Raw genomic sequence first — 144,179 nt, 5'->3', positions numbered from 1 at the left:
AAGGAAGGTCACACAGGCAAAGAGCCATTTTCATCGCATCACATGTACTGTCGTTATGACTTGTGGCTGTGGATGTTTTTTGTCAGTTTTCTGACTGTAAGGTTGTTCTGTTTCCTCCCTTTCCATACTCTTTAGAGGGAAGTTACTACGTGCAGCCCACACTTTGGGAATAGGGATTTATGTTCCCCCTCCTGGAGGGCTGAGTATCTGTATAAATTATTTTAAACTCTTCTGCATGGGCAGTTTGCCTCTTCTCTCCCATTTACTAATGTAGTCAATGATTTATTTACACCAGTATTGACTCATAATTATTTTATACTTTGGGTCATTATCCACTTTTACTTTTACTTATTTTTTGCCCAGATTGTTCCACCTTTGGCCATTGGGGGGAGCTCTTGCAGTTGGCTTGTCTGTCCCTTTGTCGTACCCCCATCAATACGATTTTTTAAAATCACATCTTTTCTTACTGTCACTACAACACGCTCCAGGCTTATCTTGTATATTTCCTGACCCTGTCCTAGAATCAACCGTTTATCCCAAAAGCCCGAGTTCTTTTTTTGCAGAATGATCTTAGAAACCGAGATCTGAGTGCTTTGTGCGCTTGTGCTAAGGGAGGTCCTTCTTTTAGGACCTCGCTCAGTTAACAGATGAAAGGAAAATATGCCTGTATGCTAATCGGTGTGTATACACATACCTATAAACGTTCCTGTGTGCAACCACGCATACCTATAGTAAGCTAAACGAGTTCTTCCCAATATCTCCCGCTCTAATCCATCACTACGTGGGTCATTCCAGCCTCCTCCCGTTGCTCATCTGTAAATCCTCACTCCAACAGTGAGCTGCACCCGCTGTCCGTTCACGCAGTTGTTCAGTTCTGGTGTGCACGTGCAACAGTGCCAGGACTGTGAACACGTCCTCCCAGGTGAAACAACCTTATCAACGAAAGTAGAGTTCTGTGCAATTTCTTTTGCCTTCAGCCTTACAGAGTCTACTCATTTCCAATTTTACTTAAGATCAGCGCCTTTCTCCCTGAACTCCTTCAGTAAGGTTGTTTCCTACATTTTAAAATACAGTTGGATTCTCTTGTTATGATCTGCTTCCCTTCCTGGGATTCTCCTATATGATTTTATTTTAATTTTCATACATTAAGCTCGCTCTGTGCTGTACAGTGCTATAGGATTTGATAAATGTAGACTCTCATGTATCCACCATTACAGTATCATACAGAACAGATTCACTGCCCTAAACGTCACCTGGGCTCCACCTCCCCACCCCTCCACCCTGAAGCCCTGGCGACCACTGTTTTTGTTGTCTCTGTGGCTTTGCCTTCTCCACAATGTCACATACTTGGAGCCATGCAGTGAGTAATCATTTCAGACTGGCTTGGTTCACTAGCAATATGCACTTGCAATCCGTCTGCCTTTTTTTTTTTTTTTTGTATTATTTAATTTTTTTTTATTTTGGCAGGCGGGGGTAGGTAATTAGGTTTATTTATTTTTAGAGGAGGTACCAGGGATTGAACCCATGACCTCGTGCATGCTAAGCATGCACTATACCCTCCTCCCACCTACGTCTTTTTGTGGCTTAATAGCTCTTTTCTTTTTAATCTATGAATAACATCCCATTGGATGGATGTACTGTTTATCCAGTCAGGCAGGGTTTAATAACCGAATAATTTCAGAAAAGAAAAAGTCATCCTTACTCTGGAGAAGTTCCCAGCCATTGGAGGTGGTGGCACATAAATGAACTCCAGCATGATAAGAGATGCAACATGCGTATTAGCCGGGTGCCGTGGGCGCCCCAAGAGAGCGGACGTCTACGTGGGATGTTTCTGGCATCTGTCTTGGGCCTTGAAGGAAAAGGAGGGATTTGAGAGTGAGAAGGGAGAAGGAAGATGACTGGTGAAAAACAAACCCGCCAACAAGTACAGCAAGCAGGTGAGAAGAGAGCCCGCCTCGGGTCGCGGGTAACAAGGCGCTTCTCTAAGGCTGGGAGCAAGGGGCTCTGCGCTGCCCCGTCGCTTGGACAGCAGCAATGGCAGCGGCTCTCACTCACCAGCAGCTGCTGCCACGGCTCCACGTGCCTGCAGCCCAGGCACGGTGCTAGGCGGCGTGCGCCTCCTTCCCACTCACAGAACTGGACGTGTGCGTGCGTGACACACATCGGTGCAAGGACATGGGAGGACGCCATCGTTCTTCCTGTTGGAGGCTGGTCCTGCTGATGGTGACTGCTCTTCAAGTCTGCGGAGTGACGGAAGAGACGTGTCCGGTAGGGGTGAAGGAAGCCTGCCCCGTGCTGTGAAGCTGCGGTTGCCGCTTTCAGGCCTTCCTCGCCCCAGCTCCTCATCTGTAGGCCCCAAACTTTGGAAAAACCATCGCATTAGCAATTGCTGTGCTCCTTGGGGTGGCCAGGGATCAGGCCTCAAGCTCACCTCGTTTTCTTCTACCTCTAAGAGTCTACATTTACCTAAACGATCCCAGAAATGAGCGGTGACAGAAGCCGGGTCAGAATTAGAGGGCGTCACACTTCTCTTTTATGAAAGTGGCAAAATGAGGTCAACTTCCTCCTGGCTCTTATGCGTGCAAGTGTCCTGCAGAAAGTCCAGGTGAAGCCGTCGATCTCTGTTTAGGCTGCCTGCTTCCTCCTCGAGGGCTCAGAGCTGAGCTTCTCTCCCTCGCGTTGACTAGTGCTTGGCAAGGCCTTGAGACTGGGCCAGCACTCCATAGAAGCCGTCAGAACAGCACTGTTCTGGAATAGAGCTCTCTGGGGAAAAGAACTATAAAAAGTGAAAACTGAGAGAGTAAGAGCTGCCTTAGTTCCAACTCTGTTCAATAATCCTGACTTTTGGCACCGGAAGTGGACATGGCAGTTTGCACCAGCAGACGAATGACTAGTCTGGGATAGTCTTTCACAGAGACTTGGCAACCCTGCTGACACTATAAATCTTTCTCATGTTTCAGCCAACGCAGTCCTCCAGAGAATGTCGCTGAGTGACACATCGCATGGCTAAACATACAGCAGTGGTTAATCTGACACCCACTTCTATGACAGAGATGGAACCTACCAACCGACTCATAAATACTATCTCCAATATTTAAAATACTGGTAATCAAGTTTCCTGCATTCATTTTCTAAGATGCAAACTTTCCCAAAAACGAAACTCAAATTTGTTGCAGAATTAAATTTCAGGAACTGAAGAATTACGGAAAGTCACAGCTGTGTAGCTATAGCAGATGTCCTTGTCCACGCTTGGCCGGTTAATGTAACTGTTTCCCTTTAGGAAAAAGTTATTTCTGTCAAGTTGGACCGGAGGTAGCTGTGTATACAAGGAATTCTGCTACTAGACTGACGTACCCTAAGCGGAGGCATGTGCTTCAAAGCCCTGGTGCCTTCCACGCAGCAGAGACTTCCAGTTGTCCTGCGATATTCATGGTGCTGTCCTCCCAGTTTTCAAATGAGTCACCTGGTCACTCGCTTAATAGAGGCCGCATTTCCTCAGCTTCCCTTGCAGGTAGGTGTGGCCTGGTAACCAAGTTCAGACAAATGATATGTGAGCATAAATGTAAACAGTCTCCGGGAACCTTCCTTAGTTTAGCTTTCTTCTCCATTCTTTCTTCCTCCTGCTGGCTGGATGGTGGATCTGATGGCTAGAGGTGAGCAGCTATCCTGGACCGTGAAATAATCTTAGAAGAGAGGCCGGGCCTGGCAGAGCAACTTCATGGAGCAAAATGACAAGCCAGTCTGGCCTGCCTCACTCTGGGCTATTATGTGGGATAAACGTCTCTTAATTCAAGCTGCTATCACTTGCAACTGAATATAATTCGACCCGATAAACCTTAAAATCTCTAGCATATGTTAACATCACCAGTGTAGAATATATAGTAATAAAGGTTTATTGAATAAATGTTGCAAATTTGGGGGTATACATTATTTTTGTTGGCCCAGAAGTTCATGGGCTAAAACAGGACAACAGTGAGGTCATCTCAAGGTCAGAGGGAAATGAGATCCAGCAGCTCAAGCAACTAGGAGATCAGCAGTTGTCAGGCAAATAAGGAAGAAACCATCAAAGCCGAGGCTCAGTGATAGATGACACAGCTCAGTCTGGGGGACCTGGAGGTCAGAGGAGTTCGGGGTCATCTGTCTCTGGCCTGAAGGACAGTGAGCAGGTAGCTCGAGGCCTATGTCAGGGGCTCTCCGCTGGGAGCAGTTTGCGTCTCAGGGCACGTTTGTGATGCCTGGAGACATTTTTGGTTGTTGCCGCTGGTTGGGGGAGGAGCAGTGCTGTGCGCATCTAGTGCTTAGAGGCCGTGGTACTGCTGAGAATCCTACCGTGCGCAGGACATTGCCTCATAACAATAAACTATCTGGCCTAAAATGTCTATAGTGCTGAGTTTGGACCCCAAACTCCAGCTACTCTTGGAGTTCAAGCCAGAGGTAAAATGGATCATTTAGCCAGCCTGGATAACAGCTTGGAAACAGACGATCCAGACTTCCGTGTTCAGCATCATTAAGCAGACTTCGCGACTAAGCTGAGTGCCTGCAAACTGCTCCTAGAATATTAAACAGCTTGTACCTCCAAGTTCCTCCCACAGCATAAAGGTAATTGTGCTCCACCTTGGGCTGAGGCTGTGACATGCTCACAACCCCTTAAGCAGAGCAGGGGATATAAAACAGGCAATGCTGGGGCCCTACGATCTCAGACAGAGAAGCCCCCTTCCATTCCAAATGTTTGGAGAGGAATTAACTTGACAGGCAGCTTCTCCTTTGATGTGCGTCGTCTGCATCCTAATTGTGGGACTCGTCCCCACATTCCCAAGGCCAGGGCTTGTGGGAAAGACACATGCCAGAGCGGCGGGGAGGGCCGATCTGTTCTTAGTTCTGCAGTTGACTTGCTGTCTGAACTGCAGTAATCCTCTGACTTTTCCAGGTGCCAGTTTTCCTTACAGTGTGAAAGTCAAACTTATCATTAGCTGGAGGGCAGGCCTGAGGGAAAGAGAGGACGAGCAGGCTGACTGAGCTGGTTTGGCTCACTTAAACCTCAGAACATCCCTGCTGGCTCTAGGACGGCAGTGCTGGGGAACTAAAGTCCTATTTAAATTCTTAGTATACTCCTGTATCATCTATTTATATTCCTGCAACATAACATTTGTTTCCCATATTAATTAGATCATAATAAGTACTTTGCTGCTCAAAAAATATTTTGCCCGACTGCATTAAATAGTAAGTGAACGCTTACTGTACACAAAGCACTATGCTTGGTGTTTTGTGGTTACTGCCCACAGAAGGCTTTCATTCCAGTGGGAAAGCAGACATTCACGTAAATAAATTACAATACCAGGTAGAAAGTCATAATGTTACCTGAAAACTGGGTTCGCCTCTCAGTGGATGTCAGGCCAAAAGACACAACCGAGCCAAGGATAGGGAGAAGGAAGGTGTTATTATTACTTGCAGCAAGAAAGGAGAACTTTCTTTCCCAAAGCAGTGTCTCCCCGGACAAAGCTGGGGACGTTTTAAGCGAAGGGTACATGCACGTTCATGAAGGGGGTTGGGCAGTCACAGAGCCCAGACTTCAGCTGACTGAAGGCACGAGGGTCAGAAGAGGTCAACACCATCATCCCAGAGGTTCCAGCTGATCTTGGGGCTGAGCACGTCGTGCTGATCTTACCGCTGGAACAGAACTGGGAGCCCAACAACTGGTGTGCTATCTTCACCACTGTCGCTTCTCTTCCCCGATGGCAGTTTGTTTCTGCATTCTTCTGTTCCCTTGCGATCATTCATGACTGTGACCTGTTCAAGGACTAGCGCTGTGGCCAGGCTTAGACTGCAAAACGGCTTAGGCCAAAAATGGCTGCTCTTATGTCAAGAAAGCCTTGCCTGGTTCTCTTTCTCTGGGGACCCCCACCTCATCTGCTTACACGAATGCCATAGAAGAGATGCAAAGTGTTATGGGTCCATTGGGAATGGAATAATCGATTTTGTTGGAAGAAGTAGGTTCAGTCATTCATTATTGTGTTTAAAAAATATTTATTGCACTTAACGCTGTATGCCAGGCAGTCCGCTAAATGATGGAGATTTAAAAATGAATGAGACCAAAGAGCCCTAAGTTGAGTAGGTAAGAGATCTTAGATTCCTCGGGAGACGAAAGGGTGCACTGAGTCCCTGCGAGAAAAAGGCGGAAAGAGAAGTCTCAATTATAGTTTAGTTTATGAATAATTTTTCTCGGTGGAAACCCCTCTGATAGAGCAGTGGTCCTCACACTCATTGAGGATTCTGGGAAATCATGATGTAATGCTGAAAAAATCATGTATTTAATTTCATCTTATGGAATAGAAGCAACTTTCCTACAGAAAAGTGGCTATATGCGTATAATTTTGGCGGGGCTCGCAGCTGGGCCTAAACTGTAGTAGAGACATTGATCTAGGCATGTGGATTCCACAGCCACCTCCGCAGGATCCCAGGCTGGCCCTGGGTAGGTGGCCTGAGGACCTGTCTTACAGACAGAGCAGTAGGTGGAGAAACAGGTAGATAGATAGATACTCATCAAATTCTAAATATTGGGTTACCTCTGGGGCCTCAAGGGATAGCATTCAAAAAGGGCTTTAGTGTTAGTTGAGTGTTCTAATATTTTCAAATTACTTAAAATGAATGGAGAGGGAGAAAGAAAGGTAGAGGTAGAGAGACAGAGACAGGAAGAAACATTAAAAAAAAAATCTATGCACATGAAAAAAGACTGGAAACAAATATGCCAAAATATCAAGGAGTTGATTTTGAATGGTAGGAATATGGCTGATGATTTTCCTCTTTATTCTCTTATTTATTTTTCAACTCACCCTCACTAAATAATACATAATATAGAAACAGAATTAATCATAAAAATGGAAAACTTAAACTATTGCTGAGAAGACTTCCACTGAAATAAACTGATGGAATAGCTTAACCACTTTCTCCGGACACAGCAAATGCACGGTCCTGCACTTCCAGTTCTTAGGCCTAGGATTTCTCCCTTTTTTGAAACCATTTTCTTTTTAATCCTGTGCTGATGTTCTGAAAATCTGCAGATAGGAAGGCTGTGAGGATGACCTTGCGACATGTCTCTGCTTCCCAGAGTCACTTTAGATTCAGAATGGGTTACATTTTATCTCTGAGCAGCAGAGTGATTCAGTTCTTTGAAAGAATAGAATTTTAATGTCTTTGTATTAATATCTTGCATTTTTAATATGCTTTGTAGAGTAGATTAGTCTTAGAGTCCAGAAAATCTATGGTAAAAGTTATTTGATCACAGAAGCCTTTGCTGGACCCACTAAATGCTCTGCATCCCTTTTTAGCTTTTGGAATGTTAGCAATCACATGGCTGATGTTGTCTGCACTACAGAATTATCCAGGGAAGGGATTTATAGATACAGAGCTTTATTCATTGCTGTATGTTTCCTCAGTTCCTAGCATAATGGGTAGGTAGCATAGAAAGTGCTCAATAAATGTTTGTTGAATAAAGAAATGGATTTGGAGCACGTAAGAAATCCTTACTTGTGTATTGCTTAATTTAAGATTTGGTCAACTTTCTCTCCAGGCGAGAGTCTAGCAACAACCCTAATAAGGCGCCGGGAAATGGGTGACTGTGCTGAGCAGACTAGGGTCCCTTGCCGGCTGGGGGAGCAGGAAGCAGTACTAGGCCTGGAGCGGGAGGGGTTCTGCTAAGGAAGGGGAGCACTCTGACCAGAAAGAATAGGAGGGAGGGTGCTGGGAAAACAGAACCAGTAGCTGTCCACACGGAAGCCCTTGAACTCATCACAGACTATCCAATCACATTAGAAATTTCTGAAAGAAAAGAAACTGGGAACGGAAGAAACGCCTAGTTATTATGGCCGAGAAAGGTTGGAGGAACAGGAGGGAGGCCAGAATGAGTGAGGTGGAGAGCGCCTGGAGACCAGGATGGAGAGGGAGGCACAGAAAGCCTGACTAATCCTAGTGCAAGTCTAGGATTTTATTTTCCGTGTGTGGAAGGGACATGACCCATTTATGCTTTTACAGGATCATTCTGGTAACCATGTGGAGAACGAACGTTGAGAGGTGGCAAGAGTGGAAGTTTGGAAACCTGGGGAGTTATTTCATCTAGACAAGCGATGCTGATGGACAGGAATTGGGCAGAGTAGCAAGATGTGTTGGCTAAACCGGACACTAAGTGACTGTATACACATATGATGGGCTGTAGTTGGGATCTCTGCTACAAAACAGGTGACTGAGGCGGCCTGCTCTGCTCTGGGGGCGGGAGAGCCATCAGGCAAGGCTTCTTTTTCTTTTTCTCTCTTTTTTTTTTTTTTTTTGATGTCTTTATTTTGCCTTCATTCTTTTCTCTCTCTCTCTCTCTCTCTCTCTTTTTTTTTTTTTTTTTTGGCAGGGGTGGGCAGGTAATTAGGTTTACTTGTTCATTTTTTTTTGGAGGAGGTACTGGGGATTGAACCCAGGACCTCGTGCATGCTAAGCATGCACTCTACTGCTTGAGCTATACCCTCCTGGAGAGGTAAGAGTTCTCAGAGCAAATGGCATTGAAGCTGAGACTGGAAGCATGAGTGAAGAGGGAGAGGAGAAGAAAAGGTTTTAGAACAGGGGATGCAGGTGGGAAAGCTCTGAGTCCAAGAAGAGTGCAGCTCACTCCAGGAGCTAAAGGCCCGGGTGGCTGGAGCAGAGAGCACAAGCAGCCGCGGTGTGAGGTGAAGCTGGTGGGGTCGCAGCAGTCTGACGGGAGTGAGCTCCTTAGTCTGGTGCACCTCATAAGGCTGTTGAGTTTTAGCCTAAAAGCACTAGGAAGCCGTAGGGGGATTGTAAGCCTGAGGGGAATGCTACTTGTCCCCTTATTTGACATGTTCGTTAAACATCACCTGCATGACCATCATCCACATGATCAGATTCATAGTTTAGAAAGAGTCCTTTGATTGCAGTATGGGAAGTGAATCAGAGGGAGCAGGAGCAAGTGCAGAGGACTGGTGGGTGGGCTCTGCAGTAGACGGCCGGAGACAGTGGTGGGTCGCACTGTGGAGGTGGCAGTGGGCGTAGAGGGAGTCGGGTACGTCGTGATTGGCAGGTTGGGGAGCAGTGGTATGGGAGAAGCTCAGAGCCTGGGCACTGCACAGTAGGCATTGGCAGATGGGGCTCGGCAAAGGTCTGGGACATTGTATGAGATTCCAAGGAGCACCTAGTCAGCCCCCTGCTTCTTATCCTAGAATAGTTGAGAATCTCCTCAGAGGACTGTGATAAAACTTGCAGAAAGACTAGCAGGAAATAGATGGCATACTTAGAATACGTCTGAGTGAGCTTATTTACAAAGGGCTGCCTATAAAGATGTGGGCTGGGTGTAGGGGAACCACAGAGGGGCGCCCTGGTCCCCAGCTAGCTGTGCTAAGGGCGAGAGCAGTTACCGGAACCGGAAGGAACAAGTCACGTGGAGTAGGTCCCCTTAACCTGCACTCTTTGGCCAAGGGATTCACGGGGAAGAAGTCAGGGGAGTTGAAATGTTCGGACTCACTTTCCTTCCTCTCATCAGCTCGCTGCCTGGGATCCCCATTGGTAAACCCCAACCGGAAGTCAGAGGGATTGGAAATTCTGTGGTGTATGTTTTCAAGTCAACCTCCAGGCGTGAGTGCAGGGTGAAGGGTGGACAGTGGACCTGGAAGGGCAAACAGAAGTCCATGCTGGAGCTCATCCAATCAAATTAAAAATTCAAATTCTCACCTCAGTGACCTGCATTGGAATAGGATTTCAAACATTTTAATTGGGAAACAAAATGGAAGGATACAGTTCTCGACTGTTGGAAGAAGTCCCTTCATCCATTCTTACTTAGGATATTTAGCTGTAAATTCTGATGAAAATAATCTTTTGGTATCTAAATGTTTTGCCAATCATATAGCAAGATCTTCTAAAGGGCCGTTTGAGGAGTAAAGATTTTTACGGTGGAATTCAAAGGAATCTGCATCCTTCACAGGTGTGGGTTGTTTTCTGCAACCCAGGCAACTCCTTGGAGCTTAAGTGCATCAGAACCAGAAAATCTGGCCAGGTATCAAAATTATTTTGCCGCATCATGAATCTCAGCTACCTCGGCTTTCTGCCTTTCTTTTCTCCATTACCAAAGTTACAGCAAATTTGTTTTTCTAAGCACATTGTCTTTTTAAATCGTTGACGAATCATGGGAAAGTCATCATTCTTGCTTCAAATTCAGCTGGTCAGCACATTTTCCATCTATGACCTAGTAAAACAGGTTAGCCAGGTATCTTATTTCTTTGTCCTGTAAAACGTTATGATCCTGGAACAGGCTTTTAATATTTTCCTTAATGGCTCTGGTGTTGACCCTGCAAGTTAACAATGATTATTTGTGGTCTGACAGTTCCCTTGGCATAACACCAAAAACAGAAGCAAGAAAGCACATTCTCAGTTGGAGAGGTTTAACATCGAAGCCAGACATTCAGCTGTGAATCCAAATTTCCTTCTCTTCTGTACCCCTTCTCTCCCGTGAGCGAAAATGTCATCTGGCAGTTTCTTTGGCTTCCTAGCTTCAGAAAGCCATTTGAGCCCAGCCATTCCCCCAAATGTCACAGCATTTTCAAGTCAGTGTAAATGTCGATCTGTTTTCTTAAGCAGAATATTTGTCTCCAAGTTAAAAAGAAATGAAGTTGGCCTTTTTTTCTCTTAGAAAGCTGGTTATCGCACATTGTCTTGGGGCAGAGCCTCAGGCTGAGACTAGTCACATAGGCTAGGCGGCAGCAGGGTGTGAGGGGCCCGCAAAGGCAGTGGAGGCTGCCTTCCCTCCCTCACGGCCTCTTCTGCGCTGCCCTTGCTGCCCAGCCCCACCTAGGCCGGTCCTCACCTTGAAAGAAGGGAACACCAGGGAGAGGGTAGGGCAGGGAAGGCTGTATGAAGAACTTGGCAAAGCTTGGTTTCTTTTTTCTTTTTTTCCTTCCCGGGGGAGGTAATTTGATTTCTATACCCTCCCCACCTCTCAAAGCTTGGTTTCTGAACACTAACTATCAATGTTCAGTAACAACAAAACAGTTTCAATTAAAAACCTGAGATTCTAAAGGCAACTTAATTGTGCCGTATTGTTTTAAAAGTGACGACTAGAGAACAGAAAATTCTATTTAATAAAGATAAAACACAATTTAACAATCCAGTTCTAACATATAATCATTTATAGGCGAGAGATGATAGAGAAAAACAGGAGAATGAAGAAGAGACAGAGGGAGAAGTAGAGAAATTATCTCAATTACTGTCAAATTCCTGAGAAGCACAGATTTAATGTGTTCATATTAGTGCTAATATAGTAGTATCCTTTTTTGCATTAAAATTTTACTTTATAACTTGTTAAATATAACTTAAACATTTTTTAACAATTATGAGCATTTTGAAATGATTTATTCAAATTTTATATTTTTAATAAAAATGTATTTAAGGTATAATATGATGATTTGATATACATATTTATAGTGAAATGATAATTGCAGGCAAGCCAGTTAACGTGTCACCCCCTCACGTAGTTACCACTACTTTGGTGTGATGAGTACCTGAAATCTATGCTCTTTGCATGTTTCTAGTGTTCAGTAGAGCATTATTAGGAATAGTCATTATGTCTGTACCCGTGGTCGCTAGACTTACTCAGCTGCATGACTGAACGTCTGCAGCCTTTGACCAGCATCTCCCCCTTCCACCTCCCTACCCCCCAGTGCCAGGTAACCACCATTCTATTCTCTGCTTCTGAGTTCAACTTTTTTTCTTCCTTTTAGATTCCACATATAAGTGAGGTCAGACAGGATTTGTTTTCCTGTGTCTGGGTTATTTCGCTCAGCTTAATGTCCTCCAGGTTTATCCTGATAGGACCTCATTCTCTGCCCACACACTCCTCTCCAGCTAAACACATCTCCATGCTCCCAGAGTGCACCCAGTTTCTAACCCGATCTCTAAAACCTACATCTCCCTAACTTCTGTTGGCCTGGTTTGTAATTTATAACTCCTTGATTTGCATTGGCCTCTAATTTTTGTAGGCATCTGGATAAAATATTTATTGCTGATTCATTGCTTAGTTTAATAAGTGATCCTTGTCTTTTTCTGAGCAATGGTCTTGTAGAATAAGCTAGGCCTTAAAATTAGGCAGATCTGAGTTTGGATCCTACACCGCCAACTTATTGGCTGTGTGATTTTGGTTAAGTTAACTAACTACTCTGAGCTCAAGTTTTCTCATTTGTCAAATATGGGCAATGGGGTCATTGTGAGGATTATTAGAGACTTCATATGTAAAACAAATAGTGCAATAGGTAAGGAATAGATACTTTTCATTCTCCTTTCTTTCCAACCTACCCATTAGCGGAAAAAGTGAGGGAAGAAGTCATGGGTTTATGGATACCTAAAGTTCTGTTTGATGTCTCACCAAAAAGAGAAGTGCGATTCTCTGGGCTTATGAGCAATATAATAATTAAAGTTCCTGGCAACAGCCGAGTCTCCTAATGTCTCAATCTCAAGATTAAGAATCATAAGAAAAGTGGTGTCTGCAGGGTCAGTGGTGTATTCAACGCTCTTGGAATGGTTCAGTCACATCTCAGTAGTGATGTGTTTTGCAGAAGAACTTTTTTCCTTTTCCTTGGCAAACTATCCTGGCCTGATTTTCAGAAAGGGACATGGGTAGAGAAAGGAAAACTCTGGCTATCAATCACGTCCCATATTATAAATAGCAAACAGAATGAAATCAGTCCACTAAAAATCCTCTTTAATAAAAGCAAAAAGAATTCTAGGAAGGCAAAAAAAGAAGTTTGGCATACTGTACCTCTAAAGAAAAAATGTTTTCAAGCAATAAAGGTGATGGCAGGAAAACCATGGCTAATTAATCAGAATAAATGTGGGTAAGAAAAGCTATTTCATAAAGTAAAAACCAGGCAGTGTAGAGAAACTCAGGTGAAAATTTAGTAATAAATAATAAAAACGATTAAGGGACCGAGATTAAAGAAAATCAGTGGCCGTCATAAATCAGTCAGGCCGTCTTCCTGACTCGGGAAGAACACTCAAAGATTCAAACGATGGCGGTAATCCCGTGACCACGTGGAGAGATGTGCTGGATGACTGGCACCTGGGGGCGGGAATGTGTGTTCTGTAAAGTGGGCACCTTGGCCGCCTGGCGGCCCTCTCGCTCTCCTGTGCGAAGATCATACTCCAGGCGCGGAATCTTAGGACTCACTCGGCTAAGCTTGCTAATATCCTCGTGCTCTTCCAGATCCTTCCAGAGTGTCTGAGGCTTGTGATGACTAGGCCAAGATGTACCTCCCCCCTCGCCTGGCAATCCCAGGGCTCTGCTCACCCCCTACCCTGCCCCAGTTCTGGGACATAGGAAGTGGCCGACCAAGTGAAAAACGCAGGGTTCTAGCCAGCGCCTGATACAGCGCTCAGGGAACTATGCACGATCTGTGTGTATCTGCGATTGCCTCGTAGAGGGCCATGGATTTTGGTTTGCCTCAGGCTGCCCTTCCACCTGAACTGATTTTAACCCACAGTCTATTTCCCCAGGCAGCCAGCCTAAACCCCCAGTATACGGTAAGAACCGGCCTGTTCCAGGTGATGGCAGAGGACGCAGACCTGCCCATTTTGAGCCTGTGCCCTTAGGACTGGCTTAAAACCAAATTCCGTGTTTGGGAACCAGTCACCAAGTATTTACTTTGTCATGGTGCTGAAAATCGATGGCTGGGAAGATGACATAGCCGTGGCAGTAACGAATGAAGCTTCCTTTCCCGCCTGTTCTGGGGTTTGTCTACCCAGTAGTCTTACTTCTTTGCTGGGCAGTATTCATGGTGGGGCAGGGAGTGGAGGTACAGAGATTCTAAGCAGAGGGTCACAGCGGCGGGCAGTTGAGAAGGGAGATGCTATAATCGTTGAGTCCCTGTTCCTTCTCTCTCTCCTCTAAATACATTTCCATTCCTCCTGGAAAAGTAAGGTCCCGTTGGCATGCACATCTGCATTTCGCAGGTGTGTCCTGCTTTCCCATGGACCTGTCAAGGTTTACAGATGGGCTTTGGTGCTTCCCCGCCAAGAGCAACCCTAACTGCTACAATGACAACCTGAACGCGAGCCCCCGAAAGCCCTGGTGAACAGAAGCCAGAGCCCCCTCTGCAGCAGCTCTTGCCGGGTCTCATGGGCTTCGCATCCCTGTACTGACGCTGCAGGGGAGACCTGCGCTGAGCCCCAGTTAGGAGCCAAAGTCCCGCTTCCCCACCCGGTTCTTGCTGTCCCATTGTCCAGGAGCTGGGTCCCATTCTCATTTTTCCTCCATTGATTTTGAATAGATTGCCTTGAATGACACTACTCTGCTTAGAATTTCTGAGGATGGGATACATGTTAAAACCAGTGACTCCATAATCACTTACTTTTTTTTTTACTGTAAAGTAAGTTCCTTGATTAGAAGCAGTGTTGTATGGTTGTCTATGCTTGTGAGTGAGGCATTGAGTAAATACATGGATAGTATTTCTGGAGGATATATGGAGGGCAAGAAAGACTATCCAGTATAAATGTCTATTACAATGAGGACAAATTACTTAATTACTATTCCTTAGCGATACTAACAGAAGGTTGGGGTCAGGGTCGGGGGTTGTTGAGGGGGGAATGGAATCAGCCTGCCACCAGGTGGCAGTGTTTACCTGCTAAGTATAGTACTGAATTCAGGGCTCAAGGTCAGGTTGACATTAACAGTGGTGGTAGCCGGATCAGCTTTGTTGAATAAAACCTTATGTTGTATCTATGAAAAATCTCTATTCCTGACACCATTAGTCTTTCCATGAGCCTATTGTGCAAGTGCTGAAGTGTTTGGGGAAAGAGTCTGAGAGTCTCAAAGTGGGTAATTTTATCCATCTGACTGTTCAGAGCAGCTTCCACTACAAAGGCTATCTGATGGGCATTCACAAAGGACACAAATATTCTCACATTCTGGGATCATTCCAAGATAGTCATTCATATACATCTCCCCCAGACTTCCAGGAACTGACCCCCTGGTGTTCTGTTCTTCCTTTCAAGTTTCCCAACATGTAACCAAACCCTTAGCCCCGTCCTTGAATTTATATAGATATACATTTCAGTCCATCTCTCTTTCTTGGCAAATGGACCGTAAGATGTACTGGGCAAAGTTATGCCCACTGGGAGGATTTCCATTCCTTGTTGCTTCCTGAGGATATATCTACGTTGAACTGCCATAGCCATTCGATTTTGACTGGTAACATCATATCGTGGGCAGTCATCTGTAATCCAGACTTGAATTTCCTTTTCCTCAGTCACTTGATCATAGGTAATTTACCATAAGGATATAGGTGTGGAGTAAATGTGAAAAGAGTGGGCATACTGTTAGTGAGAGACACCTGCTCACGCAGCTTACTTAGGTCCTCAGAAGTTGCTTAAGTATGACCTTATATATGCCATTTCCCCTTGATGATGGGATGCTTGGCAACTCACTGTATGTTGGGTGGCCTGTGGTCAGGTGAGGTAGCTGGATGCCTTGGTAAGACACATGCATTCCAGAGTTGGGAGAGAAAGTCCATGAAGATTCAGAGACCAGCCAATTCAGTGTGGTTGTTAGGAGTCCAGTGGTCAGAGCCTGGCCAAAAATATCTCTCCAAAGTGAAACACTAATTGTAACATCCTTTACCCTCATCATAAAAAAGGAGCACTGAGACTAGAAGTCTTTGTGTTCTGGAGGCAACATATTCCATGCTTAAGAATATTGCTCCTACCCGGATTCTGGATGACATGCAGGGAGATCAGAGCAGGGAAGGGCACCCCAGCAGTTCCAGAATGTGCTGCAATCATGTGTCACTTGGGTCATATGATCCAGCAGGCCCTAAGGTGTTGGAGGTGTCAGTGGTGGCAGAAAAGGCAGTGAGGGCCTATGGAAAACCCCAGTGGGAGAATCACAAAGTTGGCCCCTGAGATTCTGGAGAAAGGTCATACCAGCCACAGCAGGGAATTATGTATCATTTGAAAAACAGAGGGCAAGTTACTTTGGTAAAGGAGAATGCTTGACTATGGAACATCAAATGGCCCATCGTTCCAGAACTTCCCCTCGTAAGCTAGGTTCTGTCAATTACACCAAGTCGAAAAGTTGGAAGGGCCCAGTAACAATCCTTTATAAGACAGAAGTACCAGGATTGAATTCAAGCAGGGCCAGAGGGCACAAGTAAGATGTATGAGCACGTAGCTCAGACCTCGTGTCACCCGTCCTGACTGCACTGGTTCTCCTCCCATTGCTGGTACCCATGTCCTAGTGACCAGGTAATGGGGAGGGAAAAGCCCAGGACTGGCTTACGGATGAATCAGCTCATTAAGTACACACGGGCTGAAGATGGACGACTGCGTTACAGTCACACTCAGAGTGGGTCTGGGAAGACACTGGGGAGGGAAAATCTTGCCAAACGACAGCGCTGGGAACAGAGTGCCTGGCCATCTGCTTTGCTGGGAGGAGAAATGGCCTGAGGCAAGAATACATATAGATCCTGGATGTGGGCAATGGCCTGGCTGTCTGAGGCCTGGAATGAAATAAATGGGAAGACCAAAGACAAAGAGGTCTGGGTAGAGGAACGTGTATGGAAATGTGGGAGGAGACACAGTGTGAAGATTTTGCACTGATGTAAACACTCACCAGAAAGCAAGCGCCGGACACTAAACAACCAAGCTGTCACAACGGCTCAGCCAGTTAACACCAAGCAGACTTGACCATCAGCAGTCCCGGAGCTGACTCGACAGACGTGCAGAAGGAATGATCACGTGGCAGGAGTGGAGGCTGCACACGGGCTCAACAGCTCGGACTCACACTTAACAAGACCAGTCTAGTCACCACTGCTTCTGAATGTCTAACGTGCCGGCCACAGACACCAACACTAGGCCCCAGGACAGCACTGTTCCTCAAGGAAATCGTCCTGGACTTTGGAGCTCTCCTGTTCTGCCAGGGCTCGTGGTTCTCTCTCACAAAGATAACACCTGTTCCGGGGGTGAGTTCTCCCTCCCTGCCCACAGAGCCGCAGCCAGGACTGCCGACCAGAGGCTTATGAAGTGCTTGGGCCACAGGCATAGAATCCCGCATGGCACAGGATCTGGTCAGGTGACCTGGTTTAGGGCAAAGGTACAGGTGTGGACCTCTGACCACGTATTCTGCTGGGCATATCACATGCCCCAGCATGCAGATGCAGCCAGGCTCAAAGACTGCCAAGGTGACCTGTTTAAAGGGCCAGCTGAAGTACAAGCTAAGTCTGTCTGCGTTGTCTATCTGTATTTACTTACTCATTGGAGCAACAAACCAAAAATGCCAACAGTGATTGTTTCTATGTAGTGATTTTTATTTTCTTCTTTTTGCTTATTTATATTGTCTACAGTTTCTGAATGTGATCATTTTAAATTAAAGGAGGGAAAAGTAAAGAAAACTCTTCTTTTTCATGCACCAGAAAATAGTCCTCTACCTTCTGGGCTCCAGAATCAGCCTTTTTATCTCTTGAACTCTCTAAAATCTGTGTGGCTCTTTTATCACTTTAAAAAAAAACCCCAGCACTTCCCTAGTACCACAGAGCCCTTACCGCAGAAATCTGCATTGCTGAAGCGTTTGTCCTCCATTGTCCTTGCACGCTTCGAACCTGTCATTGTTTTTCCATCAGTGTTCTGAGAGCTCCTTACAGAATCCAGCAAAGAAATCTACCTTGGTGGCTTCTGAGTTCTATAAACCCGGTATTATTCACTTCAAGTCTCAGAAACTATTTCACAGTGAATCTGTATTAGTTATCTATTGTTGCATAATAAATCACCCCCCAAATTAGCAGTTAAAGCAACATTTATTATTTTACGCATTTTCCAAAGATCAGAATCCAGGAACAGCTTAGCAGGGTGGGTCTGGCTTAGCATCTCTTATGATGTTGCAATAAAGATGTCATTTGCAGCCTTAAATAGAGCTGACGACCGGCTTCCAAGATAGCTCACTCCCAGGGCTGTTGGCTCAGTTTCCTGTCCAGTGGAACTTTCCCCGCAGAGTGAGTGATCCAAGAGAGACTAACTTAGAAGCTGCAACTGCAATGTCTTTCTGGCCTGGTCTTGGAATTGACAGGACAATTATGTCATTATGTCATATTCAATTTAGAAGTAAGTTAGAAGTAAGTCGCTAAGTCCAGCCAACACTTAGGGGAAAGGAAGGCTCTTGTAGGGAAGAATATCGCAGAATTTGTGGACATATTTTAAAACTACCAGAGTCCAATTTAGAAAAACTTCCGGATGTAGCAGGACACATCCACCCCAAGAACCTCCTCTGAAGCTGTCCCCAGGGGTAGTGCCCAGCTATAGGGTTCAGCGCGACCGGGGTGTTCAGCACCCTCGATGCCGTTGCTTCTTATCCCCCTGAGCTATGGAAGCCGTCGCTTTCTCCTCTTGCACACACATGGATAAACCCTGCGGTGCCATTAGATCCTTGAGATTTAAAAAAGCAGGATCTAGTCACTTAGATTGCCAAGCATGCCGTGCTTTTCATATTTCAGACCCCAGAAATATGTTGAGCTCTGAGGTCACAAAATACTTCAAGAAAGACCATAGAAAATTAAAAGGAGAGGTTTTTCATTCAGAAAGAACCATTAATTCTAATTTCGTTCAGAGAAACAAATAAAAAACAATCTACAGAAGTCTGATGCCTAATCCTCAGGACTGATACCCAATGGCAGATCTGGAGTCTGCAGCCTAAAAAGGATAAAGAAGGAAAGGTGTGGATGCTATGATCAATAAAAGTTTGAGCTAATTACTCCTAACTAAATCTAACTTCTGTTTCCAGGCACGATGGGATATAGGAACTAGACTTCTCCTGCCAGAAACAACAAAAACCACAACAGAGCAAACAAAATACTTTGAAATTTAAGAAACTATCTTAAGAATCTAGAAAATGAAGTGCAAATTAAATGCAGAGTAAACAGAGTAAACAATATAGAGAGAGATAAATATAAATTAAATAGAAAAAAATAGAGAAAAATTAATAAAACTGAAAGCTAGTTGAGAAGATCAATAAAATTGATAAATTAATAAATCTGTGGCCAGATTGGTCAGAGGGAAACAAAGAATATACAGATTACCAGTATCAAGAATGTGAGTGGTGACATCACTATGGAGTCTACAGTTATTAAAAAGGTAACAAGAGAATATTATAAATAACTTTTATCTGTAAGTTCAACAGCATAGGAGAAATGGATGCATTCCTTGAAAGACGCAAACTACTAAAATTTACTCAGGAAAAAATTAGGAACTTGAATAACTCTATATCAATTAGAGAATTAAATCTGTGGTTAAAAACCTTCCTGCAGGGGTGGGGACAGAGCTCAGTGGTACAGCATGTGCTTAGCAAGTGCAAGCTCCTGGGTTCAACCCCCAGTACCTCTATATTAAAAAAAAAGCAACAACAACAACAAAACCCCCCCAAAACCAAAACTTCCTACAAAGAAAACTCCACAAGCCCTCAAGATCTGTTTGCAGGAGGATCTAGGATAGTTGAGCTTTTAAGATGGTAGGCACATCCAAATTAGGCACTGAGTGTGGCAGTCTACCTTTCTTTTCAAATTTTTTTAAATGAATGAAAGAATTATTTTTTTAAAAATGAAGAAAACTCCAGGCCCAGATTGTATCACTGGTAAATGCTAAACAACACAGAAGGAAGAAACGATACCGATTCTGCACAAACTCTCTCATAAAGTTGTAACGTAGGGAGTTTCCCCCTCTTAATCTATAAGGCCAGTGTTACCCTGATACCAACACCAGACAGGGGCTTTAAAAGGCCAATGTGCCTCATGAACATACTGCAAAAATCCTAAAAACATTTTAACAAGTCAAATTCAACAATATATAAAAGAAGTAATACATCATAGCCAAATGGGCTTTATCCCAGAAATGCAAGGTTGGTTTAACATTTGAAAGTCAGCCTGTATAACGTACCATGTTAACAAACTGAGAAAGAAAGCCAGATGATTCTCTCAATAGACGGAGAAAAAACATTTGACAAAATCCAGCACCTTTGCCAATAAAAATTCTCAACAAGCTAAGCTTAGAGGGGAATTTCTTCAAATGGGTAATGGCACACATCAAAAACCTATAGCAAACTTTATATTTAATGGTGAAAGATAGAATGCTTTCCACCTAAGATTAGAAACAAATTAATAATATTCATTCTCACCATTTCTATTCAACATCATCCTGGAGATTCTAGCCAGAGCAGTTCTAAGTCAAGGGGGAAAAAAATCCAGACCAGAAGGAAAGAGTAAAATTGTCTTTATTCACAGATAAAATAATTATGTACAAAATCAGACAGAATCTCCAAAAATCTATTAGAACTAATAAATGAGTTTAGTAAGGTCTCAGGACACAAGTTAACATTAAAAATTGATTATATATGCCTGTATGTTTTCAACAAACAATAGAAACTTTAAATACCATTTACAATTGAAAATATGTCAAAAAATATGAAATACTTAGGGATAAATCTGACATAAGATGTGAAAGACCTGTACAGTGAAAACCATAAAACATTGTAGAGAGAATGAAAGAATAACTAAGTAAGTGGAGAGCTCTACCTTATACTGGGTTAAGAAGACAAAATACTGTGAAGGTGTCAGTTCTTCCCAATTTGTTCTGTAGATTCAGTGCAACTCTAAACACAATCTCAGTAAGCTTTTTCATAGAAATTAATGCTGACCATGAAATTCACATGGAAATGGAAAAATCCCTTAAAAGCCAAAATATTTTTGGAAAGAACAAAGTTGGAAGACAAACACTATCTGATTTCAAGACATGACAGAGCTGCCCTACTCAAGGTTATGTGGTGCTGGTGTAAAGGTAGACAAGTAGGTCAGCAGAATAGAGACTGAGAAAAGACCTGTATGTTACGGACAACTTAGTTTCAACAAATGTACAAAGTAGGCTCAGTGGAATAGGGATAGTCTTTTCAACAAATGGAATTGGAACAATTGTATATCCACATGCAAAACAATGAACTTCAATCCACACCTCTTAGTATATGTAAATTTAAATCAAAATGGATCATAACCTAAATGTAAAACCTAAAATTAACTTCTGAAAAAAAAAAGGGATAAAATCTTTGTGATCTTAGATTAGGTAAAGGTTTCCTGGACCAAAAGCACGATCCATAAAGGAAAATGATACATTTGATTTCATCGAAATTAAAAATTTCTGATTTTCAAAAGACATTGTTAAGAGAATGAGAGAGCAAGCCACTGACTAGGAGAAAACAGTTTCAAAGCATGTATCTTATAAATGACTTATGTTCAGAATATACAAAGAACTTGTATTACAACTCAATAAGAAAAACAGTCCAATAAAATAAGTAATGAGCTAAATGTTTTTTAATACATTCACCAAAAAAGATATTTGGATGGCAAATAAGCACAAGAAAAGATGCTCAATATTAGTCACTAGGGAAATGCAAATTAAACCACAATGAGATACCATTGTGCAGCCACTATAATAAAGAAGACAGATAATATAAAGTGTTGACAAGGATACGGAGAAACTGGAATGTCATACATTCCTGGTGGGAATATAAAATGATACCAACCAGTTGGAAGTCTTCTAAAAAGCTAATTATATACCTATCCCATGATCCAGCCAACCTCTAGGTGTTCACTCAAAAGGAAAGCATGTGTTTACACAAATACTTGTATGTGAATGTTCATAGTAGATTTAATTGTAACAGTCCAAAACTGGAAGCAGCCCAAATGTCTATTGATGGGAGAACAGATAAACAGACTGTGATATATCCATATAGTGGCATGCTACTCAGAATAAAAAATCATGAACTATTTTTTCTGTCTGCATGAGCACATCAGGTATTTGTGGGTATTTTTACTTCTTCAGGTCATCAAATCTCAATTTTTGTATATTACCCCAGCAGTAATTTACAGATAGTCCTGGTGGCTTAAAGTCATAGATGGCCTTTCCAGTGCGCAAGCCACTGCATACTTTGGGGGCAGCTTGGAATCCAGAGAGGCTTCTTGCCAGCCTGGAGCATTCTGATCTCTTTCAGGAATGCTGTGTCTCGAGGGTGAGTGCGATGGTATTTAAAAAAAAAGTTATTGAAGTATAGTTGATGTATAATATCATATAAATTATGGGTGTACAATATAGTGATTCACAATTTTTAAAAGTTAGGCTCCATTTATAGTTATTATAAAATATTGGCTACATTCCTTGTGTTGTACAATATATCCTTGTAACTTATTTTAAACATGACAGTTTATATCTCTTAATCCCCTTCCCCTGTGGTTCCTCCCCCTCCTTCCCTCTCCCCACTTGTAATCACTGGTTTGTTCTCTACATCTGTGAGTTTGTTTCTTTTTAAATGCTAAAATATTGATACACAAAGCAGCATGAATAAATCTCAGAATAACTATGCTGAATGAAAGAAACCAGATCTCCTAAAAAAGCATATACTGTATTATTCTATGTATATAAAACTCTAGAAAATACAAACTAATCTGTAGTGTCAGAAAATAGATTAGCACTTACCTAGGTGGGGAGTGACTAGGGAGGGGGTACAGTGGTACATGGAAACTTAACAGGTAATGAACACACTCCCTCCTTTGATTATGGTGGTTGCTCCACAGGTGTGCATATATATATATATCTCAAAACTTATCCAATTGTACATTTCAAATATATGCACTTTACTATACATCAGTTAGACTTCAATAAGATGTTTAAACATTATAATTAAAGTGATGCTTTAGCAAGGACTTGAAGGCAGTCAGAAAGTTAGCCTTGTGGATAACTAACGGGAGATTTAAAAAATATACTAACCAAACCTTTGCAGAGAACACTCATTTTTCTTTAAACCCAGCAACTTTTCCTTCTTCTTGTATAATGTTACCTTTTGCATCAGTTAGGATTAGTTTTGGCTGCAAGTGGCAGCAAATTAAAAAAGCTAGGAGCTAAAAAAACTAGAGGTTTATTTTTCCCTTTCATAAATCTAGGCAGGTCAGGGCTGGTATGACTCCATGACCATCAGGGACCCAGGTTCCTTCTAATTTGTTGTTACAGCTTCCATTTTGTGTTCCTGGCTATTGCAGGTCCGGCCAAAACATTTCCATTCCAGATCAAAGGAAGGAGAGAAGTGCGTCCCTTCTATGTAGGACACTTGTTAGGGGTTGTGCATACACTCTTCTGCTTACATCCCATTGGCTAGAATTCAGTCACAGGATCACACACAGAGCGGGAAATGCTGTTTCATTCTGAGCTGCTGTGAGCCCAGATAAAAGAGGAAAAAAGAGAACAAGGACATTGGGACACCTAATCAGCTTTGCCACGTCCTCTTCCTTTGTGAAGACAACTCCTTTTCTCTCACAAAGTGAGGGTGGGGGTCTCGTAAGGGCTGCCAGTCATCTTAACATCTCATTGGTTGCAGAGATGGGCACGTGACCTGAGCCAGATCAAAGATGGGAGATGGAAACTTGGGAGCACCTGGAAGTCAGGGGGTCCTCCTCAGGAAAGCCAGTATGTAGAGGCAGGGAAGACTGGAAGAGGGGTCCTGAAGGTGTTCAGATCCCTGCTCTGGCTACACTTGATGCTTGCTTGGCTACGTTACTCACCCCTCATTTATGCTTCCTGAGACAACATGCCTTCTACAGCTCACTGGTTAACCAAAGAGAATGCTAAGGGACAAGTTTTGGCCCTTGAACAGCCTCCTAAGTGGCCAACTGCACTAAAAACTTAACACTAGCTTTGAAGCAATCCAGGTAAGAAGAAATATACACGTCCAGCAAACACATAAAAAGACGCACAGTCTCACTTCTAATTAGGGAAATAATTATTAAAACAAAAGGAGGATACTTTTCTGTTTGCCCAGCAGACTGGCAAAGCTTCAAACACTGGATAATATCCAATCTTGATGAGGAAATAGGTGTCTTAATATACTATTATGAGAATGTAAATTTGTACCAGATTTGTGGAGACCATTTTCCAATACTGACCACAATTTAAAATGAGTGTATCTTTTGACCAGCAACTTTGCTTTCGGGAAACTTCAGTTCAGAAAACTATGCATAAGGATGTTCACTGAAGCGTTATTTAAACAAGTGAAAATCAGATTCCAGGTGAAACATTAATTAATAGAAAGTTTCAATAAATTATGGTACATTTGTACGAAGGTACATTTTAAAACAATTTTATAACAAAGTTGCTTATAACTATAGCTCTATGGTGTATGTGTGTGTGTGTATAAATTTATTATAGAGAATAGGATGAATTTAGGTGGTAACATGTGGGTAATACACCATTAAATGGAAAAAGCAAATTATACAGCAGTGGATAAAATTTATTTAAAACATTTATTTAAAACATACACAGAGAGAGCTTGTCAGAATTTGGGGTTCCTTATCTCTCTGACTAGGATCCTATTTTCATCCAAAAAAAAAATCACAGTGAGAAAAAAAATCAAAGAATAGTGAGAGAGTTGTGAGAGATCTGTTATGTTTTCTCGTGAGAGAGGTGTGTGTGCGTGGGTGTGTGTTGTTCTGCAGTCAACCAGGTGTTGTCCTGACACCAGTCCTACCACACCTGCCTGCCCGCCTCGGGGTGAGCGTGCTCTGTGATCTGAATGGGCCCCCGGGCTGACCCTGCTCACTCGGCAATGAGCATCAGCCACAGCGGGGGATGTCCTCTCCCTCTGCCCAGCCTCTGCCAAACCAAGCGAGAGACCCATCCAAAGCAGGAAGACGTTCTGATGCCTTCTGCTTATTTCCGTGGAGCATGAACTGTGAACCCACGGCGATGGCCAGCCGTGACCTCTTGCTCGAGACCCTGAGCAACAGACAAGTTTCTCCCCAGTCTTTTGTAGAAACACAAAAAGCAACCAATGTTTTCTGCACTAAGAAGTGTGAAGCAGGGTATTTATGGATGTTCCATAAACTTTCCTTCACTGCAGATGTGAGCCTTACCTTCTTGGGAGGACCACACCGATCTCTGTGTCCCTTGCTTAAGAATAACAGATAATAATTACAGCCGGTTCATCTCCTCTCCATGAAAAAAAAGAGAGAGAATCAAGACATAACAGTGTTGGGGCATCCAGTCCCCCTCCTCGGGGGTTTTCTTCAGGCTGTGCACAGACGGGGTCTGCAAGGAGACATCAGAAACCGTCCCAAGTGAGTAACCAGGGGCAGTGAGAACAGACGGGAGCAGGAAGTCTTTCTGTGTAGTTTGAATATTTTACAAGTGTTTATTACTTTGTGATTAAAACTCTTTTCTGCTAAGAATTCATGCTGTACGCCTATTGTGTGTCTGTTGAAATGGCCCCCCGTTGAAAAGGATAATCTGAGGAAAACCTTGGCCCTGCATTTTCCCATCCACCTCCGTGAAACAGTCTGGTGGCTCTCTGTTCAGGTGTGCGTGCTGGTTAGACGCCTTCCTTTCAGAAAGGGCATCAATTTGAGGTCGACCTCAGTCACACCGCAGAGCTCCATTCTCCGGGTTCTTTGCAGAAAATACGACTTTGAATTATCCGGTGCTGAATCATGAGCAAATGCTTAGTTGTAAAAATTACGTTCAGAGAGAATGGCCGGGTGGGAGTGGATCTATTCTCTAGTCATTCCAAATTTTGTCAGGTTTGAGGACAAATCCTTGGAGAGATTTCTTGGGCCACATTGTCCCAACATCCCTCTCCCTCATGACATGGCCCCTTTCGACCTACATTTTGGCATTTTTCTTGAGTCTACACTGACAGTTATTTTAAGAAACAGCCACATTATAGTCACCAAAGCATAATACTGTAAAATTGTTATTAAGAACATTATCTAGACATCACAACAAAATAGGAAAAGCTCTGTTTCTTCCTGAGCATATGGTCCCCTTTTGCCTTATGGACACTGTGACTCTGGGTAGCTTTGCTTTCCCTCGAGCATTAGGAAACCCTGAGCCAAATTTGTGTATTTCTCAGTATCCACGTAGATGTTCGTGATGAATTTTTAGTGCGTGGATATTACATTATATTTTCAACCCTAAGTATTATATTTTTCTGCCTCTTCTCTTTCTCTTTGCTCCCTTTCCTCATTTATATTAGTAGATTTTTATTGTTATATTTTATGTATTTCTATAAATGACTCCAAATCCTTTTTTTTTTTAAATAAAGAGTACTAAGGGATTCCCTTTATCTTTGAAATATATAATTCGCTAAACCTCACATGATTCAAACCAGGATTCCAAAGGCTTCTATAAGGGTTCTGATTATACCATATTAACACCAGTGTCCTCAATATTAACATCAAGTCCTGTTGTCACAACACAAGGGTGACCGTAAGAGTCACAGAACCTTATAAAGTCAATACTGTCTAGGGCAAGCTGTTGTGTTTTGGGTTGGGGGAAATGTCATAAGACTTGAACTCTAGATCCAGCTAGTTCATTCATTTATTTAAATATTTATTACTAGTTTACTGTGTACCAGGCATGCAGTTAGGTTCTGTGGATACACCAGTAAACAAAAAATAGGCATAGATGGCTTGTGCCCTCAAAGAGTTTATAATCTAGAAGTGAAGACAGGCACAAATCGAATAATCCCACAAATGTAATTATAGGTCATAAGTAGGCTTTGGGAGCATATGATGTGGAATCAGAACTTGAGGGTTAGGGAAGACTTCTTTGAATTGAGATCTGCAGGATAACTAGGAGTTTGGGGAGAGGACAGTAAGAGGCATTTTGGTAAGTGGGAGACATGTGCAAAGGCCACATGGCAGGAAGGAGCACCGTGCAATGGAGGAACTGAAAGAGGAGTCCTGTGGCAAGATGCAGACATCTTGGGGGCAGGGGTGCTAGCTGAGGCCATGCCAGAGACAGGTGGAACACTACTGAAGCATTTTAAATTTAGATTAACTGTGTGAACTATGATAAATGATCCAACCTTTCTGAGTCTGTTTTCTCAGGTGCACAACAGATCCTTAAGCACTCAGTAATGTTGAGCTACCAACCCAGCTACCATTAACAGTTACAAGGGGATTTAAGCTAAGCTTTCTCTAGGGACCAGCACACCAGAAATTTCTGTTTACTCAAGAGGAAAGCCATCTATAGAAAAAGGGCTCCTGGGGAGGTGTGGGTCTTTTTCAAATGAAAGTATGCACTGTGAAAGAACAGTCTCAAATGTAAATAGTCCTGGATGGTAACCTAAGGGGTCAGTGTCTGCCCCATCCCCTTCAGGCACCTGGCTTTTACTTAATGCTTATGTTAATCACCACAGAACACTTTCGATATGCGAGGTACTTTCAGATACATTATTTTGTTTGTTAAGTCACAACAAGCCTGTGACTTAAGTATCCTTTTTTGTTAAATCTTTCAGAAATGAAAAAAACTAGGGGCCAGAGAAATCAGGTAACTTACCTGAGGTCATATAGCTAGAAAATTATAGAGCTGGGATTCAAACTCAGTCAGTCTGATCCAAATCCACATAGACAACAGTCATTACGGGGGCTCTTCAGGAATGAATGTGGCCCGGAATCCCCCGTGAGGCCTTGTAGTGACTGTGAAGAGGCGGGGGAAGGGAACGCAGCACCCCTCAGTCCTCACTCACGCACCCGGCGCAAAAGGAGTCTTGTCTTCTAAGGAAATGACTTAGACTCCCATCAGCTGGTCAGGCGAGGCAGAAGCAGTCACTACCTGTCAACGTCCAGCCGAGCCTGGTGTCTGCCAGGGACTGGTTCCAGGGCTGAGGATGCCAAAATTCATAGCCCTTCAAGTCCCTTAGGTAAAACGGCACAGTGTTTGTGTAAAACCTACATGACATCCTCCTGGATACGTTAAATCATCTCTAGGGCACCTGTAACACAGAATACAATGCACACGCTATATAAACAGCTGTCTTCACACTGTAAATCTTAGTTTGGCATTTTGGAACTTTCTGAAATTTTTTCCGAACATTTTCGATCTGCAGTTGGTTGAGTTGTGAATGCAGAAACCACGGATGTGGAGGGCCAGCTGTATGTAACTTCACGAAATGGTCCCCAGCTTAAAAGAAGGAAGTGAAACAGATAAACTCCTCTGCCCACAGATACGAAAGGTCCTGTTTCCCCAGATGGCCTCCACAGGGGGTGGGCTCCATGAGGCCCGTGCTTTGTCAAGAGAAGGGAAACGTCACCAGACGCGTATCTGCAGAGCTTTGCAAGTGTTCTGTGAAGAGGGAGACTAACGTGGCACCAGCTGCCAATGCTTCTGCTTTAATAAGAAAACCACCTTTGGAACAAAATCAGACCCACACCGGGACGGACAAGACGCCTAGACACAGCGGGGGCTGCCCTGGTGTGGGATCATTAGGGAGCAGCTCTCCAACCTGCTGAGTCAATGCGCAGGAAGTATTTTTAGTTCTCAACTTGTCCTGAGATGCTGCAAGCCTCTTGCATAGTTGACTTCTGCGGCATCTGTGGAAACTGTTTAAGAATGCCACATTCCCCGGGGAGAGAGCAACAGAGTGCTGCGAACTCTTATCTGCATAAACATGTCCAAAAGTGAAAAAAAAACTATTTAGTCATAGAGTCAAATATTCTGTTAACAAGGAAAAGGGAGGACCTCCTCTGGCTGGACCAGCGCCGTATTCCCTGGGCAACCCGGTTCCCTTCTTCCTGCTTCTCCTGACAGTCCCGAGCTGGGCACCGTCTGGCCTGGGAGTCAAGGCCCCCCTGTGGACTTCCCTGCCCGGGTGCTTGACTTCTGCATCCAGACCTCCTGCCGAGGCTGTGCTCTTAGCTCCTTTTGCTCACTGGGCTGCTAACCACCTGCCTGACTTGGGGCCTTCCTGGTCTCCTAACGCTCTCCTTTGGGCTTTCTCGTCACCTTGGTTGCTATCTGCTTGCCTGGTTTCTGACACACTGTGAATCTTGCCTGCCTTGGCTTCCGGATCACTGACTTAATGTTTGTCCTTTGATTCTTGTGTACTTCTGTTTTCTCATGCTTGCTGGCCACTGCCTAGCAGACATCCACTTCCAGCTTTCCTTACCTATTTCATTTATTTTAACCTGTTTTTGCACAGCGCTACCATTATTCCCAGTCCTAGAGCTGACATTTTTAGAGCATAAGGTGAAGCAATCAAGAGGAAATACATTTTTGGAAATAGGAAATACAAGATTAGGGTGGAGGGTTGTTTAGCTTTCTTTAGATCTGAATCTCAGGAAGGCAATAATAGAGACTACAAAGTTTAAAAGATCTGAATTCCAATAGAAAGGTATTCATTGTTAATAACATAGGTAATAAAATAATAATTATCTAAAGATAATTTAAAATAAGAACCCACATAGATTATTGATTTTTTTTCAGATCATTGATTCTTAATACTATTTTTCATATCAAGAAAATGTTATTCCTTTGAACTATATGTTTTTAGCTTATTACAAAATTTTGAATCTATGAATCTAGATTTTTTTTAAATGGGTAAAATTGAATTGTGTTATTTTCATAGGGACACATTGGCTCCTTTTGAAAGATTTGCTTCTGGCTTGTAGGAATTTATGAGCATTAATCTTAAGTTACATATATAGCAAGCCATTCCTTGCCAACGGTATATTTTTCTTTTAAAGAAATATATAACTCACTCTTATCCCTTCAAAATGTATAAATTATGTGCCTCTAGAATTGTTCAGTTGGAATCAGAAAAACAAATCCAGTTATTTTTGTATTTTTCAGGCCAGTATAAACTTTGTTTTATTTTAAAGTGAATAGAGCCAAACAGCAGAAATATGTAGGGAGTCCAGCTGTGATAAAATTCCGGCTGTGCAGCCTCACAGCACGACCTGGGGAAAATTACTCAATGTTCTTCACCTGGGAAAGATTTTTAACTAATTCTACCTCCGCAGTCTATGGCCTGGGGTCAAATCATCCTTGCCACTGATTTCATCTCGGTAAGATTCTAAACTTTACCTCTCTCCATGTGTCCCAGTTCTAACAGGTAGACCTTTGCCTTGGCCCCTATTGCAAAATTTATTTTCCAGCTGCCTGCCCAGCACTGTTGATCAGCTTTAGATTTAGGGCCCTGCCTTTGCCCAGATGGTGGTTACAGACCCTAACAATCTTTAGACAGGCCTTCCAGGAACCACTTCCAACCTGCTGGTCAGAATTCCAGAGTACTATCTCCCCCTGATTTCTGCCTGATTTTCTGTCAATTTGACTCAGTGTTCAACTGCTGCTTTGGGCCACTCATTGACAGGTGCTTTCGTGAAGTATCGCCTGATATGTTGAAATAGTTTGAATACCTGTTGGCATGTCAGTATTCCCAAATTCTAATTCTATCCCAGGGGGTATGTTTACGATGGGTTCTCTTCCCCTTTTTGGTATTGGAGGACCGTAACCAGCCTACTTCCAAGATGCCAGATATGTGATTCTGTATTGTGTGATCCTATAGCATTAAGAAATTGTTGATTTGTGTTCATTACAATCTGTTTAATAAGACAAAGACTTGGGTGACATAGTTCAAAATGATCTCTATTAATGTAGCAATGGTCAAAAGTTTTATGAGTTGTTGTTTAAAGGGACTAGTTTTGTTTACTAACAAAATTAATTTCTATGGAAAAGTTCATTCCCCTAAAATGGGTTTTTATGTGAAGTTTTGGGGGAAGTTTTGTTGAAGATGCTGACTCTCCATGAATTTGTTCAATAACAAATTTCACAAGAATGGTTGTAAACAAATCTATTCATTCAGTTATACCTTAGAGTTGAAAAAAAAACCTATTTTAATTGTTTCTTTTCATTAAAAAAATGTAATCTTACATGGCCTTCCAGCATGGCATTTTAGACATCTCTGTGTGTGTGATGCTTACTCTGGGCTAGGCTTTATGTTAACGTTTTACCTCATTTATAACATATAACCTGATATAACACTCACACAGGTTGATTAACCTGTTACTAAAGCTGAAACAGGCATAGAGATTTTAAGTAACTTGCCTGAGGTCACATAGGTAGAAAGTGGCAGAACCAGACAAATAGTCTGTGTTTAGGTGGTTCCTAGTCATTACATGAAACAAGAAGCACTGAAAAAGGGAAGAAGAAATAAAGAAAGAAGCAAAGAGAAAGAAAAGAAAGAAAGAAAGAAAGAAAGAAAGAAAGAAAGAAAGAAAGAAAGAAAGAAAGAAAGAAAGAAAGAAAAGGGAAAGAGAAAGAAAGAAAGAAAGAAGGGAAAGAGAGAAAGGAAGGAAGGAAGGAACCTCAGGAAAAGATAAGGAGCGTGCTCTGCAAGAAGCTTGGAACCCTTAGGACATTTTCTAAATTGGTTGGTTATAACTGGATTTTACTTGGAGTAATCAGCAAGGAAGCAGCTAGATCCTCTAAGATCTCTGCTGCCATCTGAGAGAATAGGCTGTTTCCTGGATTGGGATGGTTACTCTTGTGTTCACAAGAGTTGGGAAATATTTAGAGCTGGCCTTCAGAAGGAAGGAGACACGACAAATCACCCAATGAACGGTGCTCTAGCAGTGCTACCAAGTCATCTCTTGCTGTATTATGTCTCTACGCGATCTTCCCCTGTGGCAGAGAGCATGGTATAACTCAACAACCAAATGAAGAGGGTAATCAAACCAGCCCGTGGAACGCTGTTGGAATCCCATAGTATTAACAGTCTGTCTGTATGGAGCCCTGAGACTAGTGCAAGAGGCTGAAAGTATCCTCAGTCTCAGGACAAGTCCATATCCTGCTGAAGACCATAACCCACCTCCCTTCAATGACTCCCATGTGACAGGTTTTATATGATCATTTCTGACACACTTGCTATAGTCATTGTGAATTCTCAATATGTCTTTGATTTTAATATTTTCATTAGATGAAATTTCAATTTCCAGAATTTTAGTGTTTTGCTTCCAGTCAGACAAAATTTCAGCGCCAAATTATTGTAAGCTGTTCCTTTTCTTGAAGAACTATTCCAAAAAAATGTCTTAGTAAATGTACTGATAAGAACATGGAATGGAATAAATGACTCTGTTTCACATTTTAAATGTTGCTTTCAAGTTAAAACCATCTTTAAAACCGGAAGATACTTTTTATCTTCCTGGCAGCCTCGTTTACTCATTCTTTCAATATGCCAGATACTGTGCTAGGTACTAGAGACGTAACAATGAATTAGAATTTGCCCTCAAATTCTAATTATTCCCTTTTTTCTTTCCTGAAACATTCTGTATTAAAACCAGATACACAGAATACCTGCCAGACTTCATACTAAGTTTCTGTGTTCCATTCTCTTTTTTTTGTGTATTTGTTTTGCAGAGGAGTAATTAGGTTTGTTTGTTTGTTTGAATGGAGGCACTGGGGATTGAACCCAGGGCCTGCTGCATGCTGAGCATGTGCTCTACCCCTGAGCCAGACCCTCTCTCTATGAGTTCCATACTCAATATCATTTCACAACATTTTGGACATAAAAGATTCATAATACTTGGTGGTGGTGTTAGTGGAAGGTTAGAGAACCACTGGATTTTTTTTATTCCAATATCCAATTTGCCTTTTCACAGAAGATAAAAGCGAGCTCTGTCTCTCATTTTAGTCTCTGCTCTCATGACTAAAACACAGTAGACTTCGTTTTTCCTGGAGCACAAACCCAGCCACCGCCGTGCCTTACCAACACCCTGTACGATCAGGTGGGTGCAGGCTAAACTGAAAATGAATCATTCGTCTCCTCCGTTCTCTGGGGAACTTCTGATGAAACATGGATTCTTTTTTAATTGAATTATTAATCCAGAGCCTAATCTCCCTTCTGTTCTCTTCACTAGTTCCTTTCTCGCTTCCGATTTGAAGCTTCAAAGAAGCTCCTGATTGAGTCTCCTGTCCCAAATCCCTCACTGTGAGCTTAACTCTAGGTCATAAAGTCAAATGCTTACAGGGACCAGACTAGAAAAATAAGTAAGTGCTGGGGGCTGAGGCAGGAGAGTCAGGGAGTGAGGGGGACTGGCAAACGCAGAGCCCGGACCCTGCAGAGAGGACGAGGCCGCAGGGCCGGGCCACCGCTGCTGACTGAACAAAAGCCTGGGCTAGCCGATCAGCTGATTTTCAAGAGTCTGAAATCTAGATCTCTAGGCAAAGTGCCCCAATCTGTCAGTGTTGGACCAAGCAAAACACGTCTGCCCAGGGTCGCCATTTCCAACCTCTGCTCTCATTGGTGTTGAAGTCAAAGAACTAAAAGCACCCAGGTTTCTGAAATGGCCTTGAAGAATGTGAGCTGAGTTCTGTGATCCAAGCCAACCATCCAGGGAAAAGACAAAGGAAGAGTTCTCATCAGGAGGGCGGTTTGGTATTGGTCTAGTTAGTATATTGCCATGAATACTAAATAGTAGACTGTCATTCTGCAATTTAAAAAATTTAATAATCTCTTTTATGTAAGAAAAGGGGGATGAAATATATATTCCACTTTAAAAATACATTTGATTTTGTTTTTATTTCTATAAAGAAACACCAGCACCGGAAGAGTACGTTCATAATTAATAAAAGGGAATGTCTGTGTGAGCAGGGACAAGGCAGAAAGGCAAGAGTGTGGGAATGAGACTTTTTAATATATATTTTTATTTAGGTTTTATTTTTGAACCAGGTGGGGATATTACATCCAAAAATAAAAATAAATTTTAAAATAAAAGTAAAAGGCATTAAAATGTCAATTTATTTTTATTGCAGAGAAGTATGGTAGGCTGAAAAATAGATTAGAATGCATAAACATATGTAACAAGATAAAATGCTAAAAGGGAAGTGGAATTATAAAACTTCAAGAAGAAGAAAAGGGCATAATGTTGCATATCTGATGGCTAAAGAAATAACTTTTCATTTACTCTTTAAATGGGTGATACTATTTAAATGGTATTAAATTGTGATGGTATTTATATTCCACTGCACATACTTAAGAGTTGTATGACTATTTTATTTTTAAATGCCAATATTTACAACTCATGCTGGAAATGACTTCCTTTACAGTTGTTTAATGTTATGAGAAAAATGTTTGGATGGCAGTACAAAAATGAGGAACTGAGGATATATGTATTTTTCAAAATTCTCTTGGGAATATGTAAACAAAAAAGTTCAAGCACACGGACCGTGATTTTCCTGTATTTGAAAACACTGGAGCTGCTCCTTCTTCTCTGGAAGGTCAAAGTCACAGGAGGACCAGTAGGCCACGAATTAGCATCTCGGAACATAGCCACCTGGGTTAGCTACACAGCCGCTGGCTTTGGGTTAGCTAGCTTTTACTTAAAAAAACAGAAACACTGAAGTTCCTTAAGAATGGGTGCTAGGTAAACAGGTAAGTTCAGATGTCTGTAAGGGAGGTCCAGTGCATGACATGGAGAATTCTCAGGACCACGGCACCGAGTGCGAAGGAGAGCCTGATCAGCAGGCCGAGGGCTTACCCCCCAACGCCTGCCGCAGGCCACCTGCTTGGATCCACCCTGGGACTCATACAGGTGGGCTTAGAGCCCAAAGTACAAGTCCAGGGGTATGAGGGCTCGTCAAACCCACCTACAGCGAGGTTCCCAGCCTGGGGAGGGGGGGCTGCTCCACATGTGATGACAAGAGAAACTACCCAAGTGTGGAATGAGGGTGATCTAAACGAATTTTCCCGTCAAATAAGAACATGTTAACTACGTTTACTCTTTGTTGACTTGAAATGGAAAACTGAAGAATCAGTTCTTCTCATTTGGTTGAAACTTTGTCCTTGCCATCCCTGGTTACCCCCATACCACAAGAACTCCCGGACTCCCGGGTCACCCTTCGCCTCCCACCCACTAACCACTCAAGGCTCCTCACATCACCTACTGTGACCCACTTTCCCACCACGCCCCAATTTCTGACACACCTCCACTGTGTCCTCGGGAATTCACAGCCCGTCTTCAGCAAAATCCTTCGTATCCTCAACCTCTTTCTGAATATTTCCTCCACTCCCTTGTTCTAAAACAAACGTGGCTCAGCCCCTGTGGAAGCTGTTGTCCCTGCGGGCTTCCCAGAGCCCTGTACCACTGGACTTGGCGGTGGCAGAGGGTCCTCTTGGCTCTTCATTGTTTCTCTCACGCTACTCTCCTGACCTCCTCTCTAGTTCCTCCCCCTGCCCAGTATTTGTTCTTTTAACTCATGTCCTCTGATATGTTCCTCTCCTCATTGCGGTAGCCACCTACTCACTCACAGATCACTCTGCCTTGCTTCTCAAGGACTTCAGCTTTTGGCTCCTGGCATCCTGTCCAGTACCTCTCTTGTCCTAAATCTTGGTTCTTTGCAATATGTACGTAGATAATCCTCATAATGCACTCTCATTGACCCTCTTCCAACACTGTATTCCACACCCCTCAGCCATTCACTGCCATTGTCAGATTCCACCCTAAACTTCATCACTTCTCCATAATCTTAATTTCATGCATCCTAGTCTAATTGCCACATTGTTGTGGTCACTCTGCAGAAGTAAGAGACTAAATTCTATTTTGGATGTCGAGACTGATGATGCTACGTGCGTATCAACTTTTTCAGAGGATGAAAAAGTTTATTATTCACATAAAGAGGCTTTTTGGGGAGGGCAGGGCAGGCTCCAAGCTGGTAGGAACATGGCTTGAGGGAGCAGAGAAAGGAGTCTGTCTTAGTGCTTGACAGTGGCTGCGGGGTGGGACCAGGGTGAAGGGTCCTTCACATGGGCTGGGTCTTGTATGGTCTGAACTTCCCACTGGCACCAAAGGAGCAAGCACCTGGGCTTTCTTGTCGGTTTTCCCAGATGTGGGGTACAGGGAAGACCGTAGTAGTGGGGCTTAAAAGCTGTCATCAAGTATCAAAAATGAAGCCAGAACCTTCATCATACACTTATCTTTTCAGACCATTCCCTCTTGTCCTCCTACTCCTACAGTCCCTCAGCCCCACAAGGATGTGCAATTAACTGATTCTTCCACCTTTTCTCTGTCCTTAATCTCTCCGAATCTTCTCTTCCAGCATCTTAAACTCCGCGGTGAATCACAATCACTCCCTTACTCACATGCTTAGCTTCCTTGCTCCTCTCTCCTTGCTCTTATTTTCCTGGTAATACCTGATTACATAGAATTCTAAGCCTGGCAGTCAATTATTGCAGGAGGGAAAAAACGTAATCACATGACTTATCCCACTTAAATTCATGACCATGAACTCAAGTGGGCCCTTAGTGATGCTCAGCAAGCACATGCTTTTTTTCCCTATTCGTCTTTCCATTCTGCTAGATGTCTGTTTCACACCTTTGCTTCTCTCCTCAACCTCCATTGCTCTTCCAAATCTCCTCTCCCCCGTGACCTTACTTCCTGTGTCTCTGAGAAAACGGAAACAATCAGAAGAGAACCTCCACGTTCCCAGCGCCACTCCCACCCACCCGCCTGCCAGTTTCCACACACGAGCGGTCTGTGCTCCTGTTTGCGCGCTAGATTCCACACCCGCTTTCCCTCTCAAGGACACTGCTCAGTAACTCTCTCTTCTTGCTCCTACCTAAATTTTTCCTTGTCTTCCAGATCATTGTCATCAAAAACAAATGTTTCTCCCAATGTTTTTGTCAACCTACTTCACGCCCCTTCCTTCCTTCCTTCCTTCCTTCCTTCTCCATTTTCATTACCAGTTGCTTTCCCATTTTTGGACTCCCCATTGCAGGAGAACTTCTCAAAAGAATTACCTATAATATTAGCCATCTCCAATTCCTCTCCTCCCATTTTCCCTTAAACCCACTCCAGTCAAGTTTCCCCCCCTTTTGCTTCACTGCAATATGACCGCTGGCATCCATGGTACTAAGTCCAGGAGTCAGTCCTCAGTCCTCACTCACGTGTGGGCACTCACTCCTGAGTGATACGCTGCGCTCACCTGGCTTCCAGGCACCTCGCTCTTGTTCACTCACTCCACTGGCTGCTCCTTCTCCGTCTCCCCTGCTGGGTCACCTGCTCTGCTGCCCGGAAGTCGCCAAGTTTCATCCTTGGGTCTCTTCTATTTATACTCACTTCCTTGGTGATCTGGTTCAGTCTTACGGCTTTAAATATCATTTACACGTGGGTGTCTCTCACGTATCTCTTCGTTCTTACCCCCAGACTCGTATATACAACTGCCTACTCAAGGTCTCCATTGCGATTTCTAACAGGTGTCTCAAAGGTAACAACGTCCCACACAGAATTCCTGATCTTTCTCCCCCAAACCACTCTACCTATAGTCTTCTTCATCTCTATTGGTTTTTCTTTTTTTTTTTTAAATCCCCTATCAGCTTTATTATTCTAATTGATTTTATTTATTACATTTATTACTTATTGCCTGTCGCCCCCAGCCCCAAAATGTAATATCCACAAGGTCTGGGATTTTGTGTTTTGTTCAGGTATGCAGCCCAATCAAGTAGAAAGATGTGTGGGTGCTCAATTAATATTTATTTATTGAATGAAAGGATGAATTAAACGAGTAGCGTCCGCTCTTATCTTACTCACATTGAAAATCAATGAAAAATGGATTCATTGGCCAGGAATAAAATATCACCCAGTTTAAACCCCATGTCTGTGCTCGGGTCGGGGGAGGGGCGGACAGGAAAGCATCTCCTCAGAAACTGAAAGCACTAGAACAAAGCTTAGGTAAGAACCACAGCGAGTGGCGGTTTGCTTCTGGGGAACCGTCTTGTCAGAGCAACAGGCCCGAATGAGTTCTAAACGGCCACCTAAAGTTTGCTGGCATCACGTCAAAGGGTGGTGTGCGGGGTGAAAAGACGCGAAAGCGCACCTTCCAAGCCACCAGGACCAAGGGCTGCGCTCCCACGAGGCCGGCTCTCTTTTTCCCTTATTTGGCCCTCACTGTCAAAAGAAAGACGCCACACCCCGCGTTATACGGTCTTAACCGAAGCAGTGCCACGTCCCAGGTCTCCTGTCTACAGAACTGTATTTAATTCAGTAATATTTTTCCTTTTTTCTTTTGAATCAGGGTTCCTGGGTGGGGCCAAGAAAACTCTGAAGCTGTTTCAAAACAATACAAACCAAAAAGGTCATACTTTTGAAAAGCACTTAAGCAAAAAAAAAAAAAAAAAGTTTAAGGCCTTTGGGGGCGAGCCGGGTTTGGGGAGCACGCTGAGTCGGGCAGAGAGGAGCCCCGCCTGCGTCGGCTCGGGGGATGCGCGGGGCCGCAACTCCGGCTGCGGCCGACGCCCCCTCCCGCGGACGCACCGGCCACCGCGCGCGAGCAAAAGCCGGTCCCCGGGGAGGGAGCCCCAAGCTTCCCCTGAATTTCCAAGCAGCCCGCCCAGACACGTCCCGGCTGTAGGAGCGGAGTCCAAGGGGAGCGTCAGACCTGCCGGGCGGGGTGGCGGGACGCGCGGCGGGGGCGCGAGGAGCTGGGGGCCGGCAGCGAGGTGCGCGCGGCCTGAGCGCCGGGCCCTGGGGACCCGCCCCGGCCCGCGCCTGCCCGCGCCGAGCGAGCGAGCGACACCCCGCGCCCGTGGGGCCCCCTCCCTCCTCCTCCGCTCGCCTCCCCTTTAAGCGCAAGGCGCAGCTGGATTTGTGTCGGCCGAGGCGAGGCGCGACTCCCCTTTATGGCGGAGTCGGCGGCAGCGGCTCTGACAGCCGCGGCGGCGGGGCGCGCGGGGCGGGAGGCCGGGCCTCGGGCCGCCGTCACCGCCGCGGAGCGCGGGGGGAGCGCGGCGCGGGCGCGGGGGGAACGCGGCGCGGGCGCGGGCGCGGGGGCGGGCGCGGGGGCGGGCCGGCCCGGCGCGGGGGGCGGGGAGCTGGGCGGCCGGCGCGCGGGTCCGCCTCTGACTGCGGCGCGGCGGGGCGATGTGCGATCACCATGGCGAGGAGTCTCTGTCCGGGGGCCCGGCTGAGGAAGCCCTGCTGCCTCCAGGTAGGCCGGCGGCGAGCCCGCCACGCGCGCGGTCCTGCCGCGCGGGGCCCCCCCCGCCCCGGGCCCCGCTGCCCGCGCCCCCCTCCACCCCGCCGGCCGGCACCTGGCGGCGCGCCCCCCGCCCCCGCCCCCCGCCGGCCCGCGCGCCCCCGCGCCCCCCGCGCCCCGAGAGCCCGCGCCGTGACCCGGCTGCGACCCGGCAGCCTGGCGTGTGGGGCTCGGCGCTCTGGGCTCGGGACGTGCCGCCGCCTTCTCCCGGGGCGGGCGCTTCTCCCCCCTCCCCGGTGGGCCCCGCGGGCCAGCTGCTCCCGACTCTGTCCTGGGTCTTCAGTCGCTGGTGGGAAAGGTGGCGTGTCACCCCTCCATATTTTAGAAAATTAAGGCAGTTTGTCATCTGAGCGCTTCCCCACAGCCCGGAGAAGCGGCGTGTGCCTCGTGCCGAACCCCTTGGCTCGGTCTTTCAAACATCACACCGTGATTTAAATGGGAGGTGGGGCCCGGCAGCCGGGCGAGGCGGACGGGGGTCTGCATTTTAACAGGAGGGAAGTAGTGTCTGGTGCCAGTCTCACATAGCCCAGCAGTGCAAACGTAATTCTCAGTCATGTCATGTGTACTGTTCGCGTGCTAATTTTTCAAGATTTCCCGTTCCACCCTCTGTTCCGCTGCCAGCCTGTCTTCTAACCCCACTGCTGCCTTCATGTACTGTTGGTCACCAGGGGGACCTAGTGGACACCGTAAGAAGCTGAGCGCAAATGCATCACCCCAGTGGAAAAACAACTACAAATCAATGCCTCGCGTGGGCCAGCAGTGTTGTCTGCATGCAGAGGACAGTATTCCTTTACCGCTTACATTAAAAGGCCTAAAGGTGTTGATAGATTATTTGGGATGGGATGAGTTCCATAAATTGCTCAGCTGGGGCTTTTATAAATTATTTTAAAAGTTGAGAAGACACCATCTCAGGACAAGTAAATCTTACATTTTTGTTTGGAAATTGCATGTGTGAATCATTACCCTGCAGCATGGACTGCAGATTGGAAGCCCGTGATGTGAAGAGTATAGGAGTAAAAACTGAGCGCTGAGCCTTTGCGTGGCTCCGCCGGCGGTTCTGTGCCTGGAGGAGCGGTAGAGCAACCCAGCCTCGACTTCAGCCCAAGCCAGACGGCTCTTCGTCGCCCTTTATGTGAGGAAGGAGAAATCTCCCCAGACTCTGTCCTCAAAATAAGTTTATTGAGATGGCTAATATCTTTTTTTTTTCACTAAAACTGTCTATTTATTTTTACTATTTTAGGTTTTTGTGACAGGTTTTATTTTAGGCTTTGTTTCATTTGGTTCTCAATGTTCTCCAGAGCTGTGGTTGTGACATTTTGGGGCACCATCGCACAAAAGCTTACAGACTGGTCGAGTTAAGATTAGTTTTACAAATAGTTCTGCTTCTATTAATGGCAAATATTTGGTCTTTCTACCTTCCAGAATGTGCACATCATTGTCTATTACAAAATTAAGGTAAACTCAGATTTTAAGCATTTCAAAAGGACTTGGGTGCATAGTGATATTTTAGTAGGTCACTTCTATATAAAATATTAAGTAGAAACTTTACTGATTATAGTATTATATTTGAGATAAATAAATTTTAAAACATGGGAACCCAGAGGACTGGTGTTTTAAACATTGTCTTGGTGTTCGTATTTATCCTCTTTATAAATTTTCTTGTTAGTTTTCCCTCTCCATACTGTTTCAGTTTAACCAGTTTGAAAAAGGCCTTCAAATCACGCGAGTGTCATGCCTTCTTCTGTTCTCGGTGGAATGAGCCTACATCCCTCACCTTATGTTTTTAATACTTCTACTACTGTGCTTCAGCCTTGAAATTGTTTTGGGTGAAGTCAAAATAAGGTACTTTCAGCTGAGACTGTTATACAGCTATTCAGTTTCTCAGCCACTGAAAGTTGAATTAATATATATAGGACCCCTCCTACTTTTTAATTTTTATTGTTTGCTTTTTCTTGAGGGTAAAGTCATATCCCTTTGGGAATAGCATGAGGCCTGAGGACAGAGCTGAGTTTTGTTCATTTGTGCATCTGGTTCATTATGACCTTGAAAAATTCCGGACTCTTTGGTTCCACAGTTTCCATATCATAAAGTGGAGATTGTAGTTCTTAGCTGAGTAATCCCATGAATGTAGTGAGGATTAGCTAGATGGAATTAAATCTCTTTTGTGACACCTTTACTGAATTTTTAGTAGAAAAGCATGTGAACTTAAGGGGTCACTACATATAGGTAAATATATTAAATTCCTCAACCAAAGGCTTCTGGCTTTCTCCCACCTCCTTTTTCACTTGAGCATTTATTGGCCTGGATGCATGATATGCCTTACTTTCTTCACTCCATCATTTTTTTGTTGGTTGCCTCTAACGTGCTGGAAACTCGGTGAGGTGTTAGAGATCCTACAGGGGCTGAGGAAACACCTTCGTGGTCCTCATGGAGTTTAACCTCTAGTCAGGGAGACAAACGTTAATCGGAGAGTCTTAGAAACAAATTGTGACAAGAGTAAGTGCTATGAAGGAAAAGCAAAGGGACAGAAGGCCGCCTGAGAGCAGGGGGACGGTTTCTCTCTCTCTTTTTAGAAGTATTTGACTGTGGAAAGTTTTATACATACATAAAACAGAGAAAAGAAACCGCAGTGAACTCTTCTGTACCTATCACCTGCTGTCAACAGTTATCTGTATTTTGTTTCTTCTCCCCTCCCGGTATCTTCCTTCCAGCTGATCTCAGATATCACATCATTTCATCCAGATACCACAGTGTGCATTCCTAACAGATAAGGGTATCTTTAGACATAACTGTAACACCCTTATCACTAATAACAATTCCTTGTTTTTTCCCCACCCTCCTCCTAGGTATGCATTACCCTGAGACGACTAAATTCAATTTGCCAGGAGGTGGGTTTACTGTGACTTGAGAGGGTCTCTTGGTAAAAACAAAAAAGACTCTCCCCTTACCAGCTTGTTCCTACTGGAAATTCTTTGGAGGGCAACTAATTCTGATTTCAGGTTTGGGGAGAATGTCTTAGAAGATGTCTGGTTTGAGGAACATTTTTGTGTAAATGTAGTATTTTAATTTAAAATGAGGCTGTAATTAATCAACAGGTATAAAAGGTCTTGTAGTTTGGGGGTAGGGGAGGGGCTAAAGAGTACAGAAGGGATTGGATTTCAAAGATGGGGGAAGAGATGAAGGGCCCAGGAAGAAGAGGGGGCGGTTGCAGAGACCAGCTTTGTGTACTTGCAGTTGTGCTGTTTGTCTTCAGCTGTGTAAGTCAAAAAGCAGTTACACCTGAGGTGTTCAGGCCTTAGGGCTTGCAAGTTCCTCTTCCTACTACAATTTACAGGGGGAAAACTTTAAGCAATTGGCTTAATTATAAAGGATCTTCATTCCCAGTGTTTTCTTTACTCCAAATATCACTATGGTAATTGATAATGCTTCTAGACAACTGTAGTATTAAGCAATTAATATGTTTTCAGATGTAATATGGCTTAAGCAGGCATTTATGGACTAACATGGGGACCTAGTTAGTGTTTATAAAGCAAAAGAGATTCTGTTGCTTGTGAAGTAAAGGACTGATGTGGTATATCCATGTGGTAGATTATTATTTGGGAATAAGGAGGAATGAAGGCCTGATACATGCTGTAACATGGATGAACCTTGAAGACATTAGCTGTATGAAAGAAGTCAGTTACAAAAGATCACATATTCTGTGGCTCCCTTTAAATGAAGTGTCCAGAATAGGCGAATCTATAAAGACAGAAAATACATTAGTTGTTGCCTAGGGCTGGAAGGGTTGGGGGGAAATGGGTATGAGGTTTCTTTTTGGGGTAACAGAAATGTTCTAAAATTGATACTATTCACAACTCCGTGAATATACTAAGAGCCACTGAGCTGTATACTTTAAATGAATAAAGTGTATGGTATGTGAATTATGTCTCAGTAAATCTGTTAGAAAAAAAAAAAAAAGGAACTGAGTTTATCCCCTTGATGTGGTCCTTCTCTGTGCCTCTTGTCGATTCCACCACTGCCAGCTCTTTGGTGCAGGGGCACTTACTTCATCCAGAGGGCCGGTCAGGCACGCTTGCTTGCCTGTGCGTCCTCTCTGTGAGCCGGGAGGGCTCGTGACCTGCCTGCAGTAGGCAGAAATAGATCGCCAACAAGCACTGAGCCCGGGCAAGGCCTCGCTCCCGGAGCACGCTACCCCACGGCTCTGTCTTCCCCAGCCGTTGTGCTGAGACACCACCTGGGAAGTGGTGCTTCCTGGGCTGCCTGAATGTTGTGGCACATTGAGCGGAGTCGAATCCTGTCCCTGCGATCAGAATCTGTGGGTGTGTTAAGCAGTTTGGACCATTTTTAGGCAGTTTTTCTTCCACACACCATTATGATGATACTCCTTGTGGCCTGCTGGGTGTGGTGACCCAGAATGACACCTGTGTTTGTTCTTAGCAGTATGTTGTCTACAAATTAGGATCTACTTTGTTTAGGGTTTACTCATAGCCTGAGTGGGACTGATGACACAGCAGCCCTGTAATTCACTGGTTTTAGTTTATAATACCTTCTTCCTTCTCACTATCATTAAGTCCTGGAAGAATGAAAGTTAAGACAATTTAAGTTAATTCTGTATACTTAGATTATACACATTTTGCACCCCAGTCATTCTGCCTGCATGACCTGTTGCATATAAAAAGCTGACGCAAGTCTAATGGAATTTGAAGTCTGAGATACTTGGTTGCATCTGTGGGTTTTCACGTCCTTCAAATTGCAAAAGTTTTACATTTCTTGAAGCATCCTCTTAGAAATGACTACTTCAGCCGTTTCAGCTGTGTGCTCAGAAGGGCCGTCACGGTGAGTGGGTGATTACGGTGCTGGCAGAGGTTTAGCATTTCTGGTACCTGGCTCTTCGCCTTGTGTTAGTACTGCTTTTCAGTCATGACTGCTGTGGATGGTCTGGTTCTTTGTGACTTCACATGGGTATCTTGTGGGATTTAGTGCCAGGTAGGGCTGCTAATACAGATCAGCTGGTGACAGTGACAATGCTGACAAATACTGTGGTAAGAATAATATGGCTTCTTGCTCATTTTCAGCTTCCAGGATTTTTTTTTAATCTAAGGCTAATTAGAGCAGGTGGTTGTTTCCTGTTCCCCAGAGAGAGAAGGACCACAGGTGGTGTGGTTCCCATCAGCCCGGTCATGCCTACTGCTCAGGGCCAAACTTTCTCCTTTGCCTGAAAGTAAATCTCCAGAGCTTAGCTTCCTGAGACTGGTGACTGTATATGGGGAGCCTGTGTATCCCACAATGTCTTAGATTCAAGCACAGAATTATTATTTTATTATTATTATCATTATTATTATTATTATGGGTTTTGGAGGGGGAAGTCATTAGGTTTATTTATTTACTTTTTTTGGTAATGATTTTAATTTTATTTATTTATTTATTTAATGATCATCTTTTTTTAGGTGTGATCATGGTGTTGTGGCTAATTTTTTTCTTTTCTTTTCTATTATGGCCAAAAACATAGTGTAAAATTTACCATTTTAACCATTTTTAAGTATGCAGTACAGTGGTGTTAATATATGTACATTGTTGGCAACAGATGGGTAGAGCTTTTTCATCTTGCAAAACTGAAACTCTGTACCTATCAAATAACAACTTCTCATTTTCCCCTCCCCAGCAGCCTGGTAACCACATTCTACTTTCTGTTTCTGTGAGTTTGACTTCTTTGGAAAACTCATGTAAGTAGAATCATGCACAATCATTGTGACTGGCTTATTTCACTTACCGTAATGTCCTCAAGATTCCTGTGTCTTGTAGTGTGTGACAGGATGTCTTGCGTTTCAAAGGTTTAATAATGTTCCACTGTGTGTGTGCACCACCTTTTCTTTATCCAGTCATCAGTTGCTGGACGTTTAGGTTGCTTCCACCCCTTGGCTATTGTGAAGAGCGCTGCAGTGAACGTGGAAGTACTAACATCTCTCTGAGATCCTCCTTGCAGTTATTTTGTATCTATTCCTAGAAGTGGGGTTGCTGCATCATAGGGTAATTCTGTTTTAAATCTTTGAGGAACCCCTGTACTGTTTTCCCTAGTGGCTGTACCATTTTACATTCCCACCAGCAACACACAAGGACTCCGGGTTTTCCACATCCTCATCAGCGCTTGGGGCTTTCTGTGTTGTTGAACGGCCATCCTGATGGGTGTGAGGTGACATCTCCCTGTGGTTTGAATTTGCATCTCCCTGATGATTAGCCATGTCGAGCATCTTTTCGTGTGCCTGCTGGCCGTTTGTATGTTTTCTTTGGAAAGAACCTTCTTGATTTATTGTTTCAGAATGTTGTTTATTCAACAGAGTTAATGGGTTACTGTAAGCAGAATTTCCCTTTCTTTCCTAAGAACAGAATGTCATGTTTGAGGATGTTCTTGCAACAGAGATTTATAGCACGCTAACCACCCTCCGCATTAGCCTACGACATCGTTTCACACATACCCAGTGTCAGTCACAGACTCATAGTTTTACACCACGACCCCTCCCATTGCTTGAAAATTAGAACTTATTTATTTTAAATTTAAAATACTGATCAACATGCCAGCCTTTGTACCCTTGATTGATTCCTGGACTGAAAAAAAAAAGCAATAAAGGGGTTTTTTGAGGTAATGGGGAGATCTGAAAATGGGCCGCACATTGGGGAGTACTGTATCAGCGGTAAGTTGTGTCATATGGGGGGGGGGGTTCTTATTTTTTAGAAGATATGAACTGAAGTATTTAGAGTGAAAAACTCATAATGTTTGTAATTTACTTTTAAATAGCTCAGGAATAAAAATATATATGCAAAGAGCAGGGTTTCTCAACGCAAGCACTGTTGGGCTGGGGAATTCCTCGCTCTGCAGGGCTCTGTGTTGCAGGACATTTAGTAGCGTCCCAGGCCTCTGCCCACCCCCAGTAGTGACAATCAGAAATGTCTCCAGACGTTGCCAGATGTCCCCTGGGAGGCAAGTTGTTCCCAGTTGAGAACCGTTGATACCGAGAAGGAGAGCGACGGAGGGGGAGAGATACTTAAAAACGTTTAGAAAGGGAGACGAAACAAATAAATGTAGGACAGTGTCAGTAGTTGATGAACGTAAGTGTAAGTGTAAAGGTATGCTTTTCACTGTTCTTCTGAATTTTCTGTAGATTTAAACATTTTCAAAATAAAAGTTTGGATGTAAATAAATTAGACTGGACTTCATAATAACTGAATCTGACTAGAAATAAATGAACTCTGTCCGATGTTACATTAAGGGTTAAGAAAATGAGATTTGATAGAGCGTGTTTGAGGTCAGTGATTAAAGAAAGCATGTTAGTTTTCCAGTGGTCCTGTAACAAATCGCCACAAATTTAGCAGCTTAAAACAACACCCATTTATCTGTACCCTTGTCTCACACTCCTGCAGGTTAGAAGCCCCAGCATGGTGTGACCCATCTGGTTCTCTGCTCCAGGTTTCACAAGGTTGAACATCAAGGCATCCCGGGGGCTGAGTTTCTTTCTGGAGCTCTGGGAATTGACTTCCAGGCCCTTTCAGGTGGTTTTCAGAACCCAGGTCTGTAGTAGGATCGAGGACTCCATTCCGTGCCGGCGTTTGGCTGGGGTTGTTCTCAGTGTCCAGAGGCTGCCTGCACTCCTTGGTTCTCACTCCCTTTCTCCCGCCTCAAAGCCAGAAGCAGGGGGTGGGGTCCCTCGCATGCTTCCCGTCTCTCTGACGGCTTCCTCTGCCCTTTTCCATCTTTCTCTGCCTCACCTCTGATTCCTTCCTCTTCTGCTTTGAAGGGTTTGCATGGTTACACTGGGTCCACCTGCATAAGCCAGGGTAACGCTTCTACTTCAAAGTCAGCCGATTAGTGACCTTAGTTCTCCCTGCAGAGTCTCTTCACAGCAGACTCCAGGTGAGTGTTGGATTGAACAACCAGCGGGCGGGCATCTTGGGAGAGACCTTTAGCATCCTGTCTGCCGCAGAAGGAGCGCAACTGAATTCTGACAGTTTAAGAAAATCAATCATTTCCTAACATAGTTTGACTTTTTCCCCCATTACTGTTAGGCTGAAAGACGTTGCTGTGGAAGAGATTTTATGAGAGAGTTATTATGACGTTTATCATTTCAGCCATTACTGTGAGAGGAATCATGCATATTTATTTTGTAAAGGAAAGAAAATGCAAATAGCCACTGAGCAGCCACATGTGGAGACACTTGTGAGCAGGTACTGTTCTTTCTGTTTGTCTTGTTTTGTTTTAGGGTTTTTCATTGAAGTACAGTTGATGTGCAGTGCGTTAGTTTCCGGTGTACAGCATAGTGGTTCACTTGTACATACATATATTCGTTTTCATTTTTCTTTATAGCTTATTACAAAATATTAAATATAGTTCCCTGTGTTGTACAGTAGGACCTTGTTGTTTATCCAGTAAATGCTAGTCTTAAATCTTTTGAATCCTTATACGAACTAAAGTACAGGTGGAAAAGCACCACTTCATGAATACACTTCTTTAAAATGTAACCAGTTTCTTTCTGTTTATTGCTATCATTAACGTTGTTGTTCATCACCCGTTAAAGAAGACAACTGTGGTTTTGTTTTCATGTGCCAACTTACAAGGTTTTCAGTCACACCTGATCCAGTAGAACTAAATGTGCCCCAGTGAAGGCAGGGCCTGTTTGTTACCTTGGCCTTGGCCTTTGTCCTGAGCATTTGGTACTCAGGATGTGCAAAATGATGCAATATAGTACACATAGTTTTACACATATTCAGAGATGTCCTGTAATCACTCCAAGATACTGAACTCGAATAGCTCCCACTAAGCACACACTCCTGTCTCTTTCACAGTCCTACTCTTAACTGTTACCACTACTGGTGTCGTATCATCTTCATCATTGTCATCATCACTGAGGCTCTGCCACTCCAGTCTGTCAGCCCCTCTGGCTTCCCTGTTCAGTCAGGCTCCCGTGATCTTTGCTCTTCTTTGCTCACCACCACCTCTTCTCTGACCTTCCTTCATTCTTGCCCCGATACCCACACGCTTCCCTTCAGTCTCATCTTCCTTTGCCCCCTGCTTCCCTCAGGACTCCAGCCTTCTCTCCTTCTCATTTTGCGCTGTCTCCTTGGGTAATTGCATCTCTTCACATGGCTTCCGCTACAGCCCACGTAACTCATGGGTCTCAACTCCGTGTCGCCAGCCCCAGCCTCCCTGCCCCCAACTCCAGACTTGCATTTCTAGCTGCTTGTTTGACGTCCGCCTGCAGACAGCGCTTCACATCCAACACGCCAAGGCTGAAGCCCCGCCCGTTTGCTTCCTTTCCTGTCGTTTAGTGATACTCTTCAGGTATTTAAGAGGTAAATATACCCAAGTCCTTCTAGACTCTCCCTCTTTCTTTCTTTCTTTTCTTTTAAATTGAGGTGTAGTCGATTCACAATATTGTGTTACTGTCTGGTGCACAGCACTGTGGTTCAGCTAGACCTGTGTGTGTCCTTTTTCATTATAGGCTGTTGCAAGATACTGAATGTAGTTCCCTGTGCTCTGCAGTAGGACTTTGTTGTTCGTCTGCCTTATATGCAGTGGTTAGAGTCTCCGTCTTTCTTTGCCCACAGCAGGTCTGCTAGTGCATCTCCCAAGTAACTTTGGACCGCATCATCTCTTTTTTGAAAAAAATATGGTGTTACCAACTATGGTCACCGTCTTTGACATTAGATCCTCAGACCTCATTCATCTTAGAGCTATAAGGCTGTACCCTTTACCAGCCTCTCTCTACTTCCCCACCTCCCAGCCTCTGGTACCTGTCTTTCTACTCTCTGTTTCTAAGAGTTTGACTTTAGAAATTTTTTTTAGATTCCACATATAAATGATACTTTGCAGTATTTGTCTTTCTGTGTCTGGCTTATTTCACTTAGCCTATTACCCTCAAGATCCATCTATTTTGTCACAAATGGCAGAATTTCTGTCTGTCTCATGGCTGAGTAATATTCCATTGCATATGCATGTCATGTTTTCTTTATCCATTCATCCTTTGATGGACACTTTGGACACAGGTTGTTTCCACGTCGTGGCTGTTGTGACTAAGGCTGCGTGAACGTGGGAGTGCAGCCATGTCTTTGAGATCCTGCTTTCATTTTCTTTGCTGTATATGCAGAAGTAGGAATGCCGTTTCATACGGTGTCCTATTTTTTAATTTTTTGCCCGACCTCCATACTGTTTTCCATAGTGGCTGTACCAGCAGTGCACAGGGGTTCCTTTTTCTCCACACCTTTGCCTGCATAGTTGTCTCTTTTTTTGATGTTATTCTATCTAGCAGGTGCGAAGTGGCATCTCATTGTGACTGTGATTGACATTTCCCTGCTGACCGGCGATAGTGAGCACCTTTCCCTGTGCCTCTTGGCCGTCTGCCTCCTGCTGGTGCCATGACTCTCTCCTTTTGTCTCATGAGTCCCTCTGTAACAGCTTCCAGAATGGCCCTCCTGCCTCATTTACCCCTCTCAGATCCGTCCTCCAAACTGCTTCCGAACTGTCTTCCCTGAAGTGCACATCTGATCACATCTCCCTCCTTCCCAGTCGGATCCTTCAGTGGCTTCCCACTTCCTTCGGTAGAGTTCTGAGCACGGCCCTTCGTTTCTGGTCCCTCCCTGTCTTGCCCTTTCATTCCTGCCACTACCATCTCATGCACCGTTTGCTCTGCCAGCCCTGAAGAGCTCCCAGGTTCCCAGCACGCCACGCCCTCTCTCACACGTCAGCCTGTCTGCCCCACCGCTCCCTCCGTGTCCTAGACTGCCCTTCCCTCGTTTCCCTGCATCGCTCTTCACCTGGCTCATTCTCAGTATTCCATTTGTCCTTTAGGTTTCACTCAGGCAGTGACCTTTTGGCAGTTCCTCTGTAACACCCCGCGTGGTGTGGCCCAGCCTGTGGGGGACATGGTACCCGGCACACACTTCTCTTGCAGCATGTATGACGTTGCATTGTCATCGGCGGTTTTCATATCTTCGTTCTGCCTCAGACTGTGATCTCCCCAACAGCTGAGACGTCAGGAGGAGATGCTCAGTAAGTTTTTGTTGAATGAGTGAATCAGCATAAACATGGACATAGGGTTTTACAGAGCTGATTAGATTAACCACTTACAGGAAAGGAGACATGCACACAGTAAGTGAGACAGTATAGACGAGCTTGTGATGCACTCAGAACCCCCCTTCCAGCTCTGCTCTCAGAAGGCAGCCTCTTTGAATCACCTATCTTTTTGAATATCCTGGTGGCTACCCCTCTGACTTCTGCAGCTGTGTATCTAAAAGGAACTGCACACATCCTGGGAGGTGCATAAGATGTTGAATTTGAGTACTGGGAGAAATTATTTGAAATTGTATATATTCTTATATACTTTTTATATTTTAAAATGTTTTTGTCAAAATAGATGGTGATTTTCTGATTTTGATTTATTATGATAAGCATCCTACCCCATAAAATCTATTCAAATTTATTCTTGTATGCTTTTAATTTCTATTTTTGTGTGAGTCACAATATATATGTAATAGATTATTATAGTCATAAGTTTATGTAGAATATTAAAAAGTAAATATATGAATGTTAGGCCTTTGCACTTTAAAGTATTTTCCTGAGAGAGCTGTGTGATAACAAAGATTTGGGGCCGCTGTTGTAAACGATAGACTTGACCTCTGTTCTCGGCTTACCAGCTTTCGGTGATGTCCGCTGACTTTCCACTTTTAGAAATGAGTGTTTGGCTTTCTTGCTCTACAGTCATCTCATTCTTTTCCAGTATTTGATTATTAATTTTACTTCATCTGTTGCTGAACTTAGTGACTGCAGATGATGCCAGCTCCCTCTCACGTCATCTGCTGTTGCAGTATGTCTGCTCCTCCCTTTTTAAGAAGGGGAATTGGAACACGTACTGGTTTTGCGTCTGTTTTTCCCACTTTCTGTCAGCGACACTTTCACATTGTCAAGATTGATGTACATTTCACCATATTACTACAACAAATCTCCATATAGGTTGAATCTAAAAGATGGAAACTGTGACTAGTATTGTGTTATCATGACTTGTTAATTCTTCCATAAAGGAAAACCCCCTTATAAACGAGGCCCTCTGTCTGCAGGGTGAAGTTATTTTCTGCTTGTCAGGAAAGCAGGTAGAATTAACAGACCAGGACAAATGCCTCCTGTTATTAAGCGAATTACTGGAAAGATTTGTCCCTTCCCAGAAGCTAAACCACATTTCTGCCGATAGGGAAGAGAACATGTGGTATTTGCATATCGCCTATAAAAAATTTCTTCTCCCAGGCCACAAATGATAAATGCTGGGGAGGGTGTGGAGAAAAGGGGGCCCTCCTACACTGTTGGTGGGAATGTAGTTTGGTGCAGCCATTATGGAAAACAGTATGGAGAGTCCTCAAAAAACTAAAAATAGACTTACTATATGATCCAGCAATCCCACTCCTGGGCATATATCCAGAGGGAACTTTAATTTCAAAAGATACATGCACCCCACTGTTCACAGCAGCACTATTTGCAACAGCCAAGACATGGAAGCAGCCTAAGTGTCCACTGACAGACGACTGGATAAAGAGGTTGTAGTATGTTTATACAAGGGAATACTACTCAGCCATAAAAAGAATAAAATAATGCCATTTGCAGCAACATGGCTGGACCTGGAGATTGTCATTCTAAGTGAAATAAGCCAGAAAAACAAAGAAAAATATCATATGATATCACTTATGTGTGGAATCTAAAAAAAAAAAACAAATGAACTTATTTACAAAACAGAAATAGACTCACAGACATAGAAAACAAACTTACGGTTACCACAGGGGGAAGAGGGTGGGAAATGATAAATTGGGAGTTCAAGATTTGCAGGTACTACTATATATAAAATAGATAAATAAGTGTATACTGTATAGCACGGGGAACTATATTCACTATCTTATAGTAACCTATAATGATAAAGAATATGAAAATAAATGTACGTATGCATATGTATGACTGAACTATTATGCCGTACACCAGAAATTGGCACAGCGTTGTAAACTGAGTATACTTCAATAAAAAATAATTTTCTTTTCGCTTAGAAATCATGCTTGCTTGCCTTGTAATGTTCCTGCTAAAGAATAATAACTTAAAGCCTAGCCTTTGGGATCTGTCGTGAAGTAACAGTTAGGATTTGCGATCTCTCTGAGCCACAGTTTCTCCCCGCTTCAGTCAGTACCCTGTCTTGTTTTGGAATGGTTACCTGGCTGTACTTAGCTGTAGGGAGCAGACATTTCTCCTGTTACCCGCATCGCAAATCCAAGTGAACCTCGCTGGTTCTGAAGTCCTGGACTATTTGAATAATGAAAACAACTTTCACCTTCCTTCTGGAAGAGCACTGCAGGTAGGAACTGGCTGTCGTTTGGTGCTGCGTTTATAGGAAAGAGAAGGAGAGTGGAAGCTATTTTGATCAGTCTTTCTCTTAGTGTCCTGAGATTTATGTCTTGAGACAAACCATATCAAAGTTAGTTCTGGCCGAAGATGAAGGGCTCTCTATTTTTAGTGCCCCCTAAACGTCATTCCATACTTAGTGCAGGGCCCATTTGTCTGCCAGGGTTACATTCTCTTCTCTCCAGGGCCAGGATCATGACCCCTGGGCTCTCAGGACTGTAAGATCAACAGCAGCCAGACCCTCTTCTTTCATATGCTGGTTCCTTACAATTAGGGCATATGTCAGCTTGCTTCTGATTTGAAATGTAGCTTTTTTGGTGACATTTGTCTCCCTTCCTTCCTTCCTTCCTTCCTTCCTTCCTTCCTTCCTTCCTTCCTTCCTTCCTTCCTTCCTAGTTTTCAGGGAGTTTCTAATTGCCTTTTTTTTTTTTTTTTTTTGGCATAGTATGCCTTTATCATAGCCTCACTTTTTCCATATTTTCAGTTTTATTTTTTATTCTGTGGAATCCCCCTTCATGACCACGTGCTTTTCTAGGCTATTGCACAGCTGTCTTCCAAGGATTTCCCTCCACTCTTCTTCTGTGTTGGAATCACTGCTCTCAGGATCCTGTATCTCCCACTGTCCTGATTTATGCCATAATTTACTGGAGTGTATCCTGAAATAAGTTCTTTAGAAAGGATGTGTGGGAAGTAAACTTTCTGAGTCATACCTGAAATTGTCTTTATTGTACCTTTGTTTGTAGTTAGGTTGGGTGTAGAATTCTGGGCTGAAAATGATTTTCTTTAGAAAATGTGAAGACATGGGGGTCCGTTGTCCTCAGACATCCTTTGCTGCTAACAAGAAGCCAGTCTGATTATCAGTCCTCCCTGGTTGACCTGGTGTTCCTGTTCAGGGTCTCCTTTTCGTGTTTGTTTTGGAACTCTGTGAGGAAATGAGTAGATGTGGGTCTTTCATCACTTGTGTTGAGCATTCACTGAACCCTTTCAGCCTTAAGACTTGAGTCTTTCTTTCGCTCTGGAGAATTCCATTACTGAATGGTTTCTCCCCTCTCTTCTCCTGTTCCCTCTTTTGGGAGGCTCTTATTAGTCAAATGTTGCACTTCTTGGATTGGCTCTTTGTAGCTCATTGTTTCTCTATTATTTCCATCTTTTTATCCAGATACTCATTCTGGGTTTTTCAATTTTATTTTCCAGATCATCTTGATTTTCTTTCCTTTTTAATCACCCTTTACAGTCTGGCTTTTAATTTAAACAAGTTCTTTCAAATTCTGTGTTTCTTTTTTTCGTGGTTTCCTACTCCTATTTTATGTAGAGGCAACACCCTTTGGAATCTTTTGATTATAGTAGTTTTTTAAAAAATATATTGTGTTTTCTTATGCCTCTTATTATATTTGTTCCCCTCAGGGTTCCTTATTCTGTTTTTCTTAGCTCTTCTTTTTCATTCTGCTGGATTTCCCCATGTGTCTTGGTTGTCTGTTCATCCTTTAGAAAGAAGGTCTGAGGAACTGGTGTGAATTTCCCCTGCTGTTTTGAAAGTTGGTCTCTTTCCCCCTCAGACCTGTCACCCAAGTGGATGGCCGGCTGTGCCCTCTGTGCAGGGTGGGATGTCTTGGCTGGTCGGCTTGCTCTGGGGTGAGCCTGTGCTCAGGCCCTTGGGGTGCTCCACTAGAAGCCTTAGCTTTCCCCACGTTATGTGTTCCTTCAGCTATCTGGGTTTTCAGCTGAGGGTTAATGCCAGGCTGCCTGTGATGTGTGTGGGGTAGGGGAAGCAGACGGAGGCGCCAACCAGCGCAGTTCCAGGTGCAGACCTTCAGTTATCCCCACTGTCTTCAGCCCCTTCTCCCTCCTGCCCCCATACCTCTGGCCCAGAGCCCAGAGCCTCGGGAGTTCCGGGGCAGACTGGCTCTCTAGGCTCATTCCCGCATTCCAGCAAGCAGCTTGGCGTCCAGCTCCTTTCGGTTGCCTTGTCGAGCGTCCTGGGCTGTGGCTTTCTCTGCCCGTCTCATCCATCAACACAATTCCATCTGCCTTTTGAATTCTAGAAACTTGTTGGGTCTTTCATCTGCTCATGAGCCCCCTACTTCCCTTCCCTTTTGATGTTAGAGGTTCATTGCTTCTTTTGCCTCCCTTATTTGAGTGTGGTTTTGCAAGCTTTAAATAGTAAGTGTATATCCTCAGTCTGCCATCTTGAACTGGAAATCCTGATGTGTGAACGTTAACTTTGTCTTCTGAATATTCCTACGCTGTGTGTCTTCATGGCTGCAGTGTCTGTTTATTGCACAGGTAATAAACTATTTCAGTAACATAGGCGAGAGAAGCGCAGCGAGTGGCTGCAGAGGGATAAAGCTAAAAACAAGGAGAAAACGACTCAGTTAAAGATGAGAGGCTTAAAATCAGCATCAGTCTCACGCCTCGTTTCTGTAGGTCGCCGTCAACAAGGGTGCTGCCCGCTAGGTCTCCGGTAGCGCTGGGCTGCAGCAGTGATTGGGCGAGGTCTCTGCTCGCACAGAACGTGCGTGTTGTTTTGGGAGGGTCACTGATGGACAGGTGATAAAGGAAATAAAAGAAATGACCGTGCAACGAAAGCATTGGGTAGCTGTGTGCACAGTGCAGATAATTAAAATAGCTGATGGGAGAGTGAGGGTCAGGACATCTGTGTTGGCGGCTGACTGCAGAACCTGGGATCTGACTCACAAGCAGAAGCCAGCCAGGCAAGAAGGGGACCTTGGCATTACCCTCAGAAAGCATATCCTGTCCTTTTAGTCAGCATAGCACCCCCCGACCACCACCACTTTTGGTTTTGATCATACCCCTGTCCTGTAAAAGATTTTTATATTGATGTAATGAATTGCCTAAACATTTCGTCAGCTTTTAAATAGCACCTTGGTGAAACAGACTCATGAGATTGTTCATTCCCCTAGGACAGAGAAGGGGTTAGTCCGTGATAGCAGGGTGGTTTGGTGAATTTAAAGGCCTCAATTATTATGCTTCAAGCAACAACTTAATTTGCTCCGGTCTGGTTCTTAGCTTTCAAGTGGAGTCTTCTTTCGATATATTGTGTTGCTATTTTGGTGCTTGTCGTCTTGCTATTCGCTGTTCCTCATCAGAAGCATTTACCGCTCACTTCTGTGTAGTCCCTGTGCCTGTACTGATACCGCAGGCTGCAGATGCACATTGGCTTTCGTCTTTAAATTGGGTACACTTTTCAAGGAGTATGGGGCTTGGATAGTTAAAGGGAACGAGTTAGCAGATCCTTCAACTCCCCATGTACTTTGTCCTAACGTTCTTCTGCTTGAGAATGCGCTTACGTGGAGGTGCAGGGACCGCTCTCCCACCTTGCTGTCGCAGCCCCTCTTCTCCCACTGTTGCAGCAGAAGGCCATCCCGCTCATCCACTCAGGTCTCACAAAGGTGCCTGGATGTAAAAGCCACTGAGGTGCCGAGCAAAGGCCAATTGAAAATATTGGTGTCTGTGCTGAGACAGTGAGTGAGTGAGTAATACGATCTCAGGGAATGGCTGGATGACAGTTCCTTTTGCAGTTCAAATACTCTCCCATTTTTTGCTCTCACAAAACTGAGAGACCTAATTCAGTTGTTTGCCAATTAACTAGTAGATCTTTAAGTATATTTTTGATGGTAGATCACTATTATTTTTGTCACATAAGTCAAAAGATTTTAAAGAGTTGAGAAATAATTGCTCTAGTAAGACTTCCATTTTCATCTTCTCATTTACGTGGAAAAGGTTTCTCACCACTTAAAGTTGTGAAAACAAAAAGTAGGAATAGAATTGATACTGAGTCCATTTCATCCTGGCAATAAATAATAGTCACTGCAAGGAAGCGTGAGCTATTGAAGAAATCTCTCCATTTCTTTTAAAAAGTTTTGTTTTTATTTAAGAATTTTTAAAATCAAAATTTACAGTACATTTATTGCATAGTCACAATAATTATAAAGAAAACTCAAACTAGAAGAAATTGTTTTAGTACTTGAAGTCTTTTATTACAGAAAATAAAGAGAAATTTATTTTCAATTTATAAATTTTTTTTGTTGAGGAAGAATACAATAGAGTGGCAATAAAAGACTTTCAAACATAAAATGTATTATATTAAAAATAATTTGTGTGGGAGGAATCACCTTTCCTGATATTAATGCTTCCTGTATAGCTTTATTAATCAAGATAGTATGGTACTAAAAGCAAGGTTCTTCTGTGTAGCCCAGGGAACTATATTCAATATCTTGTAATAACCTTTAATGAAAAAATATTAAAATGAATATATGTATGTATCTGTGTGACGGGGACACTGTGCTGTGCACCAGAGGCTGACACATTGTAACTGACTGTACTTCAATTATTTTTTAAAAAGGCTAATATGGTACTGGTGGAAGGATGCCCATAGATCAATGGAAGCGAATAGGAAACCCAGAAATAGAGCCGCATTACTGTGCCTAATTAATTTTTGACCAAGGATCTAAAAGTGATTCAAATGGAGGAGGGAATATAGCCTTTTTAATAAGTGGTGCTGAAGCAATTGGATTTCCACTGGCAAAAACAACAACAACAACAACAACAACAAAAACCTTGACCTAAATCATACACAAAAATTAACTCAAAATGGATCATGGACATACATGGAAAACATAAAGATATACTACTTCTAGGGAGAAAAGTAGAAAAGCTTTAGGTCCTAGGGCTAGGCAGAAAGTTCTTAGACTTGACATCAAAAGCATGGGCCACAAAAGGAAAAATGGATACATTTTAACTCATCAAAATTAAAATCTTTTGCTCTGCAAAACCCTTGTTAAGAGGATAAAAAGACAAGCCACGGCCTGGGATAAAATATTTGGGAACCACATATCTGACAAAGGACTACATCAAGAACTCTCAAAACTCAACTGTAAAAAACAAACAATCCAATTAGAAAATGGGAAAAAGGCGTGCACAGACATGCCACCGAAAAGGACATACAGATAGCAAATAAGCACATGAAAAGATGTTCAACTCATTAGCCATGGGAAATGCACATTAAAACCACAATGAGGTATCACTGGATTGGCTAAAATAAAAAATAATGGCAATGCCAAATGCTGGTGAGGATGCAGAAAAAACTGAATCATTCATACGTTGATGATGGGAATGTGAAGTGAGACAGCCACTCTGGAAAACAGATGGGCAACTTCTTAAAAAACTGAACATGCAACTGCCATATGATTGAGCAATTAAACTCCTGGGCATTTACCCCAGAGAAGTGAAAGCTTATTGCTGTGGACTGAATTGCACACCTCCTCCCCTACAACTTGTCTGCTGAAGCCCTAACCCCCCAGTGTGTGGTATTTGAAGATAAGGTGGGGCCCTCATGACGGGATTAGTGCCCTTGTAAGAATAGACACCAGAGAGCTTGATCTTACTCTCTCTGCTGTGTGAGAACATGATGTGAAGGCAGTCATCTGCAAGCTGGGAAGAGACCTCTCACCAGAACCTGACTGTGCTGGTGCCCTGATCTTGGAGCTCCAACCTCCAGAACTGTGAGAAAATAAACTTCTGTTGTCTAAGCCACTCATCTATAGTGTTTTGTTACGGCATCCTGAGATGACTAACATACTTACGCTTACACAAACCTAATATACAAATGTTTATAGCCACTTTATTTGTAATAGCCCAAACTAGAAATAACCCAGATGTCCTTCAGTGGATGAATGGTTTAAAGAAACTCTGTTAAGTCCAAACAACGGAATATTACTCAGCAATGAAAAAGGATGAATTACTGATACAACTACTTGGATGAACCTGGAGGAAATTATACTGAGTGAAAAGCCAATCTCAAAAGGATTCATACTACATGATTCCATTTATATAACATTTTGAAATAACAGTTACAGGGTTGGGAGATTAGTGGTGGCCAGGGGATAGGGAAAGGATGGGGGAGAGGGAGACTTTAGCTATAAAAAGGTAGTAAAAGGAGTCTTGTAATGGTACAGTTATGTATCTTGATTGTGGTTACACAGAGTTACACATGGTAAAATTGCATAGCACTACAGATATATGCATACACACACAATGCATGTATACTGGTGAAATATGAATAGCTCTGTTGTACAAATGCCAGTTTCTTGGTTTTGATGTTGTGCTGGTTTTAGTTATGCAAAATGTTAACATTAATGCTGGGGATGCTGGGTGCAATGTACATGGACTTTCTTGTACATTTCTTAGCACGTGCCCGTGAATCTGTAAATATTTAAAATTAAAAGTTAAAAAAATAATTTGTGGTGAAAGTAGAAAGGAAAATGAATTCAAGAAGGAAAATGAGAGAGAAAATTTCTGACCATTCTGAACCAGTTGTTCATCAGTTTTTTGAAATGGGTAATGGTGGCTATCAAATTGCTATAGAGTTTAAATTCCATTTGATACATTTAATATAATAATAATATAATAGCTTTATTTTAAAATAATATTTACAACATGTTAGAAATTATTCCTTTTTAACTGTTTAAACTACGGTGAAAAATTTTAGATGTCAATTTCAAGTGTGCATGGGGGTGTATAGTTTTTAAAATTCTCTTGGGGGTCCACAAACAAAAAAGCTAGGTTTCAACAGCATAATACCCCCATTGATGAAGGGGCTAAATTCCAAAAGCGTACTTTTTAAAAAATCAAATTCTTAATTGCCAGAGGTAGTTGAAATATTAAAGAACTTGGGAGCTGCCTGTTAAGGGTAGGGTTGTGGTACCACAAAGCCATTAGATAAATAAAAATACAAAGTATGGCTCTAGAAAAAGAAAAAGAAGACGTATACTGTGTTTAGGTGATGTTATTGGCCTTTAATGGCCAGTGTTTTTGAATTAGTGCAGATATGTTCAGATGCTGTGTTCTAAACAGCAACAGAAGAAAAGGAAAGAGGCAGAAGAGGGCTGGGTTCCTGGCAGTCTCTGTTGGGGGTGGGATAGAGTGACAAGGCCAGCAGTCACCCTGGAAGGGACTGTGCCAGGTTGACCTTTGCTAATGTGTGGTTTCAGAGTACCTGTTTCTGCCCACTAGATGCTTGCTGACGTCTCAGTCCTGAGTAGGGGGTTACACCTTCCACTTCACCATTAGCTGACTTGCTGCACAAGTACTTGTGGGGTTAGTTACAGTGGACATGAATTTCAGTCACTTGATATATACAGTTTATGTCTGATCATTTTCTAGTTATAGAGTAGCCGAATGTGAGCACAGGTGTCATGGGATCAAAGGGGGTACGTGGGGAGGTGGGGAGGTGGGGAATCAAGCTTTGAAAGCTACAAATACAAGCAGGAAGTGCGGTGTTTCGGTCTTGCTAATTGTATTGTTTAACATGATTTATGAATGTTTTGGTTAATATTTTTAAGTACTGTGGCTGCTTTATTAAGAAATTTATATCTCTGAAGGTTAATTAACCTAAAATAGATCCCATTAAATCAGGTTAATATAAAAATGGCCCAAAGCTGGATCTACCAAGTAGATGTAAAAGTCATTATGTTACGTCGACTTCCCTCCCCAAAGGTGATAGACATTAATCATACAAAAATGATGCTACTGGGGTAAAATGTCTTAGGTAGCAGGTATTTTTAATGAAGTCATTTTGGACTGAAAGAAAGTGAAAGAATTCTAATGTATGAAGTTAAGACGAGTAATATCCTTTAGCATGAGATTTCAAGCATATATCAAGCTCCTTTGTTTTCTTATTTTTTTCATTTACTGGTGAGATAATGATGATGGTTGACAAGACAGTTTTTTCTTACTTCCCTGACAATATTTTCAGAATTAAAAGAGGAATGCTTTAACTTCCTCATAAAATGCCATGATATACAAAAATTACACATTTCTGAATGACTTTCAGAAAACACATTGTGGCCGTCTGTGTTGTGCTCTTGCCCAATCAAGAGTTTTTTCAAGTCAGATTAGGAAATGCCCAATCTCCCTTCACACTGATTGTTTACTTATCTTGGCAAATGTTTCTGATCACCTTGGAGAAAACAACGTAGTTTTTTCTTATTGAGAGTTGTTAATATATCCATTATATAAAAATTCATGTATGAGTTATTTTTACATTTAGCCATATTGAATATAGAAAATTTCTGTATTATGTATGATGATAAATAAGTGATTTAACAAACTACAAAGTTCCACAGAATTTTTTTTTCACTTTCAGTAAGTAAATAAAGACATACTTGTTATCTAGTATGAAAAAGACTTTTCTAATATTTTTATAGCACTTTGAATAAATAGTTTACATTTTTACTCATGGCCTAGATAGAATAACACAGTGGAGATATATAGGTCAGTGCTATCTATGTGCTAAAGAGAGCCCCGTGTGACTCCCCCCACCTCCCCGGAATCTGTGAACACTTCCAAGAGGCAGGGAGTCGATGTGTGTCTAGATGGGGTGCTGTTCATCCCAGCAGGTGGGGATGGCTTAGATTCACACACGCTCCTCAGAGAAGCTGTGAAGATCACAGTGTCACCGGGAGGCTGCTTTACCTACAGGTGTTGGGAGAGGTGGGGTTGAGGTGCCCCCTCGTTCGTAGTTGAAGATTATGGCTTGGTATGAAAAACTCTACCATGCTCATTAATTATATGACTGTATATTGGCAAGTATGTTTTCCTCCTGTTATAAAGAATGACACTTAAGATTTAAATAACCTTCAAGTTGAAAGGTTCAAAAATAAACTTTGAAATTCCTTATAAATGAAGGGTGATGGAGACAACTTTAGGTCAAGGTGTGATTTTTAACTTTGAGATGGACTTTGACACAAATGGGCAGTCACTTTCTAAGTTTAGGATTTTCCAAAGTAGAATGAGTAAAAGTGCTTATTTTCCCTTAGGTACCGTGTCTTCAACTTGGGGAAATCTCTGCTAAGCGGTGCTTTTCTGAACAGAGGAGTGTCTGATTAAAGGTCAGAAACTGAGGAAAGGTCAATAGTCTAGTCAGCCATGCTTTTTCTCCTGCTCTAAACTTTATTAAAGCTGTGCTGGCGTTCACAATGAGTGATCAAACGCAGACACCCAGGCACGGTCAAGAGCCTTCTCACTGATCTTCGTTTTTGACAAAATTATTTTGTCTATCCCTGCTTCTAACATTGTGACCTAAGTAGAAACATTCGTCCTGGACTGGTCTAATTTGAGGCCAGTCTGCTGAGACTTCTGCCCAGTTTTCCATTCAGCCAGTTACTAAAAGCTGTCAAACATTTTTATGGTGGGCCCACTGCTGGCATTGGCTTTCTATCGTTGCTCAACGCCCAGCTTTCACTCCTTAATAGTCCAGCCCCTCGATGGGTCTTTATAAAATCACTTTAGAAGGCTAAGGTGATTAGGCGAAACCAAAGAAGATTATCATCACCCTATGCTGCAAAGCACTCTGTGTGACACTGAGGCGATAGAAAATGGTGACTATGAGCATCAGCTTGGAACGCAGACGCACCAGGACTCTGGCTGTACCACGAATGTGCTGTCTGCCTTTGGACAACAAACTGGGCCTAAATCTCCTTACCTGTAAAATCAGGAATGGAATATAAGTATTATTTAACAGAGTTACGAGAATTAGATGAAATAACGTATGCAGCGCACTTTGCCCTGCGTAAGGCTCAAATAAAAACAGTGATAAGGGGAGGGGAAGAAGGTCATTCTTTTCTGCTGCCTTCACAATTTTGTTAAATCCTGCAAGAGCACATCCCTCCCACCAGTCTGCCACGAGGCCGCTAAGCCCGTGAAGCTGTGGGCTTGGTAAAGGTTAGCCTGCAATTAGCTTAAAATCAGATTCATTGTCAGCCTTTACAGCATACTCTGCCATTTATCCAGGAGGGGCTGATTTTTTTTTTTTAATGCGAAATAGCAAGATAAAGTACTCCTTCTTAACTTTTTATTGAAACGTAACATGCATATGGAAAAGTACATACGTGATCAAGAAGGAGAACCGTCCCAGCACTCTAAAGCCCCTTGCGTGTTCTCCTCCTGTCACCACCACCCCTAGCAATGCCAACCACTATCCTGACTGTTAATAGACTAGGTAATAGATCATACTGTGTCTGGTTTTGTTTTTTTATAAATGGACTCGTGTCTTTTGGGTCTGGCTTCTTTTGCCTAGCATTACATTTGTGCGATTCGTCCATACTCCTTGTGTAGTTGTTACCAAGTGCAAGCTCTTACTGCTTGTTGCATGACAGTCCAATACATGAAGAGATGAGGTGTTGGGGTGAGGAATAGCCTCTTTATTTGGAAAGCCATAGGCGAAGAAGATGGTGGACTAGTGTCCCAAAGAACCACCTCCTCCGAATTAGAATTCAGGCTTCTTTGGAATTTGACACAACGTTGTAAAATGATTATAAATCAATAAAAAATGTTAAAACAAACAAACAAACAAACCCAAAAACAAAACAAAACAAAAGAATTCAGGCTTCTTTTATACTAAAAGGGGAGAGGGTGTGACTCGTTGCTACAGACTTCTTGGTGCCAGAATCCTTTGTTTTTGCAGCTGTCCAGGTAGGTCTGGTCACAATGTTCCCGTAAAATTCAAACAAGGCAAATGTTATTCCCTGTTCTGCAACCTCTTAATCTCTATATGAATGGAAAAGTGTTATACTTTTCCTTGAGAATGGGCTGTCCTGTATAACTCAGGCTATAGGCAACATTCTTTTAACGATTAACTTGTGGCAAAAGCAATAGAATACAAAGGCTTAAGTAAAAGTAACAGAACCAGTATGGAGCCAGATCTGTTCTTCCCTGTTACATAGTTACATACATCCATTCCTTATTACTGTAGAGTATACTGTTGTGTGAGCACATCCCAGTTTATTTATCTATTCTCTTATTGGATATGTGGATTCTTTCTAGTTTTTAGCAGTTACAAATATTGAAGCTGTGGAGATTTTGGTACCTGTCTCCTGGTGAATAGATGTAAGCATTTCTGTTGGACTGGAATTGCTGGGTCATAGGTATGCCTACATTTGGTTTTAATAAATAATTATAGTCTTCCAAAAGATTGTAGCAGTTCATACCACCAGCAGTATAGGAGAGTTCCAGTTGCTCCATATCCCCACCAGGACCTGGTATTGTCATCTTCTTCATTGTAGACATTCTCATGTGTATAGAATTATATCACATTGTCCCTGATGACTTAATTTGCATGTCCCTGATGACTAGTGAAGCTGGACATCTTTTCAGGTTTATCTGCCACTTGGATGGTCTTTTTTGTGAATCACACAAGTTCAGATCTTTTGTCCATATTTCTGTTGTGGGGCCTCTATTTTCCTTATTGAGTCATAGGAATTCTCTGTGTAAAATCTGTCATTTTCCAGATGTGTTATGATTATATCTTCTTCCACTTTTGTGGGTTGTCATTTTGTTCTGTTACTATTGTCTCTTGATGAATAGAAATGCTAAATGTAATCGAATGTGTCAGTTTTTTTCTTTCATAGTCAGAGTTTTTATGTCCTGTTTAAGAAGATAAAAATGCTTAAATACTTTAAGATCACAAAAATATTTCACGTTTTTCTCTGAAGCTTTATTACCTTCATATTTAGAATTGTAGTCCATCAGGAACTGGTTTTTGTCTATAGTATAACTAGAGTTTAAGATGCTTTTTTTTTTCCAATTGGTTACTCAGGTGACCTTTGTGGAGATGTTCTGGAAAGCAGCGTGAATACTTTGGTAGTAACAGTTGGGTCGTTCACTGCTAGATTGAGTTCCAGTCTTAGCCTGAAGGGAGACTGAAAGAACATTTTAAGATCTCTCTTTTTTTTTTTTCCTGACTAGCCATTTGGTCTCTAGCACAATAAAGCACATAGGGATTTCTGCTGATTCCCTTAAGCTGGGAGTCAGGTCTGCTAGAGGTAAGTATAACAAGCAGTCACTGTGAAGTGATGCTTGCAGACTGTTCATGATGGGTTAGTCACCAGTTAATGTGCTGTAAGGAAGTCGGAGTGATTGGAGAAAGATGTAGATCTGACAGTATCTAGTTTTGGACTTTATATGAAAGGTTTAAAAAAAAGTAAGAAGCTCTATAGTAATAACATTGCCTTACATTTATAGAACAGTTTACAAAGTGCTTTCGTTTACATCATTTCATTTTTTTAAATTAAATGGAAAGAATTTTCTTTAATTGATGTATAGTCAGTTTAGAATGTTGTGTTAGTTTCTGGTGTACAGCATAGTGATTCAGATATATATATATATATATATATATATATATATATATATATATATATATATATTCCTTTTCATATTCTTTTTCACCATGAGCTACTACAAGATATCAAATATAGTTCCCTGTGCTATACCGTATAAATTGGATAAAGAAGTTGTGGTATATTTATACAATGGAAGACTACTCAGCCATAAAAATAATAGAATAATGCCATTTGCAGCAACATGGATGGCCCTGGAGAATGTCATTCTAAGTGAAGTAAGTCAGACAGAGAAAGAAAAATACCATATAATGTCACTCATATGTGGAATCTAAAAAAAAAAAAAAAGAAGAAGAGACAAATGAATTTATTTATAGAACAGAAACAGACTCACAGGCATAGAAAACAAACTTACGGTTACTGGGGGAGAAGAGGTTGCAAGGGATAAATTGGGAGTTCAAGATTTGCAATTACTGCCTGGTATATATAAAGTAGATACACCATTTCATTTTGATCCTTACAGTAAATAGCACTGCCAGGTTTTCACGGTAGATGTTACTGTCCCAGTTTAACAGGAAGAAACCTAAAATTCAGATCAGTTAATCAGCTTGATGAATAATTTGATAAAACTGATAATCCTGTAGTTTTCTTGTTCTGATCCAACCATCTTTACAAGACTGCTGTAGGCAAATTGAACCAGAGATGCAGAGAGCCCCCGAATATGATTTATTCTCTCAAAGGGATATAAAGCTTCAGTGTTTAATCAGAACAAAGTATTTTAGGTCTGGTGAATGAGCTGAAGCTTGGAGGGGCTCAGCTCACAGAGTTGATAATCTCACCTCTTCCTGTTGTCTTCTTACAGCTGTCAGTTGGAGTGGCTCCTTGTGGAGCTGTAATACCTTTTTCTGGCACTTAGTAAATGAACTTTGTGTTTGATATCTGTTAGCAAACAGACACAGGACCTAAATGCAATTAAACTGGGCATGGAAAATGGTAGGAATTTAATTTAAAAAGTATAACTTAAAGGTCATCAGATTTGTATGATCCCACTCGGTTGTAAGGTCCTGGCAACTGGTGGAACAGGGGCTTAATACCTTTTGGTTTTCCTAGAGTCACCGACTGTGACCTGCATGTGACGAACATCTGTAGTCCGTGTGAACTAACAATTATCTCAAGTAGAAAAGTGAAGGTGAAAGTTGTTTCTACTATTGATAATTAAAAAAAAATATCTAAATGACCTATTCATTAAAAGGCTCAACCTTAAATTATCCAGGGCCATATATATAACAACACTAACTAAAGCTGTAGGTCAGGGTTCTTTGTGTCTCAAAGAGGTGCATGGCACTTGCTGTGGGAGTCCTGGCAGAACCAAAACAGCCGTCCTGGGCTTTTTTTTATGTCTCCCTTCAGAAAACTAGACTTGGGCTTTCAAAACTATCTACTCAGTTAAATGAGTGCAGAAAGATACGACCCAAACCAGCATCATTTCAGCTGTGCCCTGCCTCAGGCTCCTGATAGCCGTGTGCTGCTCTCTGCTCTGTGCAGAGCCACGTCAAACGTGGGTTTTTTTAAAGAGGTGATGCTTCTTGTGTTTTAACTTGTTCAGTTGACCAATTTTGGATCTATGTGTTTATTTCTTTGCTCGACTGTTTGAATAGGTTATAATAAGGATAAAGTCAAGATCTTATTCTTGAGTTCTCTGAAGTTGCATTTTAAATGGTGGAAATAATTTTAGTGATCTCGATCCAATCTGCTTGTTTTCAGATAAGGAGGAAACAGGGAGAACGTCACTCAGCTCGTCAGTAGCAGAGCTAAGATTTAATTCCTGGTCTTCTGATCCTGATTCCAGCCACCTTTGAATAAATTAAGCCATAACTTTAAAAGATTCTTCCCAAGTTTAAAGATACAGAATTTCTTAGTTATGTTTTCATAGTTTTCAATCCAGTTCTAACCTCATTTTACTTTGGTGACTCTGGGACTTAAAATACACAGTCCTTTTAAAAATTGTCATGTGTGGGACCACAGAATAAGAGTGTACTGCCATTCCTAGCAAAATACTGACTGAGAAAGAGCCTATGACTTTCAAGTTTTTGAAATGACTTAGATAAAAAGTTTAAGATACAGATAACATGGTCTTTTTAATATTATTTAGGAAGGTAGTGCTGTTCAGTAGAGAAGTCGAAAGGTTATTGAACTGAGTTTTGAGATGTGCATTTTGTACTGACACCAACTAGCTGTGTGACTTTGGGCAGATGACCTACCCTCTCTGGGCTTCAGTTTGCTTGTCTGTGAAATAAGGAAATAAGTCTAGAACTATCTCTTCAGTAAATAACTCTCGTTATTGCAGAATGTGAGAAGTTAGGCAGAGCAAGTTTATTGTCAGAAGCCTTTGGACATGAAAATGGTCTGTGAGTTACATTCTTAATCTTGACTGTACTAAGTACCCACAGGCCAGCCAAGCAGCCATCAATCTCCGTCTGTGGAGCAGCCACTGTTGTCCATGTATAGAAGTCTGGAGAAGGGCCAGGTCTTATTTTTGCCAGAAATACTCTTGGCAAATCTGTATCCCTTGGGATGACTGTTTAATTTTGTGGTGCAGTGCATGGTTTAGCGAAAAAGAAAAGGAATCTGAGCTATTTTATTCTAAATGCTCTCAGAGATGGCTCATGTTCATTTGTTTCCATACTATCTATGTTTCGAGATGTGTTGAGTGGAGGTGAGCCAAAATGAAAAGAGGAAGGTGAAAAACTGTTCTCAGTCTACGCTGACTCTGGAAATGAATTTGAACTCTGAGTTGTGTGTGTGTTTATACATAGTGGAAACTTCTGATATATGTATGTAGTATTAAATATCTTGCCAGATTTGTCATTTTAGATGTTCTTGTGCTAATTTTTTTCATTTTGAACTAATCTCCTAGCTGCAAATTGTTTTTTTAAAATGCTTCATTTTTTGAAAAATGTGTATTTTTCACAGGTATTTCAAAACTGTCCCATTATTTTGCCTTCTGGAAATAAAGATTAAAGTATTTGAATTTGAATAAAATTTCCTGTACTTTTTCTTTATTTGTAAGAAAACTGGATTTGAAATTCATTTGTTTGAGGAAGTTAACAACTGGATTTGAAATTCATTTGTTTGAGGAAGTATATTTTGTCCTGAAGGTTAAATGCTGAAAATTAAATATCTGAATTGCATAACCTTTAGGAATAAATCCTACTGAAGTCATATTTTGCTAAAATGTCATTGTATGTTACCACTGATCTTGGTCCTTCATTTTCTTAATTCTTTCACTCTTTCAGGTGTGTTTAAAATCCTCTTCTCCTAACTTCCATATCCATTTACTAACAAATTCTAATGATTTTACTTTTAAAACAAGTGTCGAGTTTCACCTTTCACCTGTATCATGTGGGCCCACCCTAACCTAGGCGGGGCCCACCTTGCTGCAGCAGCCTTGTAAGCAGTCTCGCTGACCTCAGTACTGCCTTTCAAACTGCTGAGCTAAAACCCAGATCAGTCTTTCAGCATCAGTTTTACCAGGCTGTGTATCTGTTTAGAAATCTTAAAACCTTGTAATTCAGTTCTCAGTACTGTCACGCCTTTTAAGCTCTCTCTATGTGGTCCTTCCTTTTCCATCCAACTGAAAATATTGTTCTGAGCATCTATATACGAGACACTCTGCAAAGGTAAAAATAAATAAAACCTAGCTTCTTACAGATGTGCGAGAGCAACATTAATGTTAGCACGACCAGGTTTTTTTTTTTTTTTTTTTTTAATTTAGAAACTTGTTCTACTTCACTCCATCCCACCTAGACTGTTCTTGCTACGGTTGCCAGTGGCCTCATTGCCAGAGTCAGCCGGCAGTTTTCAGTCCTGACTGTGCTTTCCGTTGGGTACTGTCAGCCAGGCCTGCTTTGCTGACACGTTTTCCTTCCTCAGTTTCTAGGTATAGAAACTATTCACATTTTCTATTTCTTCTTGGACATTTTTTTTAAAGGAACGTAGTTTTCATTTTGTTGCTTTTTTTTAATTTTAGGTTATTTTCTATGTTATTAGTTTCTATTTTTATTAGTTTTATTTTCTGTTGTATTCGTTCTGTTTTATTAATTTCCTTTCCTTCTACTTCCTTGAGTTTTTTTTTTCTAGTTTTGTTTTTCAGTTTGTTTTGCTGTTCTTTTCTAACTTCTCGAGATGTATGTTTAGCTTTTTAATTTACAAAGTGGACTTTTTAAAAATAGCAGTTTTAGATTCACAGCAAAATTGATCAGAAAGTACAGAGAGTTCCAGGGTACCCCCCACCCATGCGGTCTCCCCGACTGTCAACATCCCCCACCACAGTCATCATTGTCACCCAAAGTCTGTAGTTTGCGTTAGAGTTCATTCTTGGTGCTTTGCATTCCGTGGGTTTGGACAAATGTGTCAGTATCCACCAGTGCTGTGTGGTACAGAGTAGTGTCACTGCCCTAAAACCCTGTGTTCCACCTGTTCACCTCTCCCTGCACCCCAGCCCTGGCGACCACTGTTCTTTTTACTGTCTCCATAGTTTTACCTTTTCCAGAATGTCGTATAGTTGGAATCCACAGTACATAGCCTTTCCAGATTGGCTTCTTTCACTCAGTGATCGGCATTTAAGGTTCCTCCATGGCTTTTCATGGTTTGGTAGTGCATTTCTTTTGTTTTTAATATTAGATAGATTTATTAATATTAAAAGGATCCACAACTATAATTATTACAACTAAAGCATGTGCTATGGAAACACGAGTTTGCAGAGTCTTGTGACTCAACACGCAGGACTTAACTGGGTATTGGAAGAAGCTGGTGATGAAGGAACTTGGTTCCTCAGCCTTTAAGGGTCCTGGGAGGAGACTGAGCAGCGGTGGTGGGGGCAGCTCTGGTTTGTCCTCAGAGAGGAACAGTAGGCGCCGTGGGGGACAGGACCGCCATCATCTCTGATCTCCTCCTTCTGGCCTCTTTTCGGTGCCCCGCTTGCCCAGGGCCATGAAGCTTGCCTTTCAGGAGGCAGTGATCGTCCCTTGTCCACTCAGTACCACGAGTGTGTGTTTCTAACTGATTCCTGAAGTTCCTTTGTCTAGGTGTACCACGGTTCATCTATTCATTCACCCACTGAAGGATGCCGTGGTTGCTTCCAAGTTTTGGCAACTATGAATAAAGCTGCTATAAACATCCACGTGCTGGGTTTTGTGTGGAGATAAGTTTTCAGTTAATCTGAGTAGGTACCAAGGAGCATGATTGCTGGATTGTATGGTAAGAGCATGTTTCATTTTATAAAAAGCTGCTAAACTGCCTTCCAAAGTGGCTGTGCCTTTTTGCATTCCCACCGGCAATGTGAGAATTTTGTTGTTCCACGTCCTGGCTAGCGTTGGTATGATCAGCACTGGGTTGCTGGCTGTTTTGGTAAGTGCCTGGTGGCATCTCGGTGCTGTTCTCGCCTGCAGTTTTGTAACGCCGCGTGATGCGGAGCGTCTTTTCGGGGCTTATTTGCTGCAGGAGGTGTCTCATGCTGAGGTGCCTTAGATCCTTTGACTCTGTGAGTTTCAACTTCTTTTCTGGCCTGTGCCTTTCAGGCTGTGGATTTCCCTGTTGGTGCTTTAGTTGCTCATCTGTTTGTGTGACTTGAACCCTTTGAATTTTGTTGAGACTTTCCTTTATACCTCAACACTTAAAAAACAGTTCCACATGTACTTGAAAACAGCATGTAGTTAGCAGTGTTGGGTGAATGTTCTGTATTAGGTCAAGTTCCCTAATTGGGTTATGTTATTCAAACCTTTCTCAACCTTGCTGATTTGTTTGGGGGGTGGGGGGGTCTGCTTAGCCTCTCAACTGTTGAGAGAGGTGTTAAAATCTCCCGCAGCTATTGTGAGTTTGTCTGCTTCTCCTTGTAGTTCTGTCATTTTTGCCTTCTGTGTCTTGAGGTTGTACGATGAGGAGCCTGTTAATCTAAAACGCAGTATCTTCACGATGGTTTCACACCTTCCCGTTGGTGAGCGTCCCGTGAAGCCTCCTCTGGCTGGCGGGACGCCGTGCTGCCGGCTGCAGGACCGGCGGCAGCCCCCCCGGCTTTCCGTTGGGGTTTGTGTGCGCGGTGTAGCTTTTTCTGCTCTTTTACTTTCAATCTTTTTGTATTCTTCAATTACACGTGCGTCTTATGATTTTGTTTTGCTTTGTTTTTTGCTAGTCTGAAAATCTTTGACTTCTAACTGCCTGATAATCTTTGTTTTTAGTAGGAGCATTCGTTCGTTCGTGTTTCATGTTGTTACTGGTCCGTCTGAGCTTAAATACATGGTTTTGTTCTGTCTCCCTCAGTTTATGTAACGCTGCTGTCTTGGTTCTCTTACCGTTCTGAGTTTTTGTTTATTTTGTTTATTTTTTTAGGTTTCTTAGCTCACCGCTTGCATGCTTATGTTCCCCAGGACCTCATTATTTGCCTTTTATTTTCATTACTGTGTGCTTGTCCTTGGCGACTTCATTCACACTCATAATTTCAGCTACTGTTTGCTTGCTGAGCTCCAAGCCTGCATCCTCAGTTGCCTCCTGGACTTCACCCCTTGGAATTCTTACCGCCACCCCAGAGTCTCTGTGTCCGAAGCCACACTCACCTTCTTTTGCTCTAACACTGGGCCCCGTCCTGTGTCCCATGGGCTGGCGCGTGTCGCTGCCACTCCTTCCGCAGCGTGTGCTCGTCTGTGCTCCCCGCACGTTATCCCTTCAGTTCGCGGCGCCATCTCCTTTCTGGTCCCCAAGCCACTGCCTTATTTTGGGTCTTTATCATAACTTGCTTGCTTGGTCACAGTAGCCTTCTGAGTGGTCTCGCTGCGTCTACTGTTATGTCACCACCTCACGTTTCCCCTTCCGTTGCTTTCAGGATGGTGAAGGGCTTTATGCAGAAAAATGGTGTCAGACTTGCAGTTTAGGTGTGTAGATCTGAAAGCCTCCAGTGAGCACAGCCGTCACTGAAGACGTCTGATGGCCGTCTCCTCCGTCTCCACTACATGCCCTAGACGATGACTTTCTGACTTTTTCAGCCATAATCTGTAGTGAGAAATACGTTTAGTACCATGACCAGTACACACACCAAGTAACTGAAACAAAAGTTTCAGTAACAGTTCTTAACCTTTTCTGCTTCTTTTACTGTGTTCTGATATTCTCTAGTCTGGGCCATTTCATTTTTTAAAATTCTGGTTATGCACGGCTCAGTCCATTAAAGAGAACATGTTGGGGGGGTTGTTCCAGACAAGGAGAACCAAGGAGCAGGGGTAGGAAGGATCGGGAAGATTGAGAGAGTCCCAGGTGGTCCCGCCTGTGGTCTGCAGGGAGCAGTTGCAGGCACCAGAACTGGCAGGGCCAGGAGAGCAGGCCTGGCCTGGGCAGCCAGGGCCGAGTGCTAAGGTGCGTTAGTTAGCTTGTGGTGACCGAGCACGGTGTTAGTGCAGGTGACAGGCGGGTGAAGCTGTGCTCTGGTGAGAACCACCAGGGATGTGACTTTGCTGGAGAATCTGAGGTGGAGGTGGGCAGTGTCCCAGCAAACTCCAGTGGCCTTGTACCTGGCCTGCTGGGCTGCAGGCTGGGACCTGCCCTGCACTGCTGTCCCCCGGTTTGGGACCAGGGGCTGTGCTCCCAACACCACTGGTGGAGGTGGGTTGGTATGATCTCCATGGGCTGCGTGGCTGGGCTGGCACATTGGAGGGTGCCCCTGGGCTCCCAGGCTCTGCTGGCGTGCAGGTGCCCCCTTGCTGCTTGACACATAGTAGTTGTTTAATAAATGTGAGTTTTATTGTTAAAAAATAAAATAAAATAAAATGCTGGTTATGGTTTAGTAAGTTGATTTCACTACCTCTAGTTTGAAAAACTGTTCAAGAGTATGTCTTTTTCAGCTGATCTTAGACAAAGGAGCAAAGGCAATCCAATGGAGAAAGGGGAGTCTTTTCAACAAATGCTGCCAGAACAACTGGATGTGCATGTGCAATATGGTAAATTTAGACACTGACCAGACACATTCCACAGAAGCAAACTCAAAATGGGCCATAGACCTAAGTGTAAAAGACAAAAATATAAAACTTCTAGAGGATAACAGGTGAAAAAAATCTAGGTGACTTTGGAGTTAGCAGTGAGTTTTTAGATTTAACACCAAAAGCATGATCCATTAAACAAAAAAGTGATGGGTTGGACTTCACTAAAATTAAAATCTCCTGCAGAAGATTCTTTTAAGAAGATGAGAGGATAAGCCACAGATTGGGAGAAGATTAATTAGTATCTAAAATACACAAAGAATTCTTAAAACTCAACAATTAAAAAGAAAAACACCCAATTAAAAGTGGATAAAAGGTCCAGACAGACACCTCACCTGGGAAATAAGTATATGAAAAGGTTCTTCATAACATATGCCATTAGGGAAACGCAAATTTAAACAATAATGAGATGCTACTACACACCTATTAGAATGGCTAAAATCAAAATACTGACAATACCAAATGCTGGCAAGGATGTGGATGGCAGGAGAGACAGAATTTGAGAACTGAGTCTTGCCAAATTAACTGCCTGCTAGACACTAATCTTTAGAGGAACATGACAAAATCCAGAGTCTTGACAACATATCCATAATATATGGTATCTAATTAAAATCACTACACATGTGAAGAAACGGGAAGATGTGAGCATACTCAAGAAAAAAGCAGTCAATAACAAACCATCTCCAGGATGATCTGGATGTTCAAATTAGAAGCCAAGAACTTTAAAGCAGTTTTGTCCTATGCTCTAGGACATAAATGATTAAACAGATAAGAAATCTCAGCAGAGAAAGAGAAAACATCTTTAAAGTGAAAATTATAGAACAGAAAAGCACAATAACTGAAATGAAAAATAAACTGGATGAGTTTACCAGCAGATTTGGGGTGTCAAGGGAAGAGTCAGTTAATTTGAAGACAGATCAGTAGACAACATTCAAATTGAATAGCAGATGGAAAAAGATTCACGAAAGCCTAGACAGGGCCTCAGAAACCTCTGGGACAACAGCCAGTGGTCTAAACGTAACAAGTAATTGGAGTCTCTAAAAGAAAGGAGAAAGAAAATGAGGCCAAAAAAAAAAAAAAAAAAAAAAAAAGGAAAGAAAGAAAGAAAAAAATCATGGTAAATTTGGCAAAAAAAAAAAAAAAAAATCAACTCATGGATTAAAAAAGCACAGCAAGTCCAGGAAGAATAAATACAAAGATAACCACACCAGGTACATTTTAGTCAAACAGCTGAAATCTTGGTTGCAGTCAGAGAAAAATGAGACTTTATACACAGGGGGCCAATCATACAAAATTAGAGCTGATTTCTGCCAGGCCTGTATTATAAGAAATGCTAAAAGAAATTCTTCCGGTTGAAAGGAAATGACTCGTATCTTGAGAAATGGCTGGAGAGCAATAGAAGTGATAAAAATGTGAGTAAATTTGAAAGAATATATTTCCTTCTCTTGGTTTCTTTAAAAGACGTGTTAGTGGTTAAAGCAAAAATTTTATTAGCACCGAATTGTGGAGTTCACACCAGTAGCACAAAGGATTGTGGGATATGGAACCATGCTGTTATAAGATGGCTGTATTTAACGCTTAGTAGTACAGTGTTAACTCTAAGTAGACTGCGTTACGTTAAAAGTGCATATTTTAATCTCTAAAGCAACCAATGACACAAAATGCAGTTACAGCTAAAAGTCAGTGGGACCACAGTGAGATACCAATTTACACCCGCTAGGATGGCTGTGATAGAAGAGATGGACAGTAGGAGGTACTGGCAAGGACGTGGAGGAGCGGAAATTCTCATACACTGCTGGTGGGAATTAGAACGGTGCAGCTATTTTGGAAAGCAAAGTTTGGCAGTTCTTAAGTTTAACACAGAGTTAAATATGACCCAGCAGATCTACTCTTCGGTATATATATACCCAAGGAAGTGAAAATGTACATCTGCACAAAACATGTGCATGAATATTCATAGCACCATATTCATAACAGTCAAAAAGTGGAAACAGCTCGTGTCCATCAACTGATGAATGGAAAAATGAAATGTGGCGTATCCATTCGATGCACTATTGTTCAGCAATAAAAAGAAACGGTACTGACACATGCTGCAACGTGGATAAACCTTGGAAACATTACGAAAAGATGAAAGGATCCAATCAAAGAAGACCATACTGTACGATTCCATTTACATGAAACGTCCAGAGCTGGCAAATCTGTAGAGACAAGAAGTTGGTTAGTAGTTCCTCAGGGCAATGGGGGAGGACACTTCATGGGTACAGGGTTTCTTTCAAGGGGATGAAAATGTTCTAAAATTAAATTTTGATGATAGTTATATACCTGAGAATATTTTTTTTAAAAAAGCATTGAATTGTATACTAATTTAAATGGGTGAATTATAAGCTATGTGAGTTATATTTCAACAAAACTGTTTTTTAAAAGCCAAGGGAGAAATCAAAATGGAATACTAAAACCTTTTCCTCAGTTATACCCAAAGAGGAACAATGAAGCAAGCAAACAAACAGATGACACAGAGAGAAAACAAATAGCAAAATGGCAAATCTAAATCTAGCCAAATCAAATGTAAACGTTAGACTAAACTCTGCAACTAAAAGGCAGAGATTGTCAAACTGGATAAAAAGCATGACCCAACTAGTAAGCTGTCTACAAGGCACGCACTTTTAACACCAAGGCACTAAGGTTGAAAATAAAAGGATGGAAAAAGATGAAAACAATCTGCCAGGCAGACGTGAATATTAGAGTTAGAACTGATATTTTAATAATGGACAAAAGTAGGATTCAGCCAGGGAGTATGATCAGAAATGAACAGGGGTGTTTTACAGTGATGAACCCCAGTGTGACAGGAAGGCAAAACTACAAGTGTGCATGTGCTTGATAATGCAGCTTTAAAATAGTTGAAGCATTATACTGACAAAATTGAAGGAAAAAGGATTCAAATCCACAATCATAGTTGGAGATTTTCATGTCCCTTGAGAGTAATTAATAGAACAACTAGGCCAAAAACCTATACAGATATAGGTGATCTGAACAGCACTGTTACCCACCTTGACCTAATTAATATTTATAGAACACAGAGTCTTTTCACATCCCCTGGAACCTTTACCAGGATAGAGCTCTTATAGGGCCATGAGACACCTCTGAGTAAGTTTCAGAAGACCGAAGTCTAGCAGAGTATGCTCTCTGATCACAGTTGAATTAAATGAGAAATCAGTAACAATCAGATATCTGGAAAATTCCCAAAGGTTTGGAAATTAAACGGTATATTCCTGAGCAACCCATGGATGAAAAAAAATCACAAGGGAAACTGGAAACTATTTTCAGGCGAGTGATAATGAAAAGCAAACGTGTTAGCATTTGTGAGATGCAGTGAGAGCTTTGCTTAGGGGGAAATTTATAGCTTTAATTGTTTACACAGGCATGCTTTGGAGATACTGTGGGTTTGGTTCCAGACTACTGTAATAAAGTGAACACTGCAGTAAATCGGTTTCCCAGTGCATATAAAATTTATGTTTACACTATACTGTGGATGATTAAGTGTGCAAAAGCGTTATTTCTAAAAAGTACATACATACCTTAATTTTTAAATATTGTTTTTTTAAAAAAACCTAACCATCACCTGTGCCTTCAGCGAGTTGTAGTAATATCAAAGATGACTGATCACTATAACAAATATAATAATAATGAGAAAGTTTGAAATAATGTGAGAATTACTAAAACGTGACACAGAGACACAAAGCAAATCTCATTGGAAAAATGGTACCAACAGACTTGCTCAACACAGGGTTGCCACAAACCTTCAGTTTGTAAAAAATGCAGTATCTGTGAAGTGCAGTAAAATGAGATATGCCTGTATTAAAAGGGAGGAATGGTTAAATTTAATTTTTGTGCATTTCCAGAAGCTAGAATAATATAAGCAAAGTAAGAAAGAAAATTAAATTAAGAAAATAGCAGATAGCAGTTAAATAGAAACTAGACCACAGGGAAAGGTAACAAAGCCAAAGGATTCTTCCGAAAGATCAATAAAATTGAAAAACCCCTAAAAAAAAAAACCCATGATGAAGGAGTGTCATCATGGATTCATACCTTCATAAAAGAATACTAAGGGTATTCTTAGAACGTCTTATGCCAATAAATTGGACAACTTAGTGAAATGGAAAAATTCCTGGAAAAATACAACTTGCTCAAACTGACACAAAATTACACTAAAAATCCAAATAGCCCTGTCAGAGACTTTGTGAAAGAAACTGAATTCGTAAGAAACACAATCCTCTGAAGAAAACTCTAGGCCCAAAGATTTTTCACTAGTAAATTGTATCAAAAATTTAAAAAAGAAATTCTAACAACCTTATAAGTTCTTTCAGAAAATAAAGGAAGAGACTTTTCTCAACTAATTTTATGAGGCTAGTATAATGCTGATGCTAAAACATAGTGAAGATATTATAAAATATTAAAATAAAAAATCTCCTACAGATACTAAGCTCTCTAATAAAATACTAGCAAATTGAGTCCAGCAGTGTATAAAAGAATTAATACGGCAGGACCAAGTGGGTTTTAACCCAGTAATGAAATACTGGTTTTGTATTTGAAAGTAAATAAACAGAATTGCCATACTAACAGAATAAGGGAGAAACCGTCACCTCAATAGATGCAGGAAAAACATCTGACAAAATTCAGCGTCTATACTTGACAATACAGATCTGAAAGTAGAAGGGCGTTTCCTCAGTCTGCTAAAGGACGTCCACAAAACCCTTCCAGCTAACGTTCTAAATTGTGAACCACTGAGCACTTTCCTTTTCAGACTGGGAACAAGGCCGGGTTGCGACTCTTGCCACGGCTTCTCGACATTTTCCTGAACGTCTTTGCCAGTGCAGTAGGTAAGGGAAAGTCAAAGGAATAACGACTGGAAAGGAAGAAATAAAAACTTCCTATGCACAGATTGTTTATATGGTAGAAAATTCTAATGAATCAACAAAAAATTATCATCAGTAAGGGGATTTAACTTAGCATAATTTTAAGATAAAGGCCAATAAAAATATTGTTTTTACATATATATGAGATTTTAAAACCAATTATATTTCAACAATAAAATACTTAATAAATTTAACATGCACAGCTCTACACTGAAAAGTACAAAATGCTGCTCAAGAAATTAAAGATGTAAATACAGGGGGGAAAGTATAGCTCAAGTGACAGAGTGCATGCCTGGCACGCACAAGGTCCTGGGTTCAATCCCCAGTACCTCCTCTGGAAATAAGTGAATAAATAAACCTAATTACCCCCCACAAAGTGATGTAAATACATGAGGATGTATAATTTTCATGGATTGGAAACCTCAATATTGTTGATACATCACTTCTTCCAAATGAATCTATAGGTATGTGCATTGCCAGTCATAATCCCAGCTGATTTATTTTGTAAATAAAACAGATCAGCTGATTTTAAAATTCTTATGAAATGCTAAGGACCTAGAATAGCCAAAACAATGAAAAAGAAGAACAAAGATGGAGGACTTATTCTCATCAAGGCTTAGTTATAAAGAGACAATGATCAGTATACCATGGTATGGGTATAGGGTAGACACATAGATAAACAGAAATAGAGTTCCAGAAATATACACATATATACAGTCAATTAATTTTTGCTTACAGTACCAAAGCAATTTAATGGAGAAAAGAAATTCTTTTCAAGAAATGGTGTTGAAACAACTGGCTATCTGAAAAAGATAATTAACCTCAATTTATGTTACACAAAAATTAATTCAAGATGAATCAGAGACCTAAGTATAAAAATTAAAACCAAAAACTCTTTAGAAGAAAATACAGGAGAATTTTTTTTTGTCACCTGAGGCAAAATTTTCTAAGGTACAGAAAACAATAACATTAAAAGAAAACATTGACATATTAAACTTGGTCGAAATTAAAAACTTCAGCCCATCAAAAGATGCAGTAAAGGAAATGAATGTGGAACCCACAGACAGCGTTGGAGGAGAGTCACAAAACATTTTTCTGACAAAAAACTTGTATCAAGAATATGAAGTAAGTCACTGCTACAACTCAGTAAATGACACCTGCCCCCGAAGACTTAAACGACCTAAACAAACACTTCACAGAAGGAGATACTATATGAATGGCTAACAAGCATAAAAATACAAGGCACCATTGACCATCAAGGAAATGCAAATTAAAACAAAATGAGATACTTTCTATTCCCTAGAACACCTAAAATTCGTAAGACTGAAAATACCAAATGTTGGCAGAAATGTAGAGCAACTGGAATCTTCACACACTGTGGATGGAATTTTTTTTTTTTTGGCAGTTTCTTAGGAAGTTAAACATACACCTACCTTTTAACTCAGTAATTCCACCTCTACTTGTTTATGCAGGAGAGGTGGAAACATACGCCACAGAAAGACTTGTGCAAGAGTATTCGTAGCATCTTTATTCACAGTGTACAAAACAAGTAATCCACGTATCCATCACCAGGAGAAAAAGCAGCTGTGGTTTATACGCATACAGCAGAGTACTGCTCACCAGTACAAAGGAGAGAACCGCCGATACATGCAACGAGCGGATGAATGTCAGACACAGCGCCGCGTGAGAGACCAGACGTCAAAAAGCATGCGCTGAATGAGCTCATGTACATAAAATTGTAGAAGAGGCAGAACTGATTTCTGGTGGAAAACAAACTGGAACAGAGGTGACCTCAGGCTGGAGGTGGGGAGCTATTGGTGGACTGGGAAAAAACATGAGAGAACTTTCTGGGGAAATGGAAGTGTCCTGTATCTGAACTGAATGTGGGTTATACAGATGTGGCCATTTGTTAAAATTTTACAGTTAAGATTTGTGCATTTCCATTTATGCAAATGTTACTCAAGAACTTCCATTACAAAAACAGCAGTCAAGCAGGGGTAGGGAGAGGGTGAAGGCATCGCGATACAAGAAAGGCAGAATCTAAAATTGCTGGAGCTGGTGACGAGTCCATAGGAGGCCACTGGACCATTCTGTTCACTTTGTGTAGATTTGAAATTTCCCATAATGAAAGTGTTTTTTTTTTTAAATTTTGAAGCACAGTACAGAACTTTCTAGTTTTTTGAGCCCATAAACTTTATTTCTGTCAATTCCAACTAGAGGTGGATTTTCTGTTACTCATAATCAAAACCATCTCAAATAATAACACTGGGGACTGTAGTGTTTTTTTGTTTTGTTTTTTTTTAATATTCTATCATTTCTGCATCTCAGCCTCGCAGCTGGATCTTATCTCAGTTTAGCACCAGATGGAGACCTGTCGGACACCGGGAATTACACAAGGGGCTGGGCTCCTCGGCTGCGCAGCTGGCGGCTGGAGCGGGAGGGTCACGGGCACACACACTGACAGCGCGGGGCCCTGGGCAGTCCGCGTGTTCTGTTCATTGTCAGATACCAGGCCTAGGTGTGCCAAGTCTCATCCTCCAGTGAGAGGCCGTGTAACAGCACGGGACTTAATAAAACTTTTAGAACAAGGGAAGGGAATAGCATTATGAAGACTTGAAGAACAATTCTGCAAATTATTTAAAGAATTATAGGGAATTTAAAAACTTTTCTGGTATCCTTTGTTTTTTTATATAGTTATTTTTATACAGTTATTTTTTAAAAAATCTTTTTGTTTTGGGGAAGTAATTAGATTCATTTATTTATTGTCAGTGGAGGTTCTGGGACTTGAACCCAGGACCTCGTGCATCTGAGCATGGGCTCTCCCACTGATCTGTACCCTCCCCGCTCTGGTATCCTTTGCTGATGCAAGAAGACAAGGCTTCTGTGGAGCTGAAGCACGAAAGCATGAGGAGCAAACGGGCTGAGAGGAACAGGGAGCAGAAAGGATGGACAGCATAGGTAAACAGCAGGCAGCAGCAGAATTAAGATACAAACTGGAGACGGTAAAAGGGAGTATTCACTCCGAGGTGCACTGGAGCAGTGATGTGGAAAACACAGTTGAGAAATACTCTGGGAACTCAGAGGGGAAAATGGAAGAGATGAGAACTGTGGGAGAGATGGTGGCCATGGATGACATCAGGTGCTGAAGGCGAGCCAGCTTTCAGGGGAAAGGTGGTGACGGGGTTTGCACCCAGCCGCATTTTGCTTCCTCCATGAAGGTAACAGGCATTTGTGTGTGCCAGGCTTCCAAACCACGCGGACAGTTCACATCACCTTCCTGAAAAACAGAACATTCAGTTGACTGGAAAACAAAAGGAAGAACTGCAGAACAGAATATATGTTATGAAGGGCCTGGCAGACTTCCTCCAGGACTGCCAGTGAGCAGAAGGCATCACAGGTTCCTGGCAGGATCCTCAGCCCGGCAACCCGCTCTGCTGGCGCTGGGCACGCTGAGGCTCTGCAGGAATGTGTGTAGCGTGCTGTCTGGACTCCGCTTAAAAGCAGTTTCCTTCTGATCTGTTATTCCCCCTGGACCGAATTGCGTAATTAGGCACAAACAGTTCATCTGGAAACTCCTCTCCCTCAGGCACTGTTTACTACAAGATTCAGAAGCTCAAAAGTAAGGGTGCAGCACAATAATGTTAAAAAAGAGCTCAGAAAAAAGACTGAAAGGAAACACTTCAAAATGTTAAATAAATTAAATGATTACAACAAGACTGTATGATTTTTAATCTTCGACTTTCTTGTATTTTTTAGTTTTTGAAATGAGCGTGTACTGTTTTTCAATTAAAACAAACAAAAGAAAAATTGATGGAAATGCTATTACTAAGCAAAAAAAAAAAAAAAGGCATACAAAATAGTGGAACAAGAGAGAGCCAAAAACAATTAAGATTTCATTAAAGAGGTAAACCAGAGAATACATGTATCACTCAGAGTGTGGTATTAGCTGAAACAGTGTAAAAGGGAACGTGTGAAATATTCGCTCTTTTCAGTTTCAAAATTCTTAAATTTTAAAAGCAGATTGTAAGACAAACGTGCGGTCTCAGTACCCTCGTGCGGTGCCCCCAGCCTGAGGGGGGCCGCGCGGCCACGCTCTGCGGGCCTTCAGGTGCGGTGGGTTTCTGGACGACTGGGGAGCCGCAGGGCGGAGGGTGGACCCCTGGGCTCTGCCTTCTGCCTTTTGTACACGGCTTGCTGGCGCTTCTTGGTGACCACCCTAGTTTGATCCTTGACCCTGGAGGCAGGGGCAGACTTTTATCCACAGCCACACCTAACAGGCCTCATCTCCAGCAGTTAGCAGCTCACCCGGCCACCCCGCCTTCTCAGATACCTGAAGAGCAGCGCGGTCCCCCGCTGGCGCCCTGGCTCTGGGCGGCGCCCTCCCCGTGAGCCCGGGCCAGCCGGCCCCAGCAGCTCGCCCCTCGCCTGAGGCGCCCTCGGAGCGCTCTCTGCACGCGCCACGCCCGCCCCGGGAGGTCCTTCCAGACACCTTCCCTGACCTGTGTGTCTTCTTGTCGGCCCCTCGCTCTGGATCCATCTCTTGCCTGCCGCCCAGCCCGAGGAGCTGGTCTTTGTCCAGACAGTCTTCACCCCGGGACGCCCTGCCCGAGACTCTGCCCCACAGCCACTGGACAGCGAGCTGTTTGTTGTTGCTGCTGCTGCTGTTTTAAATCTCTGCACCACCAAACCCTCCTGTTAGTGCCACCTTATTCTGCACATGCGTTTTCCGTCGCTGTCCTCTGGACGTGGTCTGAGAGCCTCAGCTTTGTTTCTAGTTTCATCCCCTCCTTTTCTGGGAAGTCTTTCACAATTTTTCCACCCTGAGTGTGTTTCTATAGCACTTAAAAACTAGAACACATAATTGCTTTCTCAACATAATTGTAAACTCCTTGCGGGCTGGAATGGTGTCTCATACTTTCCTTACACAACATAGGACAAAGCATCCTGGGATTTAAAATAATAATAATCAAATGTCTGTAACAGCAGCAAGTAAATACTGCTCTGGCTCCGCATTAGCCTCCCACTTGTGGAAGCTCTGGCTTCCTTCAGACTCTTTCCCAACGTGCTCAGAGAGTCCCCAGGGACAGTCCAATCTGCCTTGCTCACAGTGCTCTAGGTTACTTTGTGGGGAGCCATTTCCCACAGGCTTTGTTCCATGAACGTTCTTCTCCCTGCCACCACAGCCCACACCCCTTTTCTTCCTTTTACACTCTGGCCGCTGTGGTGAAATATTCGCCACCCCATGCTCGATGCACACTGTCCTCTGGGACCTAGTTCTGTTTGGCTCTTTATCTGGTTCAGTGCAGGGCGGCGTTGCCTGCCCCTCCAGCTCTGACCCGTGGTCCTTACCCTAGCTGCGTGCTAGGGCTCACTTCCCCTTAGGAGGGGTGAGAACTGGATGACTCTCCGACTGAGTGAGTTCATTCCTAGGGAGACACTTGAACCACAGGGCAAGTAGCCCCCTTCGTGGACCAACCACCAGCCAAACGTATGAAGACACGTGGTTATCTCGCGCTGAGCCCAGGGACCATCTCCCCCAGGACGCCTTTCCCGAGTCGCCCCTGCCTCCACCGTCACCTGCAGCTGGATAATATGCATCTCCTTTTTGTGCCATGGTATTCTGAACATGTCTTGGGTGTAGCTTTGATCATGTTATATGGTCGTTGTCTTTTTATCAGCCTGATTCCCCGTCTAAACCAGGAGCCCTCTGAGCGAAAGAGCCATGTCTATGCATCTTTGAATTCTGAGTGTCTGGCTTAGTTCTTGGCACTAACATTCCACAGAATCTCAAGCTGGGCCCCGAATGTGCTTGTGCACCATAACTAATTTGGCTCAAATAATGCATTGTTTTGATTAATGGAAGTTTTCTCTTTGATAAGAATTGCATGCCAAGGTAGTTCATTGTTTTTTCCTTCAAGATATGTGTCAAATCTATCCATCAAACACTGAAAGAACCCTGTTGTGTCCTGAGTACTGCCCTGCCCCGTGGAGACACGGAGATGAGTAAGACATGGTCCCTGCACAGAGGAGGTCACAGAAACTTCTTTGGGTCTCCCTCCCGCTATTTCTCCATTCTTCCCCCCGTTCTTCCTTTTCTGGATTAATTTTTACGGCACCTAGAATTGTGTCTAGTGGAATAGGTGCCCATAAAGCGGTTTTTTCCTTTTTACAGCACAGCACACTCAGTGCAACAGTGGAAGTTTATTCCAGACACAGAGACAGCACAGAAGAAAGCAGCATGGGATTCTCAGGGTGGACGTGGGGGATCCTGGGAGGGCGGACTTCTGAGTGAGTTAGACAGGGTGAAAAGGCACTCTGGATGCTCGGGGGTGAAAGGTACTCTCAGAAAAAGAAAGACCACGTGCCATGGCCTAGAGATGTGAAGTGCACCGTGTGTTCCAGAAACAGGAAAACGGTGGTGGTTCTGCAGCATAAAGTTCCGTAGAATGGAGGTGGGGTGGGGTGGGAATAAAGTTAGGGTCATGGGCAGTACTTTAAGTGCTAAGATCTTCTATGTTTGGGAAACTTTTCAGTTAAGAGAGTGGTTATCTCCAGGACAGCTAGTGTATTAATAATCCAAGTGTGAAGCCAGTATATCGCAAATTTCCATCCACTTCCATCACAGAACCAAGCAAGGTTCTGCGATCAGCTAGCTTGGCTCAGGGCGCCCTGAAGGGGTGGGTAAGAATGAAGGAGTATCCTCCCTGGAGTTTGTGGGCCTGTCTCAGGGCACAGATTTGCCCTCACAGACAGTTCCGGGCACTTACCAAGCAACAGACAGCCTAGCGCAGCCTGGAGCTGTGCCCGCAGCGTATGAGCACAATCTCGGCAAGTTGCAGACGTGAGTAGGGCAGTGTGGGTTGTAAGGAGACAACCTGAGTTTTGGCTCAGAAACAGCTTCCATCAGAGACAGCTGAGCACAGAAAATGCAAAACTGAGGAATGTGCTTGCAAACTAGAAACACTTCAATGTTCTGTAGTCTGTGGTCAAGAAATGACCTTCTGGTCAGACCGACAAATAATCATCCTGGAGCTTCATAGTACAAGCGGGAGACAAATTTACTTTTTCTTTGTAAGAAATGTATTTACTTTTCTCTCTACTGATGACCCAAGCCTGTGCTGTCTTTAGTCAATAGTTACTTTCTGTTAATTTTATTTTATGTACTTGTAGGTATTCATTTGTTGTTTGTGTAAAATGAGTTCCTGTGCTTCTGCCCAGTCACTGTCAGTCCGCACTGCACTGGGATCATCTTGGCCTCTGCTTTCCTCTCATTACTCTCAAAAACACACCGCCGCCTCTGCCCTTCTCCCTGCGGAAGGCGTTAACCGGTATCTTCTTGTCCCACTAGTCCCCGCGTCCCACGGCCCCCTGCGGGGCATTCTCCCCTCTCGTGGAGCTGGGGTGGACTCCGTCGGGCCCAGGGCTTGTCTGTGACCATCCTAAAGCCTTTGATCACTAAGTCACATTCCTCACGTAGGCAAACTCAGATGTAGGAGGTGTTGTGTTTTAATCAATCCTCCAGAAGAAGACTGGGGGAGCCTTTCACTTTCTGGTTGTATACTTCACGAATTATTTAAGTTTGACCATGAGCATTTGCTATTTTCATAATAAAAAGTAAAGATGACCCAATTTGAAAAATGAAACTCAGCAGTAGAGCTTTAGTATCATTTCAGGTCTATTAAATTAACCTGTCTACACTTGCACGTGCGTGCGCGCACACACACACACACACACACACACACCCCACAGTGCAAAATAGTGTTGAAAAGTGCATTCTTGTTTAGACAGCGAGAGCTATAAGATGTTACCACGGGATGACCCCGAAGCTCCACCTCTGAGAAACAACCCCAGGAAGTGACTCAAAAGAAGGAAGATAAAAAAAATCTATATGAAGCTCGTCTACACAGAGAACAATTGGGGAAAGAAGACTTTAAAGTCAACATAAGGAAAAAAGTCAGGAAAATAATGATACATCAGCTGGATGGATGTTATTGCAACACTGAAAGTGATTGTCAGAAAACTATGTTAACAACACAGCATGTTTACAGTACTGAGCAGAAGAATACACAATTATATACACACTGATTACAGCTGTGTGTGAAATGAATTACATGTGGACAATTAGAAGGAAGATGGATAATGAAGACAGCTGTTCTCGTTCAGTGTAATGCCTTCCAAGTTCATCCATGTTGCTGCAAAATCTTGCTGAATGTTTTTTCAATAAGTAAGATTGGAAAAATGTAAGTAAGATTGGAAAAATTTAAAGAGTTTTGAGTTGTCAGTTCAGATTATCATTGTTCTGGGACTTTTACAGCAAAAGGAAGGAAAGACTCTAGAATCTGAGCCCTCTTCTCTTTATTCCATTGGCCAAAAGAATTAGAAAGTTATAAAAAGGAACATTTTCAGGGCATATGATACTGGAATGGTCTCTTGAGGGAGACTGTAGATTCCATTCTTAGAAATTTTTAAGCAAGTAGTTGCGGTTGATTGATTTATTCATATTACCAAAGATGGATCAGATCCAATTTTTTAATAGCCGCTTTATTGAGATGAGATTCACATGCTGTACATAAAACCCACGCTTCAAAAGCGCAGTCAGCGGTGTTCAGCATATTTGCAGATTTGTGCTATTCATCGCCATTATCTAGTTTCAAAACATTTTTTTAAAAACACCCATCAGCAGCTGTACCCCTCCCTCCCTCCTGCCGGCCCCTGGCAGCCACTAACCTGCTGTCCTTCTATGGACTTGCCCATTCTAGACGTTCCGTGTAAGTGGAATCATACAGTATGTGGCCTTTTGTGTCTGTCGCCTTTCACTTAGCGCAGTGATGTCAAGGTTCATCCACGGTGTAGCACGTATCAGGACTTCCTCTTTATGTCTGAATTATAATGCTCCATTGTGTGTGTGTCGCGTTTTGTTTATCCATCCGTCAGTCGACGGGCATTTGGGTTGTCTGGACATTGTGTATGTGTGTGTCTGTGTGTGAGAGAGAGAGACTGTTGTAAGTCATGTTGCTGTAAACATTTTGTGTGTGGACATCTGTTTTCAGGCTATTTTGGTTACGTATAGGTGCGGATTTGCGGGGTCTTATAATAAATCTGAGTTTAGCTTTTTGAGGGGGTGTTTCCCGAAGCGGCTGCGCCGTTTCGCAGCCTCCCCAGCGGCGTCTGGGGGCCCCCGGGGCTCCTGTGACGTCCCTTCCAGTTCTTGGTGCGGTGCGCGGCGTGTAGTAAACCTTGGCTAGATGCCCGTTATTCTTACTGATAATGCGCTCACTGTTAGCAGAGAAAACTGAAAATTGCCTTGTGTTCATTGTCTCTAAGCAAAATGAAGGCACTGTATTGTTTTCGTCACTAGGCTGTATTTTGGCTTTTTTCTACTCTCATTAATGGTAATGATATGTATTTTTTCCTTAATTGTATTTTCTAGAGAGAGATTACAAATGTGTGTGTGAATTTCTTCCTTTTCCTTCAATAACATGCTTTCTCATAGTTCTGAAGTCTGTAGATATTAAATAAACGCCTGTCCTCACGTACTTAGGGCATGAGCTTTGTCCTCCTGGGTCCCCGTCCCGCTGCCCTCAGTACAGATGGTGGAGAGGAATCTGCAGGGGCTCCTGCGGCGAGCGGCAGGCTGCAGAGCACAGGAAGCTGCAGGAGGAGGGCAGAGACCCTGGCCTCGAGCCCTGGGTCACCGTGGTTGGGAGCACGGGGGGCGGCGTGCGGCCCTACATGTGGCCTCTCTCACCTCCTCTGCCGTGTTCCTCCCCTTTCACTCCCTTGCTGCCTCCCAAATGTTTCCTATTCCTGCTTTAAGGGAAAGTTCATATACAAGAGCCCCATGTATGACAAGCAACTGAAGTGCTGACAATACAAAGATCTAGGTCAAACCATCGTAAATCACCTTTCATGGTTTCTCCCCGTTGCCACACTTTAAACCTGTTTTCTTCCCCTTCATTCTCATTAATGCAGTGCATTTGGCACTTACTGCTCACCTGCTATGTGCCAGGCACTGCTTTTAGGTACCTGTTCTTGTTCTTCTCCATTGCCTTTAAAATGTTTTTAAATTTTTTATTGAAGTAGAGTTGATGTACAATATTATTTAAGTTTCAAGTGTACAATGTAGCAACTTATCACAACTTTAAAAGGTTATGCTCCATATGAAGGTGGTATAAAGCATTGGCTATGCTCCTCATGTTGCACTGTATCCTTGTAGCTTATTTCATACACAATAGTTTGTATCTCTTAATCCCCTACCTCTATGTTGTCCCTCCTTCCTTCCCTCTTCCCATTGGTAACCACTAGTTTGTTCTCTGTATCTGAATCTGCTTCCTTTTTGTTTTATTCACTTATTTTTTAGATTCTACATGTAAGTGACATCATACAGTATTTGTCTTTCTCTGACTTATTTCACTTAGTGTAATGTCCTCCAAGTCCATCCATGTTGCTGCAAATGGCAAGTTTTCATTATTTTTTATGACAGAGTATTTCACTGGGGATATATATATTATATGTGTGTGTGTGTGTGTGTGTGTGTTTGTGTGTGTGTACACCACATCTTCTTAATCCACCCATCTGTTGATGGACATTTAAGTTGCTTCCATAATTTGGCAATTGTAAATAATGCTGCTATGGACATTGGGATGTGTGTATCTTTTCGAATTAGGGTTTTGGGGTTTTTTCAGATATGTATCAGAATGGAGTTGCTAGATCATATGGTAGCTCTATTTTTAGCTTTTTGACAAACCGCCATACTGTTTTCCACAGTGGCTGCCCAAAGTTACATCCTCACCAACAGTGTAGAAGGGTTCTTTTTCTCCACGCCCTCAGTGACATGTGTCACTTGTGTTCTTTTTGACGATAGCCATTCTGATGGGTGGAGGTGATGTCTCGTGGTTTTGATTTTCCACTGCCTTTTGCACCCACCTTTTTCTATCCCTTTCAATCCCTTTCTTTCCCAAATTGGAAGTCAGAGAGACAAGTGAGAGAAAGAAATTGTAGGATGTGGTGTCTGTATGTATTATATTCTCTGCATAGTCTATTAATCATTTCACTGATTTCCTTTGATTTCAGAAAAATTGTATGTTTTGCTTAAAAGCCTCAGAGTTTGTCGGTGGAGGGTTTAGCTCAGTGGTAGAGTGCGTGCCTAGCGTGCACAAGGTCCTGGATTCAATCCCCAGCACCTCCATTAGAGATTAAAAAAAAAATCTAATTACTCCCCCCGCCAAAAAGCCTCAGAGTTTGTATGACAGGACACCCCACTTGTGGTGCACTGGGTGTGAGGACTCCTCGCCAGTTCTCCCATCTCTTTCCAGCATGGCTGTATTGACTTGTTCTTTATTTCTATGTCTGGCAAAATGGGAAGGAGGTACTGGCAGGAGAAAAAAGAAAAATATAAATCAGAGGATATAGACAAAAGAGGGCAAATAAAGGTCTCTGACAACGTGGGGGCTATGAGTCAGAGAAGTGGCTGAGGCCTCCAGGTACGTAGCATCTTATACACAGTATCATTGCCCGGCTCATGGTACCAGGAGGAATTTTAGAGATTATTTAGTTCACTTACAAAAACTACGTCATAGAACATGCAAAGAACCCTATTTTTACCTTAACTGATGGAAAAGGGCTGTTAAAAGAAGAATAAATTGGATGTTTTTGCTATTCTTTATTTACTAACTCAGAATCCATCTTTGTGGCAGTCTCAAAACAGAAATGGTCTCCAGCTAGGAAGATAAATGGACAGACCAGTATTTCCCACCTCCTCTTTTTTCATATTATGGCATAAAGGAGACTGATCGTTTGCAAAGCACTAGGGCAAACAGGCAGGGCTACTGTCAGCTGGAGGTGATGACCTGAGGTTAAGGCAGTCGGTACCTCGACCTGCCTGTGACTCCGTCTCACACATCAGCTGAGGAACTCAGGAACGAATTGCGCAAACCGCAGTACTGTGGAGAGTCAGTGTTGAATATTACCCCTTACTAAGAAAGACAGCGTGTTTTAGCACAAACAAAGTGACTGGAGATAATGGCCTAATTAACTCTATGGCTTCCTAGATACTTGTGCACATGGTGTTATGGCTGGTAATATAATGTACAGCCACGGCAGACAACAAACAGATACTGCGTATTTTCAGTTATTAAAGGTGGCCTCTGACTTTGAGATTTTCATGGCCACTTGGGTTTTGGAGAAAATTTGAGTGAGGGTGTTGGACTCCAAGTTCTAGACCTGTGAATTCATCAGACCTTGGAGAAGAGGGTATCGGGGCTTGAAGGTTCAAGCAGGTGAAACATTCTTGCAGGTATCTAATACCCCATCGTATTTTGAAAATTACGCCTGTGTTTTCACGGAATGTTTTTGTTCTCTTCCTTTTCCCCTGCAGGATGAGAGGAATTCTTTAGGGCTGTAATGAGAGGTATATGTTCTTTTCAAAATTCCATGAATGTTTGACGTATATATGTAAATACGTACATCACATTTCTAAGTTTTGAATCATAGTTAAAAAAAAAAAACAAAACTAACAGCCATGAACCTATCACAGCTTCAGCGCTTTAAGTGAAAGTCTGTCTGTGTTGGTAAGCGCTGGGAATGGGGCAGGAACCTGAGCATCCTCACCCTAAATCCATTGCTCTTTCTAACAAGTATCTTTATGTTGATACATATCATTCCTCCTTTTTGAAATGTGCCTTGCTGTCATGAAAACAAGTTGAAATCAGTGATGACACCAGCTGTTGGTGAGGATCCAGAGAAACTGGTGGGAATAGAACCCGTAGAAAATGGCGTAGCTCCCGTGGGACCGAGGCTGTCAGTGTGTTAAAAACTAAACTAAACTAAACTGCCGGACAACCCAGCAGTTACATTTTGGGGCATTTATTCCAGAGAAACGAAAGCTTATTTTCACACAAAAACCAGTAAGTGAATGACACAGCTTTGCTTGCAGTAGCCTGGAGCTGAGTCAGCCCAGAAGCCCTGCCCCAGGGGAACGGTTGGAGGAAGTCTGGTCCATACGGACCGCGGAAAACCGCCCAGCAGTAAAGAGAAAGGAACCACCGGTGTGGACGACAGCCTAGAAGAACCTCCAGGGAATTATGCTGAGTGAAAAAGGCCAGCCCCCCAAGTTCACATACTGTATTAATCCGCTTTTGTAACATTCTTGAAATTGTAGAGACGGAGAGCTGACTAATGGCTGCCAGGGAATCAGGGGAGGTGATAGAGGCGGATGTGGCGATAAAAAAGCAACGGGGGAATCTTTGTAGTGATGAAGGTCTTGTGTACTGGACTGTAGCAGTGGATACACAAAGCTACACATAATCAAGCCGTACAGAACGAAGCCCGTCAGCACACACACACACACACACACGAACGAGAACAGGGAAATCTGAAGAAAGGAAGCGGTTTCTATCAGTGTTGTCATGGCTCTGATGCTGTAATTTTGCAAAATGTTACCACTGGGAAAACTGGGCAAAGGAATCTCTGTATCGTTTCTTACAACTGCATGTGATTCTACAGTTATCTCAGAATAAAAAAGCAAGAAAACAAATGGAAATCCAACTTCAAATAACTAAAGTATTGGTTCAAATTCTTAATAGCTATAGCATATTCCTTTTATTAACAATAACTATTATTACTATTAATAAGTCATTTATTGTTTAATGAAATCTTGGAATGAAAGGGCTCATGAATGACGCATTCTAGTCCTGGCACTATTGGCAATGAGGTGGTTGCTCAGGATAGTCTCATTTTAGCAAACTAGATAGGCATTTCCTGAGAAGTTGTTATTTATTTAGCTTCTATTTATAGTCCTTTCCCCCCAGATTTAATGTGAATAATCTGGGGAGCTTTTACAATGCACATCCCCAAGCTTCACCTGTAAGGCTTCTGATGCAGTAGGTCTGTGGGTAGGTCCAGGCAATATGCATTTAAAAAATTGTATCAGCTGATTTTGATTCAAAAGATTGATGGATTGTACTTTGAGGAATACTGAGCTGTAATTTTTATGGTGAATAAGTAAGAACCCTTAACTTTCTTTGTGGCATACAGGACTTGTGGTCAGGTGAGAATTTTCAGAGCAGAGGACTGATAAAATTTTTCAAACACCCACGTGTTGGAAAAAGAATGTTTGATTAAACTGGGTATGTGCTTGCTCTGAATAACAAGAACTTGGAAGCAGAGAGGAGCTTGCCTTTGGTTCTTACTCATGTTTCAGTGGGAGTCCTGCCCATCTCTTAACTGTTTGGCTGGCGCGACCACTCAAGATTGATTTGATCCAGAGAAGGCAAGACTCCTGTTTTGGTTTCATAGTCTGGGTAACTTTGCCGGGTGAGGGATGTGAAGCACTTCATGAGCTCTGAAAACAACGAACTCATTAGTGCCTTATTTTTTATAAGTGAAATTCTACCTAAAGTGATTGACCCATCCTTTTTTTCCCCTAAACCCTAGTATTCAAGTCATTTTAAATGATTGTTGTTGGTGAAAAGCAGATGTAAAGAAATTGTCCTGGTCTGCCTTTCTGGGGTGCTTAGTTTTTGGCTTGTTGAATGGACCTCTGTCTGCTCAAGCGGATACTCAGAACATTTTCACTTGAGAATCCTTCAGGCTTACAGCGGGGTCCAGTCCAGCCACTTCCCACACTCCTAGGTGTATGCTTTGAGCTCACAGGTTGTCCCGTGGAAGCCCCTCTCTCTAGGCTTGGGCGAGGAAGGCTCCCCTGCCCCTGTTTATTGGAGAGTACCACATCAGCCCAGAGAAACCTCTGCAGACCCTCCCTCTCTTGCACGGCCTCTGACTCGGGGTGGAGCAGAGAACCAGCCCTGGCGCTTTCAACATTTAGTGTGTGTGTTTTCTTGGGCAGCTCACCTTGGTGTGAAGCTTTTATTGTGTCTTCGTGCTCCACAGCACAGAGCACATGGCACCATGTGTTATGCATAACTTGGTACTTTGCATAGTGAAAATACAGAAATACACGTGGGAAAGATAGACACCAATTTCCAAATGATTTCCTCTGAGGGTGAAGGGAAAGATGAGGGATATGAGGGGAGAGGGTTTAGGTCAGGTCATAACATGTGTTTCTCCTTAGAAAAGAGTTAAATCAGTGTGGCCAACTGTTGACATCTGTTTCATTTAGTGGTGGATCCAGAGCTACCTTTTATGTTATTTTCTCTATTTTTCTATATAGACATTTTTTCCTATATGTTTGAAATGATTTATAACTTAAAATTAATTGGAAAAATGAATCTAGGTTACAGTAAATTTTCTGTTTTAGGTTTCTGTCTCCTTTGTTCTCAAAGGCAGAGACCACAGAAGCCAGCTGCCCGCTCAGACGGCGCGTGTGCCCCCCGCCGGGGGCGGTGCAGGCACCGTGCTCAGCTCCACCCTGGTCGCCCTCCCTTCTCACCTCGGGAACCTTGTGCTCTTAACCTGCCCACCAGCACCTTGCTCTCGTCAGACTCTTGCTGTTGACTTCCTGTCAGTGTTTTAAGATGTGCTAGTTCCTCTCAGCTTTGGAAACACCTGCGCTTCAGGCCCAGCGAGCGCCCTGCGTCTCTCCCCCGCCTCACAGGCAGACCTCCCTTAAGAGAGGGCCACCTTCCTTCTTTATTTTCACGCATCCTGCTTTTCAGCCCGCTCCAGCCTGGCTCCTCTCCCGTGCGTCTGTCCTTGTCAAGGTCGACAGTGACATCTGTCTCACTAAATCCGAAGGATACTTCCCAGCCCCCAGCTTTGCCAGCTCTCGTCCGGCTTCGCCACCACGGGCCCTCTCTGTTTCTCGAACCCCCTTCCGTGATTTCCGCGCGGCCCACGCTTCTGGTTTCCTTCCGACCTGTCTGCTCCTCCAGGCTCTCCTGCGTCCGCGCCTCCTTTTTCACTCGGCCATTAAACGGTGAAGATTCTCAGGGCTCAGCTTAAACCCGTTTCTCAGTCCGAGTTTTTCCTTACGGGACAGCAGTTGCTCTCATGGTTTCTGTTACTTTCCCTGGGACTCCAACCTCCACCGCCAGCCCTGGCCTGTTTTCTCAGCCCCGGATCTGTACATCCACTGCCTCCGGGGTGTCCCCAGCATGACTCACAGACACTGTGGTCTCAACATGTGCAAAACTGAGCTCGCTAACTTTTCCTTCCCCTCGCGGTTTTGTCCTCCAGTGTTGCCTGTTGCAGGGAGTGGCAGCACGATCTGTCTGGTTGCTGAGGCCAGGAACCTGCTGCTGATTTCTCCCGCACCGTCCCCCCCGTGTCCGCAAAAGCCTGTTCTTTCCACGTCTGTCTCAGACCTTCCTCTCTCCCCTCCGTTTCTCACCGCCAGAGCCCTCGTACAGTCACCTCCCAGGCGACTTTTCTTTTGTAATTCTGTAAGAGCTGGACATTCTCCAGTATTTGTGATTTAGATATTTTATATCTAATAGTATTTCAGTACTTGTTGTATTGACTTTTACTGAAGTGTAATTTGTATACAATGAAGTGCTTAGATATTAAGCTGTTCTGTTTGATCACTTTGACAAGTGTATTCGCCTAACGTCAGCCTCACCCCTGTTGAGACACAGAACGTTTCTATCTCCCTGGAAATTCCCCTGTGACCTTTCCCAGCCTGTCACCCATCAGTGCAACCACTGACTTCATTTCGTTTTTAAGAGTGTTTTTAAATATATTTTTTAAAAACAAAAACACCTCAGAATAAAACACAAAAAGATGTTCCAAACCTTAAAAATAACTCGTTGGTAGTGCTGACATGGGACTGTTCTAAAACACAGACTGTCTAGCCTGTGGTAATTAGCACTAGCTATCCTGTTTTGTAAGCTGTATTTTTTCTCAATTAAGTAGGAAAATCTTTGCTGATTTTCTAAGTTATCCATTAAGTATGACAGAAATATTTTAGACTAAACTTTTAACTTATAGTTTCAACACTATTCTCTCTCTGTGTATAGAGTGACCACACACCCCTTACACTTTGAGAACACTTAGAGCTGAGGAGATGGGAGAAGTCAGTCCAGAAGAACTTTTAAATATATCAGTATCAGTTGAGAACCTTTTATATGTATATGTACATAAAGCAATACAAATAATAGTTATTTTTATTTAACTTACAAAGAACTCTACGTTTCTGTTTCGATGAGATGTCCTAAAGAGCACCAGACTTTCCCAAAACTTAAAAAAAACGGTCTTAGTACTTACGGGCTGTGCTGTGCCAACATCTTCTCATTTCTTGATTATGTTTTTCCTGATGAAGTCATCCCTTAACCCTCCTAGCAATTAAAAATGTAGATTAATTGTACAAATTGTAAAAATGTAGAAATTTTAAACTACTTCGTCATTCACTTGAATATTAAATATGTAAAGAACCCAGCTGAGCCAGGAAACTGACTCGTTCACCTAACGTAAACCATGGACGTTGGCTGATGATAATGTGTGAGTCGGTTCATCAGTTGCACCAAACACGCCACACTGACAAGGGGTGTTGAGGGTCGGGGAGTATATGTGCCTGGGTGGGGAGGGCTATGAGGGAACTCTGCATTTTCTGCTCAGTTCTGCTGTGTACCCAAAACTGCTCTAAGAAAATTAAGTCTATTAAAAAAAGAAAAAGAACCTGACTTGTTCAGTCGCAGGATAGGTACAGCAGAGGTAGCCAGATACATGAGCTTCTTGTACTGGCCCATCACGGGTGCAGCTCAAATCCGAGGGGCCGGCGTTAAAAGTAAGTGCTGTTTAGGCCCCCCCCCCCATGCAGGTGCCTCACAGCTAGTCTGGATTTGGGTCATTAGAAGGAGACCTGTATTAGAGGGAAAAGAGCACGGGCGCTGGACCCGACACCTCCTTGGGGGAAGGACACTGCCAGGTCCTGGGCCTTCTGCCTTTTCCCCAGGCGCCACAGTTTTTTATTGTGCCTGTCTACTGGGAAATTGTTGTGCATACGTCTCTGATGTATATGTCACTGTGTTAGCATTATATGTATATTATTATACTTCCATGAATGGGAATTTTAAAGTATAAATATTTTTGTCTGTAATATTATTTAATTTTCACAACATCTGCATTATATACATGAAGATAAAGCTTAGGGGGGTTCAGTAACTTGCCCAAAGTCACATAACTTAATTAGTGCTATTTTTGACAAATCCCAAACCACGTGGGGCCTCAGTTAGGAAGTTCTGGATTCCAGCTATGTGCTCTGCGAGGCCTCTTCTAGGTCTGAACAACCTGTGTGCTTTCGTGTCTAAGATGTCCTCTCAGGTTTAATATTTCTTACCAGATAAGGCCTTATTATGATCCATGTAGTAACAACTAAGAATTTTAGGAATTAACAGGTGGTGGAAGAGAAACTGAATACCTACAATAGTATCAAGTTAGCTTGGTCTTTGGTGCAGTTTTTAAAATCCATTGGCATGTTTTTCGCTCCCAGGCGTATGTCGCCTATTTAAGAGGTCGGTAGGTGGGGAGCGTGTAGCTCGGCGGCAGAGTGCGCGCCTGGCATGCACGGGGCCGTGGGCTCGACCCCCGGTACCTCCACCAAAAGTGGTAAATAAATGGATAAACCTATTACCTCACCTCCCCCCAAAAAGAGATTGGTAGCAACCGTCCCTGCAGGTATAATTTACGAGGTATCTGTTGTCTTAAGCTCCGTAAATAATTCCGTCAGCACAGCTTCCTGGGGACTTGGGGCAGTTGCTTCTCAGCATTGTCCCCTCCTGGCAAGTACAGCCGGCTGCTCCTCCCGGTCGGTCGCTCGCGGGCAGGAAACTGCCCATGCGGCGGGCGCCTCCCTCTCCAGGGCGCGGGCAAACGTTTTCATTTAGAAACTGCCTCAGCGTGTGCTCCTTACCAGTCAGCTCCTTTCTTTCAGTGTCAAAATCGCTGTGATCAAAATAGCTCTTGTCTGCCTCTGAAGCATTTTCCATAGGTTTCATTTGGTTTTGTTTTTAGCTTTCTTTGGCATTTAGGAGAGAAACGGGAAGGCAGTTCTAGGTTAACACCTGTCTGAGAAATTCCAGAATTAGGGAGAGCCATCTGGTTTGCATGGTTTGTAATGTCTTCGGAATAGGATCTTATCATTCCAGACAGATTCTTGGGCTCTTCTAAAACGAGCTTAACTCAGAGGCTGCTGCAGCTCCCGGCGTTCTGCTGCTGAGCTGAAGGAGGACAGTTAGGCCCGGGAGGGCGCGCGTCTGTAACCTTGTGGCTGTGAAGGCCGCGTTTCTCATTCCTCGTGCTCACATAGCTTGAAGGCCCATAACTTAGATTCCTCTGTGCTTCTAATTATTCCTCAGAATTATGTACTTAGATCAAGCCTAAAGGATTCAACCACACAAACGATGAATGGATTTTAATTGCAATGTCCAGTTCTCCCCAACCGAGGAAGGAGGAAGAACCCTCAGTCAGAACGGCCAAGGCAGTTGCCTCTGTTCTGGCTGGGCCCCCCTCGTTGCTTTTCCCCTCGCCCTCAGAGCCCGCTTTGCTGACCCTGTCCCTCGATGAAGCGTGCCGCCTGGTACGCACGCCCGTATGGGGCACCCCTACATCCTGTCTGCGCCAGCCCTGTGTAACCAAGAGCGCGGGGCCAAAATGATGCAGCGTCCACCTTGGTCTCTGGGGACACTTCATGTGAGGAGCCTGACTCCCCTGAGCATCCTGCTCTGATGAAGTCCAGCTCGCTGCCACCTGCGGTGGCTCCCGCCATTCCCGCCGAGGGGCCGGACACGTGAGGGAAACTGCCACCCGTGTGTCCAGCCCAGTCTGTCCTTCGTCACAGGCCTTCAGCCCTAATCACGAATGCAGCAAAAACTTGAGAGAACTGACCAGCTGAGTCCAATCAGCTCAAAACCATGAGAGACGTAAGTGATTTTTGTAAGCCACTGAGTTTGGGGATGGTTGGTTGTACAACAATAGAAAGCCGGGACACTTAGCTTTCTCAACCCCTGTCTCTCTCCACTGGGCTGGTGGAGAACCCCACGACTGAGTTCTCTGCTGCTGGAAATGCTAACGCTCCTTGTATGTATGTGCTGATGGCGGCCCACGTGCTCTGGGACGTGCTGGCTGTCCACTTATTCGTGGAAAGCCTTCTGTGTGCCTTCTTTTTAAATCCAGGCATGGCTTTGCTCTGCTTTCTTGGCCGTACGGGTCTCTTAAACCCGTGCCTGGCCTGTGGTCTCTAATGCAGCAGCAAAGCGAAGGGGTATAGCCTTCAGCCTTTACTGGAAAAAGCCGTCTCTTCGTGGGCTGAGAACTAAGTTGCGCCCACCCCCGGGCGGCTCTGTGATAGCCCCTGTTCAAGGCCTGTGGACTTCCTGCCTCCGTCTAATCATTCTCACATCGCATTGCCCCTCCCTCTGAGTCCAGGATTTCCAGGGACACTGGACGAAACACATGAGACCCACAAAGTGTCTAGCAGGGAGCCAGGCACAGAGCGCACCTCCGTGCCGCGTGTTCTTTTTTCCCAACAGAGCTTGCAGAGCAATGTATACATTAAAAATTTATGTATTTGATTGTGTCTAAGACAAAGTAAATTTTTTATTTATAATAATCAGACAGTGGAATATTCTGCAGCAAAGAAAATGAGCAAACGATGGCTACATGCATCAAAGGAAGATGCAAGTCACGACAGGACAGAGGATGTGTGCTGCTAGTTCGGCGAGGCTCCAGAGCGGTGGGCACCAGACTGTACTTCAGGCGTGGAAATCAGCGGTTACGCTGCACAGGAAAGCACCTATATGATTGTCATAGAAATTGGGAGCATGTTAGTTCGCCCTTTATTGGAGAGGGTCACATGGGGGTCAGTGAAGGCACTAGAAAAATTGTTTCCTAACCCAAGTGGTAGTTACATGGGTATTTACTTTCTAATTATAATTAACTTACGCTTATGTATGTTAAATAGCTCTATATGAATGATATATTTCCCGGTAAAAAAAAAGTATTTAAAAAGCAATCAGGGAACTTCTAGATCCTAGAGGTATATTTTAAAATAGATCCTGTAAGCAACCATATACAAATATCCAGTTTTTTTCTGATTAAAAAAGTAACTCATATTCATTATAGAAAATCTATACAATAAAGAGAAAAGTAAAGGTCACCCATAATCCTACCACTTCTGACATTTTGAGAAAACAACCCTTGACATTTTGGTTTATTTCCTCACAGTTTCTACAGTCTGTTGGTGACTTTTTCTCTTTCTTCTTTAAAGCAAAATAGGGAACATACCATACATGTTGTTTTGAAAGCTGAATTTTTTCACTTACCGTATCATGAGCATTTTCCCATACTTCGACACTTCTTTGAAATAGCAATTTACTATTGGAAGTACCCGCAGGCTTCAGGATCACCCCATGCAATTAATTCCCCGGGAAAAAATGTTCTGCAGTTTTTATCCTGTCAGCCCCTCAGCATAAGAAATATGAACGAGCATTCAGACAAAGTGTGAAAGTGATCTGCTCCTTATTAAAATTTTACTTCCAGAGTTCTCATAAAACCAAAACAGAGAATATACTTATGCAGAGAAGACCTTTAGAATTTAGATCTGAGGCCAACGAGGATTCTTCCTATGAAAGTGAAAATTCAGCTCTCGGATGAAGATGCTAAACCTCTGATCAATAGACCAATAACGCCCTTTGACGAGGATCCTTCTGTAAACTTCTGTTATCAAAAAGCATTTTCATCCTCAGGACAAGCTGGGGAGCATAGATATTTTTAGAACCTTTTCACTATTTTTAACTTACAGAAACTCAAGACTTTCCTTGTTTGAAATGAGATGAAAGTTCTTTTTTTATGTTTCTTTGATTGAGTATCATAGTTGTCTCTTGATGTTTGTGAAAATTAGCACCAGGATAGTTTAGACTTGGCACACTGAGACATTCTTCTTACTGATTTTCCCATAGCCCTCAGACTGGCAGCAAGATACCCTTTAACAAAGGAACAGAAAATCCATTCCAAATAAAGTTTATCTGCACGAGTTAGGGTGTGCTGTAAATATTTACCTTATTCAATGGTTTCTTGATATTTCTGGTTTTTTACAGCTAGCATATTTTTCAACAGTATTATTACTATAAATATCTAGAATTTATTACAAGGGTAAAATTTATACTGGGGGATATGTGTCACTTTTAACATTAGTTTTTTCAGCCTGATTACTCCTAAATATTTAGCAATAAAAGTTAGCTAGTTACAATGTTGTCAGTGTAACTAGCATTAAGGAAAAAAGTATTTTTGAAGTTTATTTCAGAGTAAATGGTAATTGAAAAACTTGAACAAAAAGATATTGTACACACACAACTTATATAGTGTTATAAACCAGTATTACCTCAAAAAAAGGCAAACACATGTCTCTCAGCTTTTTCTATAAAATAATGAATGATGAAATCATTGTATGAGTTTTTGCAAGTGATAACCTTATAAAGTCATCTGAGTGTTCAAGTCCATTAAATATGTTGAGTAAGATATAATAGATATTTTTCTTCCCTACTTCTCAAAATTAAGAACATCCATGTAAGGGAGTATTTGGGGGTAAAGCAAATGGGACTTTGTGCTTTACATGTTTATAAAAGTTGCTGAATATAGAAAAATAGAGAAGGAATATAGAAGTAGTATTATATGGCTAAAGTTTGATATGTTGCCTCTTTGTGCCTATTTTTAAAACTTAACGTAAAATTATTTGGAAAAGATCCTAGGTTTTCAGATTTGTCTTGAAATAAAGTTATCACAATGAGATCAAACAATATAAAAGATGAAAAAGTATCACTACCCGTTACAGTGGTAGTTGGTAGAGAAACTTTGTTTCATTATTTACGCATTTTCCACCTCCAGTGATTTTTCCTCGTTTATGATAAGTTGCTGGAAGTCACTTCGTCCTGAGGAATCACTTCCAGCTGTTATCTCCAGACAGATGCTCTGTTTCTCTAATCGGTAGTAGCTCACGCCTTAAAAACTAATTTAGAATGAAACGATGATGTCGTACAAGTTTGATTCTTTCAACACCGCCGTTTTTGTTTTCATTTTATTGTGTGTCCGTAATACAAGGCGCCTCAGCCGTAGCATTCTTGACACTTGGGGCAGCTAATTCTTCATTACGAGGGGCTCTCCTTTGTGCTAAAGCGTGTTTGGCAGCGTCTCCGGCCTCTGCCCGCGGGGCTCCGGGAGCGCCACCCGCGGTGAAGCGGGATTTCCTGCCCTTAGCAGGTGTCCCCACCTGGGCAAGTTGGCTGTGGCTGAGAATCACTGCCATGGTGTAACTACTAAATTCTCATACTTTCCAGGAGTAATTTGGAATAAAGCAGTGTACCACCAGTAGCTAGGCATAAAATCAGCAAAACAGACAAGCTGCTGGGTAGTATTTTGGATTGTTCAGCATAAATAAGAAGGGCAGGAACAATAACTACATTTCTTAATCAAAGTCTAGATTGTCTAGGTAATTGGTACAGAACAGACCGCTGGCACTTAGTGAGTGCCACACAGGGAAATGAAGTTAGTCCATGGCTACAGATGCCATTTACGGCTGCTTCTCTTCAATCTTTATTTTAAAATGTGAAGGAGCAGGCTCTGCAGAGATTAAAGGACACATGAAGGTCCTTGTACTATTTTGTGTTACTCCCAAATCACAGTAAGTTTCGTGGCATGCTGGAGTAAAAATGTGTTCCATTCCTTTTGTCATTATGTCTACAACAGGTGATGCCCGGTGCCCTGCTGGGAGCATCGTTAATCCAACTTCCTCTCCTAAATTTTTGGCATTCTGTATCATGAGGAGCTCTCCGCGGGCAAGCCAGTTCACGGAGTGTTTTTCAGTTGAAACATATGCCAGAGAAAAATTTTAATGTAACTCTTTGAGAGGAAAGCAAAATGATTTCAAATTTTATTAAATTGGATATACAGGAGGGAAAATATACAAAAATCTGAGCTCTCAACATCTGTTAAGCTCAACATGCATTTGAAAGTAGAAATGATCGGTGGAGAGTCCAAAGGGGAGTGGACATCACCACACTTCTTGAGGTGGGTGCCAAGAGGGCAAGACAGGACCAAATCCTGAGCGCTGGGAGAGAGCCCGCCGCCAGGTCTGTGTGGTGTCCTGGACTCCGTGACTTCTACCTGCTGCAGAGAAAGGCAAAAAAAAAAGGCAAAACGAAAATAGTTTAAGGTCTTCCTTGATTGTTTTACTAAATGAATTGAGATTCATCTTGTTTTAAAACCCCATCTCGAAAAAGTCATATAAAATGTTAACAAGAGATTGGACTTCTAAAAGTAACATCCTGCTATGCTGTGGTTGTTCACGGAGTCCTGTCACTCTGTTAAGGAGACTTGCATAGTGGATTTATAATTTGTTCGTCCCTGTAACTGGAGATGTTCTGAAAGTTCCCAAGGCACGTAAAGGACAATAAACAGCTGCCGAGTGAATGGGAAGGGGCTATCTTAGTATGGAAGTATGCCTTGTCGTACAATATAATTTTCTTTAAACAGTGGTGAGAAACATACACAAAAGAAGGCATGTAACCGTCACCCTGCTTGAACAGTTACTAACTCGTGGCCAGTGTTGTTTAAATCATACCCCACCTACTTTTTTCTCTTCTATATTATTTTGAAGTCAATTCCAGATACCATTTAATTCATAAATATTTCAATGTCTATCTCTAAAAGATTAAGTCTGTTTTCTTTAAACATTACATTATACCTGAAAATTTTTAAATAATTCCTTACTAACATCAGGCATCCTGTCAGTCTTCAAGTTTTGAATTGTCTCATACATGTAATTTTTTTTTTTTACAGTTTCCATGTCACTCATGACTCAGAAAAGATCCACAGACTGTGATTATTTGATATACAGTATTTCTTATGTAGTTTTGATCTTCGGTTTTCCCACCTTCTCCGTATTTTCTCCCTTGTAATTTCTTTGCTGAAGAACTGGCGTGTTTGCGTCACAGCGTTTCCCACAGCCTCGAGTTTGCTGACTGTCTCCCAACCGTGTCACTTGCTTGAGTGTCATCTGTATTCTTCTGTCTCCTGTATTTCCTGAGAACCGGTAGTTAGAGCTGAAGGCGTAATCAGATTCAGATTCAGTTTTCTTTCTGGCAAGCCCAGAAAGGTGGTGGGCAGATGATAATGACGGCGTTGCTGGCTTCTGTTCAGGGCCCTGCACATGGGCTTTGCTGACATCCGTGGAGTGTTTTCTATGTGCCGAGGCGTGTGCTTTCTGTCATTTAATCATATTTAAGTTTTGTGATTCGAGTACGTATCAATTTCTGTCTGATGACCAGACCTCTCATTAGGGCCAAGTAATCCTAAATGTCTTTCAGACAAACCCCTTGGTACCCTACTGTCATCCCTGTGATTTAACTTGGAATTCCGTCTGAATTTTCTTTTTACTGGATTCATTTAGAGCTATATTAAAATCACTTGCATGAAGGGCATATTTTATATTTTAATAATAAAGCTCAAAACCCTACCATTTACCTTTGAGTTTGTTGTACTCCAGCTTTTTGGTCCTGGGAGTCACCATCTGCTAAGCTCACAAAGACAGGTGTCTAACTCGCAGATGAGGCCCGTGGAGTCAGTATTCCCCGAGCCTCATTTCCCCCGCACCCATTACCTCCTGCAGGGGCACTTACGTCTCTTTGGTCTCCTGCCTCCTCCCTGTGCTCCATGCTCACGGAGCCCTGCTGCTGCCCAGTGTGAGAAACTGGCTCGTGGTTGTAGAAGCAAAACTAGCTTTTCTTTGTTTGCTTACATGTCTTTCATTTATTTTGCTCAGTTCTCTCCCGTAGTCCTAAATTCTATTGTTCATAAAACCAGACCATTGGAGTTCCAGGCTCAAAAAATAAATGTCAGATTATCTTGACCAGCTGACACTTTTGAAGATTAAACTGTTTGATACATGGTTGATGCAGAAAAAGCACCAACGGACACAGGGTGCAACGAGACACCAGAGCACCAGGAGCAAAGCATTGCAGAGAGGATCCCTGGTGCGGCTTCACAAGCTGACGTGCGAGGAATAATTTATTCTGGATATATCTTAACCCTCCTTTAGTGCTTGTAATATTCTCCTCGAGCTTCCAGAATATCTATTAGGTGAAGCATTTGGTTGGTTGAATAGAAGGGGCATAAAGCCTGGGAGAAAACAAGCGGGAAACAGAAACGGACTTGAAGTTTGATGTCTTCCTCCAGTCGTCCCTCCCTGCGAGACATTGCACAGAAGGAGCCAAGTTTCCTGTTCTCACTTCTTTAAAAGACAATCGTTTGTATCATGCTTGTTCGTAAAGAACTTAAGATTCTTGTTTGAAACAGTCTTCTGGAAGCTCGCAGTACGCAGGGACCGTGTCTCTGTTACCTGATCCTCCTGGGCGCCCAGCGTGGCGCGTGCACGTGCGCGCGCTCAGTAAGCAGCTTCTGATGCTGGTGGTGCTTGAAAGGTTATACATTTTAAAGGGTATTTTGTTCCCTTTTCCTTGGCAAGACCAAGGAGCTTCCTTTTCTAAGACCAGTGCTGTTTGGACTCAGTGAAAGTACACTTTGTTCCAGGAGAATTGCCATATGAAAGCCTAGAATATATATTGAGTTCTCCCAAGAAGGGGGGAAAGATCACGTTCTGGGACAGTGAGTGCTGACTTGGTGCAGAGTGAATGATCGTCATGTGCTCCTTTGCTTGCAGGCTCGCTTCTCATATGTGCGGATGAAATATCTTTTCTTTTCCTGGTTGGTGGTTTTTGTTGGAAGCTGGATTATATATGTACAATACTCTACATACACAGAACTATGCAGAGGAAAGGACTGTAAGAAAATAATAGTAAGTATTTTTCTATTTTCTAGTGTAAGGAAAAACATATTAATAACACGGATTTGCTGCTTAAATACTTAATAATAACTACTTTCCAAAAGTCAAAAGTTGGGGGGAGAGTAATTGCTCAGTGGTAGAGTGCTTGCTTAGTATGCATGAGGTCCTGGGTTCAATCCCCAGAACCTCCATTAAAAAAAAAAAAGTAAAAGTTAATTTGCCTTCGAGTTGTGCTGAACGCTTTGTTAGCATTTTGATATGACCGACTTAGCAGCACTGTTCCCACTTTGAAAAATCCAATATTCAGAAATCTAAATGTATGATACAGACGAGTGTGAGACTGTCCTCGTTACAAAGAAGGATTTTTGTTTCTCAAATGTGCTTGATGTTTAATCAGAGGGATTTTTAAGTATATAGAGTATGAAAGTGTTATAGCAGGCAGCCTTTCCGTAACACATCGTGAATGAATGGAGTCATTCTCAAATACCACAAATTTATCTAAAAATCACATAAATGTGTTTGCCATTTGATTTCTATCCTGATTATTGGATACAGCTTAGGAAAACTGCTCCGTCAGTCTGAGGTTTCTAGTAGTAATTATTGCTTGCATCGCACTTACGTTTTACATGTTTTAGGATAAGTAAATTTAACTCCTTGTTTTCCACTAATGTCTTCTATATAAGTAATACAAAATATTTCATCAAAAAATTATGTTTTTGATATGATAACTGCTGGGATCCAAGTATTACAACTTGTTAAGGATTCTGTCATTGCTGAGTGGTCGCGCTTCACCCCGGCCAGTGGTGCCAGGTGTGTGCATTTAGCAGGGAAGAAGGTATCCTGACCCTAGGAACTTAGAGTCTAGCAGAGAAGAAAAATGAATAATTACAGTGAGGTAAGATAAATATTATAATAGCAAGTGTTGTAGGAACATAAGACAGGGAGACCGGATGCGTTCCAAAGTTCTAAGAGAGTGAAAATCAGTTTAACTCCAGGCACTCTATCAGTCAGGATGAAAAAAAAAACCATTATTCCCAGGAGCACCGCAACCTCTTCACTGGGCCGGGGAGAAATTGCTAATATAAGAGGCAAGGGTTATCTCCCCCCTCCCAAAATAAATAAAATAAAATAAAATAAAATAAAAAGAAGGAAATTAATCACAAAGAAGAGCCACAAATCAAGGTTGCAAGATGTCAACCCTGTGTTCGTTCCAGCTGGCCATTCCAGATCCTTGAGGAGTTTTTAATACGAGGAACCTCAGAGGCCAGGCCCTGTGCTGGGTACTTTACACGGTCATTAATACTTAAAATCGTACTATGAAAGCCCACCAAAGCCCGTTTACAAATAAAGAAGTAGGATGAACAGAGAGAATTTGCCTGTGATGGTGGAGCCGGAACTTGATCCTAATTCTGTCTCTAACAAAGCTCACCCTCTTCTGCTCTCCTGTGTCAGGAGACACTGACACAGGAAGGTACAGTTTAACAAAGCCAGCAGACACACCCACAAAGCTCTCTGCTCATCTTCGGCAGAGAAGGAAGAAGCAGGGCTTACACAGTCAACTGTAACAACGTACAAGTCACCAAAACTATTTGAAATGTTTATTTCCTTTTTTCTAGGTTACCTTTCTCAAACTGTGCCTTTGGGCACAGTCAAAGGTATTGCATTAAACAAAGATCCGTAGCTGAATTTACTGGGGACTTCGCCAGCTCTTTCAGACACTAATGTGCAGTCTGCATCTCCAGAGAAAGCAAATGCACCTGATTAGGGGGAAAAACAAATCCGTCCCACCGCAGTCCTCCCAGGAAGGCCTGCTCACGTCCCCTGATTATGCTAGAAACTCTGCTCTAAGAGATGAAGCCGAAGTGAAATAGACATGGTTTCATCTTTTTAAAATATAACAACTTTCAAAATATAAGGCCCGTGTTGGTACATATTCTGTTATGAGTGAAATAGTGTTTAAGTGCCTCATTATTTTTCCTTTAAGTTCACTTTGGTAAGAAATGGAAGCTGAACATAGTCCTAACACAGCTTAATGATTATCTTTGTAAAGCCTGAAAAGAATGAAAAAGTTTTCTGAGCCTAAAATATATCTTTTTCCTAAGAATGGCTTTTTTTTTTTTTAAAGTTGTAGTTCCTTTGCATTTGGGAATTATGTTCTTAAAACTTACCAAAACTGGTAGCACTAAGGCCGGTAGTACTGAGACAGGACTGGTTGCGTAGTGTTGTGTGATTAGGATGAAAAGCAGGCAGGGAAGTATCTTTACAGTGTATGTTACAGCGTCAAAGAGCTAACAAGACGGTGAGGGTCTGGAATCTGGGAGACGATGAGACTTGAGAGAGGTGACCCTCAATTTTGTGGCTGTTGCCTGGAGGTGTATGATCTGAAGTACAGTCTTACGGGGCCAGGAAGATAAAAATCTAGTTTCCATGGAGAGTGGGACCTTGGTACATCATGCTTTAGGCTGAGAGCCCAAAGGGCTGAACCCCAAGAGTGAAGGGCAGCTAAAGGGCCCTCAGACAGCTGAGCCGACTTCTGTGGCCTCTTTGATGCTGAGGGATTCGCTGATGCTGGCCTGAGCAGGGGTCTGAGAGCCGGGACTGTGTGCTGGGAGGAGGCTGCTGCCGGGGACAAGAAGCCAGCAAGCTGTTATGGACAACTAAGGGAGCCTCGAGCATCCAGCTAGTTACCCTGCTGGGATCCTTGCCAAATCCCGGGGCTTTACAGAATGGGAGGCTAAAAATCTCACTGGAAAGCCTTTGAAAAGCAGACATTTTGGCAGTTTCACAAAATGCAGACTAGAGGTATGAACCTGCCAGAGAGGGAAACCCCGATGAATTCCCAGGCTTGTAGTTAAAAATCCTGGAGGGCTATGCTCTTGGAATGGAGATGAGCCAAAAATAGCTTCAGTTTCACCAGCGGTGCAGCCCAGCCTTCACTCCGCACAGCTCCTGACTGAGCTCCAGTGATGAGCTGCCACTGTCTGCCGACTCGAGGGGAGCGAAGCCCTCTCTGGAGGCACTGTGTGGGAGAGCACAGGGCTCGCCAAAAGACAGGACGGCGTGACCAGAAACCAAGCGATACACATGGACAATAGAAGCAGATTCACAGACGGCCCAGGGATTGGTGTCACCCAAAAAGGAGATTAAAATGACTATATTCATGTTCAAGTAAATAGGAAAAAAGGTAGAGAAAATGAAACAATGGGTAGCTTCAGCAGAGAACTGAAAAGTATTCGAGAGAATCGGGAAGGCAGTATGGGAGATCCTTCAAAGTTAAATGTAGAATCACCGTGTGATTCTGTACCTAATAGAAAAGAAGTGAAAGTAGGGACTCAGACAGTGGCTTGCGCACCAGCGTTCACAGCAGCGCTGCTCATAGTGGCCCAGAGCGCGGAAACACTCCGATGTCTGTTCACAGCTGAGCGCGGACGCCAAGTGTGGCGCATACATGCAGCGGAGTAGTGCTCGCCTTTTGGAAAGAATGCGGTTTTGATGCACGGTGCCATGTGGAAGAACCTCGAAAACACCATGCTAATTGAAATAAGAAGCAAAAGGACACATTTTGTATGATTCTACGTATATGAGGCACCTAGAACAATAATTACATATAAAATGGGGAAAGGGTAAAGCAAGTTAAAAATTTAGAACCCTTGTCCTGTTGCAGAGTAGGGGAGAAGTATTGCTCAGCTAACCTTCGGCTTTGCTAATTCACGCATATTGTTACTCCTAGAGTTGCCTCTGGAGTAGAAGAAGAGTGTACTATTTCCAAACTAACATAGCAAAAATGGAATAATGAAAGAATACTCAGTCCTGAGGAGGGCAAGAAAGCAGAGGACAAGAAACATAACAGGCAGGGGAAGGGGTAGGCACATCATAAGACGACACAGGTCACAAACTGAGGTCCCCGGGAAGCAGGCTCAGAGGCTGAGGTTTGCCTGAGGGAAGTTTATGGGGGCAGCTCCTGGGAGTGAGGCTGCAGGACAGACCAGAAGGAGAAGGTTAAACGGCTGCAGTGGCAACAGGCCTCACCATAGGCCTCGTGGACTCTACAGGGAACCGCTGGGATGGTCTTGAAAAGCCCCAGGCTTTCCTACCCCCTCACGGATCAGCCATTGGATACAGTTTTCCACCCTCCCCGACCCTCCTTCACGGAGATGTGACCTTGGGCAAGGATGCCTTCAGCTGAGGGCGAGGCCCAGAGAGTTCAGGTGAGAGCTGCTGGCTTCCTGTACGCTCAGCAGCCTAGGGAGCGCGTGGTCCAGTTCTGGAGGAGGTATGGTGGCTTATCATGGCGCTGACTGTAGTGTATTTAAACCCAGGTGTATTGGTAGTTACATTAACTGTAAAGGGACCAAATGCTTCAGTTAAAAGAAAAAAGATTGTCAAACTGTATTAAAATTAAAAACACAACTATATGATGTTTACAGGAGACACATCTAAATACCACACAATGTCACTCAAATGTGGAATCTAAAAAAAAAGAAAAAGAAAAGGACACTATGAACTCATCTACAAAACAGAAACAGACTCGCAGACGTCATAAACAATCTTATGGTTACTGGGGAAAGAGGGTGGGAAGGGAGAAATTTGGGAGTTTGAGATTTGCAAATGTTAGCTACTATGTAAGAACAGATTTTAAAAAACAGAAAATAGAAGAGACACATCTAAAATATAAAGATGCAGGTAGGTTAAAAATAAAAGAATAGGAAAACATTCGTGTAAGTATGCTAATTCTAAGACAAGGAGGATGTTTAGAGGAAAAACCATGGCTATATATATTGATGCAAGTTTATACCACGTGAACTATATACCTCTTCTTAAAGGCTGAATCAGCCCTCACTGGCTTGAAATATAACACCTTTTACATTTGCTTCTCCCAGGTTGCAGTTTTGCAGTAGCCGCCTGAGTAATTGTCTGGCCTTTTTTGTAAATTATGTCAATATCCACTCCTGCTTGTTCTGGTCCTAGTAATTCCTGTCTTGAAATGTGGAGTCTCAAGTAATTGTCTCTCTCCCTCTGTATTACTGTGTAGAATGTTCTCTTAAGTGGAGTGAACTGAACCAGAGCATATAATAAGACGGCTGATTTTCAATCTGGGATATAAAAATATAAACCTGCATTATCTCAAACCACACTTAGCAAAAACATGCTTGCCAAAGGATCACAGTGTCCTGTGTATAACCGTGAACAGGTTTCCTTCAAAATCCTCCATCAGCTTCATCTTAATGAACTGAGGGAGATTATAAAGAGACACGGCAGATCCAAAAGTCTCCCCACAAATACTGTTTACTGAAGTTTATCAGTAAGTGAGGGTCCTTTTCTTCTCTTTGAAAGTTGGCAGTTTAGCTTTTAACTTCTCTCTAGTTTTTTTTTCTATTTTTAATCATTTAATATTTATTTTCAAGGTAATTACTATCACATAGCAGTCGTAGAAAAAGTGTCATCCATTTTAGAAGCGATACCAGTCAGCAGACACTTCGTGAACACCTGCTGTGTGTCAGTCGTTGCTCTGGGTGCTGGAGATGCAGTGTAAGCAGAGTCCGTGTCGTAAGGGGCTTACATCCCTGTAGTGGAACACGAATAATAAAAACAGAACCAAGTAAGTGGCTTCAGGGACTGAGAAGTGTGGCGAGAAAGGATGTAACAGTCCTATTTGGTAGAGAAGGGCAGGGGCATCCTGTCTGAACCAGGGTGGTTGGGACAGGCTTCCCTGAGAAGGGGGCGTTTTGACTTGAAACCTGGGTAGAACAGTAGGGAAAGGCTTCGTAGGGAGAGAACTTCTGCAGGGCCTTACAGAATAGGAAGAATTTGGAAAGACAGTGAGAAGAATCTTTCCTTTTCTAATTACAAACCAGGCTCACCTTAGCACTTTTATCCCAAAGAGCGAGAAGCTGACTAACATCAGATCGGAGGGTTCCTGGGACCGCATGGGGGGCTAGGCCTTTTGTCTGCCTGTAAATTAATATATTTTCCTCTTTTTATAGTAAATTTAAAAAGCAAACGTAGAATGTTGAACGTATCAGATATGTATTTCATGTGCATTATGTGCTGTGAGTGAGTCTCACTCAGTAGTCAAGCACATTTCTTATCAACACTGGAAATCACTATAGAATTTTATTAGTATTACTGCCCTGAGATATTTTTCTGTAACTAATGGATAAATTTTGTTAAAGATGTTAAAAGTTAATGGGATTCTTAACTTCTGTAGGCTTCTAGGAAGCTAGGAACCCTAACTGAGATTTATTTTGCACATTGTACATTGACTTGCAATTGAATTCAAGTGTCTTTTTTTCAGTTTTTGATAAAAGTATGAAACTTTCCACTGTCGTAGCCATTGTTTAGAGTTTGATTTTAGTGAAATGCATAATAGGCTTTTAAAAAATTATTTTACATTTTTTTGGTGGGGGAGGTAATTAGGTTTATTTCTTCATTTTTAGAGGAAGTATGGGAGATTGAACCCAGGTTCTCATGCATGCTAAGCATGCTCTCTACCACTTGAGCTACACCCTCCCCCATCGTAATAGTCTTTTAAAACTCCTAGAAGGGACATGGAACGGGGTGCTGCGCCCTGGGAAGCCCAGGTTAACTTGTGGAAGCTGCGGGAAATGAGAGCTGTGTTCTGCTCTCCTTTGTTGAAAGGCAGCTCTTCCTGAAACCAAGGGCAACAGTAACTAACCCTAATTAGATGTGCTTGGAAGGATCTGTTTTTTCCAGTTGTGCTTTTTCCTTCATTCCACCAGGCTAATTATAATATGTCGTAAAATTCATCGTGCCTTTTGATCATGCAATCACTGATTCACTCATCATTTCAGCAAAATCCTGTTTTGTGCCTAACCATAAAGAAATTTTGCACAGGTTGAGTCTGTAGTTTGCTGAGTTCTTTAAAAACTAGAGAGAAAAAGAGTGGTGGAGGAGGGAAATTTTCCCTCTAGACATTTTTCAGGACAGCATTGTTAATTTGAAATTTCTGTTGTGTGCCTCCGCGTGCGAGCGTTCTGAGGTAGTAATGAGGAATCACTCCTTGCGCATTCTGGTGAGCCTTTGTGACAATGAGCACATGCTTTAAAATGGAAGCGTTAAAAGATGAAAGAACCTCTAAATTTTATTACAGTCTCTCTTAAGATTTTATTTCTAGAGATAATGGTTTGTTGCTTAAAACAACTAGCTTAACATAGACTAAATTTAAGATATGTAGAACCATGTTTTCGATTAGATAGCAGTGTATAACGAATGGTTTCATTTAGCTTTCATCTGCGCAGGATCAATTATTTGACTCTAGAGGTTTATTTTGTGCTGTTATCCTATATTTTAAAAATATATGGGGCCAATTCACTTGGAACATACCATTTTTAAAGTGCAACCTTAATTTTTTCCTTCTAAGGAAAGTATGGTCTTCCTTTATGCCGACTTGAGTTAGGTTACCAAGCTTGTCTTTGCAAAGTTACAGAAAAATATTTACTGAAGAAATGCATTCCAGGTCATAACAGACATAAGCCCTGTTCTAAGGCTAATCTTACTGGTTAAGTTATCGTAGCGTTTCCAGTGGCCTTCACCTCTGTGCTGCACGGTCTCATGTCACGATGCTGAGACAGGTGACAGCACTGTTATCGTAAGCATCATTCCTGAGAAGCAGGGAGGAGACTCGGGGTTGAAGCCAGCTCAGAAGAAACAAGCCAGCGATAAAGCACCACGTGATTTAGTTACGTGCTTCCTAGCGCTGTGCTGGAACCCGGAGTTACAGAGATAAGGCACGGTCCCGCCCTGAAGATGCTTGCAGAGCAGTAGAGGGCGTGAAAAAATAAACAAGAAGTACATAAGTGAGACTGAGAGTGAGGTTGCTAGATTTAGCTCAGTTAAACTTGAGTTTAAAATAATGAATTTTCTTAGTGTAGAGATGTCCCAAATATTACCAGTAAACAACTAATAATTTTTTAGTATATGTCCCATGCGATATATTTTTTTACTGGGCAGTCCTAACTGAGAAGGTTCCAGAAGACTTTCAGGAAGAAGTTGTATCTGGGCTGAATTTTGAAGAATTGAGCATTGCGGGCAGGAGGAGGCACGTGCAAGGCTACAAAGATGTGAACGAACGCTACACCTGGGGACAGCATGGCTAGAGCAGAGAGGGTGAGGGGCAGTTTACAGAGGTCAAGTCTGCAGAGTTCGAATGAGAAGACTGTGTGCCCATGTTGTGTTAAGGAGTTTGCCTTTTATCCTCAGGGCAGTGGAGAATCAATAGAAGTTTTTAAACAGGGAAGTGAGTGATCAGATTTATGTTTCAGACAAATCTCACCATTGTAGTGGAGGGTGGATTGGATAGGAGACTCACACACAGGGAGACCAGCTTTATGGTTGTGGCAATAAGCCAGGCACGAAGCAGTGAGCACTTAAACCATGGCATTGGCAGTGGGAATGGAGGGGAAGAAATAGCTTCAAAGGATATTAAGGAAGTAATGTGACCTGCAGCACATGGTGAGCAGTTGAATGTGGGAGGGTGAGGAGGAAGCAGGCAGTTGGGACATCTCACTGTTCCCTCCCTGGGCTACCTAAGTGGATGTGGCACCTTTTGATGAGGTGGGAAATAAACGAGAATGACCCTTGGGGCAGAGGAAGGCAGGAGGTGCTGAGCTCAGTTTGGGGAAGGTTGAGTGTGAAGCACTTCTAAGTTATCCAAGTGGAGACAAGAGATGCCTGGGAAGCACCTGGGTATTTAACTCTGGAGAAGGACCTGAGCAAGGAGAGCGGTCGCTAGAGCCCGGGGGATAAATGTCACCCATGACTGTGTACCGAGAACCCAAGGCAAGTAGCACAAAACCCCGGGAAACAACTCTATTTATGATTATGAGAAAGGAAGCGAATTCCACACACACAAAACCCTCAGCAAGTGGCCAGAGAAGTAGGAGGAAAAGATGGGGAGAGAAGCCAGTAAGAGTGGTCACCAAGGATGAATGCTGAAGAGACGTCAAACAGCGTAAGCACTGAAACTGCAATTCAAAGTTCATTGTCAAAACTGGTGCGTATTTTCAGTGTTAATAGCGTCCAAAGTCAAAACATGTTGGGTTAAGTTTGGACAAGAGGAAATGAGTGTTGACAGCGGGTGTAGACTATTTCTAGAAACTGTGCGGGGGAATCTGTTGGGTTGGGTTGGTTTGGGTTTTAATTTTTTTTTAATTGTGATAAAATCCACATAACATTTACCCTCTTAACCATGTTCGTTTTTTACTTTGTTATTACCTTTCCCCCACTTAATTGAGGTGTAATTGACAAATAAAATTGTAAAACATTTAAAGTACACACACGTTTACACTGAAAGGGTTACTCCCTAAAGTTAATTAACACAGCCGTTCATTACCCAACATGCTTACCTTCTTCTGGTGAGAACAGCTAAGCTCTGCTCTCAGCAAGTCTCAGTTATGCAGTGCAGTGTTAGCAACCATGGTCACCAAGTCGTGCATCAGATCCTAGACTTCGCTTGTCTTAACTGAAAGTTCGGACCCTTTGCTGTCCTCTCCTTCTTTCCCCCACCTTCCAGGCCCTGGCAACCACTTTTCTACTCTTAGAAACTACAGTTTCTGTGACCAGTTTTTTTTCAGATTCCACTTATGAGTGATACCACACAGTGCTCTTCTTTCTGTGTCTGGCTTATTTCGGTTTGCATAGTGTCCTCCACATTCATCCGCGCTGTGGCATGTGACAGGCTGAGGAACGTTTCATTGTGTCTACATTCCACATTTTCTGTATCCATCCATCTGTCCACAGACACTGAGGTGCTTCCATAACCTGTGCTGTTGTGAATAACGCTACCATGAGCGCGGAAGCACAGCTGCCTCTTGGAGATAATGATTTCCCTTCCTTTGGATATGTACGCGGACGTGAGGTTGCTGGATTGCATAGTAGTTCTATTTTTAATTCCTTGAGGAACTGCCACACTAATTTCCACTGTGCATCTTAACCATTTTTAAGCGTACAATTCAGTGGTGTTAGGTATATTCACATTGTTTTGCAGCCAGTCTCCAGAGCTTTTTCATCTTGCACAACTGAAACTCTGCACCCTTTGAACCACAACTTCCCATTTTCCCTCCCACAAGCCACCAGCAACCACCATTCTGCCTTCTGTTTCTATGCGTGTTACAACTTTAAAGACTTCATAGTGGAATCACACTGTACGGTAACCCTTGAACAACATGGGTCTGAACTGCGTGGGTCAACTTATGGTAGATTTTTTTCACTGAATATGTGCTGCGGTATTCATGATCCACAGCTGAGTGAACCCGCTGGTGCAGAACCATGGCTACAGAGGCTGCCTGTAAGGTTATGTGCAGATTCTCTGCCGGGGGAGGGGGGCACCCCAGCTTGTTCAGGGGTCAGCTGTATTTGTCTTCTGTGACTGGCTTGTTTCACTTAGCGTAGTACCCCCGAAGGTTCATGCACATTGTAGCGTGTGTCAGCATTTCCTTCCTTTTTAAGGATGAATAATATTCCATTGTGTGTATATACCACATTTTGTTTATCCTTTCATCCATCCACTCTTGGCTTGCTTCCACCTTTTGGCTGGGAAATTGTTTTAAATGGACTTAATCCAGCTTGGTCATTCTTACTTCCTTAGATTCTATTTTAAAAGATAATGGTAGCCATAGAAAATGTTGGATATGGTTGAGTGTTAACTACATCCATACAACCTCATTACTAGGTTATAATGCAAATTGTTTTTACTATACATATAGGCATTTATTGAGCACATAATTATTTAAAAGCAGTCACAAAACACTTCATATAATCAGCCTGTAAATTCATTAAAGCTCTAACTCTGGCCTTTTAAGTGCTCTGTCAGCTTGCAGGAAAGGTTTCCGAGGCAGAGTCCTGTTACCCTGATAATTAGCATCAGGCAAGTAGAAATTCTGAACCAGTGATTCTCAAAATGTGGTCTCATTGACCAACAGGATTAGTTATCACCTGGAAAGTTGCTACAACTGCACATTTTCAGCCCCTCCTAAAACCTAATGATTCAGAAACTCTGAGAGTGGGGTCCAGCTGTCTGTTCTAGCAAGACCTCTGGGAGAGCTGAAGCCATGCCTCTGCTGCAGAACCCCTGGCCCTGGGGGCCCCCAGGTCCGGGTACCTCTCAGGGAGGGAGGCTGTGGCTTCAGCTCGTTCTTTGTCAAAGAGCAGGGAGCAGCTCATATTTTAGCCAGTCCACATCCCTTAAATATCTTTAATTTCACCAGTGAGAGTTCATTTCTCACTTCATCCTGCCAGTTAGCCTCAGAGTTCACCAGTAAAATCCTAGTTTGCTGATTAACAAAATCTCAGGAGTGGATCCGTCTTGATCAAGACAGGGGTACTAGACGCACTCAAGGCGCTGCCTCTGCAGCGGGAGCTGCCTGACCCCCTGATGGACAGCGCTCTGAGCGCCTGTGCGCTGCTGGCTGGGGCGTTAGAGGCACCTGCGCTGTGAACAGGCACAGATGTCACACTGTGTGTCCCAAAGTTTTACAGTAAATTACAGACATTGTAACAGAAGGGAAGGGAAGAGTGGAGAGGGTTCGGGGAGGGGGGTGGTGCACGTGTGTGTGTGTGTGTAACAGACTGATGAGCACCGTTAATGGCCGAGAGAAAGAAGTCAGGAGAGCAGAATGAGAGGTTGAAGGTACAGTGACACTGCAGAGAATGGTGAAGTTGACCTAAAATAGCTGACGTGGGGAGTGGTCGATGGTGCTGACTGGAGACCGCAAATTTTCAGGAATTAAGAACCCAATTATGGTGCTTTTTCCTAAGAAAAAGAAGTTGATAAGATTGTCTGAAATACATTTTTAGAACATGGCTCTTAGAAAATTATTTAAAACCTAGTACATCTGTTCATTGTTATCGCCAGAATTATTACCGGGACGAAATGATATCGCATGAAGTTGTTTCTTCACGAATGTTTTGTAAACCTGAGCTGAAGATGCCATCTTCTGGCGGTGCGAGGGGTGCGCAGGCAGGGGGTGCGCAGGCAGGGGGCATGCGCAGAGAGGCACAATAATAAACCCCTGGCGCTTTCTACCGGGTGTCCTAACGTAATGTTGAGGGTTCTTTACGGTCTCTGTGTCTTCTTAGTCAGAAGATCAGATTCTGACAGTGATTATAGTCTGTGTGTATGGCCTTTCCTGAAAACAAGACAAAACAAAAAACACAACAGTATGTGGCCAGCCATTCTTTTCGTAGAAGCATGTGGGAAATTTGCCTTTGGTTTGGGATGGAAGCCACAAGTTGAAAAGCCTGTTCTTTGTGACTGCCTCTTTGATGCCGGCTTGGCTTAGGGCCTTTGCTCAAAACAAGAATCTGATTCTTGCAGCTGAATGCCAGACTTGTCTTCAGTGTCACAGTTTACTAATAAGACACTGGTTTGTGGTTTTTTTTTTTTAATGTTTTAAATATTATGGAAAAGCGTTAATTTTATCTTCAATGAGGTTTTAAAATCAAAATCTCTATGTTCTTTATGGCAGTTATTTAATAACCATTTATCGGACACTGACATCCCAAGCTCTGCCCTGTGTGCTGGGGGGGATTCAGGGTGACTGTGGTGACATCGGTGCCTTCAGATCGTCTGACTGCACTAGGGAAGAGAGTGCAAACATAAATGGCGTTAGATTTGGGAATACTAGGAGAGAAGGGAAGAGAATATGGGCTCAGGAAGGGTAACACAGCCTCTGGATTATTCACTGGCACATGGGTGTCGTGGAAGGGGCCGCGTTGCAGCCTTGACCTGGGGCAGAGCTGCAGGTGGAGTGCGCCTCAGGGCGCGGGAGCCCGAGATCAGGGCAGCTGGAGCGGGTTAGCCCTGGTCCGGGAGTTGTCCATGGTAGAGCGCCCTGTTTCTGAATAAAGACCCATAATATACTTCATTCATTCACCCATCCAGGAGGTGCTTTTTATATGCATGCAATTATATGCAAAGTCCCCAGGGAACAAATATAAAAGTCCTGGCGCTACTGTGAGTTGCTTGTGCAAAGGGAACAAGTGTGATGTGTGACGAGAGCCCCTGAGCAGGAGCACCGGGGCCGGGCCTCCGGCTCCACCGCTGCCCAGCCTGCTCCGCGTGTAGGTCTCCCCGACAGGCCGGCCTGGGGCTTCTGCCTCAGTGGCTGCAAGCTCGGCTCTGGAGGCCGACTCTCTGGGTTCGGATTCCAGCGCCACCACTGACCTGCTCTGCAGGTTCCTTAGCCTCCTCATGCCTCAGTTTCTTTAGCAATAAAATGGAAATAATGATTAGATCTCTTTCACAGGGAGGTTGTAAGGATTAAAGAGATACACATGAAAAGCCCCCGGAACAGTGCTGGCTCACAGAGAGCAACACGGCAGACACCTGTGTGCTGCCGTCTGCGCAACAAACCATAACCTTTTGCCACATTTGCTGTATTTTTAAAAAGGGAAAACCTAGACAGTGCACTTGAAGCTCTCCTTCTCCTTCCCGGGCCCTGTCCCCCTCCCCAGCGGTAGCCACCATCTTGACTTTGGTGTGAGTCCTTGCCGTCGTGTTGTCGGATTTTCACTAAGTGTGTGTAGGTACATGAACAATCTATGGTATTGCTTTGCGTGTTTCTAAACTCTAATGATACTCAACTGCACATATCAGTCTGCACCTTTTCCCACTTGATACTATGTTTTCAGCATTTTTCTACGTTGATACGCGTAGGCTGAGTGCTTTCGTTTTAATTACTGCGTAGTATTTATTGTATGAGTGTACCGCGCTTTATTCAGCCGTTCTGTTGATGGACATTTATGCAGTTACTAACTTCCACTCTTACAAACAGCACTCCACCCTGATGGCACCTTTTTGGAGGGGGAAAGTAATTAGACTTATTTATTTACTGTTAGAGGAGGGACTGGGGATTGAACCCAGGACCTCGTGCGTGCTAAGCGTGCGCTCTGCCACTGAGCTGTACCCTCCCCAACGAAGGCACCTTGAAGCCCTCCTAGACTGACTGCACCTTGACCTGATTTTTTGGAGGGAAAGATTTTTCATTACTGATTCCATTTTTTTTTAATGTTTGTTAGTCTTGTTCAGATTTTCTATTTCTTCCTGCATCATGTTTTATTATTTATGTTTCTTAGAAAAGTTGCTAAGTTTCAGATGCATCGCCACAAGTTTTATTTGTGCCTCCTCCTTCTCATGATCGTCTTGCTGTAGGTCTGTCTCTGCTGTTGAAGTTTCCAGAGACACGGCTCACGTGTCGCTGACCTTCTCTCCATGAATTTCTGCGGGTTTTTTCCTACTTCTTTTGGGGTTTATTCCCTTATTGTTAGTATTGGGATTTTTTAAAGCACCTTTAGTTGAGTGCTTACCATTTATCTCAGTCTTTTATTTTTTCATCACTGCATTTAAAGCTGTAAATCTCCCTCTAAGCGTTCTTTCTTGGCATCCCACACGTTTCCATATGTGTGCCTTTGTTGTTGTTCAGTTCTGAATAGTCTGCATTTCCACTCTGATTTCTCCTTTAACTCAAATTATTTAGGGCTCTCCTTTTTAATTTCCATGCTTGTCTGTGTCTTTTTTACATTATTTTTATTGTTGATTTCTTACTTATTTGCTGTCAGCAAATTGGTCTATGTGATCTAAACCCTTGGAAACACTAAGCTGTATCTGCGGGAGGTCTCACTCCTGAGTGAGCTCTAAGAACGCCCCCACCTTTGCCTCAGTGAAGAAACCTGCCAGTGACATGGCTGCCGTCTGCTGCCGAGCAGAGATACTAGATGGTTCTGCATTCCCTAGAGCTCCCCAGAAGCTCACCTGGGGAAGGAAGGCCCACTTTCTTCTGCTCCTTCTGTGAAGGTGAAACCTAATATTCTTGGTTACAGCCAGGTCCAAAGGAGAAGGCAGGTATTGCCGAGGGCTCCCCCAGGAACTTCTGCTCGGACAGCGGAAGGGCAGCAGCTCCCGGGGTTGGTACTTAACTCAGGGACAGGACCCGCAGTCTCCATCAGAGCTGTCCTTACCCTCCCTGCAGACGGTGGCTGGTGTCGGCAGGGAGCCCTGTGCTGGCCTCTGCAAGCCCTGAGTGATTATCAGAGCCCACTGTGTTTTGGCTGTTTCCTTGGGATCATGAAAAATTCAAGAACCCAAAATGAAGGGCTCAAGAAGTTACCCTCAGCCCCTACCCCACACAAGGGGAAACCAGTGTTGTTGGCCCTCTGATAGGTTGCATGATCCCAAGAGCAGAGGTGACGAGATGGATCTGTGGGCAGCGTAACGTCATCAGGCTCAGGGAACCAGACAGATGGGACGTTCTGGGAAAGAGCAAACGCAAGGTGATTGCAGAAACCAGAAAACAGCGGCAGACCTACAGCAGCCAATGGGAGATGAACATCAAAGGAATTCTCTCAGTTGCAGGAATGTAGACATAGCCTTTTATTTTTATTTTATACTAGTTAGTTCCTTCTGTCTGATATATATTTTTTAATTTTATTATTTTTATTTCCCAGATGCTTAAAATTCCAATTTAGACTTTCTCTTTGACCCAAGAATTAAAAGAACATTAAAAAATTTCTAGGTAGATTTTTTTTGTTAATCTCAAGTTTTATTGTATGGTGATTGGGGAACACAGTTTCTGCTATGTCTCCTTAGGGGGATGTATAAAGCTTTTGGTCTAATTTTGTAAATGTTCTGTGGGCATTTGAAAAGTCTATTCTCTGTCCTCGGGGCAGTTAGATTTCCCTTATTAGTTAGATTATTTAGTTCTTCTGTATCTTTTCTGTAAACTTCATCTGTCACGGACTAAGAAAAGTGAATTAGGGTCTCCTACATCTGATGCCGTTGTGTTTATTTCTTTTTCTATTTCTTTAGGTTTCGCTTAATGAATTTTAATGCTACTGTTTTTCTTTATAGAAATTCATGACTGTAATATTGTAACATCTTTATTGTGGATGGGTGTTTTAATATTATAAAGAGCTCTTTTTTTTGCCTTATTTAATGGGTTCCCCTCCCTGCAAATTCAGTCTCAGCTGGTATAAGACTGTGACTTAACTTTTTTTCTGCTTGTATTTGGCTCTTATTTTCAACTTTTTTTTTGACAGTTTTCTGAGAATATTTTTCTTACAATAGATGAGCTTATTCCATTAACATTTATTGACACAACTTAGTTCTGTATCACATTTTATGACCTACTTTTGTTTTTAAGGATTCATTTGGTTTGTATCTTTCTCTAGAGCACGTTTATTTCTTTAATTTGTTTTACATTTGTTCCTTTTGATAATTCAGAATGGTTTGCATTCTGATTTCCACTCTCCTCATAGTTAGCCTTATACAAGAACTTTTAAAAATATACTTTATCCTCTATTTCTCTAAACCACACCTATGTATTCCTACCACAAGCAATGACAAAATTATTATACTTCCATTCACCCCATCTCGTTCACTCTACCTAACTTTAATATATTATTATTTCTTCAAGTGATCATTTGTAATTTTGAATATACTTATATCTCTGTTATTTGACTTATAAGATGTAAATACTGTCTTTTGACTTTGAACATTAAAGGTAAGGAATAAAGACCCTTTTGCCACCCCTCATCCTCTTACATTTCCCCTTCTTGGGTTTTGTTAATTTTATTACTTTTACTGGCATAGTTTATAATATTAACATTCTGAACAATCAGTAGTGATGGAGAGGACGCGCCCTGGAACCAGACTGCCTAGGTTGGAGTCTTGGCATCATCGTTTTGCAGCTTCAACAAGTTGCTCAGTAGTATTTCTGTTCCCTTATTTTCACCACGGATGTAACAACAGGTCTCCCTCACAGGGCTGTTGTCGTGATAATAAAAATATAGCCCTGGAACCGTGCCTGACACACAGTAAACATCTAGTAGCTACCGGATGCTGTGTAAACAATCATTATGAAATTGATTCCCGGAGCCCTTTTTCTCCCAGTCCTACATTTCAGCTGGTTTCTGTGCTCACCTTCACTGTTCATCTCTTGGTCACCTAAAATTAACTCATTCTCTAATGATTCTGCAAGAAATGCAAGAAATGGGAATTCTGTCTTCTGATCCTAACACATTCAAAAATATGTGATGCCTTGTACTTGAAAGAACGGTTGGCTGTGTAAAATAGCCATTGTTGTAAATACATGTAAACGGCATATATGTAAATAGCAAATGTGTACATGTGTAAATATACATGCAGACATATAAACAGTAAATATATGTAAATGTAAATAGCTATTATTGAGCACTGTTAAAACCACAGGTGATCTATACCTATTTTTTCATTATACCACGTAGTAACGCCATCAATCCAGTACTGTTACCATCCCCTTTTGCAGATGAGAAGATTAGGACACAGGCAGGTCACACTTCCTTCCTCAGGCTTTGCTGTCGCTGCCTCACTGTTCCTGACCTTTGTGGCTGCGGAGAAATCTGCAGCCAGTCTGATTTATTTCACCTTAAAGGTGTCTTGATCTTTCTGCCTGGATGTTCAAAGGATTATTTATTTTTGAAGTTGGGTAAAATTCAATGGGATATGTCGCAAGGGTCATTCTATGTCAGTTTCCTTGGGACATTGTGTATCCTTTCAATCTGTAGATTAAAGTCTTCTTTCACTTATGTGAAGAAGACTTAAGTTCCCTCTTGATTATTTGTTCTTTTCTACATGTTCTGTTCTCCCTCGTGTGGACATGATGGATATCCTTTGTCCTCTGTCTATGATTTTACCTCACATTCTTTTTCGTTCTTTTCAGATTTCCATTTCATTTTCCTCAGCCTGGCTCTCATGAGTCTTACTGTGCTATTATCTTTGTCTAACCTCCATTCCCCCCCTTTTTGTAATGTGGCTTTATTTTCTAGGGTTTTTTTCGTTTTCTTCCTTCCTGAGTTCTGCTAGCTTACTTTACACTTCTTTCTTTTGTCTCATCATTATGTCTTCTGCTCTGAGGCCTTGTTTTAAGCTGTCTCATTAAGTCCTTTGAATTCATAGCAATATTTTCTGGAAATTTTCTTTATTTGCCATGTCCTTTTCCTGTTCCTTTCCTCCTTTTCCTTATAAATTTGCTGTATAGATCTCACCCTTGTTTTATTTTGGTTTTTACTCATTACTGAATGAAAGTAGTTCTTCAACCAGCTATTTGCAGGAAACAGCCTGGGCAGTGAAACAAGCAAGTAATGAAATTTCTGTGGCCCAGAGTGTGTGTGTGTGTGTGTGTGTGTTTTTGTGTGTGTGTGTGTTTGTGTGTGTGTGTGTGAAGAGGAAAAAAGATGAGGGAGACAGAGACACTCACACACATTGGTTTGGCCAGTGCCTCTCCCCAGCAACTACAGAGACGCTCACCATGTGGTCTGTCTCGTCCCTCATGCCAGTGACAGTCTGCCTCCAACACAGATAACATTCTTAAGGCTTTTATCGTTCAGCACTGCCTCGCCCTGCCACTTCACGATGCCAGATAGAGTCCTCAGAAGCTCCCAGAGCTTGTGCCCCTTAAACTTGCACTGCAAACCAGAGTGCTGGTTCAGCTCCTCCGGCGCACCGCCTATTCAGTGCTCTGCCAACCTTGTCTGTGAAGTGAGGTCTTAGCAGGCATTTAATCTCAGCATCCATCTGGACTCTGGTGTAATTTTCACTGAATTTGGCAGGTCTTCCTCATTTATTGTGCCTTAGGGTTACATTGGTACCTTATTTTGTCAAAGAGTTCAGTTTGTTTTTATTTTTTTCTTGTTTTGGGGAACTATCAAGGATGACAAGATGAGAGAGGGGACTTAATTTTGTTATTTGAAAATATTTTGGTATTTTAAACTTTATTTTCTAATTTATTTTAAAACCAGAGCCATTTTTAAAAATAGAGTGCCCTTGTTCTCAGAGAGTGTAGGTACTGTAGCATCTCAGGCCAGGCCGCGTGGGAAAAATAGCTTCAGAATCCGGTGCGCACCCTAACTGCGGCGAGATCGCTCGTCATCGGAGAGCTAGTGAGGAACAGAGCTTGGGTTCAAGGCCAAGTCTGTCCGAATCCGAAGCCTGAGTTCTTCTCATCACAGAGCTTTCTCTTAAAGAATACAAATACTTCTTTATAGTGTCTTAGCTGTGTTTCTTCTTATGAACATTTTTCTACTAACTAATTTTTTTCTGGTTTTTAGTGTGACAAGTACAAGACTGGAGTTATTGACGGGCCTGCATGTAACAGCCTTTGTGTTACAGAAACTCTTTACTTTGGAAAGTGTTTATCCACCAAGCCCAGCAATCAGGTATGCGTATATGAAGAAACATTGCAGATTTATGGTGCTCGCCAATGTTACTGTAAACTAAAAGAAAGCATTGCTAAAAGAATCTTGAACTAGAGCTGCAGGCCATTTTAAGTACTGCAGTTTTGTACGCTTTGATTCACTCATCCAGCAGATCTATTAATCCCTGTTCCCAGGATGTTCTACACAGTGTTTTAGTTATTCGGAAGACAGTCATTGGTGAAGGTAAGTCAGATTATAATTCAAAAAGATAACATGCACCCTAGTGTCCATAGCAGCACTGTTTACAACAGCCAAGATATGGAAACAAACTAAATGCCCCTCGACAGATAAATGGATAAAGAAGATGTGGTATATTTATACAATAGAGAATTACTCAGCCATAAAAAGGAATGAAATAATGTCATTTGCAGCAACATGGATGGACCTAGAGATTATCATATTAAGTGAAGTAAGTCAGACACAGAAAGACAAATATCATGATATTGCTTATATGTGGAATCTAAAAAAAAATGACACAAATTAACTTATTTACAAGCCAGAAATAGACTCATAGATGTAGAAATCAAATTTATGGTTACCAAAAGAGGAAGGAGTGAGGGATAAATTAGGAGTTTGGTATTAACATATGTAAAATAGATAACCAACAAAAGGACCTACTTACAGCATAGGGAACTATACTTAATATCTTGTAATAACCTGTAATGGAAAGGAATATATGTGTGTGTGTGTGTGTGTGTGTGTGTGTGTGTGTGTGTGTGTGTGTGTATGACTGACTCACTTTGCTGTACACGTGAAACTAACATAACATTGTACATCAACTATACTTCAATAAAATTTTTAAAAAAATAGAAAAGATTACTTCCCTGTGGGTCTCACATTATCCCAGAGAGGTGGGGATATAAACAGTTGATAGGTAAATAAATGAGCAAGGGAATTACAGAATGTGGTGTGCTTTACATAGGACATACAACTTCCCACAAGCTGATGGAGAATGAGGCAGTGGAGATGGCAGAGATGTGCTTTAAAAGAGGTGATCAGGGAAGACCTTTCTAAGATAAAACCTGAGCTCATACCTGAATGGAGAATTAAACTACAGCCACGGCCAAGGGATAGGAAGAGCTAAATCACAAAAGAAGAACTATAAATAGCTGATAAGAATAATGAAAAAAATATTCTACCTTTTTGTCGTCAAAAATACAAATTCAAACAATAGGATACCTCTGGGCTAGAAGAAAATACAACAAAACATCAACACCGGTTACCCTTGGGCAATGGAATATTGCATGATTTTTTTTCTCAATATCCCCTTTATTTATTTTATTTTATTTGTTTCACTGAGGAATAGTCAGTTTACAATGCTGTGTCAATTTCCGGTGCACAGCCCTGTGCTTCAGCCATACATGAATGTACATATATTCATTTTCACATGGGGTGAGAGAGTGACTTGTGATGAAGAGGGCTCTTTCCAGATGGGGGTTGGGAGGCCTCCCCAAGGTGACCTCCGGGCCAGATGGGAAGCATGTGCAGGAGCCAGCCCATGCAGACGGTGAGAGTGCATTCTGGGCAGAACCAACAGCACACGAAGGAGGTCACAAAGCAGGAACAATGTTGGCAGGTTCAGGGAACAGAACCAAGATGAATGTAGCTGGGATACAGGGACCCAGCGCGTAAGTGGTAAAGACCGGGTTGGAGAAGCAGGCCAGCTCATAAGAAGCCTAGTGGGTGATGGGAAGGGCTTTGGGCTTTATTCTTATTGAATCAGAGGGTTTGAAGCAGAGGAGTGATGTTATCTGCCTCATTTGGATTGATATTATTGGTAATTAATATGATTATATTTGTTTTTTATATACAAGCAAGAGCAGACGGCCTGGTTTCTGCACGCTGCTTCACTTCTCTCTGCTTCAGGCTCCCCGTCAGTAACAGGATCTACTGCAGAGGGGTGCCACAGGGAGGAAGGTAGCCAAGCAAATGAGTAGACCACAGTACCCAGTAAGCGCCATACAATGTCAGTTTGATAGACAGCTGGGTCGTTAACAGCGACGAGGTCTGGGGTGTGGAATTAGGGGAATGGACGTAGGACTTTCCCTTTCATCCTTCTGTGTAATTCGACTTTAACATTTTTTATTTATAGCTATAAATACTTACATTGAGCAATAAGTATTTCTAATGAACAACCAAACCTTACAACCTAAGGGATTAGAAAATGAAGAACAAACTAAACCCCATTGTACACCAGCAAACTGGATAATCTAGACGAAGGGGCAAATTCCTAGAAACACAAAACCTACTAAGAAACAGAAAATCTGCACAGACCTGTAACTAGGAAGGAGACTGAATCAGGATCACAGGTCTCCCAGCTAACGCCATTGCTGCACATGGATGGACCTGGAGATTGTCCTACTAAGTGAAGTCAGCCAGAAAGAGAAAGAAAAATACCATATGAGATCACTCATATGTGAAATCTTAAAAAAAGACACAAGTGAACTTATTTACAAAACAGAAACAGATTCACAGACATGGAAAACAAACTTACGGTTATCTGAGGGGGAAGTGGGAGATGGAGGGCTAATTTTGGAGTTTGAGATCTGCAGATACTAACTACTATATATAAAAGAGATAAATAAATTTATACCATATAGCACAGAGAACTATATTCAATTTCTTACAGTAACCTATAATGAAAAAGAATATGAAAACAAATATATGTATGTATATGCATGACTGAAGCATTATGCTGTGCACCAGAAACTGACACAACACTGGTAACTGACTGTACTTCAACTGGAAAAGAGCAGGCAGGGGAGTCTCCCAACAAGAAAAGCCCTGGACGTGCTGGCTTCGCTGGTGGATTCTACCAAGCACTTGAAGAAAACTAACACCAATCCTTCTTAACTTTTGTTGGTTCAACGTGTGAAGATTGGTCAGTAGTCACCACGTTAGCAGAATGAAGGGGGGATAAAGAGGATCATCGTAATCAATGCAGAAAAAGCATTTAACAGAAGATAAAAACATTATCATTCATGATAAAAACACTCAACACACTAGGGACAGAAGACAACTACCTCAGCATACTTAAACTCTTCTCTGAAAAACCCACAGCTAACATCATACTCAAATGGTGAAAGACTGAAACTTCCCCTCTAAGATCAGGAACAAGGCAAGGGTGCCTACTCTTACCACTTGTTGTGGGGGAGGGGATGGTGTGGAGGGGAGGACGTCCTCTTCAACGGTAATTGTGTGTGTTTGTTTCAAGTGCACAGCAAAGTGACTCACTTATACATATTATTTTTCAGATTCTTTTCCATTATAGATTGTTACAAGGTATTGAATATAGTTCCCTGTGCTCTACAGTGGGTCCTTGTTATTTATCTATTTTATATATAGTAGTGTGTATATGTCAGTCCCAAAGTCCTAATTTATCCCTCACGCCTCTTCCCTTTCCCCTTTGGTAACCATAGTTGGTTTTTTATGTCTGTGAGTCTGTTTCTGGTTTGTAATAAGTTCCTTTGTATTTTTTCTTTTTTTTTTTTTTTAAGATTCCACATATAAGTGATATCATGATATTTGTCTTCCTCTGCCTGACTGACTTCACTTAATATGATAATCTCTGGATCCATTCATGTTGCTGCAAATGGCATTATTTCATTCCTTTTTATGGATAAGAAATATTCCATGGTATATATTTATACATAGCAACTTCTTTCTCCAGTCATCTGTTGATGGACATTTAGGCTGCTTCCATGTCTTGGCTGTTGTAAACAGTGCTTCTGTGAACATTGGGGTGCTTGTATCTTTTCGAATTATAGTTTTCTCCAGGTAGAAGCCCAGGAGTAGGATTGCTGGATCATATGGTAACTCTGTTTTTAGTATTTTAAGTGACCTCCACACTGTTCTCCGTAGTGGATGCACCAATTTACATTTCCCACAAACAACAATGTAGGATGGTCCCCTTTTCTCCACACCCTTTGCAGCATTTATTATTTGTAGACTTTTAACGATGACCATTCTGACCAGTGTGAGGTGACAGCTCATTGTAGTTTGATTTTTGTTTCGCTGACGATCAGCAATGCTGAGCATCTTTCCACGTGCCTGTTGGCCATCTGTGTTTTCTTTGGAGAAATGTCTATTTAGGTCTATTGCTTATTTTTGAATTGGGTTTTTGTTTTTTGTTTTAAGGGGGATTTTGATATTACGTTGTATGAGCTGTTTGTGTGTTTTGGAAATTCCTTGTCCGTCTCATTGTTTGCAAATATTTTCTCCCATTCTGTAGGATGTCTTCTTGTTTTCTTTTTGGTTTCCTTTGCTGTGCAAAAGCTTTTAAGTTTGATTAGGTCCTGTTTGTTTATTTCTGCTTTAATTTCCATTACTCTAGGAGATGGATCCAAAAAAAATATTGCTGCAATTTATGTCAGAGAGTGTTCTGCCTATGTTTTCTTCTAGGAATTTTATAGTATCCAGTCTTACATTTAGGGCTTTAATCCATTTTGAGTTTATTTTTGTATGTACTGTTACAGAATGTTCTAATTTTATTCTTTTACCTGTAGCTGTCCAGTTTTCCCAGCACCACTTATTGAAGACACTGTCTTTTCTCCATTATATACTCTTGCCTTCTTTGTCATTCATTAGGGACCATTCAATAGGGAACAGACCATAAGTGCATGGATTTATTTCTGGGCTTTCTACCCTGTTCCATTGATCTATGTGTCTATTTTTGTGCCAGTACCATACTGTTTTGATTACTGTAGCTTTGTAGTATAGTCTGAAGCCAGGGAGCATGATTCCTCCAGCTCTGTTCTTTCTCAAATTGTTTTGGCTATTTGTGGTCTTTTGTGTTTCCATACAAATTTTAACATTTTTTTGTTTCAGTCCTGTGAAAAATGCCATTGGTAATTTGATAGGAATTACACTGAATCTGTATATTGCCTTGAGTAGTATGGCCATTTTCACAGTATTGATTCTTCCAATCCAAGAACACTGTGTATCTTTCCATTTGTCTGTGTCATCTTCAGTTTTTTCCATCAGTGTCTCAGTTTCCACAGCACAGGTCACCACTTCTATTCAGCATAGTACTGGAAGTTCCAGCCAGATCAATTAAATGAGAAAAAGAGAAGAGGCATCCGAGGTGGAAGTGAAGAAGTGACACTACCTCTGCTGACAGACGATGTGGTCGTGTGTGCAGGAAACTTACAGACCCCACAAGAAAGGGAGCTGATACATGAGTTCAAAGTCAGCACACGAAAATCGGTTGCTTTTCTTCATTAACAATGAACAATCCAAAAAGGAAATTAAGAAAACCATTCCATTTACAATAGCATCAAAAAATACTTCTAGGAATTAACTTAACTATGGAGATGAATGAATTATACTATGAAAACTTCAAAACATTGCTGTAAGAAATTAAAGAAGTAAACTAATGGAAACACATTCCATGTTCACAGATTGTTAAAACTTAACATTTTAAGATGTTAGTATTACCCAGAGTGATCTGCAAATTTAATGCAATCTCTAGCAAAATTCCAAAGATAATTTTTGCAGAAATAGAAAACCCACTCTAAAATTCATATGAAATCTTAAGGGACACTAAATAGCCAAAACAATCTTAAAAAAAGAACTAGAATGCTGAAGAACTCACCCCTTGATTTCAAATCTTACTATAAAGCTGCAGTAATCAAACAGTGTGGTTCTGGATAAAGACAGACATATAGACTAATGGAATAAAATAGAATAGACAGCCCAGAAATAAACCCTTACATATATAGTCAAATGATTTTTGACAAGGGTGCTAAGACCATTCAATAGGGAACAGACTGCCTTTTCAATAAATGGTACTGGGAAAACTGTATACACACATGCAAAAGAATGAAGTCAGACCTTTACCTAACACCACATGCAAAAATTAAATCAAGATGGATCAAAGATCTAAAGGAAGAACTAAAATTATAAAACTCTTAGATGAAAACCTTAGGCAAAAGCTCCATGACACTGGATTTGGCAATGATTTCTTGCATATGATACCAAAGCCACAGGCAACAAAAGAAAAAATAGACAAATTATACTTTATGAAAATTTTAAAATTTTGTGTATCAAAAGACAGTGTCAATAGAGTAAAAAACTCACAGAATGGAAGTATTTGCAAATCATATATTGGATAAGGGATTACTATCCAGAGTATTCAGTGGACTCCTATAGCTCAACAACAAAGAACAACCACATTCAAAAATGGGCAAAGGACCTGAATGGACATTTCTCAAAAAAGGCTATCTATACACATGTCCAACAAGTACATGAAAAGTAGCCCGCAGCAAAGATTGCTGGGGAAATGCAAATCAAAACCACAGGGAGATACCACCTCTCACTCATCAGGACGGCTACTATAAAAAATAGTAAGTGTTGGCAATAATGTAGAAAATTGGAAACCTTGTGTGCTGTTCTGGGAATGTAAAATGGTACATACAGCCACTGAAGGAAACAGGACGGCATTTCCTCAAAAAATTAAAAGAATGACCCTATGATTCAGCAATTCCACTTCTGGGTGTATGCCTTAAAGAATTGGAAATCAGGATCTCGAAGAGAGATTTGTACATCCATGTTCATGATCATTCACAATAGCTAAAACATGAAAGCAACCCAAGTGTACTTCGGTGGATGGATGGAAATGCAAAATGTGGTTTATTCCTACAATGGAATATTATTCAGCTTTAAAAAGGAAGGAAATTCTGGCACATGCTACAGTATGAATAAACCTTGAGGACATTATGAAATAAGCAGTCACATAAGGACAAATTTTTTATGATTCCACTTACATGAGATACTTAGTCAAAATCATAAAGATAGGAAGTAGACTGGTGATGGCAGGGGCTGGGGAAAAGGGGGAACAGGGTGTTATTGTTTAATGGGTATGGTTTCAGTTTTACAATATGAAAAGTTCTGGAAATAGATGGTGGTGATGGTAGCACAACTTCGTGAATCTAATACCACTGAACTGTATGCTAAAAGCGGTTAAGTGGTAAATTTTGCTTTTTATGTTTTAGTACAATTTTAAAAATGGAAAAATTTTAATGAAATTGATGATCATGGTCAAAAATATATATTTAGGTATGCAATACTTTTATAATTTCAAAAAATTAAGGAAACAAGTTTAAGTATTTGTAAATTTGCAATTCAGAAAGTCAGCTCAATCTGAATGTTTTGTTGATTGTTTTTAAGAGGACACTAAAAATATAATGGCAGACTAGAGTTTCCTACTTGCCTAAAGCATAATTTGTCATTCTCTTCACAGATGTATTTAGGGATTTGGGATAATCTACCAGGTGTTGTGAAATGTCAAATGGAACAAAAACTTCATCTTGATTTTGGAACTGAATTGGAACCAAGAAAAGAAATAGTGTTATTTGATAAGCCAACCAGGGGAACTACTGTACAGAAATTCAAAGAAATGGTCTACAGTCTCTTTAAAGTGAGTACTTACGGGATGCAAAGGAGGCTATAGCTCCGTGTGGCGCCACCAGGTCCTGGGTTCCACCCCCGGCACCTCCATTAAACAAACAAACAAACAAATCTATGCCCTCTCTGCAAAAAAAAAAAAAAAAAAAAGTCCGCGCTTTTCACAGCTTGCTGATGTGAAGTGGGTCGTCTGGAAGGGTCGCAGGGCCTCCGTCCCAGGCCATACAAATGCTGTGCTCTGACCTCTATCAGGGACTCAAGCTTGAGCAAATAAATCAAAGAAAAAGTACATGGAGGAGGTTTAACATGATTTATTATAGTTAAAAATGTCCAAGTGAGACATTTTGGCAGCTCACCAAGCAGACAGGCTGCCCCCAGCTGGACACGGTAACTGACTCTCCTTTTTGTGAAGGCGAGGTCAAGCTGCTGGTCCCTAACTGCACAGCATTTAAAGAAATTCTCAAAGATGAAATAAAACTATTAGAAGATGGAAGTAAGTACTCTTGGGAAGATTCTTTTTCTCATTTTTATTGCTCTTGTGTTTTCACTCAAAACCTCCTTTCTCTGGACCACTTATGCTAGAGACTTTTGTGTCAGAGAAACTTCACAGGCAAATACTTTTTAATCTTCATTACTGGAACAATACAACCTGTAAAGTAACTTGTTAACAATTACAAACTAGGAGAAAATAACTTGTAGTTGACCCTTGTAGCTTTGGATACGGGCCAGTTACACTGCAACTTTGTAAGCACGTGAATAAGGCACAGAATAATGACTTGGCTGACTGTACTTACCTACAGGATCCGCCGAGTCTACAGGAGTTAGGGTGCCCCCCCTTCCAATGTAGGTACTAGGGATTGGACCTCAAGCCCTCCCAGGGGTGGCCACCCCTTAACAAATAAACTTAGCAAAGTAGGCTTTATCCCAAGCACGTAAGACATAGTCCTGACTCAGGTTGGCATCATAAATATTTAGCAACGTACTACATTTCTTACGGGCACTCAGTAGCAAGATTACTGCTCAGCAGGGTAATGATCCCTGTAAAGTCAGCCAGTGTGCATGTTACACGTGAGGTACTCGTTTTTCATTCCTTAATTAGCCATTCTTTTCTTTACAGGCCAAGTTAGGGGACCAAGGTAACCTCTCTGAACTGGTTAATCTCATCTTGACAGTGGCTGATGGAGACAAAGATGGCCAGGTTTCCTTGGGAGAAGCAAAGTCAGCATGGGCACTTCTTCAATTAAATGAATTTCTCCTTATGGTGATACTTCAAGATAAAGAACACACCCCCAAACTGATGGGCTTCTGCGGCGACCTCTATGTGACGGAAAGTGTCGACTATGCCTCTCTTTATGGACTAAGCCTTCCGTGGGCCATGGAGCGCTTCGTCCCGTCGGGGCTCAGCAGCAGCATGGGCCAGCTCTTCGCACCGGCATGGCCCCGGAAGGCTAAAATAGCCATCGGGCTCCTAGAATTCGTGGAGGACGTCTTCCACGGCCCCTACGGGAACTTCCTCATGTGTGACACCAGTGCCAGAACCCTAGGATATAACAGTAGGTATGACTTGAAAATGCTGGACATGAGGAAAATTGTGCCAGAGACAAACCTGAAAGAACTCATCAAGGACCGTCACTGTGAGTCTGACCTGGACTGTGTCTACGGCACAGATTGTCGAACTAGCTGTGATCAGAGTACAATGAAGTGTACTTCAGAAGTCATACAACCAAACTTGGCAAAAGCCTGTCAGTTGCTCAAAGACTACTTACTGCACGGTGCTCCCAGCGAGATTCGTGAAGAACTAGAAAAGCAGCTGTATTCTTGCATTGCTCTCAAAGTCACAGCACACCAAATGGAAATGGAACATTCGTTGATACTAAATAACCTGAAAACATTACTGTGGAAGAAAATTTCCTACACAAATGATTCTTAGTTCATTTGGACATTGCAACCATTTTAAGAAACCTAGCCCTTCGAAGGAAAATCTTGAGCATTTTTTAAAACGGCTCCTGATTTAAATCCCTGCCAGTTACACAAAACTCCTTTCCCCAGGTCCTAAGAAGCCATCATCTTGAACCACACGTTGACTGCAGAAGTAACGGCTGGAGGTACGGAATCAAAAGATCCAAACATTTCATTTCTACCCTTTTAGAAGTCCTGGTACATTTCCTGCTAAATTCACTGTGTAACTATTTTGACTAATGACTTAAAATAATGCTGTGAAAAGCTTCATTCCATAAACATCAACAGTGAGCGTATTTTGTAGATTTTGTTAGCCAGAATACCAGTGCTGGAAACATTGTTTGCATCGAAGCTGCTGTTTAAAACAGAAAATTTATACATAAATTTACTAATGTCTTAGCATGGTAAAGTTTGCACAGTAACAGAAATTAAGACTGCAAAAACAGGTAAATTAAAATTACTCCTTTATAAACAAATGTTGGGTTAATAGCATGGTTTCTTGTATTATAAACACATTTAACTCATTCAGACAAATTTTATGTGGCTTCAAAGTGTTGAGTGGCTCTTACTGAGCCTCTTAGAATTTAACCCCATCAGGAAGTGTCCTACTTGGCAGTTTATGTAACGGCCGGTCTGAGAGGCTGAACACAGACAAGCTTCTACCACCCTGGACTCAGGGGGTCTCAGTGTCCAGCCAGCCAACTGTCCTTCAAAATGCTTACCTTCAGGCCACTGACCCAATGCAGATCCACCCACCTTGAATTTGAGCTGAGAAAGTGGGACATTGAGAGCAGGGCTCTGAAATCATACAACTTTATAGTAATTTTCCATTTCAAACAGTATTTCCTATTGGCCAAAGGGCTATTTAAGAGGCATGTAAATTTATCCACCTAACACTTTTCTCATATAAATGCCATATACAAGGATTAATATTTTCTCCTTTCATGTTTATTCAAATTTGGCATGTGCCTTGCAACAACTCCATAAAATGCAAACACCCCGTGAGAAAAAACACAGTATTTTCTGCTTAAAGAGTTCACCGAGGTAAAGTGAATATATGTAAAAATTACGACCTACACTGGACGACTTTCTCTCAAAAATTAAAACTATGGATTAACATCCGTTTTGCTTACTTTAAAGCTGTATACTTTGAAGGTACTTTTTCTTCCCACTCATCTGTGGTTACAATAAATGAATGGAAGAAATGCTTCTAGTGGAACGTTTTTCTGCTGCTTGCCAGACTTTTTAAGAACTACACATCGTACAATTCAAGGGATAACTCCTGTCAGGAAGAACAGACGCCCAAGGAGCAGGTGTGAACTTTGAGTCAATATGCAAGACATTTGCCGAGAAAAGCTACATTTGTTTCTTGAAGGAAAATACTATTAATTTCAGGTATTTCCCAGTTTCATTAACAAGAGCTTAACACAAACGGTTGCTCGGTCAATAAGTTTATTACTGTCTTAAAATCTTCATAAAAAATTGTAGTTTGGTTCATTAACTCTCAGCAGCTCGTTCCTGAGCTCTAAGGAAGCTTGCCTTCTTCTGCGCTACCCGGTCTTTCTTCTGGGCAAGTGACATTTTGGGACGGTTCCACCTACAAAACAAAGTTAAGAGAGAAAGGAATATAATTTTTTAAAACCATGGCGAAAGAGGTTTGAAAAACTTATAAAGACTTTGTAATAAGATGGAGGTCAAATAATCCAAGTTCCAACACATGCAGTTGTTTATGATCTTAATCTAACTCCCCCACCCCAACTGTCCTGTTACCACAGAGCCAAGAACCAAATGAAGATGTCAGTGTAATGCTTAAACTCATTAACACTGTTTACTACTCCAAAGATCAAACTGTGAAAAGACTAATAGAAAGTAATTATATTCCATTAGCCTATTTAAAAACATAGTAACCGACAGTGACCATGTACTGGGACAGAACGGGCCCCTGGGTAGCTCCCGAGGCTAGTGCATTTCCGTCACCACGGTTGCTTTAGCAAACCTGGTTCCCCTCGCCTCTGCAACATCATGCAGAGCCAGTGATCGAGTTTGCACGACTTCAGAGTCTGAATGAGATAAAACAAGAAGGAGCCCCTCCAATCTTCAAAATAACAGGAAGGCACGTACCTCTTCTTTTTAACCTCTCTCTTGGGCTTCTTCTCGTAGACCGGGTCGGCCCGTATTGCAGCGTGCGCTTTCTTATACATCTCCTCCATCTGGAACAAAGCAAAGCGAACAGTACTGGGTTTCATTTCATGCGCCCTAAACAATGTAACATCCCGTATTCCACTACGTGCTCTATTTCGTCCTTCTAAATGAGAATCTCAAAAGGAACTAAACTAGGTTAATGTCTGTATCTGTACCTAATCCTTTCCCTAAGGAATTCCCTATTTTTACCATAGGCAATGTGAACGGTCACTTTGCAAAACTCAAATCTTCCTCAAGAAAAATCTGCATGCATTTCTGAGTAATTCAGTTATACTTCTGAGTCACTCAATTTTAGAGCAAACTGATTTCTGCAGAAACACATTTTACATTCACTTAAAACCATCTGACCTGAATTCTTTCATTCAAGTGTGGATTTAAGACGTTAAGATGAAGAGTCTATGGACAAACAAGCAATTGCCAAACTGATCTGTTCTCCCACATTCCCCAAATCTCTATTTCCCGTTGACATCTAATAGGTCTTTTCAGAAGGTATCCCAGGACTGCACACCAGGGACCTCTTGACCTACCACAAATCACTAGTATCTTAGCAGCACTATCGGGCCTCTGCAGAACCAGAAAGAAGCCTCAATTTCCCTGAAAACCCTGAAAGGCTACCCAATTAGATACATTAATGAGAATTTCATTCTGAAACTCAACAAAAAACAATATTGTAAACTGAATTGTTTCAATAACCCCTCCCCAAAATGACTATTGATCAAGTGGAAGATCAGGTAATGAAGAAAAACTGTAAAATGCACGAAATTCAGTAACAATTACAGCTCTCCTCAAGAATGAGTCAAAGCAATCCTGGGCTCTAGAATTAACTGTTCAATATGGATAAAATGCAATTACTACATGCATTTGTATAAAGCACATTAGCAAAGGAAAATAATGCAAAAACTTTCACTGCCTTCGAGACCTCAAAATACCTAAATTCCTTATGAAAGTTTATTTCTCTACTTCTTTTAAGCTGTTACAGCTCTCTGCTCGCTGTACTTAGCAAATCCATCTGATGACTTCAAATAGTCATTTAACACATCTAAGCCATCCAGCTCATTTCCTCCAAGAGATCAGTTGTGTAGGCAACAACCAGGTATTTTAAGAGCACCGTGAGTTTAGGTAAAGTCCACTTCCTGCTGGACACACCGGACGTCTGCAGGAGACTTCAGCAGGCATGCGTAAGCAAAGAGGTCTCCACAGACAAAATCAGTGATCTGGCTTAAGTACAGCACGCACAGAGCAAAGCAGCAGGACAGACACCTGAAAACACAGACTGCGCGTCCGTGGCTGAGGAAGGAAAATTTTGCAGAAAGAATAGAATCAGTCAAAACTACATCTTTTTACTAGGGTGACATCATGCTAACAGAACACACGCATGTGAAAACTAACATGCATCTGTATTGCTGCTATGAAAACCACCCATTTCCTAGCTCAAAAACTCAAGCTGTGTTTATTCAGCCCTAGACTGTGTTAACAGGCACACAATTAACAGAAAGTGCTCTTTCCCTCAATTATAATACTATTTTAAAAACAATTTTCAGACACAGCTATGCCAAAATACAACCTATACACCAACAGAAAAGAACCTAATAAAACAATTACTTGGTATGTGCTCCACCAGTGTACATATAGTGCTACATTTCTAATAGTTTTATAACCTGTGACCTTTGTGTTGTGCCTTCACTATCGAAACCGGTACTGTCACCTTCAACTACTCTCATGTGTTTAGAGCCCTGGAGACTCAGCTTCAGAGGTGGTTAAACTCAGTTTTGCAAACATGGGTCCCTTCACCTCTGCAACATCATGTAGAACCAGTGACAGAACCTTTCTGTGCGCGTGCCTGACACAGAAAAAGTCCAGAACACAGCACTTATCTGCTATGAGGAAGAAAGAATCTTGCTTCCCTATGGCCTCAAAATGAGCGGAGTTTAGTGGTAACTGGCACCTCATATCAGACAAAACAGCTTCTAACTAGGACTACAGGAATGAAATTTACAAATATCGAAAAGCCAAATACACAACAGCCCCCAAAAGCGTTAGATCTGGATGCTTGAAGCCTGCCATCCTTCAGCATCTAAGATTCCTAAAAGCATGTCGCCAAGTCCAGCTCCTCAAACAGGTAGTAAACCCGGTTCTATAAATTCACCAATACATGCATTTAAAAATTTTTTACCATGTCTGGAGTTATGTTGTTCTTTATGTATTGAGAGAACTGTTTCTTGTAAGCATCCTCGTCCTCTTCAATCAGGTAACGCATATAATCTGCAACGTTCTGCCCCATGATGTGCTTTCGGTGAACCTCAGCGTTGAATTCTTTGCTTTCTGAATCATAACCAGGGAATCGTTTGGTACTGAAATAAAGTTTTTCGTATTTTAGTATACATTGGTTGAAATCAGTTCACTAGCAGGAATTCACTTCAGTAGCTGCCATCAGTCCCGTCTTGAAACAATTAATTGCATCATATGCAACCAAAGGACCAACTTACTGACTGCTCAGTTAGTGGGATATCATCATTCAGCAGCTGATTTCTTAATTTCAGGATAGAAAATCATGCCACAAGCACCTTCAAAAACCATTAATGAACCAAGACTTACCACTATAAAGTTCTCTATATCCCACAGGAAAGGGTTTCAAAACTACTTCCCTAAATCCCAGATCTCTCAGTGGTACCTCAGTACGCACTGAGTGGTTCAGGTCCCAACAGGTGCCTTGCAAGGGGACTGCCAAGCCCCCACTCCAACTAAAATGCCCTCCCACTACATGTGAGAAAAGTAAGTTCCAGTTAGGTGACATTTTATTGCTTACCTCCCACCCACCAAAAATGGCAAGCCAGAAAAAAAAGTTTGGTTGTCAAATTACCAACCACTAAAACATTTCTAAGAAGCTAATAAATCTTAAGATGTATCTACTTGGGGGGTGAGGGAGTACAGCCCGTGGTAGAGCATGTGCTTGGCATGCACAAGGTCCTGGGTTCAACCCCCAGGGTCTCTGTTAGGGGGGGCAAAAAAAAAAGATGTTATCTACTCAACAATAACAAAAATCATTAACTCAAGCCAAAGGAACAACAAAGTTAAACCTGCTTGTTAGCTACCAAGAGCAGCCTGCACCCTTAATTCCGTTTAAGTTTACAAATCTTTCCCAAACTTCCCCCACCCCAGACTCCCTGTTTTCCCATAACTCAGTAACCAATTTTCATTCTGAATTTAAAAAAAAAAAAAAAAAAAAACCCCAAGGGGAGTGGTGGTGGTGGAATTGCGTTGCCCATTTTTAACCAGAGCTCAGCCACACACAAAATGTAGTGGCTTCAATGCTAGCTTTTCCACTTACTGGCTCTAGAACCTTGGACAAAGCATTTTACCTCTGAACTCGTCTCTTCACTTGTCAAACGTGTTACAACAGTTCCTTCCCACCCTGGCAGGTTCCTTTTGCACAGCACCTCGCTACTGCAGGCACACAACGATGACTACCAGTTTAACTGATTCAGTTATCTCCACAGCCGTTAGAAACAGTGCAGAATCAGAGTCCCGGCAGGGAGGCCTTGAATATTACCTGTGGGGGATAGACAAGCCTCCATCTACGGCTCCCTTCAGCGCCCCAAACACTTTATTTCCAGTAGTAGTTCTGGCAAGCCCTGCGTCCAAGTAGCACGTAAAGGCACTGGGTTGACCATCAATGCTCTCCACGTTGTATTCATCTCCAGTCACCTCCACTTGGCCTTCATAAATCTTGTCCATACCAAACCTATTGAGAAGCTATTAGCAAAGAAGCCAGTCTAAATGTTTGCCCAAACATATTTAACAACTTTAACAGTATCTCAAAAATCACAACTTTTATGACCCGACAGAAAATTTCACTTATCCCTTTATCCCAATCTAGTTTTAAATACCAATTTTTAATTGCTACAAAAAAATTTCAGACATCCAATTTCACCCACAACCACAGCAACTGTTTAACAGTTTCTGAATCTGCTACTTTGTCCACACCTGATTTTTGTAACAATTAGGACATGATACTTAAACTTGATTCTTTCTTACTCTTGGGAGGTAATCTCCCCATGTCTTAAGTTACTTTTGGCTATAATTCAACAAGCAAATATTAAATGTTATCACATGTTATTCTGCTTAATTTGATTAAAATATTAGGAGTAGGAGCGTGTGCTGAAGAGGACACCTTCCGTGGCTTTACGCTGCCACCTCCTCATGTTCACACAAGCCACTCTTCTGCTAGTACTTGTCACCTGGCTACTGCTTCCCCAGTAGTGCCTTTGCACCGAGATGCTCCCCAATAAAAATGTTCCCCACCCAAACACGTTGATGACCAGTGAATACGTGGGTCCCAACAATGATGCATGCTTAACAATTCACTGCAAATCAATGTCCATAACCAACAAAAGGCAAAGATCGCGTTTTCATCTCCCTTCTGCACGTTATAGGAAATGCTGCCACCCAGAGGCAAGTATTATTAAAACAAAAACGAAATCCCCCACAAATGCCTGCCCCAGCCCCCAAAATTTCACACACTGCTTCTCAAAATACAGCATGCGTATAAATCACTCGGATATAAATTCTGAGGCTCTGGAGTCGAGTCTGCATTTTTAATGGACGCTGACCGTCAGAAGATCTACACTTCTGCACACATCTGTCCAAATAGCCACAAGGGGCTATTCACATTTAATTAAGTTAAAAACTCGGTTCATCAGTAGCACTAGACACATTTCAAGTGCTCAGCAGCTACATGTCATGCATGACTATCAGATCAGACAGCACAGAGTACATACAGGTGGCCATCACTGCAGACAATTCTGTTGGTCTGGATACACCTGACAAACAGGGCAGAAACCAGAAAAACGGCTTCCCCAGATTAGAAAAGTGCGTCTCCATCTCAATGTATGCATAAAACCATCTTCCCTGGTGACACCCTTGTAAGCTACCAGGCAACAGCAAGCATCCTTTGTCCCCACAGCTGAAGGTGTCTTATCCACGTGCAAACATCCACCCCGTGAGCTAATTCCAAAATACGCTTCATCTCGTACATACCCTGCGGGCCAGCAGCAGGCCAGTGCAATACGCTGCAGCGTAATTGGTCAGGCCGACCTTCACACCGTACTTTGGGAGCTCGTGAGCATAAGCTGCACAGACTATCATATCTCCTTCTATACGGGCGTAAGCAATCTACAGGAAAAGAAAACCCGGGTTAGTAACGTGTGTCTTTGCTGTCTGATCACTTGCTTGCTTTTTCAAAGGACTTCACAAAAAGCTAGACATAGAGAAGCTCACTTAAGATTTGTCTTTGTTAAACCCACTCACCCCCAACTGCAGTTTACGGCTTGGTCAACGATAGCAGGTAGGATTATGAGTCTGTAAGTATGTCTGACTAATGCCACAGTATTAAGTCTCAAACTACCACAAAGACATCAAATACTAAAATGCCTTTGGAATAAGTTACACTGTAGTTCCTTACTTCTGAATATGGAAAAAACTGAGCTGGGTTAGCTAGTGAATTAAGGAGGCACTGAGAAAAATCAAAGAGGAATCCCCCATTATTTCAAACATCTTTTGAACCAAGCATATCTAAGTCCAACAATGTTTCAGATATCTCATGTTTAGTCACCTGAACTTTAGATATGAAGAGATGGCCTTCACAACCAACAAATGAGTCTGGCCAGAAAGCATGTGTGCCTACCTCCTGCAAGTCTCAACTATGAAGTTTTCTGAGCTGTAAAAGCCCAGAAAAGTACTTCTAGGAACAAACTGCCATTTTCTGGAGGTCTTTTACATGGGAGACATCTTCATGCTTACTTATTAGAACCTATTTCAAACAATAAGCAGGGATAAGAACAATCTCAAAGAATCTAACAACATTCTCAACCACCCACCTCTGCAGAGCAGTGGCTGTGTGGACTTAGTCCACGACAAATTCTATTGCTCTACTGGAACTGGAGTGGGCAAGAATTTGGTCGTCTCAAAATTATCCTCCCAATCCTACAAAAACAGCACAGTACCATCAATTTCTCTACTCTTTTCCAATTAGAAAGTGAATGGGATTAAACGGGGTCAGGACTGCCAAACAGCTATCTTCAGAGTATTTTTTAAAGTACCGATTTTCCAGGCCCCAACTCAAAACCTGCTCACTCACTCGGCGAAGGTGTCCTGGAGTGCCAGGTGCTAGACTGGAAGGACCTGATCCACACGTGTCTGCTTGCCCAGTACAACCCCCCTAGCACAGGGAACGCGGAGTGCTGGGGGGCGCACCAGCCACTACTGCAGACGGCAACACAGCTCACCTGACAAATGATGTCTCTGTTGGTCACACGAACGACCATCCTGTACTTAGGTGTGTTGTACTTATTTTTATCTTGAATCACCAGGCGTTTCCGGGCATAGTAATCAGTTTTACCCTCTGAAAGAAATAATAAATTAAGAAAGCCTGCTCCACTGCAAAGCAGATTTTTTAAATATTGTAAACATGAAAGACTGACCATACCTCGTCTTCTTCTAAATTTCACTTGGTACCTCTTGAAGTAGGCCTTATTTTTGACAACTTTAACAAACCCCTTTAAGAAAAAAAAGGTTATTAAAACTTTGATAAATGTTTTAGCTTACGATACTTTTGAGTTAACTGTGTAACAAAATAACACTTAAACTTCCAATCACTTTCCCTCCTACCTACCGTCTCTCAAGATTGGTAATTTTATAAAACAGAAGTGAATCATTGAAGAAAAATAGAATGAAAAAACGTAAAAATGCAGGCCAATTTTTTGTATTATAGTTACCAGATATAAAACTGTCACATTGATTTTAAGTCTTTTAACACTTACTCTCTAGTTTTCTTCCCTCTTGGATGAGCAACAGTCCTTGTGCCACACTTTTGCAAAACACCGCTCAGGACAACAATCTTGCCAAACGTCAGTGTGTTCTTGAGACTGTCCCATTTCCAGAACCGAACCTCCCGTTTCCCTCTCTCAACGAACGTTTTTCAAAAGCCTAAGTTACCTGCTGCAAAACTCAACTGGCCAAAGACATACGCAGCAGTCACTCCCGATCGGAACAGCACTGTCCCCGAGCAACTAAAGCAACACCCCCACCATTCAAGTCGTCAAAAAGTGATGCTAACGAGCATCTCGACAAAGAGGCAAGAGACGATACCAAACTAAATGAGCTTCCTTTCGGGGTCCAGAGACGCCAACCCTCAAGCTCTACTGACGAGTCTGGCTTAACAGCTGCTTCTTCGGCCCAACAACACAGGCTTTCCGAACAGCTCGCCTGCCCGAGGCTCTCCGGGCGGAGCTGGGTCCGAGGAGCCGCGGCCCGTCCCCACTCCTGCATCCCCCAGCGAGTCCGGGACCGGCTCCGTGCAACCTGCCCGCGCGGCCGCCCGCCGGTGCCCCCTCTGCCGAGCCTGCCCTGCCCCGCAGCTGGTCCCCTAAATTCACCCCATGCCCAGATCGCGGCTCCGGCTCTCCCTCTCCCTCCACCCCTCCCCCCGTGCCCGCGCGCCGTGGCAGCCATTAAGGCCATGCTGGGAGCGGCAGCCCGACTCTGGAAGAGCCGGCAATCTATCGCCATCCGATCCCCGCGCCGCGCTAGGAGGACCCGAGGCGGGCCTTACGCCAACGAGAGGGAACCCCCGTGCATCCGTGGCCCCCAGATCGGGATAACCACTCACCATCCTGCGGAACAGAGACCCGAGTCCGCGGCTTGCCACAGAGCTGCAGGCCCAGCACGGCTCCGCGGGGGAAAAAAGGCCGCGGCGCTTGCGCAGGCGCAGTATGTAGCGCCGACGGTCACGAGAGCGACGTATGGAAGAGAGACCCGCCGGCCACCGGGCGCGCGGTGTGCCGCCCCCTTCTGGCCGGAGGACCGACGCCGGGGCGCGCCTTCCCGGAAGAAATCCTCAGTGTCGCCGGGCCCCGAAGCTCCCGGCTAGAGATCCGACAGGGAGGGCGCGGGAGCAGTGGCAGGGGGACTAACAAGACACTCACTTTCTTACGCCGCGAATTTGTTTCATAACCACCATGTATTTCTTTTGTAAGCAAGGAAAAAAGTTTACAGATGAAGTAAAATGGATTTGCTCTGAGCCCTTCCGCCCGCTCCGCGACTCCCCCTCCCGGCCCAGCGCACACAGACCCCCGCGAAGCCGCGCCTCCCCGCTCCCGCCCGCCGCCCCCGGGGCCCGCCTCGGCCCGGCCCGGGCGGAGCTCCCGTCGGGGCGGCCTGCCGTCGGGGGCACGTGCTGCCGGCCGGGGCCGTTCGCGTCCGTCCCGCGGGGCGAGCCCCGCTCCCCGGCCCCGCCTCCGTCCCGGGCCGCCGCGCCCTCCCTGGTCGCCGGCCAGCCGCGCTCCTTTCCGCTCTCCATCCCTCTCCTCGAGTCAGCGTAACTTTCTCCTGACTTCCCTTTCCATTCTTTTAAAACGAACTGCAGCTGGAGAGTGAGTCTTTTTCCCATTCTCCACACAGAGGCCGAGGAGGACCAACCAGCCAACCAACCAACCATAAAAAAAAAAAAGCGCCTCAAGCGCCAGCATGCCCTCACGCGGCGGCGTCTCGAAGGCGGCGGCGGCTGCTGCGCGGGGCCGCGCGGGGCCGGCCGAGAAGCGCGCGTCTGCACGGCCGCCGCCTCCGCTGGCGCAGCCCGGCGCGCTGAGCGCCGGGAGCCTGCGTTTTCCACGTGGCCCCAGCCAGGCCGAAGTCCGCAGGAAGGTGAAGCGCAGATTCCATTTTCCCGATGATGGACTTTACTGACTCCACTAGGAGAAGCAGACAAATGACTTAGCAGCAGAGCAACTGAAACTATTCGCATCCTTACTTTTATCTCTGTGCCCCCATCCTCCAGTGTTTACGCCTGCTCTCGGGACAGGAGTGTGTCTGCGTTTAACCTGGCAGGAACGTGCCTGTGTGTAAACTGCCGGCCGTCAGAGCTGGGAGAAGCGTCTTACGAACACAGCGACAAGGTTAAGTGGTACCAAAAATTGCCGCTTGAAAACAATCAGAATTATGATGCCAAATTCTTCTGGTTTCAATTTATAACTCCTTATATTAACCAGAAAAATTTGCATGGAGTCCACTGTGGCCAATGTTGACAGAATCCTCAACGAGAAATGCCAAAACGTTCCTCACAGGCAAGTGTGGTTCCATCTTTGTTAGTGGCTTTTGAAAGTGTAAAGAAACAGGCATGCAATTTGTATTTGTAGAAAATGCATAAGACCTTCATTTTGGTGGTCCCTCGAGTTGTTAGCCCATGAAGAGTGCCACGTGCCTTGGTCAGGCCCTGCTTGCACTGGAGGTGGA

General features: G+C 42.7%; 2 protein-coding genes, 1 long non-coding RNA gene and 2 other non-coding genes across 10 annotated transcripts in view; 1 reads left to right on the top strand and 4 right to left on the bottom strand.

The window, feature by feature from the left end:
* Positions 1 to 17,067, bottom strand: part of LOC135322151 (uncharacterized) — a 19,120-nt gene extending 2,053 nt beyond the window's left edge. Inside the window, exons 1-2 of the long non-coding RNA XR_010382517.1 lie at positions 16,649 to 17,067; positions 1,703 to 1,849 (exon numbers count right to left, since the gene is read on the bottom strand). This is a non-coding gene — a long non-coding RNA (uncharacterized LOC135322151). The remainder of the gene's footprint in view (positions 1 to 1,702; positions 1,850 to 16,648) is intronic.
* Positions 17,068 to 38,693: 21,626 nt separating this feature from the next.
* On the top strand, positions 38,694 to 132,702 carry DIPK1A (divergent protein kinase domain 1A). 6 transcript variants are annotated; one of them, XM_064488720.1, is made up of 10 exons: positions 38,739 to 38,814; positions 44,525 to 44,585; positions 46,279 to 46,425; positions 46,653 to 46,768; positions 46,984 to 47,079; positions 49,700 to 49,900; positions 103,956 to 104,090; positions 123,180 to 123,287; positions 130,567 to 130,743; positions 131,848 to 132,702. In XM_064488720.1, exons 7-10 carry the CDS (start codon positions 103,977 to 103,979, stop codon positions 132,658 to 132,660), a joined length of 1,212 nt encoding a protein of 403 aa, XP_064344790.1. In that variant the 5' UTR covers positions 38,739 to 38,814; positions 44,525 to 44,585; positions 46,279 to 46,425; positions 46,653 to 46,768; positions 46,984 to 47,079; positions 49,700 to 49,900; positions 103,956 to 103,976; the 3' UTR covers positions 132,661 to 132,702. The 6 variants fall into 6 exon arrangements, with proteins under 6 accessions (XP_031313467.2, XP_031313466.2, XP_064344790.1 ...); XM_064488718.1 differs by having other exon boundaries at positions 46,653 to 47,079; XM_064488719.1 differs by having other exon boundaries at positions 46,279 to 46,768.
* A 1,422-nt stretch (positions 132,703 to 134,124) lies between these two features.
* RPL5 (ribosomal protein L5) lies at positions 134,125 to 142,698 on the bottom strand. The gene is made up of 8 exons (XM_010975651.3): positions 142,558 to 142,698; positions 141,376 to 141,445; positions 141,176 to 141,291; positions 139,929 to 140,063; positions 138,442 to 138,644; positions 137,065 to 137,242; positions 134,811 to 134,899; positions 134,125 to 134,286 (listed from the first exon to the last, which is right to left on the bottom strand). The coding sequence occupies exons 1-8, from the start codon at positions 142,558 to 142,560 to the stop codon at positions 134,187 to 134,189; spliced, it is 894 nt and encodes a 297-aa protein (XP_010973953.2). The 5' UTR covers positions 142,561 to 142,698; the 3' UTR covers positions 134,125 to 134,186.
* On the bottom strand, positions 134,607 to 134,738 carry LOC116155074 (small nucleolar RNA SNORA66). Its single transcript, XR_004139101.1, has one exon. It is a non-coding gene; the product is annotated as a small nucleolar RNA SNORA66 (small nucleolar RNA).
* On the bottom strand, positions 137,315 to 137,411 carry LOC116155068 (small nucleolar RNA SNORD21). The gene has a single exon (XR_004139095.1). It is a non-coding gene; the product is annotated as a small nucleolar RNA SNORD21 (small nucleolar RNA).
* Positions 142,699 to 144,179: the final 1,481 nt, after the last annotated feature.

This window comes from Camelus dromedarius, chromosome 9, assembly GCF_036321535.1.
Source record: "Camelus dromedarius isolate mCamDro1 chromosome 9, mCamDro1.pat, whole genome shotgun sequence".
NCBI lineage: Eukaryota > Metazoa > Chordata > Mammalia > Artiodactyla > Camelidae > Camelus > Camelus dromedarius.
Note: the sequence above shows the minus strand (reverse complement) of the source record. Positions and strands in the feature narration are given on the sequence as shown.

Bases quoted from the DNA above. Each gene is read 5' to 3' on its own strand.
- DIPK1A (XM_031457606.2), top strand. From the start codon at position 38,761: ATGGCGAGGAGTCTCTGTCCGGGGGCCCGGCTGAGGAAGCCCTGCTGC. The intron at 104,091-123,179 runs GTAAGTATTTTT...TCTGGTTTTTAG, and splicing joins AGGACTGTAAGAAAATAATA to TGTGACAAGTACAAGACTGG. The intron at 130,744-131,847 runs GTGAGTACTTAC...TTTTCTTTACAG, and splicing joins TGGTCTACAGTCTCTTTAAA to GCCAAGTTAGGGGACCAAGG.
- RPL5 (XM_010975651.3), bottom strand. The intron at 138,645-139,928 runs GTATGTACGAGA...CTTTGCTAATAG, and splicing joins GCCTGCTGCTGGCCCGCAGG to CTTCTCAATAGGTTTGGTAT. The intron at 134,900-137,064 runs GTAAAAAATTTT...GCTTTGTTCCAG, and splicing joins ACAACATAACTCCAGACATG to ATGGAGGAGATGTATAAGAA.